This window comes from Ixodes scapularis, unplaced genomic scaffold, assembly GCF_016920785.2.
Source record: "Ixodes scapularis isolate PalLabHiFi unplaced genomic scaffold, ASM1692078v2 PGA_scaffold5__190_contigs__length_132052651, whole genome shotgun sequence".
In the NCBI taxonomy this organism is placed as follows: Eukaryota; Metazoa; Arthropoda; class Arachnida; order Ixodida; family Ixodidae; genus Ixodes; species Ixodes scapularis.
In genome coordinates this window covers 92,827,667-92,953,159 of record NW_024609880.1, presented here as the reverse complement: position 1 = coordinate 92,953,159, position 125,493 = coordinate 92,827,667, and the positions used below count along the sequence as shown (strand labels likewise).

The following is a 125,493-nucleotide window of genomic DNA, read 5'->3' as shown; positions in this document are numbered from 1 at the left end:
GACTGTGTGCGCGCAGGCGAGTTGGGGGTGGTAGCTAATCTTGTCGTTAACACCGCAGACCGTGGTGCAGAGAGAGAAAAACTCCTACTCGAAGGAACATACCAAGAAGGGAACGCCTCAAACTCAACTAACTGGTTCATTTCTCAAGCATCCTACATATACCCACACAGTCACTTTCAACCAGAATATATGCAAATATCCATTTCGTTGAAAGCATTTTCAAATACATAGAACATACACATTCACAAGAGACCATGCGGTCAAACCAACTGTACAATCATTCTCAACCACCTTCAACAAAAATATATTTTTTGTTGAAAGCATATTTAAATAACACAGCTAGGTGATTGGTGCGAGACCGAAAAAATCCGCCTGGTCCAGGTATTGAACCCGGGACATCTCCATTACAAGTGAAGCGCTCTACCAACTGAGCTAAGCAGGGGTTAGACGTCAGCAGAGCAAACGGGTTTTATCAGCCGCCACCAGTCTAACACCAACAAGGGTGAAGCTTGCAATTTAAGATGATAATTAAAATGCAATTAAATGCAAAGGTGCATATTTAATTAAGGAGAACACACACATTTACTAGAGACCACGCGGTCGTGCCCATAATACAATGCCCTTCTTATCAAGGATGACGGGAGAGGGGTTGGGACCTGTATCTGGTTGATCTCAGGAACACGGAGACTGCCGCGCTTTGTACCCCACCCGGGCAGAACTTCCCACATATTGCAACCGCTTCAAATAACTTTTCCTCAAAAAAAAAAAAAAAAAGAAGACGAAATAAGATAAAATAAAATAAAAGAAAGCACTAATCAATGTTCTAGAGGAGTTTCATGGAAAACAATGTTCTGTTTCGTCCATGAACATAAATGATTTATACTATTCACTAGAAAAAGCCCGCTTGTAGGAAAGAGTTAGACAAGTGATAGATCTGAATTTGGTAAACCTTTAGTTAGGATAGGCGTCGCCGTAGACGGCTTCCTTTCCTTTCTTGAATTGTACCTTCAGGCAACAGTTGTTGATTATAAGTGTCAGAAATATATTCAGAGGGGTGGTGTATTCTTCGGTTTCTTTGTGGCTCCGATGTTAGCAGAAACCTACTTAAACGCCTTAGATAGTGCTGTAAATGACCAGCTAAACGAAAAGAAACTAGATGGTTGCTTTGCCGGGAGGTACGTTGATGACATTTTTATTTTCGCTTTTCGAGAGAACAATTCACGTGGTTTGGAATCAATAAGAACAAACGCTGCAGGACTGAAGTTTACAGCGGAACGACCTGAAAAATGAGACCCTGCTATTTCTTCATCTAAGCATAAATGTACAGCGGGGTCTTTGCGGGAATACAGAAAAAGAGTCGCAAAATCGGTCTTACGCAGAAATAATTGACACGCTAAATCGGCAAAATCAGAAATCGTAAAATATTTAATAACAAACACGCTGAGCAAATTGTGTACTCTTTCTATGGGCAGTGCAGTGAAGGAACAATGGCTGAGGTAGAAGCCGCAGGATATGAAGAGGAATTCATAAAAAAAAAGCAGTTAGAGTTGAAATTCAAAGATGGACATCAGCAAATGGAACGAAAAAGACAGAAGACATTAGGAATCCCGTATTTTCATGAGATTTCATATAATTTAAAAGATTGCGCCAAAGGTTTGGAGTGGACGCAATATTCCCCTCAGATTTAAAAAACAAATGAGCCGGTAAAAGCCATTTCAGTCAAACCAGAGAGGCTGACAGAAGGCTAATCGGGAACCTTGAGTGCCTTGCGCAGAGAATGTGGTGTACGAGATTGCGCCAACATGCGGGTTCAAGTACATGGGACAAACCTCGAGATGCGTGAACGACAGGTTATTAGAACAGAAAAGAAATGTAAGCACAAATGGGTCGAACTCATAAATCACATAACCCATTAAGAAATGCGGCAATTGCGCTGCGTAGTGCTCAGAAATGAAAGTTCTACATAAAGAGCGGAATAATAGAAACAGAGTCGTGAAAGAAACAATAGAATAAGGTCTATTGGAAGCTGCATACCCAAGCTCCGATGCAACTTGGGAGCTACGGCAAAAAAATTATCAGATTATAAACAGCACCTAGAACTGTTCTATTCTTTTTTTTTTTTTTTTTAGAGAGAAAGGTATTTGAAGCGGGAACATTGTTTGGGAAGCTTTGCTCGAGTGGGGGTACAAAGCGCAGCAGTCGCCCTGTTCCTGAGGGCAAACAAATGTAGGTCCGAAGCCCGCTCCCGTCGTCCTTGACGATAAGGGCAGTGTACCGTGCTTGACCGCGTGGTCTCATGTAAACATGTATGTTCTCTGTATTTGAAAATGCTTTCAACAAAGAAGATCTCTGCATGGAAGGTTGTCGAGAATGATCGTATGTATGGTTTGACCGCATGGTTTCTTTTGGATGTTTATGTACTTAGTATCTGAAGAAGCTTTCAACAAAAGAAATATTTGCGTAGACGGTGGTTGAGAGTGACTGTGTGGCTATATTAAGGATGCTTGATAAATGAACAAGTTGGCACATGTTGGTGGCCGATACTAATGTTCCTATTAGGAAGCGAATGGTGGCTCACAGCAGAAGATTGAACTGAATGACGCCATTTCGTTCCCACGTAATGCGCTTCATCAGTTGTTTAGTTGTCGTTACATGCAAAAAGAAGCATCAAGAGACTTTAGCCGAAACCGTTCGAGTGGAAAAGAAAAGTAGACGCGAGTTTTTACTTCGCTTGTATAATACTGGAGGCATGAAAAGAAGACGGATTCCTGCTCCGCGTTCTATGAACATTGGTTTAAGCGGGGTCTTCATTTGGAAAAAAGGTCGAAGTGTCATTTCATGGTCCTTTTAAAATAAAACGAAGTATAGACACGCAGCTTCAAATTTCCGCACAATAGTGAAGTTTAAAAAATATGTGCTCATACCGACCGAATATGTAAGATGTGTCGGCAGGCCAAGTCGCCTATAGAAAACATTTTGGCGGTAGTACGATAATAGCAGCATCATAATTTTATTATAAGGCAAGCTTGCCTAATGTAAGAATCCTCGATGACGGTCATAAAGAAAACAGTAATTCAAACATGTTTTTAGTACTTGCGGTCGTGATCGATTGCTTTAATGTTTGCAGCTTATCAAAGGTCTTGGCAAGAAAGGTGTGGCTCTACTTGCATAATTTATGGCCCGATCGACACCGATGCAATACGACTAATGTAATACACAATTTGGGTGATGCAACTGTCAGGTACATTCATCGAGAATTAATGAAACATTTTTAACAGTTCGCGGTTAATATTTCCGTGGCAATTTTTCTTGTTGATAGGTGTCTTTATGATTACCTGACTCAGCGGATTAAGATGTGGAAGACGTAAACAGGAGAACATGTTTACGTCCGAGCTGATGTGTGCCGGTAGGTAAACAAGTTCCGATATCTATATATACACATTCAGGAAAAAGAAAAGAGTCAAAGTCTTACATCCCTCGCCCCATATAATACGCCCTAAAACTTCAGTTCGACAGATAGCATACTGTCGTCGAACCAGCGCTACCAACTTTAACGAGCGACTCGATAGGCGAGTTGTACAACTTATGAAAATAGTCAAGCTACGTGCAACTAACTACAAAAAAAAAAAAATCATCGTTTGTTTTCTGGCTTTACTGCAAAACCTCAGTGTTTTTTTTTTCTATAGTCTTTGATGCATACTCTCGCGATTTAATAACTCATATCGCACAGTTATCAAGCCCCTCGTAGAAGTTGGGGCCGTTAGTTCGATGTCAGTGCACTGTACGTCAAATTGAAGTTTTAAGGTTTATTATATGAGATAAAAGGGTGTAAGACTGCACTTTTTATGTTTGAGTGTGTAAACAGAATTTACTGACGGCCATAGTTGTGTGCTGTGCGGCTAAGTGCGTGTTCACAACGAGAGTTTACCAGATTATGTTTAGGTGATCAAAACAGCTGCTCAAGGCACTCGACAAGTTGCTTTGCCTGCAGCTTGTGCTGACGACGACACATGAATACTCCCTATACGGAAACACTAGTTTGAATACATGGCATATATATGTCCATACCATCATATGTTACTAGTAAACCTGTATGAACACTTCTACAGGTTTTTGTTTTTCTTTTTTCAGTATAGAGGGCGCGCACTATCAAGGTGCTTTAAGCTGCAAATACTTACCGTCTTCGGTGATGGCGGCAATCATGCCCGCCCTGTCTGTTTTCCAGAGGGCCTCAGTGTACTCGGCGCTCACCATGAAGCCGATGTTTTTCCAAAGCGCCACTAGCAAAGGCAGTTCTTCAAACTGTAGCTCCCGAATCGCATATTTCTTCTGGCTCACTTCCATCTTTTTGCCTCAAAAGCTTCGAATCGCTGTGATCGGTCGTTGGGTTCGTGATGCTCACGTTGAGAGTTCCTCTTCTTCTACGCTTATGTCAAGGAAGCCTTAGAAGGAAAATGGTCATGAAAATGGTCATAGAGCGTTCCGGTGGCTAGGCGCTTTTAGTCACCGTCACAGCGTGCACATTTGTGTGTTGGCGTGCGCGTGCGTGCTCGTGTTATATTAATTAACCGTTCTAACAGACTCGTCTGCGAAAGCAGACGAGTTTTGTTTTCGACACATTTATAGAAATCAAGTTACGAGAAAACCAGTCCAAGACTTCGTTGGAGGATTGCTCGGGCAACTGAAGCACTTCTGGGTAGGAAGTATGACGTGTTAATAAAAGAGTGTCATCTGCGTATTGATAACTAATGCAGTTTGAAACCACGTTATGTAAGTCGTTGACATAGATTTTAAACAATAGTGGAGAAAGAACGGACCCTTGCGGAACGCCAGCTTTTAAAGTAACTTTGGAACTTTGCACACTGTACACCGAAACCAACTGTGTGCGCCCAAGCAGAAAATTTTCTAAAAGCGACAAGAAAGGTCCACGGAATCTTATGGCTGAAAGTTTGCTAAGTAGCATGGAGTGATTAACAGTATGAAACGCTTTTGACACGTCAAGGAAGCAACCGCAAGCGAACAAGTTATTCTCAAAGCCATAATTTCAGTCGTCAGAAACCGTGTACAAGAAATTGTGTTCCTCGGACAGCAATAAAGCCATACTGACTCGGAGACATGATTTGATATTTATCAATAAAGGATGCCATCGTCACGTAAATATATTTCTCTAATATTTGTGCCAGACATGGCAAAATAGATATTGGGCGATAGTTTTCTACCTTACTTCTCTGACTTCCCCTAAAAAGGGGTTTGACAACAGCAGTTTTTAATGCACGAGGTATGATACCAGTCTCGATTATATTGTTGAAAAGTAAAAGGAGTGTATCCTTAATGGAAGTGAAATTTCTTCGAAGATCACTAAAGCGTATTTCATCTATTCCAGGGGATTTGTTGAATTTGAGGCTCAGTATTATAGATTCTAAGCCGCTTACTGTCATGTAAGAAAGAATGGCGGAAGCAGAGTTCGAGTTGGGAATAGATGAACACATTGAGCTTTTTTTGGCTGTTCCAGAAAAAGAAGCAAATAAATCGTTAAAACGATTTGCAGCAGCAAGTGAGTTAATACCAAAGGTGGCTTTTAAAATGCTTCCTTGCACGCGCAGGGAGACACTGCGCAATTCGTTGATCAATAAGCAGGTTTCAACAGCGTTGCTCCGAGATTCAGAAAACTGCTTTTGAAAATAAGCCCGTTTACCAGAGCGAATGAGTGCGCTACCTCTGTTGCGGAGAGATTTGAATTCTACAAGCAGGCTTTGGTTGTGTGGTGAGCGGCGGCAGCGCTTCCAAGCAATTTGTTTAAGTTTAATTGCGGCTAACATGTCATTGTTACGCTAGCATAAATTGAAGTTCCTCTGCTTCAAGAAAAAAAAAGAAAATTTTTTTGATGCGTTAGCAAACTTTTTGAAGAGTTCAAAAACGAAAGAATAGATTTCTGAAAGACATACAAACCGCTGGAATACTATCCAGTCATAATCGAAAACATGCTTGTCAAATCTCTGATGGTCAACTACTTCAATCTGGCGGATTTGAGAAAGGACCGATCTCTCTAAGCGTTCCACGCATGCGTGACGCCACAATAACTGTAGTTCAAAAGAGGTAGGCGCCCGTGAACGAGGCAGCTCGTGTCGTCTCGTGCTTTGCTCGCGCAGACCTCCAGCTTGGTTCTTGCGCGTGCAGAAAAAACTACAGTTCCCACGATGCATGGCGACAGCGGTGGCGTACTCAAACTAGCTGGTGAGATCGGTCTATTGGGCACAGCACCCACTTCACCAGGAAATTAAAACTGACATGCCATAAGGTAGTGGTCTGATAGTTTCTGGGTTATAATGGATGATTTGATTGTTGAGAAAGTTGCCCTTAGGTTAATGTGATCAATCTGACAAGTCTTGTGTTTAGATATTCTTCTCTTGTCGGGGCAGGAATAGAAGGTTCTACTCCACACTCGGCGAATAAAGTGAGGTATTCACGAACTATAGCTTTGGAAGGCTTTAAGAGGTCAATGTTAATGTCTCCTATAAGACAAAGAGGTGCAATGAGTGGCAACTACTGTATACAGCAGCGAAGTTCGGGGAGAAAGTCAGGAATGCTATCCGAAGGGGGTCGATAAATTGCCAGTAGGTAGAGTTATTATGTAGAAGTAAGGACACGTAACGCCAATGACTCAAACGAGAGGAATGAAACAAAAATTTCCGAATAAAACAATGTGGATTTGAGAAAAACAGCGATACCACCACCGCACTTTTTATCGCGAGTATAAAAAAAATTGTTGAATCCGGGTAGCAGGAACTCTCCAACGTCGTCGCTATGGATATTAATTTCTGTGAGAATGAGCATGTCAGCTATCGGAAGCACGCTATCTACGGTTAGTCTAAACTCATCCCAGTGCTTGCGCAAGCTTCTTATATTGACATGAAATAAGGTAAAAGATGTCCCTGGGTTCACATCGAAGTGTTCAGGGCAAGACCTGAGCTCGTTAAACTGAGAAAAATGAGTCATTAAGGTCTACACTGAACTAAACTGAGAAAAATGAGCCAATTAAGGTCTACACTACACTAAACTGAGAAAAATGAGCTATTAGTGTCTAAACTATTCGCTCTAAATCAACAACATTCATAATGCGAAGGAAGGTTGAACCTTCACATTTGTTGGCAAAAATGTGCCCATGTCGAACCCACACAAACCTTATGGCCCTTTTCCTTTCCTCTTGTTCTCGCCATCCAGAAGAGTTTCTTTTTTTTTTTTTGTTGTAGTCGGTAAGATTGTCATTGAAATGGATTCGAGGCTGTGAGTCTCCGCAAGGAAGAGAGCACAAGCGGCCAAGACTCATCATCCAGTGTGAAAAACGAACCATATAGGGGGCACGGCATCACGTCTAGCAGGTAGGCGATGTACTTTCTCGACATACGCTGTCTGAAATCCTTTAATGCCCAACTACCCTGCAAGTTTAGTGAGAATGCCTCCAAGGTTCTCACTTGGTGAAAATTGGATGCCATGTATTTCTAGGTTGGACATACGATTAGGTTGATTCGCGTCCTTCTTAACCGCTCTCAGTTACCGTATTTCAAGCGCCTGGTCCGATATTAATGACCTCAAGGCCTTGGTTTCTGTCACAGCTCTTTGACAGCTTTGTCTTATGCTTGCGTCGAATTCCCCCGCGAATCATACTGAGAAGAAACAAAATTCAGTGATGCATGCATCTCATTAATGGTGTTGAGCATAGTATCGATCGTGAGTTTCAATGATAACAGGGCATCGATTCTTGGGTGCAATTATTGAAGATTACCCACGGCGTTTTTGAGAGAAAGTAGGAGATCAAGTTTATAGTGCACCGTCGATAGCTGCTCCAAGCAACCAGGTGGCTCCACTTGCGAGGACGGGGAGTTGGTGTTTAAGTTGGATTTTGCTTCTCCGGCACGGTATGCGAGGCATCTCCACTTTTCAAGTTTGGCTGCGCTCATACCTTTAAACGTGCCTTCGGCAACGCCAGAGGACTTTTTACCTAAATGACAGTGGCTAGAACAGTCACAGCACTTCATGTATATGCCGTCGGTTCTCATAGGATCAGAACAAGCGCCACAAATTGCAGGATTGGCCATGACCACAAGACACGGACGACAAAGAAATGGCACGACACGGTGCAACTCAAATACGATTAAAAAGGATAATCCAATGTAGAAAAAAGATTCCAGGCTCACCAGCGAAATTAAATGCACCTTGGCGGCTTTGCACGTGAGGCACTGACGTCTGTCGCAGCTGAGGACTCTCCGCAGACACTGCAGGAAAAGTTGTGGATATCCGCGGTTTTTTTTTTTCAAGCCGTCGAATTTAGATGGTCCGGATGAGGCTCTACCACGGTGCGCTACAGCTTTAGTTGACAAGAGCTGGGTCAGACATGGTTTGGTGGAGAGCCTTGAGCGATTATGTTGCGCCCGGGCACACGGAATCACGGAAGTGGTCTTAAAAAGACAAAGACGGCCGTTGAATCATCTAGGCAAGCACGGAGGTGAGCCAGGGAATTTAGGCGGTGACTCTGGCCGCTCTTCCCGCGGGGAGCGAGCGACCAGATCGTGTTCGGAACTAGCCTCGAACAACTAGTATACTCTGTTTCACCTTATGATGTACCGCAGGAAATGCGACAAGCGCGAGCTCCTTGCTCTGGGGCACATCCCGGCGGCACAAGCTCTCGTGACTTAAGAGCGGCTGCCAACGCTATGAGCTCGCGCTTCTAGCCTTCGCTGCGGTACAACATAGGGTGAAGGGAGCTGAGGTGTGAGCACCGTGGGTATGAGGTCTCTCCTCGGCGGCCACGGAGTCGGGGTCGTAGCTTGCCCGCCTTTTCCGCGGTGTAATGGTGGTGTGCGGTCAGTGGCTGGCCTCATGTTTTGCTTTGGAGCTGTGTCAATCACCGGTGCCACCATCGTGCACGAAGATGAGCATTAACCCAAAGAAGAAGTTATGCTATTAGCGGCGAGATGTTTTAGTGGCGCCCTCCTACGGTTCCCCCTTGTGACGTCATTACCTTGCAAACAAGTTCGATGGTGTTTGTAAATAGCATGGTGGAAGCCTGAAATCATTGCGCTCTCAAAGGAACACTGCCAACACCGTCAAAATTAAAGTTCTTTCATTCCTCTTATTTCCGTCAATGATAAATCCTTTTCTGACGTCATAGTCAGCGTTCGGCCAATCGTAGAAGGCCGACCACAGCGACGCTTTCGGTCGCGCACGTCGCCAATAAGGATGGGAAACACGTACCTTCCTTCCCAACTGCAATTCGGGGTACCGGAACTGCGCAGAGCGAGTGTCCTTGTTTAAAGCTCCATCGAATGATGCTCGCCTGGAGCAGTGGCGTCGTGCAATCCCGAGGGCCGATCGCAAGTTACTACCTAGTGTCCTCATCTCTTTGACCAAGTGAAGACCGAGCTTGACAGTCTAATTTCTGTCGAAAACTGGGAATGCGAAAATGTCTGGACAGAAAAGGCTTATGAAACCAAGGCTGTGCACTGCATGCTATATTATGTAACTGGGTTTTTGAACGTGAAAATAAAAGAAAAAAGCTACACGCTGCCCTCCATGCCGATCCACTTTCAGCATCGACAAGAACACTTCTACTGAAGCAGCACTGACAAACATGAAGAACAGAGGAGGCCTTACACACCCCAACAAGAACCTTTTCCAGCTACTGAAGGAAGCGGAACAGTTCTTCGTGCAAAATAAAAGCCACAAGATTGTCTGCTGGGACACAATCGACAGTGTTCTTGACACATGCACAATAACGTTTCCATGCGCTGAACACAAAGAAGAAACAATCGCCCAGTTGCTCCACTACTACTTCAGCATGCCAATGCGACAACACTGCAAGCATATTACGATGAGTAGGAACAAACAAGCTCAAGAGATAAAGAAATCAGCAAAGCAGCGCTCGTCTTAGTTTAAGGGCATGGGCGAGAAACACAGGATGGAGGAGATGGCGTTCTTTGGTAGTATGCAGTGAATTCAGCTTTAAGTACATTTTAAAGCAAAAATATTTGTCAGATATTTTTTTACCTGTAAGACGGGGTGACACCATATTCTGCGAGTATAGATGAAAAGTGATATATGTCTTATAACCGCTACTATTGTTTTACTTTCAGTCACTGTGTCCTCATGTCAGTCAGTATGTCATCATACTATGTCATCGTTTCAGTCACTATGTCATCATAAATTGGAATGTTTTCTGCTCACAAGGTTTGTATGTTCCACAGTACAAGTTGACATTGTATGTATAAACCATTTGTAACGCTAACACCTTTATGCGCATGTAAAGAATTATTTAGGTCCCACTACGTAACATTATTAGAATTTTTTTTTCAATAAGGCAGGAGCAGGGTGGAAAAATCACCCTACCTTATATAAAGTCACGCAATGCGTGTAAACAATTTAGGGAACTGTTACCAAACATGATGTTTGACAAAACATGCGAGCACGACCTAGGTGTTTACTCTAAATTATTGAAGGCCCAGTAGTTTATGCGGGGAATTTTTATACTAATACGAGTATTTTTGTCACGTTGAGTCATCATCGGAATGTTCTCGTTTAAAAAAGAAAAAAAAAATGAAAGCCGCTTACAACTCCCTGTAACGCCGAATTAGAGCGCAGCTCTTGAGGAGGAGGAGGGAAGGGCACTGGGGGGGGGGTTAAACTAACCAGGGGGGTCACGTTACCTTGGGGGTCACGTGACCCCCAATGCCGATGATGTCACCACTGACGTCACTGATGACGTCATCAGTGACGATGACGAGGCGGGTACCGATGACGTCTTTAGTGACGTCACTGATGACTTCACCAGTGATGACGACGATGACGATGCGAATGTAGGTGACGTCATCAGTGACGTCGCTGATGACGTCATCAGTGATGATGACGATGACGATGCGGATGCCGGTGACGACATCAGTGACGTCACTGATGACGTCATCAGTGATGATGACGATGACAATGCGGATTCCGGTGACGTCATCAGTGATGATGACGATGACGATGTGGATGCCGGTGACGTCATCAGTGATGATGACGATGACGATGTGGATGCCGGTGACGTCATCAGTGATGATGACGATGACGATGTGGATGCCGGTGACGTCATCAGTGATGATGACGATGACGATGCGGATGCCGGTGACGTCATCAGTGATGATGACGATGACGATGTGGATGCCGGTGACGTCATCAGTGATGATGACGATGACGATGTGGATGCCGGTGACGTCATCAGTGATGATGACGATGACGATGCGGATGCCGGTGACGTCATCAGTTATGACGATGACGATGTGGATGCCGGTGACGTCATCAGTGATGATGACGATGACGATGTGGATGCCGGTGACGTCATCAGTGATGATGACGATGACGATGTGGATGCCGGTGACGTCATCAGTGACGATGACGTCATCGGGGGGTCACGCGACATCGGCGGGGGTCACGTGACCTCGAGGAGGCGGCCACGTGACTTCGGGGGGTCACGTGACCCCCCACGAGGTCACGTGACCTTGGTGGGGGGCTCGCGCGGTGCATTATGGGACATTTCCCATGATGCACCGCGCGGTTACGCCGATGCCGACGGCGACGGCGACGGCGACGCCGACGCCGACGGCGACGCCGCTCAAGCCGGAAACGGGCCCCTAAGAGCTGCGCTCTAAAACAACAGGAACAGCACGGGGGAAAAGGCAATCAGTGCCAGTGCGCAAACATACATCTATCATTTCACTACACAGTACACAGGGACCGAGTAGGGAATGCATAATTTCCTTCACAAGCCGTCTACACAAGCCTTCACAAGCCCCGTTATACTTGAGCGCCATCTATCCTCGTGCGAGTGAAGCGCGCTCGGTGCGCCGAACATAATGTGGTCGCCGCGCGAGACAGAGAGTCATCACCTAAATGTATTTCTTCCACCGTGGCCAGGGATCACCATAGAACATCTCTCTAACGCGTGTATCCAATGGCTTCACAAGGGGGGTACGGGGGGGGGGGGGGGGGGCGGACCGTCCCGGGCGCAGCGCTCCGGGGGGTGTCGCGGCGGGCGACGAGCCGGGGGAGGCGGGCAACGAGCGGTGGAGGGGGGAGGGGGGTGTAGCCGCGGGCCACCGCCTCGGGGTGCCGCTGACCCTAGTGACGCCACTGCGTATATCGGAAGGGTGTTGAGCGACTGCCACAGGCACTGTCTTCGTCTTAGGTAGGTAGAAGGACGTCGAAAAAAGTCTTAATTCGACGAAATCATTAAACGTTTCGAAAATGCCTCGCCACGCTAAAAACGAACATCCGAGTCCGGATGCTTTTTTTATACTACTACTACTACTACTACTACTACTACTACTACTACTACTACTACTAATAATAATAGTTTTATTCGTACATAGTTTCACGGCTCTTTAGTACATTTTGAATTACCATTCCCTGTATGATACGATAGGCAAAAAGTAAGGCAAAAGTAAGACGTCACTCTAAAAAAAATAATCGTTCAGAATTGAGCGAAGGTACTTCAACATAACTTATGCCAGTAGAACACTTCGTCCCTTTAACACTGCCATACATGCAGCACCATCTGTTGGCTGCAGAACTGACGAGCGCGATCAATACAAATATCGATATCGTAAGTTCTACAGATGTGCGAGAGATGGCAGCACTTGTCTGGTAGCGCCTTCGTGTAGTTTTTGGGTTTGTGGCGAAACCTCTTTCTGGTCCTCGGCGGGAATCTTCGTGTTTATGAAGGGCTGTAAAAGTGGGTGAGGAGGAGTGGCAAATCCTGCGCGTCGACATCTGGGGTCCTGAGTGAGAGATCGCCGAAGAGCGCGACAGGACACGAGAGAAAGAAACCAACGTTGCCTGCCAGCTGAAGGACGACAGTCGCAATGGTAATCGCGAAGACTGAAAACTCTCAACAAAATGAACAGTGATAATTTAATGTTGTAAACTAAAGTCTGATGTAACCTAACGCTTATAACAAGCACTATACTTATTACGCTGCATTAACTTCCCTTCTGTCGAAATCTCGGAAATCTGGTGGTAATGCGGTTTTGTATTGCGCGGCGCGTCTTTCAAAACTAAGGCAACCATAGCGTGAAGCCGCTTGTATGGTTTAGTTTTGCGTTGACGCGATGCAGTACACCGGCTCGCAATGCAAAAAGAAAGCTTTGAAAGGAACGCCAACATCTTTCCGCCGGTAAGTGCGTGGATTGGTCCTTAGGAAAGCACTTAAATCTAGCGAAAAGGCGTTAAGTTACTTGGTAATTATGTGCGGGACTCAGAAGGTCTGCCCCCGTGCTCCGCCGCTTGCGCCAGCCAGAATGCATGGAAAAATGGAGGACCTTTTCCTCTAGTGTTAGTATATATGGGTCATATGTTGCATGAGGAAGGGCTGGCCAAAGGTACAATGATTGCTACAGGGAATGCTATAGACGCTTTACACACGCGCCAAATTACAGCCGCCATTGCTGACCTTCTCTTGTCTTACCGAGATGCCGAGCAACTGAAACGGTAGTTGACGATCCTCTACAAAGGCCGATGCTTTAGAAAAGGACACAGTTGAATCTAATGTGGCAATAACCTGGCCTGCTATGGTAATGATGAAGTGAAATAAACGAAATAAGAGTAAACAAAAACTGAAGGTCAGTTATGGCGGCGTCCATGCACAGATGCTGCAAAGCGTCTATACCGCACAGCGGCATCTTGCTCAGTCACTTTTGACGAGAGTAGTTGCAAATGGTGACATTTTGATGTCATCATTTGCAGGCCAAAGTCGTCGAGGGCATCATTAAATATATGACCGAAGAAAAAAAGAAGTCTATGCGTTGCCGTATGTCTACCAAATTCTATACATATTGAAATATATGTAGGTTTCTTCGTTTTCGGGTTTTATATTTCTCGAAAATCGGGGGGGGGGGGGGGGGGGGGGGTAAAAATGGGGCCTTATTTTTCAGGCTGATTATCGGGGAGAAATCGGGTCTTTTTGAAGCCCTTAGAAAATCGGGTTTTCTAGTGTTTTGTTTATGAAGGGCAAGTATCTGAAATGTGGTATTTACACGAACAAAAGTCAACGAAGTATATGATATAGCAGTAATGCTCGATCTTACAGGATATTTCCGCCTTCAGTCTCATTCTGAAGAGAATAAATGCTGAGGTAACTCAAATCGAAGAGTTTTGTTACGATCAAACGAGTGTCCGAGGAAGCAGTTCTGAAACAGATCCAGATGTGGTCTTATTCTCCATAAATCCAGCTGACTTCAAGACCACTATTCTGCGAGAAATTGGGCTTAATCCGATTTTTATAAAAGAAACTGTTCGTTTTGCAAAAATCTGGTAATGTCAGGTTTTACCCGAAAACGAAAAACCCTAAATATATGAGTATGTTGCAAAGTGTTGTGTTGAAGTGAGGCACCAATGCGCTGCAAACACTTCGGCGCCCACAGTTCTGAGCTTGGGATGCAGCACTTTCCCGTAAAAAAGATTGAAGATGCTGTAATGAACACTGTCGGTGATGCGCGTATCTTATGCCAAATTATCTGGAAGATTTTTCTTCTTAGTTACAAAACGGCTAAATTAAGCAAAAAAAAAATCCATGTGAAAGATAGTTTTTAAGGACTCTCTGCAAACCGTTGCCGTGTTCCACATTCCGCAATACCGGAGCCTTTGAGGCATGCTTTTAAGCGCGCTTCAGAGTGATACCTTGACCGCGGGGTGCGCACTAAAAAGCAAGCTTCAAAGCAGGCACACAGCCAGGGGGGGGGGGGGGGGGGGTGCACGGGGCCCGGCTGAGAGAGAAGTCGCCCGTTGAGGCAGACTAAGTTGGGGTTGTATAAACATACACAATGGGGCTACTTTCCCAGGATCCAGTGAATTTAGTGGCGGCGATCCCCACATATGTTATATGAAGGAAGTACCTTCATAGCAGGAAAGGTATTCCAATTCCAAGTTGCCTTGTACAATTAAGATCACATAGTAAGGAGAAAGGGAAATGCTAGGCGAATGACAAATGCTGCAGAGCTGGAGTTTCCGGAACGGGCGGGCGTTCTCTTCGTCTCTTACGAAAAGTTAAGAAACTAATAATTTTCGAAAACAAAAAACAAACAAAAGAACTTGGTAAGTGCAAATAATGCGCGGATTATTCATGATTCCCATAAGATAGAAATATTTCTAAGACCAAAGAGAAATACAGTTACCAACCTTTAACAAAAAAAAAAAAAAAAAAAAAACTACAATGGGCATTTTTTTCGACTCTCTCCTCTCTTGCCATGAGACTTCATGGTGAGGAGGGTAGAATAATTAAGGATCATAGTCGCCATTCGGTATATTGGCACTACGTAATAGACTCACTCCAAAACTCGAAGAGGCTCATTGCGGCGTAATGCCACATTAAGCATTGTGGGAATCAGTGGGCAGCGAAATCCATACGCGCTCCGCTCCTGGCCACAGGTTCCCAGAATGCAACGCGCGCTGTGACGCACTCATGGGAGTAGTCTATTGGCCCTAGACGTCTGACGATCAAGTAAACAAATTTTTTACTGGAAGTGATAAGAGAAAAACAGGGCAGACAATATTTTCGAAATTTTACAACTAAAATTGAGCGTCCGTGTTAGTGAAAGAAGTGTGAGTGTGCAGGCAAGCTGGCGAATATTGACACTACTGAACCTGAGACATGGAAAAAATATAGACACACGTAGAAAGAGGGACAACACACAACTTCTTCGCGATTATGTCTTCCTTTTCTTAAGGTGAATTCTAATATATGTTGAGTAGCAACACAAAGTATTCTGCGTTTTCTTTATTATTTGCAATGCCTCGTGCCCAGCCCCCACCCAGAAAAAAAGGAAATCTTATTTTAAGTGATGCCAGAAGGGCCTTTGTCACGTGACCTTTTCACATAAAGTCCCCGAAAGAGAAGATCTTGTTGTACATGTAATAGATGGCGAACCGCGAGAACAACAGGCAGAAGATCTTGTCTCCGTGGACTTGCAGGTCTTCGACGAAGTTCACGGATGCGTGCTCCTGGTCCTGGGTGCAGGGGACGACGAGGACGATCCCCTTCTGGGCCGGTGCGAACTCGTCTTGGCACTTCTTCAGCAGGAGCTTGGCAACGTGCCGGTCGTTGGCCACCAGGTGCAGGGCGAGAGCCGTGCCGTCCTTGAGCTGCTGCATCACCAAAAACCCGCACACGGCACCGTTCTCCTTGGCGAACTTGGTGTAGCTATTGACGTCCTTGGTCATCAGCTGCCGAGGTATACACCAACACGCTGTTACTTACAAAGACGTATATCATCCCGAAATAGTTCCAACAAGAACTTTTTCACGTAGATTATGAACAATCCGTAAAACTTTGGTTTTTTAGAGGTGACATCGACTATACATATTTTTCGTTTGAACCTTTTCTATTTTCTCGTTTTACGATACAACCTATATCAATCAATAATTGGAAGTAACGAAGTACCTACATTCAGGTAAGTGTGTCGCTTGCAGTTCATGATGAGCTCATCGTAGGTGACCAGTTCGTTTAGGTCATCGGGCCTCATGTCGTGCAGGGTCACCCCCGGGATACGAGCCACGAGGCGATTGGCCGCTATCTTCGTGGCGACCGTCTTGACGAGCATCCAGTCGCTCCGGATGGGCAGGAGCTCGGTGATGCGACACTCCCGCTCCATCTCCTCGCTGATCCGGGCGAACACGTTGCGCACCGACTGTTTGGCGATGGTGTCCTTACACAGCTGGAGGATATGGTGCCATCCGTGCTGCGTGTGGTTCATGGACAGCAGTCCCAGGTACAGGATGTCTTCCGTCACGCTGATCTCGGCTAGGCTCGCGACGAGTTCTCCTGCGTGGCGGTACGAGCGGTGGTAGGAGTAATCACATCCCGTGCTTTGGAAGTACGTGGCGAGTTACATGCATCTCAGTACCACTCCATAGCCAATCGCAATACGGCATTAGCTAATAAGAACGTCGAAGAACGAATCATGTCTCAACAACCGTGTTCACGTAATAGGCCACACCCTGCGCCTTTATGCTGTCAGCCACTATAGAAAAAAAAACTATGTGAGTTCACTTTCCTGCAGAACACGGGCCTATACAATTACGGCAAACAATGGAAGGATCCCTGCGAATGACAAAACCCTAGATACGATTACGACTGAAAAAAAAAAAATGCGGATGTAGTCAGGTACACTGAGCAAGTGAAAGGTCAAACTCGTCGTTCCTGCGATTTCGATTTTGATTCGAGGTCATCTGTGATCATTCTGATTCAAAAGTCTTCTCATTGGCCTCCGTAGCTGGCCGAACTGGCTGAACTAGTTCAGCAGCGCAGGAACTAGCACATTCACTTCAAATGAAAGTCGCACAGCCGCTGCACCTACGCGTTCGATTTATCCCATGCAGTCCTGAACGAGTTCAGGCCCAGTTCTTCAAGACCTTGCACCGGCTCCGCAGTCAGTTCAGCATTCGGGCAGAAGCAGACGACAAAAGCAGACGACGAGAGCAAATGACGCTCTCCGTCTGTCTCTGCTCGCAATGCCATTCTGTGATCTTTGACGCCGAGACGAAGATTACACTTCCTCTCATTGGTGAAAATAATGTACCCGTGTCGGACGCGGAAGCGCGGTTATGACGAAGGGTAGGATTGAGCGCGAATATATGTTGAAAATGTTTTATTTACCTGCTTCTGTAGCTTGGACCCACTTGCGGTAAGCTTTGAAAGGTTGGCGCACATCAATTGTTTCTTTTTGATGCTACGTGGATATTTACTATGTTGATATTGATATTGAAAGACACGGAAAAATAATTACACTCGTAATATCCCCGCCTTCAGCATTACTTGAATTGGCGGCTCCGATTCATGACAGGGGTCTGCGATATAGTGGCGTGTCCACGTAGCTGAGCATAATATATAGCACACTTTGTTGGTATCCATGATCGCTCACTAACGGGTCATTGGAAGAAAATGCCGAGAAGTGGTACTGGTTTTCAGTTAATTCCACGTGAATCTTTTTTTGTGAGTCAGAACAAAGACTTCAAGTAAACGTCGAAACGTCGGTCGATAACTTTTTGGCCAAGGCGACAGACACCCTGGTCCGGCCTTCGTTTTTGAAGACCGCTGCCGCTAGTAATTACCGACACGAAATCATCATAATGCCGCGAACCTGTAATCAAAATGCGAAACTCGAGGCACTTGGAATTAATCCTTTCCAAAACGAATGCAAATGCTATTCTGGCGCACGCGGTCGAAGAACGCGAATGCTTTTGAAAACGATAGAAAGCGGAAGAAGTTAAACATGCAAAGAGAACCGCACTTCGTCTTCAAAATTTTTTTTTTTTCAGAAACGTTCACTGCGCGAATGATCCTATCAAGTCGCGAAGTATAAATGTAGTATACGACATGGCTCTGAGAAACAAAAACTAACAGATGCAGATGCCACCCTGCGCTTCCGCCCCGGAAGTCGATCACAGCTCCAGTCTTAACGCGGTAGCTACACTGGCTCTGCGCCGTCGCTCCACGACTCCTGCCCTACTCTGAACTCGGACTGATCTAGTTCAGAACTTTCTGATCGAATCGAACAGGCCCAGGGATTGCCGAAAACCCATCGCTCCCCCGGCCCCTTCATCGTATTAGACTGACCGTTTCCTTGCTGCATCTTTGTGATGTTGGGACGGACTAAGGCCTCGTTGGTCTCAGCCGTTAAAGGCCTAATCGGCAAGTATACGTAAACCCGTACTATCCCGGCCATGCGTCGAGTCGTCTCAGCTTATGTAGCTATATACAACATCTCATCATCGGTACCACGTAATGCGTTCCAAAATATTTTTCATCAATAAATTAAAGACTTTCAGAAAAATTTTAATACCATCAGATAATTAAATAACACTACTTTTCGGAAAGAGTATTTCCTTCTTCAAGTAAACACTTGAAGAAGGAAATACTCTTTCCAAAACGTTTTGTAATTAAATATCATGTTGGTACTCACATTTCTCTAAACGTCATCAGTACCACGTAATGTTGCCCCGCTGACTTCCGGCCTTTTTGCGGTGTTATAACTACCTGTTAAATAGCCATTCTGCCGGTTAGTATTTTCAGCTTAATGACCATGCTTGAATAACCGGCAGATATTTCGCCCGTTTAGTAGTGTTTCATTGGAGATATTTTGACAGCTTCAGGCTCTTAACAAGCCATCGTCTGTCGCTCTGATGCTTCAGGATGGGTTCGCTTTAAAGGGGCGATGCAGCGATTCTTGTACTTTGCGCGACTACCGCTTATAACGGATTCCTGGCGTTAATGACATGTGAAACACCCGTTCGTATTTCACCACACGCAATCCAAGTCGCAGAAAAAATTAAAGAAAAACGAGCAGCGTTCACCTTCTCAACTCGCTGCCAGAACAAGCGGCCACGTGATCTGGAGCCGATTATATGCCGCCGATGTTGATCATGGCCACGCGCTGGGGTTGGCAAGGCACAGGACATGCGCTGAGTTCCAAGCATTGTTATGGTTCGGCTATTGTCTCTGCAGCAATTGGACACGGGCCACTACCCGAATGCTTCTCGAGCTATCAATTATCACGAGCCCAAGTCGAGTGTTCACGCGGTGCTCGGGTCCAATCTATGAGCTGCATTCAAATAGCGTCACTCGGCGGAACTCCGACCGCCGAGCTACGTCATTAAGTTTTGTGAAGGAGAGATTGAATGAAAACGCTAGCCTTGGTCCTTCATATTACACCGCAACGAAGGAGTTTCTCGGCCAGTGGCGTTGCGTGCGAATATCCTTGAGTCCCAGTAATGCCAGTAAGCTCGTGTAAAATGAAAAACATTCCAATTGAATATCGTTGCACCGCCCCTTTAAAGTATTTATACCATGTTCGACCACATTCATATTTTGTCTGAAATATAGTGGTGTGCTTATTTTCTTGAAAGTCTTCGAAGTTCGTGTTTCCTTTTGTTTTGAAAGGGTGTTTTCTGGAGCGTGTTACGTTTAAATCACACTGACGCTTGAACCGAATTTGCGAAGCGGTTGCGAAAATGGTCGTTTGACGATCCAATTCAGTTCACACGCCTTCGTTCCGAAACTCAGATTGATTGGGCATGCGGTTGCGATTAGGACGCCAATATAAATACAATTGCGTGTCGTACTCTCCATGCACAGCCCGTCTGGAACGGCAAAGGTACAGCTGCCTGACACTGCCGAAAATGTATGCGAAAATACTTCAAGATGCCGACTCACTCTTATCGTCATAGGCCACAGAAAATTTTGTAGCAATTTGCTTGATGAGGTCCAGGTAGTTTTCTGGAAGCAGGCCCTCTGAGCAACACTTTTTCAGCGTCATTCGCTGTTGATCTTCGTCCATCTTCACTGTTCGTCCGTTGGCTCTTGTCTAACAGGGGGTAGAATAGAATGTCTAGCTTGGAACAAAAGCACGCGAGGTATGATGCGGTGGTTGGGTCCCTTCTTTTTCTTTAGTCTGACGAACAGGTAAAAAGCGGGGTCTGCGTCTTCGACGTTTTTTAATATAACGTGGGAGAAGTGATCGATGAAACTGTCATTAGACAAATATAAGAATAATGATTTCATCTTTCGAATTATTTAAAACCTAATGTTCGAGAATCGAAAAAGAAAAAAAAAATAGCCTTTCCACTCTCGTGAAGAAGGAAGACCAGCGAAGTTGTTCTCGATATACTTAAAGCCCCTTGATAAAGGTGTTTTTTACAAGTACCGCCAACCATTGTTGTGAAACCGCGCGAGACACGTGCCACGAGCGGGTGCTCCGCCGCCATTCGCTTCCTAGGGCCGCTCATTTCAGTGCTGCGCCGCCATTCGCTTCCAAGGGCCGCTCGAGACGCGGGTCTCGTGCACTCGCGCATTTGACGCTACTTGCAATTCAAACGCAAACACATCGAGGGGCTTAATGGCGAATTCGCGTGGTCATTTCCCGGCAAAATATTTTGCCATATCTCCGCCAAGGGCGTTCGCGTGGTCAAAGGCTGGCGAGTGCGCGCCGTTCGGGTGGCAGTTCTCAGGCGTGTGCTGGCAATTTACCGGCACAATTTTTGCCCGAGCTCCAAGAGGTCGGGCAGCTTGTCTGCCAGACTGTATCCGGTATCGTCATATCCGAATCGGGAAAGGGAACCAAACGAAACAATGGTCGCCGAGAGCGTGTTCTAGTAGAATACGAAGCCACTGAGACAGACACCCCTCTGTGGTCCGAGAAAGACAGCAAAAACAACGGAGATAAAGATAAAATATTTTAAAGGAAGCTTCCGCAAGATCAATTTCCTATGGGACACAGCGTGTTATTACACCGCTGTAAAAAATGTATTGATAGTGCTGCAGCTCGACACTTGAACGCGCATTACTGTTTTAGAGGGCTGGGTCAAATCAAAATGCTGAGGATTCCAGCAAAAAGGTAATAACAAGAAAATGGAATATAAAATGGCGACGCTGGTGAGCCTTCTAGGATCCTTGTAAGATGGCAACAGTTCCTCGAGAATCTAAACAAAATATATTACTATTTGTTTACCCACGTCTCAGAGAGAACAGATGTTGCTGATGCCTAGAGCGTGCCTATTGTATCATAAAATAATCGTGGAAGAAGTTAACGAAGTTCACGAGCGACCCAGGCAGACGAAAACGCCAGTTGCAGGCGCTTTGTGTTCGGGTGGAGAGGGTCACGTGGTGCGCCGCTGGCGCGGTTTTCGTTGCCTGTGCCGCCGGCGTGAGCTCGCCGGCGATTGACCACCCGAATTCGCCATTAGATATACTGTGTGCTTCTTCTTCGTCTTCGTCTGTTTTTCGCGCTGTTTCCTACGATAAATTCCCACCAACGCGCCCAACTATCCATTCTTCTATTATAGCTGTAAAGATGGAAAGGTTGCCGCCATCTACGAGCGACGGCAGAAACCATACATGTTGTGTGCTTGCCGCCGTCGCTTATAGATGGCGGTAGCTGTTCCAGGTAGGTTTTTGTCGACATACACGGACACGATCCCGGGGAACCTAACCCTTAAAAGCTCCGCCGTAAAAAACCACACGGCGGGCGCGTGCGGTGTTTATACACCTGCAGATTAAAAATAACAATAAAATTTGTAGCAGTATGCAGATTTAGATAGAGGAAGCCGGAGAGTTTTAAATTAGTGTTTGGTTCCTCTGGAGCAGCAGAACAGTTCGCTATCACGCATGACCCAAAAATAATCCGTGGATTATTTATGGGTCATGTCAAAGCAAAAGCACGAGCCTCTGCTACATGCAAGCTAAAAGCTACGGTATGCTGTGGTTGGCTAGATGGAGAGGCGTGGAGATAATTCGCTTCTCCCAGCGGCCGAAGATGAACCGACGCCTCGTGCCTCTGTGGCAATACTGCCAGGGCACAATCTGTAAGCTGGCAGCAGCGCCACAACGGCACTCCTCGTTGCGACCGCGACTCAGTACATGTGGACCACTTTCTGTCACATCAGAAGAAGAGAAAATTTCGCGTGCACAGCTTTGATGGGCGCGTAACGCTGTTGGGTGCTCAAGGTCGGCAAGCTCACTTGCGCCCATAGCTTTGCCTGTATAGCCACAGAAAGTTGTCCGCGAGCATATCTGCTCTCGTCCCCATACCCCTCCGCCCGCGCATTCTTATTTTTATTCATGGATCTCTCATGTGATCAACGCAATGCAGCAGTGGGCGCTGCAAAGATTGTCGCCTGCTGTACACGGGGGCCGAACGCGAACGTATTCAAAGTGGTTCTCGCAGGCGGTACGGCGGTAGCAGCAGACGAAGGAGCAGCGACCGTCATTGTACCCCTAACGAATCACACGTGCCACTCAAAGGCGCGCGCTACTTTCCAGAAAGGTCCATTTAAGGCTGCGGTCCCACGGCAGCCATCTTGAACAAGGCGTTAGTTCAACCAAAAGATGGCGACACGCACCCGTGGGGTGGCCGAAACATTGGTTCACAGTGGGATGGCTCGAGCACCATCACGTTCCCCTCGTGGCCTTGCTCGCGCCGCTGCCAGCTGTGCTCAGCTAGCTCAAGTAGCGTGGCCCATCAAACGGATGTATCCGAGAATGTCAGGCTGGGTATAAATTGTTCTCTGATATAGGAAGATGCGGTTCGGCGGTTGTAACGGGCTTTCGCAATAAATCTTACCAAGAAGGAATCAAATGTTGATTGACGTGTTAATATTCTATCAATGAAAATTTCTTCTGCAGGAATGCACGCTCAGTAGACTCAATCTTCCAAGACACCAGTGGAAGCGGACGTCAACTAAACTGCTTCGGGATTTACGGTACTTACCTCACCATTTTAATGACGACTAAAATAACGTCACGAACTATTGTGTTTCACGGGGTCCGGAAGATGTTGTAAAGGTTGTTACGATATAGTTCCCAGAAACTTTCTGGAAAGACTCGAAGTCTTCGTTGAGTCCAACGCCATCATGAACAGTAACTGAAATCGATCCACTATTCAGTCGGTGGGTGGCGAAACGTATCCGCATCTGCGGAGTCATGGTCGATGCGTACTTTAAGTGGCTGGAAGTTTACACGATGCCTGCCACGACGTCCAAACACGCCATTGACGTTCTACGATCTCTTTTACTTACTTTTGCCCTACCGAAAATACTTTTCTCTGATAACGCATCAAATCATGCTTCAAATAAAATAAACAAGTTTTTGAAGAAAAAAAGAACAAAAGAACAAAACTGCACCAGGCATCACATTAGTGCACCATACCATCCTGCAACTAACGGGCAAGCAGAACAGAGGGTGTGGGAAACGAAAAAAGAGCCCTTTTGAAGCTTACGGAAGAAGCAGTTCAGTGAAGAATCGCCAGGTTCTTGTTCCAGCAGCACGCGACGGTCTCATATTACACGGTAAAACACCCACGGAAGCAATATTCGGCGGTCGAAGAGCCACAGCCCTTGATCTGATGACACTATGGCCTACGAACGAAGATCGAGAGATTCCCAGATCGGGAAGTGATGGCAGTTTATTCGGTCAAACAACTCGTCTACGTGAGGAATTTCAGCGGAAGTGGGGCCTTCCATGTAAAACCTGAGTAGAAAAGGCTCTATGTTGATTGACCAGAAGGTGTCATCCCTCTGGATACTTCGGATATCAATGCCCATGAGTGTAAATATAACTAAATCACAAAACTCTCATTGTGTATTGTGTAACTGTCTTTGTATTTGGTAGTAGAATCTATGGTGGTGATTTGGACCTTTCACACCAGGCTCCTTTTTCTTATTTTTCGCCTCACACTCCTTTGCGGTTTAAGTATGCTTCAAGAATCTTTTGGAACGGGGACACTTTACGTCAACGAGGCCATTTGTTCCAAGTTGTCAATCAGGGAATGCTGCTAGAACTCCGTCACTCATATTAACAAATAAGCCGCACTTCTGCACAGTGCGGTTTTCCTGTTCCACGTACAGTTGTAAAGCAGCATCCTCATTGATTCTACCATATTCTGCTAAGGATGAAGAAAGTCTTTGGGTACACGATACTTGAAACAAGTCTGGCACTGTACGTTGTGGTTCGACACCCACTAATGTCGTCGTCCTTATAGAGCCTCATCATTTAATCATTACCTCGTCACCTTATATCGCTCTTCATCAACAGTAAGTACAATAGGCTACCGCCATATTACAATCCAAGAATTGAAAAATTCAGTCATTCAGTCCTTCAACAAACTCATTATTTATATAATGTTATTACATTAAATTACCTCGAGACGATCGACGTCCATCGTCGATCTTTAAATACTTATACCTGTATATAAATTAGACGCACAAGGGGGGGGGGGGGGTCGTTGGCCGAGTGCATGGTCTAGCGCACACCAGCTCAGAGCACTGCAGAACCCTCCCCGCCCCTGCCCGCTTCGATCTGGAAGAGCATCGTACCGGCGTGCGGTCGTGTATCCCTACTGCGTGGTGCACGTTAAAGACCCCAGGTTTGCGGTTGTACGGCACCGGCTAAATTGCTCATCTACAGCTGAGACACCAGACACCCGATGAGGCGGACTAACTTCCGGCTGTATAAACATACACACAACAATTTGCAATTAGACGCATAAACACAAAGAACACAGCGTGCCGCCTCTTTTCTTTTGATGCCTTTTTTAAACCAGCGAAAGCTCGCGCGTTCTCTCTTTTGAGACGGTTAGAACGGTCGCACATAAAACCCGCGTTTCTCCTACCCGGGTCTCCATCGGCTAAACAATGACCTCCTCCAAGACAAAAGTACCACACAACTCCGCTCACCCCTAGGCCTGGACATCTACAAAGCCTTTGATAACGTCTCGCATGACTCCATACTCAGTACCCTCACAGAAACGCAGTGCGGCCCTCGAATGTATAACTACATCCGCAACTTTCTATCGAACCGCACGGCGCCTTTAAAATTCCCGGACACATCTCCACACCTTTTCCGTTACATCAAGGAGTACCACAAGGCTCCATCCTCTCTCCCACCCTTTCCAATCTTGCTATGAGCAAACTTCCCGAACAACTCGACACCATCTCCCACCTCAAATTCTCCATTTACGCCGATGACGTTACCTTATGGACCAACACTGGCTCTCCCGGCCAGCAGGAAGAGACGCTGCAACACGCCTGTGACACTGTCGCGCGCTATGCCATTAGTATAGGTCTGGCTTGTTCTCCATCTAAATCATAACTCCTCGTCATCTCCAACCGCAAAAACAATCCCGACAGGCAGCTCATCACCGTACACCTCGACGGCACTCCCATACCCCAACGCCCGCACATCAAGCTCTTAGGCATCACCATCCAAAACAACGCTGCAAGCGATATCACCGTCTCCACCCTCTCCAAACAAATAAATCAAATCACACACATCCTCGGCCGCGTTTTCCGGCGCCACAGAGGCCTCAAAGAGATCGACATGAGACGAGCCATCGAAGCTCTCCATCTACTGTCTCGTACTCTACCATATCCCCTACACCCCACTCACTACCCGTCAACTCAAACACCTCCAGACACAGCTCCGCAAACCCACCCGCCTTGCTCTCGGCGTGCCACAGTACGCTCCCCTACAGCACTTTACAACAGATGGACCTCTTCAACACACTCGAGGAGCGAGTTGACTCGCACCGACTGGGTCAACAGCAACGCTTAACCAGTCCCTACAGGGTCGCTACATTCTCAATTCTCTCGCTTACGACACCCTGCACCTCCCTCCCATCCAAACAACCACACCTCCCTGGGATACCATACCCCAAGTCACCGCACTCCCCATACCCAAACATATGAATCCCGACAGCAACCCGGAACGCCGCAAGCACAGAGCCAAACTCATATCCCAAAAACTCGCCACACTTCAGGCACAGCAGCACCTCATCTACTATAGAGACGGTAGCTACGACCGTGGCACCAAACTCGGCCGCGCCGCAATTCACTGTCCCCGGACCAACACAACGCTTAGGCAAACATACACCGAAGCGCCTTCGGCAGACCTCCTGGAGACTCAGGCGCTGTGCTCCGCCATTCACCATGCCATCGCCAACCCTCACGAGGGACACACCTCCATCACTGTCCTGACAGATTCCCAAAAAGGAGTTCGCACAATTCAGTACAACCGACTCCCCAACTACATGTCGCGCGATCTTCGAGCCGCCCTCAACACCGCCCCCACCCTTCGCTTCTACATCTACTGGATCCCTGGCCACGCTTTAATCCTAGGCAATGAACGAGCAGATTTACTTTCCCGAGTCACTTCCACTCCGGGGCCTGCGATTGACTGGCCTACGTCCTACGACCCCAAACTCCAGCGCAATGGATACCATCAACAGCGCTCTGACACACTCCAACAACTCCGCGAATCCATACTCGCCCTCGTACCACCGCCTCCCACACTCTCTCGACAACAGGCCAGCACTATACGCCGAGCACAGACCCACACGCTATCCTCCCCACACTATACTCATCTCTTCCAAGGCGCTCAGGGCACAGCTAAGTGTCCCTTCTGCACTCGCTACCCAAATAACACGCACACCTACTGGCAATGCCTCCATGCACAACCATCCATCCGCTCTACACTTTCCAAGCTTCCCCGGGCTTCGGCCCACGACATGGAAAGAGTGGCTCTCTCCCACAAATCATCAACACGTGCTCGCCATCTTCGACGCCCTTCTTCACCACATCACAACCATCGAAGAGGAGATGAGGGCATCGAAAAACGCCACCAATCCCGCATGATCCACCTATCCTCACCCTTCTGAATGGCGTTCTCCTGGACAACACTTTGACACCCTGAACTGAGGGTCAATAAAGATGTTTTCTCTCTCTCTCTCCTACCCGGCCGCTTCCTCCTCTCATTATGTGTAGTTGGTTATAACTAAATAAGCTATAATAATGGTGTATTGTTCATATTTATTTTCAGTTTCAGTTAGGGAAAAGGTGTTCCGCGGGAACTAGAGCCAATAAATGAGCTGCGTTTAGACTTTAGAGTACCGGCACTCTCTTCCCCGACAGTGTTGTGAACGCCGCCATTTTGGGTCTTGTGCAGAGCAAACGCAACTGCCGATCGTCATGATTCAAAAGTGCGACTTCCTCAGCATTAGATCCGGTGTCAGGAAGCTGATGCAATATTGCTTTGCTCTGTCGCGGACTGTTTAAACATTTGTGTAGCTTATTTAATGACACTATTCATGCTCTTGTTGAACAGGCTTGTAATACCTGGAGGGGCCATGACGTAAGCCCCGTGGATTCCACAAGCCACTATACTTCGTTTCAGCTTCGGTCCAGACGCAAGCGATGCTACAAGCGCGAGCGTGTAGCCCAGAACAGTGCTTGCACTGCACGAGCGCGCGTGCTTGGCAGGGATGCTGAAAGCCCGGAGCTCGCGCTTGTAGCTTTGGCTGCGTCTGGACCGAAGCTGAAACGAAGTATAACTACCTTTTGACGCCTGCTTCTTCCTCATTATTCCCGCTAGTAGCACTAAATTAGCTACGCTTGAGAGTAGCGACACTTGGCCATATTGTGGCTTAAAATCACGGTTGCCAGTTATCTGAAGCTTTATCTAAAATCACAGAAAACGTTTTTCCGTCCTCCACAAATGTTTAAAAGTCCGCGACAGAGCAAAGCAATATTGCATCAGCTTCCTGACACCGGATCTAATGCTGAGGAAGTCGCACTTTTGAATCATGACGATCGGCAGTTCCGTTTGCACTGCACAAGACCCAAAATGGCGGCGCCCAAAACAATGTTGGGGAACGGAGTTCTGATACTTTAAGCGCAGCTCATTTAGTGACTCTAGGCATGAAGTGAACTCGGGTGTATTATTTTCCTCTTCGTCTTTATTGTTTATTGATTTCAATCATATCGAATAATGAACACATTATATCACTCTACGCTTGTGTAATTATTTGTTTTAGATTTATAAACCTGACCCAGTACTTAAACCATTCATTTATCGATAGTAAATCTTGCAATATATTTTTTAAATGTGAAGGTAAAAAGACACGGAGATTGATGATGATACAGACACCAACGCCGCCCTCGGAAAATTTTTTAACATTAGAAATCAGCAGTTTGTCTGCCATCCGCCAGGTAGCGCAACAAAACACCCAAACAGTTTTTAATTGTTTTTAAAATTAGCTAAGCTCTACACCTATTAAAAAACCAAAGCACGATCATTGTGAAAATTTAATACATCGGAATGTGTATCTATTCCAAACAATTAATATTATAAGATGCCAATAAATCTGTTTGATGTCCAAAAAAGATATGCGTCAAAAACAGATAAGTTTGAAGGGCTCCTGGATCGTTATGACTTTGAAAATGAAAGAAAGCCATCGTCCACCTCTTGGGCAACCATTGTAGGTCTAAATGTTATAAAATATTTTATCATAGTTTAATTATTTCCTAAGTGGCATTTGAAGTACTGACTCGAAGCACAAAAAAGTGCTACGTTTTATATAAAATGTCTAAACAAAAAAATTTTACACAACATTAAATTTTTTTTTGTGCATATTACCAGTTATAAGCACCACACCTGTAGCTAATTTCATTGCTCTAGCTTCTGTCATTAAAACGTATTCGTGCTGAAAAATGTCAATTTTAGGGCAATATTTGGAGGGATGAAAAAAACAAAGTAGTGCAAATACCAAAAAAGTGTATCGTCACATTCTGCTCCGACATCATCTTAACAAAACTGCTATATTGGAACCGTGTTATCTTTAATGGATCGTTCATAAAACATGAACTAGCGGAGCAAGTGAGGGTCCGCGCCATCATATTCGCAACGCTACAAACGCGCATGAGCAGTATAAACCAATACACACATAAAACCAAATGAAAGATGATTGCATTATCTTTCGAATGACATCAATCCCACAAAACAGGATTTAAAAGGAGATGAGTAATGACCTGCCAAAAAGTAGCTAAATTGCCACATTCAGTGGGATTGTTACCTTAAGCAAGGACTTTAATTTCTAGACTTCAGAAGCCAACACGTGCGTTCTTTTAGTCTATTGAACTGGATGTGCATAGGCGCCACGACTTGCCACGTGGTGTACAGTGCTCGACAAACTTATACGGAACACACGAACGGTGTGTTTCCTCATGGCAGTGCTATCCTTAAGAAAGAACGCCTTCTTTACTTTGCACTGCGGGCTGGTATGTTGAGTGCTGCGTCACAAAACCGTCTTCAGTTGCCGCTAGGATAGCGCTTTCGTCAGAAAGACGCAGATCGTGTGAGGACTTTAGGTACGCTCTTCCTTCTGTTTTTAGATATCAGCGGGATTAAAATAACAAATTTATGTGCACTACTTGATGGTGCAAAATGAATGCGTATAATTCTCGCCTTCTGGACTCTCCAAACACGTAATAACAACGGATGGGTCACGCTATTACGTGTTTCTTCTTCTATAAGGAAAAGAAATCCTCATATTTTTTTATGGAACTTTTTTTTTTTTTTTTTTTTGTAATTGTGCAGTAATAGTGCAAGAAAGGAAGAGATTGTCGGCATGCTTGGTTATTCCATTAAACACGGTTAAATTCGGTAGCTTTGTAGGGTAGGTGGTATTCTTAGTTCGGGTTAATGCATAAGTCAGAATGACCCTCAGTCTTTCAGTGCCTGGGGTGTGTGGTGCTCTTCGTTTTGGTGGTGCCTAAGGCAGGGTTTCGTATGGAAACGGGTTGCGTCATGCGATTGTCTCTGTGACGCTGCGCGCGCTTCCCTTCAACACAACTCGGATACAAAGCCTTTGCGCTGAATTCTCTGGGTCGCCGAGAGAAGGGCAGCCCGCTTTCCTGCCCTTTCCGCACTTTCTCGTTCCGCGTGCTTTTTCTACGCCACTTGCTCCTGCTTTTCTTCTTCTTGCCCTTTCCACCCCTCTCCGCTCAGCGCGCTCTCTCACACCACCTGCTTCTGCTCATCTCATTCCATCGTGCTGGGTCCGTAGCTCAGTCAGCAGCGCACTTGGCTTTCACGCCGGTGACCGGTGGTTCGATCCTTGGCACCGACCTACACATTTCGTGCTTACGCTTCTCCTGAGGTCTTTCAAAGGGCATTGACACCCCGAAGGACGCGTTTATTCTTGCTGTCTAAAACGATGGAAGTTGTAGTCATAAACACGTAATAAAATAGCGCAACGCGAAAAAAAAATATTTTCTAACGTGCGCGTGCGCCTTTTTATCGTTGGCGCCATTCTCTCCCTCGTCTCACCTCCGCAACCTTTTTATTTGTGACGTGATAAATTATGAAATTTAGAAGCTTTGTAAGCGACATTTCTACAAAATCTTAACGCAATCGCGAACGTACTACGTTCCCTTCTTTTGAAATTTCGAAAATCGGACTTCGGAAATGATGTGGCCTCCTGGCTCTTCATCTTCCCTCGGAAGACACGGCGGCGCTTGGCACATGTTGCAGTGAGGATGATCGTCGAGTCTGGGAATTGGACGAACGAAGTTCTCCTTTCGGTCCCCGATGCCCTCTTAGACTTCGAGAAGGAAATCGTCAAACGGTGAAAACAACTGGGTTAGGTGGGTGTGCATGTAGTTCCGGTTGTGACTCCGCCGGGGCAGCCTTTCACGCAGCACCGTGTCGACATGGTCGCTCCCAAAAGTCCGCTGCGCGTCCTCCTCGACCGCACATTGTTTCTCCGAATTTGAGATTGCCGAAATGGCCTTAATAGAACTTCATAAACTCGAAAGTGAAGCGTCGTCTGCTCACAACGATAGGCGACTCGCCCAGAGGAGCGCGGTTGATTACGGGCCGCGGGAGAACACACTTCGCTCGGTATGGTTGGGCGGAGGCGGGAGAGAAACTATAGTTACAGGACAACTAAATCTTTGACGTCATAGCACTGACGCAGATCGCGCGGGAACTTTAAATTCGGTGGTTGTAAATTGCCTTTTTTCTTTACTTCTCATATACCTAGTTTTCAAGCTTCGAATATGGAGGACAATTTCCAGATATCGTTTTCAATCGTTTCGGATATAAACAAAACAAATATTTTGACACGTCAGTGCCCCTTTAATAAAGCATTTCGTTATTGATTGCTCTTCGGCTTTTGACTCTTCGATTGGGAGAAAGTGTCTTCAGATATGAATCCGTAGGCTTTTACCGACGATGTCTTCCTGAGTATTTGTGTGGACGTGCACGTACATTTCGCTCCGATTTGATCTTTATATTTGCTACAGCAAGAAACAACAAACCGGTACATACGTGCAACAAAAATGATGCCGAAATCGCTGCTGTCGTTACGCTCATTCTCGACTAAATGCGTTAACATTTAGCGCAGGAGTTCCGACTCGGCGAAGAACGGGAATTCCAACCTCGCAACGGTCCGCATATTCTGTTCGGAGAGCCAGTCTGTTCTCCCGGGAGACCGCGGTTACTTATACAGTCACCACAGCTTTCCTCGATCGCCGCCGACGGTCCGCATACCGTTGCCTTCGACGAGTCAATCTTTCCTATCAAGTGTCGGCAGTTTCGCGCAAACGGTGTCGTCGCTGCTCCCCGGTTTTACGCTGTCGCGTACGTTGTGCCACCGCCATGGCCACTCGATCCCCTCCTCTCCCGCTCCAGCGGCGCGTCATTGGAAGCGTGTCAGAAGACGCTTCCCTCTTGTAAGAGGGAAAGTGAACGTAGCGAGCGAACGAACGGAGCTAAAAGAGCGCGGCAGGAACCGGGCCGCGGCCTAATGAAACTGGTCCAGTCCAGTCCAGTCCAGTCCAGTCCAGTCCAGTCCAGTCCAGTCCAGTCCAGTCCAGTCTAGTCCAGTCTAGTCCAGTCTAGTCCAGTCCAGTCCATTCCACACCTCGACTGTCCAAACGAAGGACGGTTGCATGCACCAGTGCAAGAAATGTTACCGGATTTAAAAGCGCGTCGAAAACTACCCGCAGAGTATTCGTTCAGTTCTGACAGATTAGATCGCGTGTGCCATTATGCGATTATTATACGACTCTAAAGGAATACGAACAGGGCTAAACCTGATTTACATGGTGCGATTTTACTCGCGATTTTGCAGTCGCGACGTCGCTTGTGCGGCAAAGAAAAGCGTAATGGAAGCGGTCGGGCTCACCGCCACACTTGCGAAATCGCAAGTAAAATCGCACCATGCATCTGAATCGGGCTTTAGACGTTTCCTTTTCGAAATAGTTGTGCAAAGTCTATGTTGAACTCGTATTCTTTAGGCTGGATGTACATATTTGTGTCACTTATGCTTTTACATTTGACATATTTTAGAAGTTATTCCTACTGATATTCCATGATTAGATTTCGCAAATAGAACTGTCCGTCTTTGCCCTGCAAAACTTATATTTTTTGAATGCCTATTTGGGAACTGATAGTGCGACTAAATCTAAACATGTCGGTAACGAGACAGAAATATATTTTATGCGGTTTCTCGTCACTCGACTAAATTAAACGTTCGCAGAAAGCAGCCTTGCTCTCAGTTTCATTAATGCGGACTCAATATAGAAACGACTTCACACAAATAAAATTGAGCGCGTTTGGCAAAATTTCTACTTCATTTCGTCGTCCGCCCAGTGTAAATGTCTTCGTATGCCGGTATCGATTTTTATTTTACCCTCGTTTTTTTTTTCTTTACTGCGCTTACCGTCTGAGAGGAGGACGGTGCTATCACCTTCACTTTATTAAAGCTCGTCCTACTTCATAGCGCCAAAATATCGATCGCTCGGTTTCGCCGAATCCAAGCACTGCGGTAACGCTGCCATGGTGTCCATTTTTCATTTTATTTATTCGACGTATAAGAATATACAAGAAAGTGAACACGCAACCTCGAGGGGGGGGGGGGGGGGAAGAACCTGCATGATATGATCAGGGACAGATCCTCTTAGCGCCTAACGCAGCAAAATATTTTATATGGCATAGCAGTAGAAGGGGCGGTTTTTACTACGCCACGTGACAAAGCGCAGGTTCACCAGCCCAGCGGCGAGCGCTGGTCAAGATGACCTACCCAATGAACAGTTACGGAAGCTGTCTTCCTCTCACAACGGACGTCTCTGCTGCATTGTCTTGAGGAAATATACAGCTTCCCGTAGAAAATATAAAAAAAAAAATATCTTGGGGTTCGCATGAATATGCTGCGCATGGCAGAAAGCTGACATTCCTTGTGAATGGCGCGCAAACGCTGGTGATAAAGTGAGGAGGTTTTGAAAGCTTGGCGTTGCCTGGATCAGAAACTGAAATAAGTTCCACGTGCACCCAAACGTTAGCATTTAGCTTACTGAACATTAGGTTTAATGATACGTAAAACATAAAGGTATTTTTTTTTTGTCTTTTGATTCAGACAGATCAGTCTCAAACTTTTAACACTTTATCCCCACAGCTAGCGTCGCGTTTAAACAAAGATTCAGCCCTCCGCAATACGCAGTTTATTTACAGGGACCAGCAAACCGGGTATTTTTTTTTCCAATGCACCATGCAGTCTCTTAATTCAGAGGCTTCCGAATAGAAACACACGGCTGAAGTCGATCGTGGCACGACCTTCGTCGAGATTCGGTATGGAGGCGTAACACTGCCCAGTCCGGAATTGCAAACGTGTGTTTCGGATTCCGGACGCCTCATCTAAATGATCCCCATGGCAGTCCTACCTCGCATATAATCTAGAATCTATCCAAAACAGAGCCCTTCCTTTTATTTATAACAACTACTTACCACATACCAGCATATCAGTATTACGCCAATCAGCTAACCTTCATTCATTTTCCCTTCGCCGCCGAGTATCACGCCTTTCTCTCCTCCATCGTATTTTTCATCACAATACGTCTCGCAAGTGGGCTCATTTTCGTCTTCTGCGCATGAGAAAGGAAGTAGCGGTGACGTCAGAACGAAGAGCCCTGATTGGCTGATCGCGACCCCCTATCTCAGCGTCGTCTGCTCCTTTGCAACGTCGTCTGCTCGCAACGTCGTCTGCGCCTGTGCGTCTGCGCGACTTTCGGAGCGAACTCGACTTCGCCTTTAAAGGGATACTACAACGAAATTTTGGCGCTCATTTTTTGGTCTATATGTGTTCAAAAGAGCAGTATCACATGGAACATACCAATATCTTGTTAAAAAAGTCTCGAAAAGGAATTTTAAAACGAATTAAACGATTAGCAAAGAGCACCTGGTGGATGTCGCTAACGCCTCGTTTGTAATGCTCGTCTAGGAACCTTGACAGCTAGTGACGGAGGTTGTCTCGTCTGCGGCCACGACGAGAGAAGAGGGGAAGGAGGAACTCCCCTCTCCCGAGAATTCCTTTTGTGTGTCGCAGAAGTCGCTATTGTCCCCCTAGAAGATTATAGAAGATTAACCCGTCACTCAAAATTCGTACAAAAGCAGCCGCTTCGGTGGCTGGAACGACTAGGCCATCCTCTCGACGTCAGCCTCGCCGTAGCTTCGCTCGTCTTGAGACGACCTACGTCACGATTGCGTTGGATGTCACGTGCTCTAAGCTTGGCCTTCTCCGAGCGCTTGCCAGAGTGGGCCGTTTATAACGAAAAATACAGCCACCAGGGTCAAAATACAAACGTGCGGGAAGTCAAAGGACTCACTAGCGAGGTGTCCCGGGGCGCCGAGGTTTGTTTGCTTAGAATCGAGAGTGGGCGTGTTAGTGTCCGCAGGTTCCCTCCCAAATACTTTTTCCCTACATTCGTGTGCGGCGAGACCCCTCACTTTTTAACGGCGTCGGCGGGTTGGTGCAGTTAACGTCGTCTGCTTTACGTCTGCTAATCAAAGCGATGGCTGCTTTACCTTTCCTGCGTCTGTCGGAGATTCACCGCTTTTTCACCGGCGAGTCACCGTTGCCTCGGGAAACAAGGAGATAACAAGAGGAAGAAATTGACCTCTTAATCTAAAACTGAGGTCAGCGATCAAAGTATAATACGGGAAGGGTTCACAAGGGTCGCACGGGCATATTCCATTCAGCACGCCAGCCGGTCGTGGGCAGACGGTCGCCGAGTCGCGGAGCGCCTGCTAAGGCCTAGCTGCCCAGCTCGTTTGGTCGCGTTCGGTGGAATCGAGGCCGTTGAAGCTTTTCTTGGGTGTTTGTGGATCCAGCGTTCTTGTTCGTCGTGGTCTGTTTCCAGTACTTTTTAATTTTTTCTTGCTGCTTGAAGTCGGGACGCGTCAGAAGCGCAGGTAGAAAAATAAACGTCCGTGGGTCGTCGCGACCGCGACGCTGTCGGCCATGCTGATTTGATCGTAAGAAGTGCGTAAGACAGGTTCGGAGCTGCCGTAGGATTTCGTCGTAACCTGCGCAAAACTTACGAAAATTTCGTTTCGTTAATACGAATTTGTTCTTAAGTTTTGTCTTACGCACATTTTTGGCGTAATATCGTTTCTTGAATCTGGCCTCTGCGCTTCCGAAAGTCGCAGGAAAGGTAAGACAGACGCAGACGACGTCGCGAGCAGACGAGATTGCAAAGGAGCAGACGACGCTCAGATAGGGGGTCGCGATCAGCCAATCAGGGCTCGGCGTTCTGACGTCACCGCTACCCCTGCGCAAGAAGCAGACGAACTTGCCCTCCGCATAGCCACCTTAAAGAATCACTGCTATCACCTCTCCATCGTAATTTCCTGCGTCTAGATCACCTATGTAAATTACGTCCAATTCGATCATCAACTGTTTCTCACCAGACTTGCACACTACCATTGGCCATCGAGGATTGGAATTCGGTACCTTACAACATAAGTGATATTACTAAATTTGTTGAAGTCATTACCTTGTCCTTATCTAACCTACCTAGCTAACTTACAGTGTTATAATTGTGTTTACTGTTCTGTTTGTTTTTGTTCTATTGAAAAAATAAATGATGACGATGATGGTGTGTGTGTGAAACACCGAGTCTCTAGACTCTTCGGCCGGCATCGGCGACTTTATCATATAGACCCACACGCTCGAGTTCCGCGCTAGAGCCTCGAAAATGCTAACCGCGGTCACCACGTTATCCGCCAGCAGAGCGAACACGTGGCCGCAGTCGTTGCTCATTGCAGTCCGTCGAGCCCAGAACCTGTCAAATGTCCGGGAAGGAGTGTCACATGGCGTCTGTCAAGTGGGCCGGTCGATCGCACCCCAGACCCATAAGCCGGGGTCACAGCGTTCATACATCACACAAGATACGCGGTGTTGGCTGAAACATTATGACAGAATTATGTGCAGGCACGCTTCGTTCATGTTCGAATCATATTTGCTTCGTACATTAGTATGCTTCGAGCATGTCCCCAGACTCTTATTGTACGACCAATTTGATAGGAGCGTCATACAAGCAAGAGAAACGCCACGGACAGTGTCTGCAGTCTGTCTCTCGTACGACGTACTGGCTGCGCGACCTCGGCTACGGTGTAAATAAAGGCACGTTACAACTCTACTCCGTCTTACCTTACGGTGTACCGCAGCGGACGCTGAGAGCCATCTCAGCCGTTACGGCAAGCAAGCGCTACAAAATGCGTCCTCGGCGCAGCATCGCGGAACGCGAAGAGGGGCACAGCGGAAAAGCGCAACGCGGAGAACGCGCGGGAACGCGCGATAACGAAGCGGCCAAGACCTTTCTGAAAACGCCAGCGCCACGAGCGTGCACTCCGGGGCATTATGGGAACTTCGAGGGTGTCGCGCACTTTTGCCAAGCCAACTGGTCTTGCCTCGTCGAGCTTTTGCATGTTAGTTGGCGCACGCAACCACCCGAACTGCAGCGTCAATCTGCGGCTGTGTGGGCTGAAGCGCACACCCAGCTCGACGCGCGTGGAGCGAAAGCTCGCGCTGCAGAACCCAGATATCCTGGGTTCGAGCCCCACCCCTGCCCGTTTCGATCTGGATGAGCATCGTACCGGCGTGCGGTCGTGTATCACTACTGCGTGATGCACGTTAAAGACCCCAGGCTAGCGGTTGTACTGCACTGGCTAAATTGCTCATCTACAGTGTAAACCAGTGTCGCCCCTACTGGCAGACCAACCTTACCCTGTATAAATCACTCAAACGTCCAATTTGACTTTTTTGCAGCGTCATTCTTAATCCTTTCGTGCATCCATGCGAACTAACGTTAATTCATAAAACGAGTTGCGGTGGTTTCTTTTTCTTTTTTTTATTGTCGATGGAAAAAACAATTAACGGGAATGAGCTCAACTAATTCCCGTATCAAAAAAAAAAAAGACAGAAAAAAAAGAAATACATCAAATGTCGCTCCTTTGGCGCGTGGGCCATTCTAAAAGAACGGCGGCCCATCCAGGACTATGGCCCATCTAAAAGGGGAAGTGGACATACCTGTTGTGATTGAGCGTTTCTCACCCCGTGTGGACAACGAAAGCGCACAGAACGCTGCAAAGGTTGCTGTCTGCCGCACACAGGAACTGTTGTGATTTTCTTATTTGCTACGTGAGCGGCATCACGCTCCGGTCTTGGATGACAGCATCAAACTGCCCGAGCCTTTAACCGTCCGTGCATCATCGAGCACCGCGCAGCGGTTGACTCACCTCTTCGCTTCCTCTGCCTTCAAGGAACTTTTTTTTTTTACGTTAGTGCTTCCAAAGAACGCTTGAAACACTCAGCCGAGTATTGTGATATTGCTCGCCGTATGCAGTCCGCGTGGTCTACGTGACTGGCGTCTCGTAGTTCACCCTTTTATAGCCCGGAAAAATGTTATAAAAGCGATACCTTCTTTTGTTAGAGGTAAATAAAGATGGACCTGGCCGCAGCAAGCACTGGTCTCTTCGTCGTCTTGGTCCAGCGTCTGACAAACGAAAAACATAACAGGATCCACCACGCAGGCAACCAACGTGGTTCTCGCAGGTGGTACGGCGGTAGCTAGCAGCAGACGACGGAGCAGCGAACCTCACTGTTCCCATAATACCTCACACGCACCGCTTGAGGGCGCGAGCTACTTTCTAGATAGGTCGATTGAGGTCGGGGAAAACAGGAGCACGTAAGCTTCTGTTTTCGTACGTACCAGGCGTGCAAGGAGCAATAAACTTGCACATTGTGAGCGATATCTAGGGACGACGCGTCCTCCTATATACTGACAAAGCCTGACAGATCGCCACGAGAAGCGGCCGCCGAAATGGAAAAGGTGGAGCGGAAGACAACGGATGGGGCGGAGCCACGTGACTGGCGCCCCGCTGCGGTGAGATGCCTAAACACACATCCCCGAGCGAACAAGTGTGTTTCGGGTCCTCGCCACAGCAAAAGCTGTGCGCTGACGTCCAGGTTCCACGAGATATGACTCTTTGATGCTCTGTGCTACCAGATCCTCGCGCTCCGAATCTGCGACCGGGCACTCTATGGCTCCGTCGTCGAACCGCCTGGCTTTGTGAATATAGAGGAGGCTATGGCTTCGCACATCGCGGCGTTCCTCCTGAGGGGCACGCGTTACACTCACACAACAGTTGATTGGCTTCGATGACCCGTGGCGTCCACTGCGGTCCATCGTCAGGTGAGTATACGTTAATAAAGACGCGTGTGTGTCTCCATATTCAAAAAAATCTAATTTTTACTTCATGGCACAATATGGTTATTGCTTAATTTCAAAGTAATGTGGCGCCCACGAACACTTGATTCCCTGGTGCGTCAGGTTATAAGCGAAAACAATTGCATGAAACGATATGTTAAAAACACAAGTGCCGAGAAATGAAGGCCCACACTCGCAAGCATCAACGCGAGTACATTAAAAGTGTTCTGCGCGAAAGCAGGCCAACATCAACATGAAAATACAGGAGACGTGGCTCTAATACCACAAAACAAATTAAGTGCAAGGACTTATTTTAAATTATATTAGCTTAACCATGCGCGCGAATAAATAAAGCAGAGTCATAGTCACACCCTTTCGAATCATAGAACAACTTACAATGTGCAAGTTCAATGTCAAAAACCATGGTATAGCACAAAGGAAACAATCCTGTACAGTAGTGTTAGCGTTTTGCTACAGGGCAGTGAATAGAAAACGCCTCGGTTGACTGCTAGCCTGCACACCTGGTGTTCAAAAAGAGAAACTTTAGGAAGGCATAGCCACCGAGCGATTGAACACGAGAACTGCGTCGTGGCTCGAAAAGGAGCTCGGGCATTAGAGCTCTAGGACGGGCTCAATGATTGCAGCAGCGGGCAGTCTCAGAGTTGCAAAACATTTCCCATATGATGGCGCCACCTGTGTCAAATCAAGCTCCATTGCCCGGTGGGTATACTGTTCGACGATAGTGAATCGCAACAGCAAGTTTTGGCGGGTGAAAAACTACGATTTAATTCCCCTGTCAGACGGACTAAATTAGTGCACTTCAACGCAGTGAACTTCAACTCTCCAAAAGTCACCTCAAGTGTTCCGGTGCCCCACGGCATAAATTAGTGTTACTTGGAAATGATTACACTAATGATAAGTAAATTGCAATTAGAAACCTAAATGTTAAAGTAAAAGCATAAATGTCTCAATAATAAGTAGCCTTTTTTGATAAAAACACATTAGAAGACAACGCTACGTTATTTGACACTATTTACGCCTATCGGATGATTCTGATCGCTCACCTCAAGCCAATATAAAGAATATAAAGAAGGACAACCAAGCTCACTTGAAACCAACGTTACTGGAGCAATAGGATGAGCTGGCGGGTTACTGGAGCAAGCTTGCTCCGGTAACGTTGCTTGAAGCCAAGTGTGTTCTTCAGGAACAAGCCGTGCGGCACACTACACAAATGATTCTAAAGGCGAAGTTCACTCCGTTGAAGTGCACTAAATTATAATAAGGTGGAGAACTGGGCCAGTTGGTTGGCGTTATACATGATAGGGAAAACAGCTCAGAAAACATGGACTACGAAGAGGAACAACCACGACAAGACAATGCTGTACTGGCAACTGAAGAATTTTAATAAAGGAAACAAAGACAGAAAAACCATACACAGTATTTTAAAAGATTGCGGAAAAAGAAAAAAAAAAGACCGTTCTCGTTAACCGTGAAGCGTGTCAATAACCTACCCGTTCACTACGTGACTCATGTTTTGCCGCAGCAAGGAAATTTCTTTGGCTGACAGCGCCAATGACGATTCACTAACACACGAATGACCACGACACAGAATGTGGAAGGCCTCAATGACCTCTCTCGTCACCCTATCCTTGTGCGCTCCCAGAACGGTGACTCTGCCAAAGTCAGGCCGACACTGGCAATCTCTGCAATGAACGGCCAAAAGCCCCCCAACCGTAGCTCCGAGCGAATATGAGTGCTCACGTAATCTCTCTATCAGACATCTTCCTGTTTGCCCCACGTAGCACCTGTTACACGACAAAGGTATTTTTTATACCACGCACGAAACACAAGGGACAAAGTAAGTTTCACGTTAAGGGACAAAAGGTTTTCTGTGCGCCTTGGTGCACTTCCCGCTGGAACGACCAACCACCCCCGCACTAATCCTGGAGCATATCTGGCCTATTTTTTGGGGCGCCGAAAACACTACCGGAATCCCATATCTGCCACCAACTTGTTTCACGTTATGGGAAACGCGGTGGAGGTAGGGGACCACTACCACACGCTTGTTTTCTCTTTCCGGCCTCGACCTCTCCACCCCCTTAGCTTTCTTAAGAAGTGAACTGGCTACTTCCGCCAAGAGTGTCGACGGGAACCCCGACTCCTTCAACTACTAATTTGTTTTCCAAAACTGTCGGTCATCTTGTGGGCACGTGATTTTTTGAGGGCCGACCCAAGGCATGACACCGCTATGGACCTCTTAACCACCTTTGAATGGGAAGATTTAAAATCCAGTATCGCCTTTTTGGAGCGCGGGCAAAACGACCAACATATAGTGTTATCACCCGGGTACATCGTCAAATCAAGGAACTGTAGAGCCCCTTCCTTTGGCTCTTCAGACGTAAATCTCAGGCCCCCACCACACTTTTCAAATGCGTCTAAAACTAAACACCGCGTATCGTGTTCTTCTACTCCCTCATATAAAACCAAAAAATCATCTACATATCGAAACACCCTTTTTACAGTCGACGCCCCCAAAGCACATGCCAGAGCCCTATCAACCCCGGATAGGTAAATGTCGCTCCAAATCTGAGCAACACTGAACCCGATACACACTCCTTGCTTTTGTAGAAAAAAAGAATTATTCCAGCCTACAACCATAGAATTCAGATCAAACTGCAACAGCTCTTAGAAGTCTTCCATAGCCAGTCCACTGGAGTTTCTAAATCCCAGTTCCCCGTTCGTTTCAATACAGTCTCTAACAGAGGCCAGCAACTGGTCCTGAGGTAGCGAATAAAATAAATCCTCAACGTCAACGCTAAAGGCCGACCATTTCTTGACCTCATTATTTTTTGAAAAATCGCACACCACCTCAGAGTTGGCCACCCTGAAAGAGTCCCCCATGTCCAACGGAGCCAACTGTTTTTGAATAAACGTCGCCATCTGCGGCTGCCACGTGCCCCTTTCAGTGACGATAGCCCTAAACGGGCACAAGTCTTCATGCTTTTTGGCGCTAAAAAATATCTCGAGATGTAATCCTTCGGATTTCTTGATACCCCCCCCCCCCCCCCCCCACCCCAACTGACTTAAGTCTAGGTTCCCACACATCTTTATAGCTCTGGCCTTGGCCTTTTTAACACCACATCAACCTGCCTAAAGCTTTTGGAAATGGCGGCATTCGCTTTTTCACAAAAAACACCTCCTGCCATCACAACAAAGGAACCCTCCTTATCTGATTCCAAAACACGTATCTGATTGGTCACAAAATGATTGGCCAAAGGTGTCAATCCCACATGTCCTCCACGTGGCTTTAGGAACTGAAGAGTGTCCACGCACTGAGAGGCACACCGTGGCCGGTCCAGTTCCGTAGCTCGTCACCAGCTCTGGAGGGCTCAGCTTTGGTTCAAGGCTGAACTTGGGGCCGCGTTCAAGAATCTTGGCGTATTCAGCGGGAACAGCGGCATCGCCGAGAGTTGTAAAGCGACCTGCTGGGGAGGTCACTTTTTCCTTTTTCCCCCGGGCGAGCGTTGGCCACACCCTCCGCCACAGAAATCCTGCCACTTCCTCAACGGTTTTGCACAACTCCGAGTAAAGCCGTCGCTGACGCTCCGCACCTCCCACTCCCTGCCGCACAGGCCACTCTTAAACCATCCTTGAAAAAAAGTTCCTGTCGCCAGTACTCTGGCCGGAGGATTCGGCACATACTTCGCGTGTGACCTACTCACGGTGCCAGCAGGCTACAGAGTCCAATAAGCTCAACCGGGCACGTACCTTGCCTGATGTAGTACGACGCAACCCTCGCACTGCACAAACACTGTGCCGCACAGTTGACGAGAGTGAAGGGATTACTAAGGAAACTGTTATTGTCGACAGAAGAAGCGAACGATGCAGAGGAAATAAACTGTAATAAGGTGGAGAACTGGGCCAGTTGGTTGACGTTATACATGATGGGGAAAACAGCTCAGAAAACACGGACTACGAAGAGGAACAACCACGAACGGACAATGCTGTACTCGCAACTGAAGAATTTTAATAAAGGAAACAAAGGCCGAGTACATCATGATGGTGCTCTTCTGATTCTGTCTGATTGGTTCCATCAGCTCGTAGCCTCGGTTGCGTCCACACTTAAGGTAAAAAGAACTATAGAAACACGAAAAAAATGAAGTGTATTTTTTTTAGGGTTTGGGAAGAAGATGTAGCGGGTAACGTAACTAAGTTACCCGTTACTTGAATTGAGTAACATAGGTACGTTAGGCGTTACTGTTTCGAAAATATGAGGATTACGTTACTGTGTTACTAAAAAAAGTAGTGTTACTTGTAACGCGTTGCCGCCAACACTGCTCTGAACTGTCGTTTAGCATGCATAGTCATTACTAAGCTTCTAAAACGAAAAGCAAATGGCCATACCATTCACTTGAAATTGGTCGTTTTGGCGGATAGTACTTGCGCGTTTTGAAACAGCCTTGCAATACATGTTGTATTAAGTACAAAAATGTCTCACGCACGCACCACGGATAGGCTCTACATCACATTTATTCGATGTTTCCATTTAATCCCTGCCACTTACATTGAATAGATCCTGCTGTAATCAAAATCAATCTCGTACGAGCTAAATCTACACACGGATCTGCTCTTCACCTTCCACCCTAAATCGTGTAGAAAATTATGTTCCTCGTCAGGCCACAGGGGACAGATGAGGACGACGCCGACGCTGGATGCCATCGGACAGCTGTCCACAAAGCTGCGAATCAGCATCCTGGCGATATCTCGATCGTCCGCGGACAGCTGATAAAAGCACCAGGAGCCATCGCTCATTTCCTGAACCACGCAGTATCCGACAACTTTGCCGTCTTCGCCGAATGCGACCTTCGTCAAGGCCCCTTCCTCGTCGATTGTGGCCTGGAGGAGGATTGACCTGTCAACTTTCACCACTCCGATGTCGTAGCGACAGAGGACGCCCAGGAGCGTCTCCTTAAAGTTGTTTACAGTCACGTGGCTCTTTCTGACGCGGAGGTCGTCTTTGGTGAGGATCACCGGCGCGTTTCGTCCCAGCAGGACCTTCGCGCGAATCATGAACTTTTCCATCTTGTTGAAGAGCGGCTCCAGGGTGAGGGCGCAGCGCATGTACATGTTGTACTCTTCTGCTTTTTCGAAGGCGGCGGCTAAGAGCTCGGCGGCGATGCGCTGACCCCGTAGCTCTGGCTTGACTGCGAGCAGTCCCATGTAGACGACGCCATCTGCGTAATGAACCATGGACACCGTGCCGAACAACTCTCCTGAAAGAGCAGGTGGGACCCACATTACGCCACACTCGCTTTGCTCACGTGTCAGCAAAATTTAAGTAACAAGCGGCAACCATAGAACCGGTTTGCTAAGGCAACCCAAAGGCGCTTTTTTGATTACCCCAGCCTTCATGCTAACAGGTTCCTTCTGATTATAAAGCAACCTGGCCTCATGATGTATAAACGAGCTGGATACAAAATTGGCGTAGAACAAGCAGGCCTGCACTGAGTGATACTGGTTCGCATTGGGTTGTAGTTTACGTGGCGCCAAGAGTGCTTGAGGACGGTACCGTATTGTGCAGTTGATGCTAACAGCGTGCACCCGCAGTGAATATTTAGCAAACAAGGTGCACGTTCTGTTTATCATCACCAAACCTACACGTGATCGCAGTATATAAGAGAGACCATTCCTTATTATTTCCAATTGGGTACGAAGCTTCTGATGTCAAAAGGCTAGTCCCCGCCTGCACATTTCTAAGATTTTGTACACCGAGGCATCACGAAAACGAAATAACCAGTGTTTCAATTAAATTGTTAGCCTACGTAACGCCATCATCACCTATATATTTTGAGCGGAAACATTGATTCAAAACACAGAAACGGAGGCCCTACTCCCTCAATAGTTCCGGCCGAACTACTGATCATGTCGTGCAAGAGGAAGAAACGCTGCATGCAAAGGTACTATATATATAAAGCAGGTACGTGCACACTAACAAAGAAAAGCCCGTAAGCAACAGATTGACTATAGTTGGCAACAGCTTTAGAGTAAAGTGCAAGCTCCTCCCACCTGATTTCAATTTAGCAGAGAGAACGCTGGAGAGGAGGTCGCCTCTCTCTATCGTTTGTTCTGCTAATGTGAGAGATGTAGGAGGAGCTTCCACTTTACTCTTAGCCTGCCACCGATTATAGAATCAGTGCAATTTTCCTGCGGTATCCGTGTTGGAGGGATAGCGCTCCGGATCTTTATCGTTGCCACGGGAAATTTCTCCATTCGGTTCGAAGACCTTTTTGAGCATTTTTCTCGTTGATACCTATATTGCAAGGAACTCGCCCTATCCTTTACCGCTCTAAAGACTCGAACGTGGAGCGCTGCTTGATTGCTTCAAGTCCACCATCTAAATTCCCGATGAGTCAAGAGTTACACGCTGGAAAGTTTGCTTCTTGATTTTTTAATGCCAATAAGCCACAGAATATAGGTTGGCGTTCAGAGACAAATCGCCAAGATGTGATCACCGTAAACTCGTCCTTGTTTCAAAATAAACATAAAGAAAGAATATAAAAATAGAGATATTCGATTTTTTAGGTTTCATCGATTATGATCACGAGCCGCGGGTACACGAAAGCGACCGTGGCGCATCCAATCGATATGACGACGGTGACTGGGTAAAAGAGAGGAAAAAAAAAAAACAAAAAAAAACCAGAGGGACTGGGAGCTTGTGATTGGTTCACTTTGAATTCGATGCGCCATTGTCGTATCCATGTGAACGCAGTCACTGTCAGCTTAAAAAATGCAGGGCGTGACGAACCCAGTGCTTTCTATTAGTGCTACTCAGCCAAATGAGATGGCGGCTTAAGGCAATAACAAATCTGGAGAACAAATCAAGAGGGAGCGTGAATATGAGAAGCCACGCCCTCTATGTTTTAATGTGAGTAACTATATGCCTTCTACACTCTAAAAAAAGCCCGTGAGTCTGCTTTCCCGCACAACACTTGGTGAGCGAATCGCCGCAACTTACGGAGGCAGCTCAGCGAATGACAATGCCGAAACATATGTTAAGACCAAAAAACACAGTCTGAGTTTGTTGTTATTGAGTTTATGAATCGCCACCAGGGTGCCCCTTTTCCTTTAATCGCCCTTGTGTAGAAGAATAAAGAAGAAGTGTAGCAGCGTTTGTCGGGGCTGGACGTGTCCTTTTTCCTTCGGCGTGTCCGCTTGGCCGCGGGCCGCCGCTGCCCTCCACGCCATCGTCGTCGTACCGTAAGCCTTCCTGCGCATATATCCTAAGGCAGTATAGCCCCTCAAACACTACAGAGTTGTGACACTGGGCAATGCAAGCGTGACGTTTTGCATTGCTTAATGTCACAACTCAGACTGCGTTTTTTGGTCTAAACATATGTTCCCGCATTGTCATTCGCTGAGCATCCTCGTAAGTTCCGGTGATTGGCTTTCCAAGTGCTGTGCGTGAAAGTAGACGCACAAACTTTTTTTAGGGTGTAGCACTTATCCTTGAGCCAATAAATGCTAAGACAGTCTGCTGTTGGCGCATGTGTGTCGTCTGATATCCGGCAGAAGACTGAGCTTCCTCAGGAAGCACTTCACAGCCCAGTAGACAAAGGCGCCAGCGCGCAGGAGGTAATGATATTAGAAGGGGAATAGTGCTAGTTTCAGCGCAACTAGGCGCTTTCACAGCTCTTTGCTGCAGGGGCAAAGATGTCCACTTTAAGGTCTTTGGCAAGAGGATTAAGCATTAAAAATGGTTGGTAAATCGCAGGCAATTGTGTTGCATAAGTGAAACATCCTTGCACCACAAATGTTTATATCATCGTTTAGCATCACGTCTAGCCTGTTAAGGCTGCGGTCCCACGGCAGCCATCTTGAACAAGGCGTTAGTTCAACCAATAGATGGCGACACGCACCCGTGGGGTGGCCGAAACATTGGTTCACAGTGGGATGGCTCGAGCACCATCACGTTCCCCTCGTGGCCTTGCTCGCGCCGCTGCCAGCTGTGCTCAGCTAGCTCAAGTAGCGTGGCCCAGCAAACGGATATATGCGAGAATGTCAGGCTGGGTATAAATTGTTGTCTGATATAGGGAGATGCGGTCGGCGGTTGTAACGTGCTTTCGCAATAAATCTTACCAAGAAGGAATCAAATGTTGATTGACGTGTCAATATTCTATCAATGAAAATTTCCTCTGCAGGAATGCACGCTCAGTAGACTCAACCAGTGGAAGCGGACGTCGAGTAAACTGCTTCGCGATTTACGGTACTTACCTCACCATTTTAATGACGACTAAAATAACGTCACGAAATATTGTGTTTCACGGGGTCCGGAAGATGTTGTAAAGGTTGTTACATTATAGTTCCCGGAAAACAAACGCCGTTGCAATATTTTCGGAAGTACCGACACACATTATGTTGTAAGTACAGCTTAGGGAAACCATCAGAAGAAATAGGAAGACGTTTATTTGCAATGAAGACGCTATGAATGAACGGCGTTTAGCGACGGCAAGTTATGAGCGTTCGGGAATTTATAATTTGACGTGATTGCTAACCATGGACATGCGGACAATGAAGACCAGTTTTGTCGGGAGATGGTGTTGTGGTGATGACCGCATATCGGACGACTCATGGCAGACGAACAAGCAAGTTTCTTCTCAGCGATTGGTAAGTGTCCAGTTTCAAGCACTACACGTGGCTACCGACGTTGTCGACGTTTCGAACACTTACCGCTTTCGACAAAAGCCCTGGCACCTGGGCTAACTTTGTGGAAAGACTCGAACAGTAACTGAAAACGATCCACTATTCAGTCGGTGGGTGGCGAAACGTATCCACATCTGCGGAGTCATGTACGATGCGTATACTCTAAGTGGCTGGAAGTTTACACGATGTCTGCCACGACGTCCAAACACGTCATTGACGTTCTACGGTCTCTTTTACCTACTTTTGCCCTACCGAAAATACGTTTCTCTGATAACGCGCCAAATCTTGCTTCAAATAAAATAAACAAGTTTTTGAAGAAAAAAAAAACGGCATCAGGCATCACATTAGTGCACCATACCATCCTGCAACTAACGGGCAAGCAGAACAGATGGTGTGCGAAACGAAAAAAAAAAAATTCCTTTTGAAGCTTACGGAAGAAGCAGTTCAGTGAAGAATCGCCAGGTTCTTGTTCCGGCAGCACGCGTCGGTCTCATCTTACACGGAAAAAAACCCGCCGAAGCAATATTCGGCGGAAGAATAGCCACACCCCTCGATCTCATGATACTATCGCTTACGAACAAAGATCGAGAGATACCCACATCGGGAGTAATGGCAGTTTATTCGGTCGGACAACTCGCCTACGTGAGGAATTTCAGCGGAAGTCTCGCCTTCCATGTAAAACTTGAGTAGAAAAGGCTCTATGTTGGTTGACCAGGAGGTGTCATCTCTCTGAATAGGTTGGATATCAATGCCCTTAAGTGTAAATGTAACTAAATCACAAACCTTTCTTTGTGTATTGTGTAACTGCCCTTTTATTTGATAGTAGAAGCTACGGTGGTGATCTGGACCTTTCACACCAGACTCCTTTTTCTTATTTTTCGCCTTATACTCCCTTGCGGTTTAAGTATGCTTCAAGAATCTTTTGGAACGGGGACACTTTACGTCAACGAGGCCATTTGTTCCAAGTAGTCAATCAGGGAATGCTGCTAGAAATCCGTCCCTCATATTAACGAATAAGCCGCGCTTCTGCACGGTGGAGTTTTCCTGTTCGACGTACAGTTGTAAAGCAACATCCTCATTGATTCTACCATATACTGTTGCGGGTGAAGAAAGTCTTTGGGTACACGATACTTGAAACAAGTCTGGCACTGTACGTTGTGGTTGAACACCCATTAATGTCGTCGTCCTTATAGAGCCTCATTGCTCATCTACAGCTGAGACACCGGACGCCCACTAAGGCAGACTAACTTCCGGCTGAATAAACATACACACAAGAATTTGCAATTAGACGCATAATAACAAAGAACACAGTGTGCCGCCTCTTTTCTTTGGATGCCTTTTTTTTTCTAAACCAGCGCAAGCTCGTGCGTTCTCTCTTTTGAGACGGCTAGAACGGTCGCATATAAAACCCGCGTTTCTCCTACCGGCCCGCTTCCTCCTCTCATTATGTGTATTTGGTTATAACTAAATAAGCTATAATAATGGTGTATTATTCATATTTACTTTCAGTTTCAGTCAGGGAAAAGGAGTTCCGCGGCAACTAGAGCCAATAAATGAGCTGCGCTTAGAGTATCGGCACTCTCTTCCCCGACAGTGTTGTGAACGCCGCCATTTTGGTGCTTGTGCAGAGCAGGGGTGCTATGTTGCGCTTTTTGGACTCCCAGGAGACTTGAGAGAAGGAAGTGACGTCAACGACACAGAAAACGCAGATTGGATGTTGACAGAAGAAAACGAAATCAACACCCAATCTGCGTTTGCTTTGTCGTTGACGTCACTTCCTACTCCCTAGTCTCCTGGGAGTCCAAAAAGCGCAACATAGCACCCCAGGCGCAACTGCCGATCGTCATGATTCAAAAGTGCGACATCGTCAGCATTAGATTCGGTGTTAAGAGGCTCATGTAATGTTGCTTTGCTTTGTCGCAAACTGTTTAAAGTGGGGGACGGAAAAGCGTTTCTTGTGATTTCAGATAAAGCTTCAAATAACTGGAAACCATAATTTTAAGCCATACTAAGGCCAAGCGTGGCTACTCTGAAGCGTAGCTTATTTAATAACACTATTCATGCTCTTGTTCAAGAGGCTTGTAATACCTAGGGTGCCTCAATGTCCTTCCGTTTAGGGTGATGCCACCCTCTGTAGTACCCGATGCCGACAGCACGCGCTCACGGGGAAAATACAAAGAAATCGACGAAAACAAAATGTCGCCATAGCACAATCAGCGCCACGAGCGCGTGCAGATACACGCTCTTTCACGCGCTTCTGAACAAAAAATAAAAATAAAAGAGCGGGACAAAATGGCCAGATGTCGTGCTCCGCCCTAAGCAAAGGGCACATGAAGTGCTCCACCCAGTAATACCTGGAGGGGCCATATCGTAAGCCCCGTGGATTCCACAAGCCACTATCTTTTGACACCTGCCTCTTCTTCATTGTTCCCGCTTGTGCCAGTAAATTAGCTACGGTTCAGAGTAACGACACTTGGCCATATTGTGGCTTAAAATCATGGTTGCCAATTATATGAAGCTTTATCTAAAATCACAGGAAACACTTTTCTCTCCCTCACAAATGTTTAAACAACCCGCGACAGAGCATTGCAATATTGCATCAGCGTCCTAGCACCGCATCTAATGCTGAGGAAGTCGTACTTTTAGATCACGATGATCGGCAGTTGCGTTTGCTCTGAGCAAGACCCAAAATGGCGGCGCCCAAAACAATTTTGGGGAACGGAGTGCCGATACTTTAAAGCTCATTTAGTGACTCTAGGCATAAAGTGAACTCGGGTGTATTCTTTTCCTCTTCGTCTTCATTGTTTATTGATTTCAATCATATCGAATAATGAACACATTATATCACGCTACGCTTGTGTAAATATTGGTCTTAGATTTATTAGCCTGACCCAGTACTTAAACCATTCAGTTATCGATAGTAAATCTTCCAATATATTTTTTAAATGTGAGGGTAAAAAGACACGGAGATTGATGATGATACAGACGCCAACGCCGCCCTCGGAAATTTTTTGAACATTAGAAATCAGCAGTTTGTCTGCGATCCGACAGGTAGCGCAACAAAACACCCAAACAGTTTTTCATTGTTTTTAAAATTAGCTAAGCTCTACACCTATTAAGAAACCAAAGCAATATCATTGTGAAAATTTAATACATCGCAATGTGTATCTATTCCAAACTATAAATGTTATTAAATGCGAATAAATCTGTTTGATGTCCAAAACAGATATGCGTCAAAATCAGGTAAGTTTGAAGGGCTCCTGGAGCGTTATGACTTTGAAAATGAAAAAAAGCCATCGTCCACCTCTTGGGCAACCATTGTAGCTCTAAATGTTATAAAAGATTTTATCATAGTTTAATTATTTCTTCAGCGGCATTTGAACTACCATGACACGAAGCACAAAAAAGTGCTACGTTTAGTATAAAATATCTAAACAAAAAAAAAATTTACACAACATTAAATTTTTTTCTGCATATTACCAATTATAAGCACTACATCTGTAGCTAATTTCATTGCCCTAGCTCTTGTCATTAAAAACATATTTGTGCGGAAAAATGTCAATTTTAGGGCAATACTTGGAGGGATGAAAAAAACAAAGTAGTGCAAATATCAAAAAAGTGGATCGTTAGATTCTGCTCCGACATCATCTTAACAAAACCGCTATTTTGGAACCGTGCTATCTTTAATGGATCGTTCATAAAACATGAACTAGCGGAGCAAGTGAGGGTCCGCGCCATCATATTCGCAACGCTACAAATGCGCATGAACAGTAAAAACCAACACATACATAATATCAAATGAAAGAGGATTGCATTACCTTTCAAATGACATCAATCCCAAAACACAGTATTTAAAAGGAGATGGGTAATGGCCTGCCGAAAAGTACCTAAACTGCCACATTCAGTGGGACCGTGGCCTTAAGCCACACGCCTGCGTTCACGGCGATCTTGATCGGATCATTTAATGCGTGGCGTGTGTACACTTGCAATGATAAACCTGGTGATTTTTCAGAACTTTCTAACCCACTCATCACTTTTCACCTCGCCCCTCGCCTACCTCTTTCTCAATCCTCGCCTTGTCACATGACGGTCACATGATATCCCTGTTAACCAATCAACGTCGAGAACTTCACTCACCCTGCCCCACCCGACAACCAATCAGTGTTGCGCTTCGCGTCCATGCTTTTATCCAAGCTTCAGTTTTGGGCTTCAGGGAATGCTGAACTTAGCCAAAAAACGTTTCACGTTAATAAAATTTGCTAGAGACACGTTTTGTGTTCTTACCGTCAGCATTGACTGCAGCGAGGAAATAGTCGGGAGTCACTCTCCAGGCGGTCTCCATACTAGCCTTAGAGAAGACGTAGTTGGTTTGCTGGCGAATCTTGAAGGCCTGTTCTAGCTCCTCAGGGCGTATGGCTCGAATGATGTACGGTCTCTCAGGGGCGATCCTACGTTGAAGAGTCCAATGCAGAATTTTCGTTTTTTACTTTCAAAATACGCGGCACAGCATTATTTCTTTTCGTTCACAACCTATAAAACACGCGTTAGATATATATATATTTTTTTGCGTAATGGCAGCCTCAGGAGAAAGAAAGAAAAGAAGATCTGATAAACGAGCAGCGTTCACGCCCTCAATTCGCAGCCAGAAAAAACGGCCACGTGATCTGGAGCCAATTATTTGCCGCCAATACTAACCACAGCCACGCGCTGAGGTTGCCAAAGCATCGGGCACGCTAAGTTTCACACATTATTTAGGTTTGGCCATTCCCGTCACCAAAGTTGTTGGGCACGAGCCACTACCGGAATACATGTCGAGGCATTTTTGTCATGACCCTAAATCCAATAATCACGCAGTACTCGTGTCCAGGGTATGACTCGCGCATTTAAATGTAGTCACCGCGGAGATCGCGAAACTTGATCACGAAATCCCGTGGATCGCATTGTTGACAACACTAAAATACAATCCCCACAACCTCGTCATCACGTTTTGTGTAGGGAAAACTAAAAGAGAATGTCTTCTTTAATCCTTAAAAATAAGCGGCGACAAAACAACAACAAGAACAACAACAACAACAACAACAAAGAGCGCGTTTTGGCCAGTGGCGTTGCGTGCGACTATTCTTGGGTCCCAACTAGCGCAGTAAGCTTCTGTTCTGAAAAGTGAGAAACATTCCTACCAGATATCGTTGCACGGCCCCTTCAAAAAAATTTTTATTTTTTTTTTAGAAAAAGAAGAAATACGAAAAGCGAGTTAGAGGTGCATTTGGCGTATTTTTATCCTGTAAATATGAATATCACGTTCATTTTCCCCGAAGTAGTAAATAAACGCTGGAAAATTCGAAAACCCTCTAACCAGGCGTGACGTCATGCTAGGATCTTTGGGCCGCCAAGCGCGTGTCGCTCGTGTGGGCGGCGCGTGCAATTGCAAGCTTGCAAGGCATAGTCTTTCGCACTGACACCAGTCATGCCGTCTCTTCCTGACCCTTTGCAAATAGAAAGAGTGCGCGCGCATAGTTTTCATAGGCGCTGAAGATGCACGAGAGGGGAGATTCCGAAAACTCCTGACATGACATCACGCCCCGGGGGAAGGAGGGGCTTCAGCGGTACTTTGAAAATTAATTGTGCAACCTGCGTGCACCAAATATAAAAATAATCTCGATATTCGTGATTCTGAAGGCCAAATAAAGACGATTTAAGTTTTTTTTTCTCAAATAGAGAACCGCTTCAGTTTCCCTTTAAGAATCCCGTATTAGTGAGACATTGCCCGTACCAAAAGCACTGAATAGTGTTATGCAAAGGTCACGCGCTGTGAATGATAGCCGAGAAGACTAAAGGCTGGTTCATACATCTGCAATGGTTGCGTTCGCATGAAACCGAAACGACCTTAAGGACAAAGTCACCGGGTCAAGTGTTCGCCGTACACAGCATAGCAAGCGATGTAGGGGGTTGCTTCGCGAAGCAATCCGCGAGTCACGGTTATTTAGGTGTTTTGGTCGTTACGGTCGTTTCAGTTGTATGCGAACCCAAGCGTTGCGAATGTGTGAACCAGCCTTTATGTTACTTTCGATTTTCTGTTATTTACAGTACGTTTCGTCCCTTGTAATTGCTTGCAACGATAGAACAGCAGAGAACACGCTGGAGTACTTACACCAACCATCAAATAAGTCTGGAACTATTGCAACGTGCGGATATGATGTTATAAGTTTTTATGTACCACTCACTCCTTGCGGGCCTGAAATAATTCTGGCGACGTTGTAAGGGGCCGTTTCTCACGATAGTGCGTTGATATGATTTCGCGAATTCTGCAAAACCTTCGCTCTATACCTCGTTTCACCATAAGTCAACGCGCACCCTAGGCTACGATCCGATGATTGTTGTGTTTTTAATACGAGCGACTAGGTGAGGCAGGACGGAAAAACCAACTGCTCCATCTCGTGCTCCGTTCGTATTCCCTCTTCTTCGTCCTCGTCCACTAGCAGCCAGAATCAGCTTACAGACACAACACAATCCCCCCTCGAAGCAGAGTTCAACAGGGGGAGAATCTGTCTGGAGGTTTCTTATTCCTTGTGGATTTTCGTGGAGCTGGAAGCGGCAGCTGTGTGTCTGCTCAAGCTTCTGGATTTGCGTAGTCCACTTGTACTTCATGTCTTGCTAGAATGCGTGTTCGAGACAACCTCGACGAATTCCAGCATCCTCCTCCTGACGTGACGAAGGTGCTTGACCCCACCGCTTCATGAATTCTTTCAGGGGGACCAAACGATGGGGTGCCCTTCGGTCGGTGTGTTGGGATCTTTACCCGTACATAATCTCCTACTCCCGCTGTAAATGGTTTGGCTCTCCGCCTATCATCGGTGTATTGCTTGCTGTGCTTCTGGTAATCAGCAATGCATTGGCGGAGTTGCTGCATCTCGATGTGAACGGGCCGGTCAAAACTTGGGAAGCCCACGATGTCCACACGGGTCCGCATTTTACGTCCGAGTATGAGCTCAGCGGGGGAGAGCTTCGTCGCTGCATGTGGTGTGCTTCGGTAGACACCCAGAAACTCCTCAAGGCCTGTACGAACGTTGTCTTATTCCTGCAGGATAGTTTGGACGTACTGCTTAAGCACTCGGTTAAAGCGCTCAACCTGACCATTTGCTTGTGGATGGTATATCGCAGACCGATGGTGGGAAACCCTCTGGACTCCTGGAATATACGGGATTCAAACTGTGGGCCGTGATCAGAAACGATCACCTCCGGATACCCTTCCCGGCTGAAGATTCTAATGAGGAATTTACATACCGCTTTAGCCGTAACTTGGTTACAAAAAGATACTTCTGGCCACTTACTGAAGTAGTCGACTAGAGTGCCTGCAAATCTGAATTGCGATGGAAGTTTGTAGAAAGGTCCGACAACGTCTATTCCAAGTTGTCTCTATGGCCCTGATGGGAATGGAGCTGGTTGTAGGGGTGCCGCCGCCGTCACAGCTGTCAGCTGACGGCGTAGCTGGCTAGCCGCTAGCCAGCTACGGCGTAGCAGCTGACGGCTGTCAGCTGGCTTCGTCTGACAGGTGTGGCAGTAGGTGTCAACTTCGATGTTCATTCTGGGCCACCAGAAGCGCTGGCGTAGACGCTGCTTCGCCCACAAAAGTCCTGGATGTGACTCGTGAGCTAGATCGATGAGTCGACGCCGTAGCGAAATAGGTGGAAAAACACTTTACCACGTAGTAGTAAGCCATCCACGGAGGAAAGCTCTTATCGCAATTTGTAGTATGTTGATAGTACTTTTTCACGTTGTTCCTCGTGACCCCATCCAATGCAGATACACTGAATTACTCGAGGCAAATCAGGGTCTTGCCTGGTTTCTTTCTTGATTTTTCTTGATGGATTGTGCATAAATTGCGTACCAGGCAAGTAAATTCTTCCTCGTTGTGACTACACTCACTGCTATCTGAAGGATTCGGAGTAGGCAGGCGTGACAGTGCGTCTGCTACGAGATTCTCGTTTCTTTTCTGGTAATGTACCTCGTAGTCATACCTGAGGACTCGCATAGCTTATCTTGCTATCCTTATTGGTTGTCGACCGGTTCCTTGTGTAGAAAGCAATGTCACGAGAGCCTGATGATCCGTCTTGAGTGTGAAATGGCGCTCGAAGAGAAAAACGTGCCATTTCTCGCAGACCCAAAGGCACGCCAATGCCTCTTTCTCCCCGGCAGAGTAATTGCGTTCAGTGCTTGAAAGTGTTCACGATGCGAGCGACACCGTTCGAATTCTTTCCGGATGTACTTGCTGTAGAACCGCGCCTAATCCGTAATTAGATGCATCCGTTGTGACGACGGTGGGCAGCGCCACGTCGAAAACACTTAGTGGAACGCAGTTCCGTACGAGATCCTTGACAGCAGCGAATGCCTCCTTTTGTGCCTTTTTCCATTGGAAGGGGGCATCCTTCCGCAGGAGCGCGTGCAGAGGCTCCACGATGGTCGCAAAGTTCGGTACAAACTTGAGGTAATATGTGAGCAGGCCGAGTGACGATCGTAGTGATGTTACGTCTCGGGGGGGGGGGGGGGGGGGGGGGGGGGGGGTGATGCCTGCATGATAGCCTCAATATTATCTTGGCATGGCTTGATTCCCTGCGGTGTCAGCTAATTTCCTACGAATTGAAGCTGCTGGACTGCAAAACGACATTTCTGCTGGTTTAGTTTCAAGCCTACCTCTTGAAGGCGTGAAAGAACCTGCCTCAGGCGGGCATCATGCTCTTCTCTTGTGTGTCCGAATATAAGTGCATCATCCAGGTAGACGATGTTACCTAGAGTACCTCGGAGTATGCAGTCCATCATTTTTTGAAAGGCAGGGGCGGCGGATGCCAGCCCGAAACATACTCTAGTGAACCTGAAGAGACCTTCATGCGTCATAAATACCGTTAAGTCTCTGCTTTCCTCTGCCAGATCCAGCTGGTGATACGCCGACGAGAGGTCTAGCTTGCTGAAGACGCGGGCACCGGAAAGCTGATGAAAAAGTTCGTCGGGGCACGGTAGAGGGTGGGAATCCAAAACTATTGCACTGTTCGGCTTGCGTAGGTCTACACAGAGCCGGATCTCCCCATTCTTCTTGCGGGCCACCACGATGGGAGACACCCACTCCGAAGCATCGATGCGCTCGATAACCCCGGAGCGTTCCAGCTCCGCCAGTTCCTCAGAAACTTTCTCGCGCACTGCGAAAGGTAGTCTTCGTAGCTTTTGTTGGAACAGAGTGACGGAATCTTTTTGTCTTTACCTTATGTACAAATCCTTTCGCATGATGTAATCCCTCGGAGAACAGACGGGGGAAGTCTTGTGCGATCTCTGGAAGGTTTCTCGCGGATACCATTGGCACCTGTCCACCGTTGGGAGGAGCAAAGTTTAGTTGAATGTCCAACGCACGGAAGGCGTTGAGGCCCATGACAGCCGCTCCTGTTCGAACGACATGCAATGTGAGGCCCATGACAGCCGCTCCTGTTCGTACGACATGGAATGCGCGAACTGCACGGGTGCGTCGAATTTCCCTAGAACGGGAATGTCTTTTCCAGAGTAGTCCAGAAGTGTTGTATTTGAACGTTCCAACTTGTAAGAATGGAAGTGTCTTCGGTAGACGTCTTCCGGCAGGATTGAAACGGATGAACCAGTGTCGACTAAAAGTCTGGTGGGAACATGTGCCAGATGTATCTCGCGCGTAACCGATTGTTTGGTAACGCTGGTAGTTAGCACCTGGACTTGGTCGTGCGCTTGTTCCACTCTTCGTACATGGGATTTTGCCTGTGAAACTCCCTGCTTGCAAACGGAGGCGAAGTGTCCCTTCTTGTTGCATTTTCTGCAAGCTTCGTTCTTTGCCGGGCACTTAGGGTGGTCCGCCATGTGGTGCGGTGACCCACATCTGTAACAAGTGGCGGACGACTTGCTGGGACTTGGCCTTAAATTCTCGGCTTTTATTTTCGCCACTTGTGAACTGGATCCCTCTTCCGTCAAGAGCTTGGCTTCCTTCATCGCTTGCTCAACTTGAGAGGCGATGGCAATAGCAGATTCCAGGGAAAGCTCGGACTCTAGGAGGAGGCGGTTCCTAACTTCGGAATGGACCGTTTTTTTGACGAGCTGATCACAGATTATTTCATCTGTCATTACTCCGAATTGGCAATTGGTGGCAAGGCCACGAAGGGCTGTAACGTACTCTTGCGCTGTCTCACCGGGCATCCGAGCACGGGACCGAAAAACAAATCTCTCGGCCGTTTTGTTGATGGCCGGCATGAAGGACTTTCGCAATTTCCTGACAGCTACTTCGTAGGCTGTGGTATCGGGCGTTGCAGGAGTGCCCGATTCTGAAAGAGTCGTTGAGGTACTTGGTCATGTACCGCGGTTCGTTGCGGACATGTCTGGAAGGTCAGGTAGCTTGCGATAGGTCCGTTGACCCTCAACTCCAAGTGAACTGAGTAAGATGGCCGTTCTTCTGGCGTCTGCCATCGTCGACCCGCGGGAAGCGATCATGTACTATCGGGGTAAAATGAAATGCGAACAGGCTCGCGGTACAGGCTGCGCCGCCTGGAAGTGAGTCTAGAAGCGAGGGTGCGTAGCCTACTCTGACGTGTTCACGCCCCTCCCTCTGCGCTCCCCAAGCTTCAGCAGTGCGCCTCTTGGTGCGCTGAAAGCTATCACCGCTATCTTTGCTGGCTCAGCGCGTGCGGTGCAAAGAAGCTTGCCGCACTCGCCGAGCAGGCAAAGATAGCGGTGACAGCTTTCAGCGCACTGAGAGGCGCACTGCCGAAGCTGGGGGAGCGCCAATCGAGGGGCGGGAACACATCGAAGTAGGCCACGCACCCTCGATCCTAGGCTCACTTCAAGGCGGCGCAGCCTGTACCGCGAGCCACGCGCTCCTCTGTGCGCATTTCATTTTTCCCCGATAGTACGTCTCGAAAATGTCGTACCATTCGTTCCATGAAATTGCCGGCTTGCCTGGGGCCGGTAGGAAAGGCGGTGGTGGATCGACTTTCATGCTGGAGTTGAGGCTTTGTCGACTACGCCAATTGTTGTGTTTTTAATCCGAGCGACTAGGTAAGGCAGGAGGGAAAAACCAACTGCTCCATCTCGGGCTACGTTCGTATTCCCTCTTATTCGTCCTCGTCCACCAGCAGCCAGGATCAGCTTGCAGACACAACAATGATACCAACCAAACTGCGTCAAAAACACCCCACCATGGTGTTCGCCATGATCTTGTACGTATTATATCATCGCTGAACCAATGATAAACAGAAAAGGCACAGTGACTTGCGCTTTTAACGCCGCTTGGTTAGTCCCATTAGCTCGCAACGTCGGCTGCGTCTGGAGTTAACCTGAAACGAGGTATAGTTATGGGCAGTTCCAGGGCTACCTGGTCGATGGTGCCAATGAGCTGTCTGTTCTAAAGCTCCTTCATACGGAAAAGTAGCGACATCCTTTGAATAATGCCGACTGCTATCTTGGAGCGATCCAGGCGGCGCTACCGTCGACGCGCGAGCGCGAAAGAATAAAATATAACAATAAGAGTGTGCAGGAGAGATGAGGAGGGAGAAGGAATGCCTATGCTGTCGGAGTGCAGCGCATGCTATGAGCTCATGTCGCCAATCAAATAACGCCGACTGTGCAACGTCACGGCTTTCATCGTCTTCTTTGAGCACATCCTTTGAGGCTGGTAGACCATGACAGCGCGCTTTTAGCCTGTGTGTCTGTATCTGCGTGTCTTTCAGCCTTTGACTGCGCTCTGACTCAAGTACAGGAAGGCAGTCTGCTATCTTGGGCCGATACAGGCAGCCCTACAGTTGGCGCGCGGATGTAAAAAAAGGAAAGCATGAAGATAAAAGGTGTGCGCGCCAGAGGATCTAGGAGGGAGAAGATTTCGCTACCTTTCTTATTCAGAGGCATTAGTCTGTTCTCCCGTCGCATAAGCGGTCGAAAGCGAAGGTGACGCACTACACTCGTTTTCACTTAAAAAAAAGAAAGTTTTGCACGCACTCTTCATACGCCGCTCGAAGTAGTTCTTACAAGATTTGGTTATCAAAGGAAGCAGCGATGTTTCTGGGGCTTGAAGCGTGTACGGCTTCATAAGGTAATACATATTCAATCTAAAATGCATCTGCATGTATCTTAATCCTTTCCATGAAGGTAGAACTTAGTAAGGCTCCGCGATAAGCCGGACTTTTACTACGGTTCTTGGTGTAGGACCCTTTAGGGTGCGGGGAAGAAAGCTAAAAGTGTTCTGTATTTATGACTTGCACCTGATATCGTCGTGTCATGCCGGTCCTGCTTTCTTTCCTTCTTTTTTTTTTGCCTAGGAGAACAAGTCTTGCACTGCGAAACGTTCCCTACACAAGGTGCGCTCAGCAGCAAGCAAAGAATGGCAGCTCATTTTTCCGCGCGCGCACCTGACCAAGCAGCAGCCCGCTTGTGGTCAACGGTTATCGCGCTTTCCTTCCACGCAAAAAGCCAGGGTTCAATGCCTGGCCGCGGGTACACATTTTCGTTGACTCTGTAATGTGATGTTCTGGTAAATTCGAGAACTGTGTTGCTTGTTCTAGGTCAGAATGTTCTACGTGCTGAACCTTCTAGGCCGATTGTTCCAGAAGCGCACGCGTGTACAAAAGGGGCTCCGCGTGGCGGGCCGGAGTCAGTCTCGCCCCAGCGTTTGACTCTGCTCTTATGCCGACATCGACGCCCGCGACGCTCTGCTGTTATCTTCTGTTTTATTTTCTAATTTTTGGGGCACAAGCTCGCCCTATTAAACATTCAGTTTATTTACTCAGTTATTCGTCGCCTCATCACTTGTCATTCATGACATTTTGGTGGAGGTGCTGGGTATCGCATTCCATGCCCGTAGAGCGTACCCCTTCAAAGACACCCCGGCCAAGCGAGGTCCTCAGCCCCGGAAGGCTACCCTTCGCAGAAAACGCCGAAGCCCAAAGAAGCCGTCATACCAGAGGTCAGTCCCCCGAATTGGCTCCCCTGTTGCAGAAGCCAAGAAAGAAGATCCCGACGATGACCACCCCGGCCGTCGTCGTCCTGGCCATCACTCCGCGGACGTCAGCTTCCGTCCTTGGCGACATCTATGAGGACGTCGAAGACGGGATCAACCAGTACGATCGCGTGGCTCGCCACAACGGGTGGACTGACAAGCAGCGCCTACAGAACCTTTATTTCTCGCTTCGAGGTAGTGCAAGGAGCTGGTACGAAGACCACGAAGCCTCCCTCACTCCTTGGGATCTTTGCAGGATTGAGCTGACGCGTACCTTCGCCAGTCAACACCCAAGAGAGATAACCGAAGATCTGCTATATAATCGGGGACCCAGGGACGGAATGAGAGCGTAACCAGCTTCGTAGAAGACGTCCTATGCCTGAGCTTTCGCGCCAACCCTATGGCCAGCGAGGAAAAGAAGCTGCGCGTCTTGATGAGGGGCGTAAAGAGCGAAATCTTAGGCGGCCTCGTTCGTCATCCCCCGGCGACAACAGATGAATTCGTCGCCGAAGCCACAAACATGGAGCGGGCTTTGCAAGCACGATCGAACCACTCTCCCACGCTACTTCGGCGATGGCATCATCACCACTTGACCTGGGCAGCCTCGGTGTCGACGACCTTCGCCAGATCATCCGCGACGTCGTTCGGAAGGAGAACAGAAAAGTGCTGTCCACTGCCGATCGCCTCGCCTCGCTCTCCCTGACCGAAGTAGTGCGGGAGGAGGTGCAGTGAGCCTTCCAGCCGGAGGCTCCCGTCGACTTGCCACCACCGGAACAACCGACGGTGAGCTACGCCGCCATGGCCCGACGACCGCCACCAGCGGCCCATGAACCTCCTGGGTCACGACGACGGGACGCACCAGCACAGGCGTACCCTTGACGTCTCGACGACCCACCTCAGTACGTCCGGCGAGAACAACCGGCGCCTAGGAAGACCAACGTATGGCGAACGGCTGATCGACGCCCGCTGTGCTACCACTGCGGTGAAGTGGACCACATCTACCGACGATACCCCTACCGCCAGCAGGGCCTACGAAGGTTTGCGCCCAACGATCCTCGACCACGTCTCGGAGAGCGACCTCGGGACATCGAGGACTACCTCCGCCGGTCTTCATCTTCTGAGTCGACTCCCCGCCGAGAATTCCGTTTACCGTCTCCCCGACACTCGCCATCGCCCTTCCGCCGGTCTCGCAGAGACAGCCTGTCACCCATCGCTTCCCGTTGGTAAAACTAGGCGCGGCAATGCCGGGAGGTGTTGTTCCCGAAGACGAACGATGCCAAGATCCTCCAAGATCGTCGGAGCACTCTCACTCTAATGCCGCAACGCCCCGAAATGATATTTCTGCCAAAGTGTCGAATAACCTCAACGTTATCATCGACGGTCACGACGCGACGGCGCTCATCGACACCGGAGTTTTGAGTGGGACATTTTCTCGCCGCCTTCGTAAAGTCACGACGTCGTGGGACGGACTGCAGATACGCACCGCCGGTGGACATCTCATCACCCCTGTCGGCAGGTGCACTGCTCGTGTTGAAATCCACGGAGAAACCTGCCCAGGGAAGTTCGTCATTCTGCAAGACTGTTCAAGGGATGTCATTTTCGGAATGGACTTCTTGTGTGAACACGGCGCCATTATCGACCTTGCAGAGAGCAAGCTGACGCTTCGAAAAGTTGTCCCATCGGCGGAAAATCTCAAAGCGACGTCAGGCGCAGTGCGAGTCCTTACCAGCCACGTAAACCTGCCGCCGCTGTCGAGTGTCTTTGTGCCCGTCGGGACCGAAGAAGGCACCTGCGGTGTAGCACTGGTGGAAGGAAGCGTCCAAATTTTTATTAGAGGAGGGATTGGCAATGCAAGTGGCGTAATTGAGCTCCAGGACGGTCCTACCGTAGCCCTTGTCACCAACTTCCGGCAAGAGCCGCAGCACCTTACAAAACGAACAGCTGCGGGCTACGTCGAGGAAGTTCAGGATTCAGCCGCGATCGCCGTGATCTCAGAAGACGCTTCTCCGACGCAGCACAAGAGAACCATGCCGTCAGAGCTCGACATCGACCCGTCCCTCCCAGCCCCACAACGACGACAACTCAGTGACCTTCTCGCCGAGTTGAGTGAGTGCTTCTCCACGTCATCAAAGGTGCGCCAAACGACGGTTGCGAAACGTCGAATTATTACTGATGACTACGCGCTTCCTGTTCATCGGTCGCCGTATCGTGTCTCCGTGAAAGAGAGAGAAGTCATCAAGAAGCAGGTCCAAGAAATGCTAGACGACGTAACGTTGCAGAACGAAGCTTGACAAGCCCGAGACTTGTCAACCTTCGTTCTGCGGCGAGGCGTGCTCTTCAAGAAGAACTTCGGAACCAGCAACCCTGCCTGGCTGCTGGTTGTTCCTGCCAGCCTGCGAGAAGAAATCTTTCAAGCACGCCACAACGACTCGACGGCTGGACACCTTGGCTACAACAGGACGCTCGCCCGGAGTTTGGACAAGTACTACTGGCCGAGACTCCCGAAAGCCGTCCATTTGTACACACGGTCCTGTCATGAGTGCCAACGACGTAAAAAAGCCTCCGACGAAGAGAGCAGGACTTCTCCAGCCCATACCTGCCCCGAATATGCCCTTCCAGGGCCCATTTTCTCGAACGCGAACCGTGGTTTGAAGTTAACTATTGTCCCTAGAAGGGGGAATTCTTGGTCACGTGACTGGAAGAGCAGGGGCGCCGAAGAAGGAGCAGTACCTAGAAGCAAAATGGCCGCGGCGTCGCTTAATGAGGGCTAACCTAATAGTTCTGCTTGGTTCTGCTGAGCATTCATTTCGATCCGGCTGTTATATTAATGACGCACCATCAACCTATTAGCACGTCAAGCAAAGCGATAGTTCAGAGGGACTACTAAACTAACCCACGGCAGCATTCCGCGAACGCATCACTCTTCAGCAGTCCGGGATCCAAGAAATATGACGGTACATAAGCCTTGCAAGTATTTTTATGGTGAGTAAAAAAAAATGTTTTGCGAACGAGTGTTGGTATATATTTATAATAAGACGTTCAATTTGTTACACTACGCACGCCAACTCGTGAGCAGCGATTACTTTGCGGAGAAAGGGGGTTATCCTCAATAAAGTCTTCGTTCCGGGTGAACAGCTGAGACATTGTACTGTTTTTTTGTTCACAGTGCGCCAACAGTATGCCGACAGCATTGAGGTTTCTACATATCCCCGGTGGCCAGCAATTCAACGGTGACGAGAAGCTTAGCTTCTCGTCACCGGTGGATCGGTTGGGCAAACGGAAGAAAGGGCAAACAGTTGAGATCAGCAGGAATCGCAGAAACGTGCGTCGCAAGGAACAAAAACGAGACAACAGCACCGGCGTTGCCAGACTGGAAGGAACACGGGAAAGTTATGCGTTGTTTATGGCGAAACATATTGAAGGAAATGTTTCTTACATTTTCGAATATTCGTCGACAAACTCTAGCATAGTAGCTAAAATTTCTTCCTACCATCGGAAACAAATAAATTGGTCTTCAAGTACAACATTACTATATTTTGACTTAAAATACCATACTAGATCGATGACAACCAGCGGAAAAAGAAGATAAACAAAATGACTGGCAATTGTTTCGCCGATAGATGGCGCATCTTATTGCCCAATCAAAAAGAAATTGTTGTTCTATATCCAGCCGTTTATTACAGTATCTAGGTACTTTTCCCTACCTAGGCACCGTGGTTTACCAAAATGGGTTTACCATCGCTTCGAGAAAACCGGCCCAGCAGGTTGGAATGGATTTACTTGGGCCGTTCCCAACATCGACGCAAGAAAGCCGGTGGATTATTGTGGCTACCGATTATCTTGCACGATACGCCGAGACCAAAGCCCTTCCATCGGGAACAGCGGTTGAAGTCGCCAAGTTTTTCGTAGAGTCCATTCTCCTTCAACACGGCACACCTGAAGTGTTGATCGCAGATCGCGGGTCACCTTTCTTGGCACATCTGACTCATGAAGTTCTTCGGTTGAGTCACACCAGCCATCGACGAACCACCGCTTATCATCCACAGACCAATGAGCTAACGGAGCGGCTCAACAAGACGATCGCCGACATGATCTCCATGTACGTCGACGTAGAGCACAAGTCGTGGGACGAGGTGTTGCCGTACGTCACGTTTGCGTACAATACAGCGGTTCAAGAAACCACCGTTCCAACTGGCACATGGCCGGATGGTTACCACGATGCTCGATGCCATGCTGCCTCATGTGCCGGCCGACGATCGGAACGACGACGCTCAACTGATCGCGCAACGTGCGGAAAAACCTCGCCAACTGGCACGAATCAAGATTCATGACCAAGAGCGAGTCGACGGACGCCGGTATAACCTTCGCCGCCGGGACGTTCACTTTCAACCCGGAGACCGGGTACGGGTGTGGACACCGATACGGCGCCGCGATCTCAGCGAGAAGCTTCTGAAACGCTATTTCGAGCCCTTCAAGATCATCTGACGCCTCGGCGATCTGAACTCCGAAGTTCTTCTCGACGGAACGCGCCCATCTGTAAAACGCCAGCCAAGATCCGAGGTAGTGCACGTTATCCGGCTCAATCCGTATTACGAATGATAGAACTTTGGACTCTCGTCATAGAGTGAACTGTGAACTGCGGCTCGCGCACCTGACCAAGCAGCAGCATCGCGCTTCCCTTCCACGCAAAAAGCCAGGGTTCGATGCCTGGCCGCGGGTACATACATTTTTGTTGACTCTGCAACGTGATGTTCTGGTAAATTCGAGAACCGTAATGCTTGTTCTAGGTCAGAATGTTCAACGCGCCGGACCTTCTAGGCCGATTGTTCCAGAAGCACACACGTGTACAAAAGGAACTCCGCGTGGCGAGTCGGAGTCTCGCCCCAGCGTTCGACTCTACCCTTACGCCGACATCGGCGCCCGCGACGCTCTGCTGTTATCTTCTGCTTCCTTTTTATTTTAGGGGGGCACAAATTCGCCCAATGAAACATTCGGTTTACTCAGTTATTCGCCGGCTTATCACTTGTCATTCGTGACAATATGACGTCAATGTCATCAAAGTTTCATTCAAATTAGTGTCTGACAACTCTGGAATCATTATTGCGTGGAATTTTTTAAAATTACTGCTGACACACTTATTACATTTCCAAAAGTATATGTTTGTTTCTAAAACTATTACAGATGTATGAATCCATCGGGCTATGTAGCATAAAAATGGTGAGCACATAAAAAAGTATTGGTTATACTAGGGTGCGAGTTCTAAGTGAATTTGACATCTCTCTCCTGTGCCGTCGGAACAAAAAAAAAAAGGGTGCGATTGTTCCCATTGACATAAATAAAGGAACATGTATAGTAAAAACTTGGGCTAAGGGGCATAAAATCTTCCTTTTCTACTTCCATGCGCCCCCCCCCCCCCCCCCCCACCCCTTTTCCAATAATTCCAAAAACCTTTGGCGGCACTGTTTCTCGCCAGGAGATATGTAACAATTGTCTTTTACCCGTGCTCTCTGAACAAAAGGCTCTTGTGTTGCAGGTGTATAGCTCAGCATGAGAACTTTCGTTTTGAAAACAGAGTGATAGCTGCTAACGAATTTGCGCCGCCACCACCTCAGCGACCAGATTGAAGCTGTGTTTAGTTTTTCTTTCTGCTTAACTTCACAAAGGAAACAAGAAACAAAATTTAGAGCTCACTTCTCTTGCTGCTCATTATACCTCTCCAGAACCTTGGCGGCCGAGAACTCCAACAGAGACGGGGGCCTCCCCGTCCGGGCCATACGGAACATCTTCGAGTCTTTCCTCGTTGGGAGCTGCCGGCCCCGCGCCGACTTCAAGCAACAGTCAAACATGGTGGCCAATCTGAGGCGGCTGACGAGCTGCAATAATAAAGGGCGCTGATTAAACCCAGGCAATGCTGTACTGCCATTTGATATAGCTGTGCGCTTTACGGTTATGTGCGTGATCGCAGAAAGCTTTCGTCAGATTCACTTCACACCGTCAAAGGGGCTGTTCATGGCAAACGATAAGTTGCTTTACCCATATCTCATTCCAGCCACGTGCATCCATCTCGTCTGGACGTGCGAGGGGGTTGCAGAGCATCGTAACGAGGCCATAAGCTCACTCCCTGAAGAGGCAAGAACAGCTACGTACGAGGACTGGACCCGCCCCAGGCTCGAGCACCCGCACCGCAAACACATTCTCGATGCCCTGATTAGTTTCGTCCGCTCATCGGGGATCGCCTGTTACGTTTAGCCTCCTCCCCCTACCCTTCCCATAATCCCCTTCTCCCGTCACGATTGGATGACTTTATCAAGAAATCGTGATGTATCCCATTCCTCTAATAAATACGTTTTCTCACTCACTCACGTGCTGATGACCGCATATAAATACCTCTCACAGGTGCTTTGAGATAACGTAAAGATGAATATGTTTTTTTGTCGCTTACATGCCACAGTTCATACATTTAGTTATATTAAAATTAACCGAATATTTTATTTTAAAATATTAAGCCAAAACTACTTTTCGCTTCCAATTCGATTAGGACTCAAAATACACTACTCGCACATGCCTACAAATATGAATGAGTTTTCGGCATGATTATCACTTCAATTTTACTATATTGAAAGAAATTACGCCGGGGTTTAGGACGAAATTTTAGTTTATTATTCTGCTGTTTTTTTTTTGTTTTTTTTTTAATATAAGACCAAAATGGTTAAAGAAACCAACGCAACCTTTGTAATTTTGATACCTCTGTATATTCGCAGTTTTGCCTGCTCCACTTCTTTCTTATCTGCGCCCTTTTGACACTAATATTGTGTGTAGGAATCACAACCACATTGATTAAACATGAATGAAAGCCGACCCTGTGTTGAGAAATAAGCGTAGATGTATCACGCCAAATCATTTGTAACACAAATACCGAACCCCGAAAACTAAAACTCTACCACCAAAATAAGTAAAACAGGATTGTACCTTATGCGTTGCTGTAAGACGCAGCTTAACCTGACGCTGTTACTGCCGCACAAAAAGTTGCACCACAATGCTTTACGCTTCCTAAGGAGCGAAAATATTATTATCAAAAATGGACACATATATTAGTATCCTTTTCAGCCTGTGAAGAAAGTCCTGTTTTTAAAAATGTTAATATGTCCCATCTGACCAACAAAAATACCGAACAATTTTAATACTTCGAGATCAAAGATGGACTAGTACAAAATATAGACGAACGAAGCATAGTCCTTAGCAAGAGCAGCAGAGCTTCCGCCGGTGATGTACATCTCCACACTAGTGCTTGTCTCGAGTAGATATGATTGAAATCCAAACAATCATTCTCGGGACCGCAACAAATACATGTGACACCAAAAGCTTAAAATAAGTTCAGACTAGCTTGATAGTCCGATTGTCGCGCCAAACAGAAAACTACAGCCCTACAAACTGTTGGGTCGTTGAACTGCCTAAGTGTTTAAGTGGAGATTGAAACACAAGACCACCGCTCAATAATCCGGCGGCAGCATTCATCTTGCAAAGATGTCAACAGCAAAAAAAAAAAGATAAGCAAAAGACGGCGCGCACTAATATATGCGCCAGAAACGAGCTCGCTGCAATCACGCCGCATGACGTATCGACCGCCAGGAAGAAGGTAGCTACATAATCAGAGCAGCATGACATCTTGTGAATCGAAACACTCGGGTGTCTGGGCGGGATACTTACCTGAAATCAAACGAACGTTGGCTGGCAGACCAACGAGGCAGTTACGTTGTTGACGACAGAAGCTCACCACGTTCCCGAGAAACAATTTTCACATGCCGATCTTTTGGGTCATGGTGTCTCGACGATCGCGAATTTTGGGACACTCGGAACAGGCCGCCATTGCAGCCTTATAACAAGGCTATTGTTTCTGACGATGTGGATAAGGTCGATGGTGATGACGATAATAATGATTGAGACGAATGGGGGTTGTGGTTTCGGATGCTCGCGGTGTGTGTTCGAAAAAAGAAGCGCCGTTCCGCTCTTTGTGACGGCGAATGTTGTGGCAAAATAAAATGCATTCAGACGTGGCCGGCAGCTTAATCTGTTGCTAAACTAAACTATCACTTGTCGAATAACACTTGGCTGTGTATGTTGACCGCGGAGGAATGAGGCTCCTGGATTTCACGGGTCATTTTGGGGGAGTGTAACCGAAATCACGTCGGTACTGTGAATAACATGTCTTTTTCTTCCGACACAGCCTTTTCTTTTTGTCCGTTAAAAAAGGCAGTGCCTGCCACCACGTGCCGACCTCGGAAAAAATCTTCAGTGTCAACCGCTAAAACGATGAAATGTCCGGCATCCGAGTTTGCTGAATCTGACAGCGTTTGCTACGAACATTAGACTGCTCCAAACTAAAGTGTGGGCCCCGCGCTAGTCGGACACGAACATTGACCAACATACAATCAACCTTAACCCCGCAAGGCGATTGGCTGATTACCGCCGAATTCAGAAACCTCACTCAAACCACACTCAAACTGAAGGGCCCCTCCACTTCCTCGAGGAAGGCGCGAGGGCCGGCTCTGGCCAATCGCGAGGACGGATCCGCCGTTGCGATTGGCCAGCGCCGGCCCTCGAGGAAGTGGAGGGGCCCTTCAGTTTGAGTGTAGTTTGAGTGAGGTTTCTGAATTCGGCGGTAAGTCTCTGTTGCCAAGGTCGTGACCATTTCGGTCCTTTCGAATCTTCGATGCTCCCAAAGGTTTGTTCTAAGCAAGTTGCGTTAAGATCGTTATTCGCCGCGAGGTTTTGGGTATCGTCGAATAGAGAAATTTTTCAGAACCCAGAGCGAGGGTACTTCAACTTCCTCTGCTGGTGCAAGCACGTGCAATGGCAAGCTTCTATGCACTATGGAAATTAAGATATAACCACGTGGGTAGCACGCGCGCTAACAACAGTGAGAAAAATATACACTTTTCTAGCAAGCTTCTTGCCGCGAATGGGGTGTCGTGTAAAACTGAAAGCGATGCTCATTAGTATAAGCATCTTTAGCACTATGCATGCCATTAACTTATCAATCACGCTTATCTCCATGGATCTCTTACAATAATATAGTTCTTCGTGCGTATCAAGACAGGGAAAGCATTTTTCAATGCCACAAAGCATTGAAAAACGCTTGTGGATAACAGAATTTCGTTACACAAGAAACGTTTTTATAAAGCAACTTGTCAGCGTAAATTCACATCGACTCACCGAAAATGGAGAGGTCATGGAGAAACTGCTCATTCCATGAACCAAAATGGCGACCATACGGGGAGCTTGGCACTGCCTTCCCAGGATTCAGTGACTTTACTACAAACGTGGTGCGCGTTTCTGAATAACTTTACTGGGTTAGCTTAGTGTCACTAAATAAGCGTAGCTTATTTAGTGGCACTAGGTTAGCTCATTGCCCGCAGACGTTGCTTCCACAAGCAGCACCCCCCCCCCCCCCCCCCCTTTTCCTCCCCACATGATGCACCTTAAGTAAAGGTCCACCTTAAGTAAAACAAATTAAAAATATAGCGGGGCTTTAATCTTAAGTCCTTCGACGCGCCATCTTTTGGGAACGGTAACTGATGTGTATTTTTTGGAATACGTATGCTTTGAAGCACAGGATTTAGATGGCGTTTAACCTACTCTATGGAAAATGTAGTTTTGAAACGACTAGATGGCGCGCCAAACGACGAGAGGCCAGAGCCGTGTATTGGGAGAGTTTGGTTATTCAATGGCTGGAATAGACGAGCATCTCGTGGCTAACCACATGCCGCGCAACAGCCCCTAGCGGTAGTCGTGACCTTTAAATTTGCGACTCGACTAATTTAAGTCGTTTTAGCGTCGCTAGAATAATGTGTAACTCTTGGTGACTGAAAACTTAGCACATGTGAGGTTTTTGTCACGTCCACATTCAACGGTCGAATAAACGAAATGTGCGCTCCTAACCAGAGCAAACTGCGTAGCTGCGATAATTGCTGCTACGAGATGAACGCTTCTGTTTCACGCTTTAAATGTCATTTCCAATATTGTGACGTCGAGGTCTGCTGATTGTTCAGCGCTGTGTCGCACTTCTTGTTTACGCTCCAACCGCGGGGGGAATTCTCGGCGCTGGTGGCGGCCTTAATTTAGCTCCGCCCATTGGCCGAACTCTCTCAATATGCGGCTCTGTGGGAGGCAGACTGAAGGGGTGAGGGGGAGTACCCCCCTCCGCGGGTGTTCCAACACTTTGCTAAACTACGTACACTCACTTGCTTTCAAATTAAAGGGGTTATAATACGATATCGGGTTGGAGTGTTCATGACTTTGCAGAGGCGTACTGGTCCTAGTCTGGCCCAAGTATCTTCGCACTGATTCAGAATCCTCTTTGTCGCGGTGACATTGCGAGGATAAAAGGGGACTATTTCTTTCAGTCTTAAATACGCAGAGCTTGATGACGTAATTTCGTGATCGAAACCGTCCGCAGGATGACAGTAGAACACGGTTCATGGATTGGACACGAGAACTGATAGAACATTCGACTTCGGCTTGTAACAATCAATGCCTCGGCGGACAGTCAGGCAGAGGCTTGTGTCCAATCACTGCGGATTGAGAATAGCCGAACTCCAACAATGCCTGGAGCTCAAGACGCGTTTTATACTTTGCCAACCCCAGCGCGAGGATATACGATTAACGTTGGCGGCATAGGATAGACACCAAACCGCGTGGCCGCTTGTTCTGGCTCTGAGTCGAGGGGATGAATGATGGTCATATTTCTCAAACTTTTGGCAACTGCCTGTTGCCTAAAAAAGAAAAGAAGAAAACTCGTGCAAGTTTATTTAGTTATTAACGTTAGGGTTGCATCCTAAACAGTATTTCGCGAAAGTGAAAAAAAAATCGTTTTATGGCTGCTTTAAGTTCTAGTAAAAAAAAGTTCGTCTTCTTGTGGAACACTCCTTTACTGATTAGAAATTAAAGGGGTCATGAAACGATTTTCCTACTTCTTCCCCCTTAGCTTTAATCCTCAACTCAAATGGGAATTGTGAAATCACGTGGTCGTGACATTCCTTCGGCACCGGTGCGATGACTCCTAGCTTCCACCGTGCTTTTTATGCACACCGTAGAACTTGCCATTCCCCAGTGACAATAAGTTCCGTCAGGGCACTCATTGGCCACGAACGCAAATCCGAATATTCGTCGACGGATTGATTGTTGACGAGCGCATACGTCCGAGTGACGCAGTTCTCGTGTTTCAGCAGTTCTCTGCTGACGTCAGTTTGGCGCCGGTGACGCGCTTTTGGAACCGCGGATGTATTATAGTGAAAAGGCGGAGAGCTTTCGAAGGCAAGAAGGTACAAAATAGTCCGCTATATTTTCAAATGTTCGTACCGAAAAGCTGGCTTTTGACTTTCTAGCCTTTTTCTTTTGGCCAACTAAACGATATGCGATTAGTAAAGTCCCAATTTAAAATAATTCATCCCAACCCAAAATTCGCTTCATGGCCCCTTTAAGTTCTTATTTCAAGCAGACATGAAATATTTCGTAAAATCCACATAATCAAAAAGCTTGATTATGTGGAGAATAAACCGATCTCACCATCCAGCTTGACTAAGCCACCGCTGGCGCGATGCATCGTGTGAAATTTTGTCTTTCTGCACGTGCGACAACGTCGCTAGAGTTCTGCGCTTTTGAAGCACGGAACGGCACGAGCCGTCTAGTGCACTGCCACCTTCCTCCTTTGAATCAGAGATATGGCGACCTCACGCATGTGCCGAACACTTGGTGAGATCGGTCTATTAAGATATATATAGGTGCATTTTAGATTAGGTATATGCATTGCCTCTTCTATACTGGCAAAGTCTGGCAGATCGCCACGAGACGTGACCGCCAAAATTGAAAAGGTAGTGCGGCAGATGACGGGCAAGAAGAGAGGCATTTAACGGGGCGCCCCGCTGCGGCGAGACGCCGAAACACACCTCTCCCGGGCGATGGAATGTCCGCTTGTGCTCCTCGCGTTCTTCGCGCTACCTCTTCTTTTCTCGTCGAGTTGGAAAACCATGTTTCGGGTCCTCGCCGCTGCAGAAGCTGTGTGCTGAATACCAGAAATGCTTTCTGTTACCAGATCCTCGCGGTCCAAATCTGCGACCAGGCACTCTATGGCTCAGTCGTCGAACTGCCAGGCTTTGTGAGTATAGAGGAGGCTATGGTAAATGTTATACAGACATTCCGTGACGAATAAATTTCGCAGTGGGTACCTCTTTGACTTCAAACAGCTGCCATCAAACTACTGCTGCATCGTGAGGCCACATTTCTGCGCTTCAACGGGGCCGATTCTTCGGTATCTGCACTTCGGCGGAACTGCGAGGCTGCCTTCAGTGAATCGTCGTCGCGTCTGTAACCATCAACTCGCCGCATTGATCGTCGTGTTTGGCCCTCGTCGGCAAATAAACCGTGCCTCGACACAACGATCTTCGCAGTCAGTGGCAAACACTCTGCGCTGTGTTTAACTTTGTTTTTCGTACAAGTGAGTGATATTTTTGTTTTATTTATTTGTGCATCTGTGTACTAGGTTCTGCCACCGACTGCAATTGCTGGCACTTTTCTTAGTGAGTTTTCATGTTGGCGGAAGATTCAAGTGCAAAACCTCTTGGAGATGCCTGTTTTGTTTGTGATGAAGCGTTGGCAGACGATGGGCATTTTTTAGCATGTGTTGAATGCAAACTTTTTTATCACCTTGGAAAATGCTTTGTGGTTCAGAGATGAACCCGTTGATCTTAAAGTGACTCTTTCCGTAAGAATTGCCGATGCCCGACAGGTAAAAGTGCAACCGCGAAGACTGACCAAAACAAAGAAAGCGGTCCTGGCGTGGCAATTATGCTTCTAAGCATAAATGCCAAGCTAGAAAGCCTTCTCGAGCTTAGAGACCGTGGATGGCATCACCCAATTCATTCAGATAGTGTCCCGATGCAACGCAGAGCTATTGGAAGAGGTAAGAAAGCATGGTCGTGATATCGTTGACCTAAAGAATCGCGTAGGGTGCATAAAAAAGACGGATCACTGAAAATGATCAGAAGCATTGAAATAAGACTTTAACGATTTCGAATGGCGTAGCAGCCGCCTCAACCTCAAAATTCACAATGTCCCCACCGCAGTCAAGGAAAACTTAAATGACGACAGTAAATGAAGTAGCGCCTAAACTTGATTTATTAGCACTCCAAAAGTGACGCGGTAGCTCTTCATAGACTGCCGTCAAAAACGGATTAAATTTCTAAATCATTATTCGCTTCGGGGAGTGAGGTGCTTAAAAGTGGTGCCAAAGACACGTTTAGACATCTATATAGACATCGTATATAAGTAAAAACGAAAATTGGAAAAACAAGAAATATCACGTTAGATCGTACTGTTTTTGCGTATTGACTGTGCACTGTTTTGTTTTCAAAGTGTAAATAAAACAAATCTCACACACTGAAACAGACACGCTATAGTGTATTTCATTTTAAATACCGGTGTTTTCTACATATCACCCGCCAAGACCGAAATTCCGGAGCGGCTCCATGCAAAGGCCGACATTTTTGGAGTGCCAGGTATAAGAATAACGCCCACTTTTTACTCCCCGAGTTCTCAGTAATATAAAAGGCGGAAACGAACACACTAAACAGACCCCATTGAAATTACGACAAGTGACTTCGTGCTGGTTGCGAGGGTAGAGAGAAAAAGAAAAAAAAAAAAAGAAACAGAAAATGCATGCAAGATATGTAGACAAAAAGTTATAAATCTTCGAGTATTATTTCCGTCGAGATAATCTCCGAAAAGCCTTCCCGTCTATGTTCCCGGCTTTCGCAAAAAAATAGCTGATGGGGTCGGGTCAGGGGAATGGGGACGGAGACACGTGGCTTCATTTGCTTTGGTGCTGTGCAAAAAAGAAGCTCTCTTCAAAACGTGCCTCAAAAACAAGCCTTGATTCTGTCGGATCGTCGTGAAGCGACTGTCGTCGACACTGTACATGCAGTGTTGTTGGAGACCTTTCTCAAATTCTGCTCGCATAACGCGGCACTGTGGGGTACGTACACTACATGTTGTGTGATTGATGAGACTCGTTGAATTTAATGCTGTGAGTGGGAAATACACATGCATATTGGCTATCCTGTCCGGTACATTATTTTTGACTGATAAGACTTTTGTAGATTGGCACTATTGAGTGTATGGTGCCGGAAAAAAATCAACGTAAAGTGAAACAAGCATTCCAGTTCTATTTGTTCGGTCACGGCCAAACTCACCAAAACATAGCTTCTATTTGTTTGTTTTTATTCTACGAAACAGTACAGTGCTTTCTTAAAAACCTCGAGAAATTCTATTAGCCAAAGAATAGAAAAGAAAAAATAAAACGCGGCAATTTCGCCGTTACAAGAGTTCTGAATCGCGCGTACGCAGGCTGCGACAGCCCACTGACGAGAAAACACACAGCCCAGCGCAATCGAGCAACACTGACGTACACTTTCTAAACCAGGGACGCGCGCTGTAAATCGCTTCGTTCGAGACTGCAGTTTGAAAAATCTCTAAACGGTTCATAGATTTGATTCCTCAAATGCGGCGGGACCTCCAGTCTATAGTTATACGCAGATCAGAAAAGGTTGCGGGTCGACCTGAATAGATGGCGTCCGTATAATCTCTAGTCATGAGCCGTTACAAGCACGCGCAACGAACTAAGCAGCCTTCAAAATGGCGCAGTGAGCGTCTCCGTACCCCACTCCTCGGCAGTGTCCACTGTGCACGGAAGCTCGTGCAATCTCATTAGGAGAGGGCGCGGGAAGCCACCAAGGCGAAATTCATTGCCAAGCCCGCGTCCGCCCGTTTCGCGGCTGTGGTTGCGTCCTGCTGCTCCATCGGCGTTCGCGCTGGCTTGTCGGAAGTGTCGAGCTGGTGACTTCGCTCGTGCTGCACGGCGGGGCTAGCCAGTGCGCCCTTTCATTCTAGCCCTGCCGTGGCTCGTGTCAGTCAAAGATTGGTCCCCTCTCTTGGGCTCAATAGAAGAGATAGTCAGATGGGTAGATATCGGTCTAAACAAGAAGGAAACGGGCCACAGACAATCTGTAGTATCTTCAGACTGTTTTGTGTAATGTAGTGGTGTGATCGCAGCTTTACACAGAAGTTTCTGTCACACGATGGTTATACGTTGTGCGAGACGCGTCTATGTAGAAATATCAATTCTGTCGCGTTTTGTTTATATGGCCCCCGTTACTACGAATACCCCGCTATATCAAAAACATTTTTGGGTACGATCTGGGTATACAGATGCATTTTGTTTAGTTATTATTGAAAACTCGGGTTACGAACGCTTTGTAGGGGGAAAGGAAGTTCTGTATTGAGAAAACATAGCTGTTTATATACCGAGTTTTATTCCTTACTGGCTACCATGTTCAAGAGGTTCGTTTGATCTTAGGTGCCCAGGATCACCCGTAAAGCCAAGTCAAAGCCTCCAAACGTTCCAAAGTGACATGGTTTTTTTTTTAGAGATTCTACCGTCTAAGTTATACAGGGAGTTCGTGAAAAAGAGAACCGTGTTTTTCGACACGGGTAAAAAAACTATGCGTCGCAGAAAGCTTAATCTAAGGGACAATGTGACGCTAGCCGTTGGGATAGATCGCGAAAGTTTGAGAATAGGACATCATGAAAGATAATTGACAAAAACGAAATTTCTGCATGAGCTGACTTCTACCTAATCCTAATATTCATCAACCAAAAATTATATAGTGAGCGCCTTTAGCATCTATTCTAGTGGAGAAAAAAGTGGCCAGCAAGAATGAAAACAATATCCTCTTTCTGCTGACAAGTGTTATTTTTTTTTACACTGAAATAAATTTTAAAAGCGTCCACAATGTTAGTTTTTATTTTGGCGATATTAGGATTAGGTGAACATGGGCTTTTAAAGAAATATGGTCTTTCTTAATTATCTTTTGATCCAGGCAACTTCATGCTCTCAATCTTTCATTTTCTATCCAAACTATTAGCGTCACATTCTCACGAAGTTTGAGCTTTCTGCTGTGCATAGTTAATTTCCCAAGGACGAAAAACACGGTTCTCTTTTCTCGCGAACTTGTGAAATTCCTGTACATTTAATTTAAGTTTTCTCATAATTGTCAGCTTGTTTGTTTTAAGCTATTTACATTTTTTTTTTTTGGGGGGGGGGGGGGGTGAAAAATAGATGCGAGACATGACGTGCCAGGTGGCGACGATCCAGCCAAGAAGACCTAATTTGAAAATGCCAGCTTGATTGCACTTTCCAACTTGTTGTGCGAAGATTGTATAAAGTTGCATGCAGACTATAGCTCGACCAAATGTCAAATTATTAGAGATCGTTTCTTTCTATCTTTCTAAAATTTCGTTAAATTACGAAAAAATGTGCTAAGACAAGGCGTTATATTTTCACGAAATATTTCATCGCAGCAAGCAGACAGACACCTTTCTCTTGAGGACATGCTCCATAAATGCGTGAACCTGTCTCAGCGCTGAAGCGAGCATCCGTTTATGTGGATTACGCTGTCGAACTCTGGTGCACTTTCGAAACACGCGGACACGCGGCATAGCATAGCACCTGCTCCAGAAAGTTTCTCGGCTAGTTTAACCTATAGCAAAATATCAACGCCGATCGGCTCCAACCCGCCGAGGTCCATTGTTCTTCGGCTTACGTTTTCTATACCCGTGTTCGCCGGTCACTGTCTCAAAAGGTTACCGCGCTTGAAGTCAGTGGCGCGTGAAATTGCAAACGCTCCTTCCACTGTGCGGTGAAAAGGAGGTTGGGAAACACGTCGGGTGCGAGATAGAATAATGGGGGACGTATTTTAAACTTTCTGAATGGCGGTTAGAGCGTAGGACATGAAACTTTACGACCAGGCATTAAGAACATACTGTTTCGGGCATACCCCCTATTGTCCGTGTAATATTAACGACTTTCAAAGATCTTCACATTGAGGGCCTATTTAGAATCGGCGAACCGGCGCACGGCAAAGGATCGCACGCCGACTGCGATCCCGACACAAAGTCGGCATCTCAATCTGAGTGGCATATTTTTAAAGGCCTTAAGTTCGAAGGCTTTTGAACAAGTTTGTCTCGTCGAGCCACATTGGGCGACGTTTGGTTTCTCGGTGACACCGAATTGCGTTTACAACGAATGCTGTGGCATTTCTTTTAATCTTTTGAAACCTCGACCGTCGTTGCGATGTATCTATGTTTTATGACCACCTCGTAATTAAATTGTTTTATGAACATTGTATCTAGGTGGCATGATTTGTTTGCTATGTAAACGTAAATTAGTATGTACGTAAGTAATTTGTTTTAAGTTATACGTGTAATAGGGGGTAAAATGAAGCGTCAACGCCGCGGATCTTTTATGTAAACCCTTGCGTGGGTAAGGTAAGGCTTTTGTACGCTGGCGTTTGCGTGTGCCCACGCACATACACATTCACGCAAGCGCGCGGACGCGCGGACGCGCACACAATGCGCGCGTGCGCGTGCTAGGTGTTTGCCGAAAGTAGACGCGAAAGCTCGAGTATGCCAACGAGGAAACAATGTGGACATAGAAACGACCAAGTATACGTTTCTACGCGCAGGAACGTATACGATTCAAATTCGGCCCTTCTTTATTCGTATATAAAGACGTTGCCCGAAGAAAACGCGAACGATCCGTCACCATTTCCTCCTTTCGGCTTCATCTTGCCGTCCTGTCCTCATGTAATGTTTTCGCGCAGAATCCATCTTCATCGGTCGTCTACTTCGAGACCAAACATACTCTATTTGATGTCTACATTCGCGAGCGTCCACGCAAAGAGAAAGACGAAATCAAGTCAACGAATGAAATTAAGCCCCATACGTAAAACCGATAAAAAAGAAATAAGACTCGTCTATTGGACTTTCCTCCCGTTCCTAGGGGAGAGAGAGAGCATGGGGCTCTCTCTCCCCGAGGACTTCAATTGCGGCGCATGCGTGCTAGCACACTCCCTCGCCCAGAGATCCGCGCCGCTCGCCGGCGACCCCCGACTCCCGGCGTTAGCGACGGCAGCCAAAAACCGAGACGACTTGGCGCCTTTCACTCGCGGCGACCGCGGGTCATCATCGGCGCATCCGTCCGGGGGAAACGTTTTGCCATAGCAGCCCGCTCATTGCTTCTGCTCTCCGGGACGCAGGCCAGGCCGGTTTTTGCTCCCGTAATTTCTATCGACGTATTCCGCACCTGCGCGGGACTTCTTCCAAACACGCGAAGGAGATCACGTGTTCCTCCCACAGCGCTTCGAGTGACGAAGGACCACGTGCAACAAGGTGGGTTGTCATTGCTCCGATTGCTCTTAAAAGGGTCACCGGTCGATTTGCTGCGAAGAGGTATGCAGGAGCGCGTGCACTCGCGCTGTCTAGATCATTGCCGCTGCGCGCACGTGAGCTCGAATTCCGCGATCACCGCTCCCACGGGACGGAAATACAGTAGGAGAAGGGCGTCCGCGCGTTGCGTTAACATTCCGGAGATTGTGAAAGTGCAGTCTGTATAAGATTATTAACCTCTGCCTTCTTTTTTTTTTTTACGTGCATGCCATTGTTATGTGCATTCAGCGACAATATAGGCTCGCGCACTTCGCTGTTAGTCCGGAATTCGTAAGAAGACGCACGGAATGCCTACGACATGTAAAACTATGAACCCAACTGCGATACTACTACGATAATGGGAAATATGGTCGTCCATGCCCACCTTTTTTTGGCGTCTCTCCGCATGGCTTTTATACCGCCCCTACCTGGACACCACTGGCCAGCTCACATGGCAACATGGGTAGTATTTATTGTGTCGGAACCGTCATTCTCGTACAACTATTATTGTTGTTTTCTATGTGCGCGAGCGAAAGTCCTGCAATCGAAATTAAGTGCAATTGTTGTGGTAACAATACTTGAACCCGTCAATGTCAATCATTCTCAGCACTTTCGAAGAGCACCTACTCCCAGCGCGAGGGATGATAGACGCGGCCGCTTCCAACCTTTTCACAACGCCGCGACGGCCGCGTGTCCGCCCGTATACCGTTCCACTCGATAAGGTTGATCGATCGCGCCACCTGCACAAAATTCCCACTCACGCTCCCCGTGCAGCCCTGCTCGAGTCACCTAAACATTTTCTGGCTACCCTGGCAAGGTGCACGACCTTCAGCATATAAAGAGCTGCTGCTCTTGCCTGCCCCGCGTTGCGTCCTCGTCCTAGCCCCACTTAGACGTCGGCAAGCAGACGTCCGTCATCGAGGTTTCGATAGGTCGTTCGCACAGGAGATAGTAAGGATGAGAGAAACACCACACTCCGCTGTGAGGGAGAGTGCCGTAAGAGAGCGCGGGTCCAGATCGATCGTCGGAATGCTCGGACAAGGCTGGCTGGGTGGCTGCCGTCCCCGTGGGGGAAAAGCCTCACGGCTCCTCTTCCCCTCCCGTTCTTCTCAGCGGTCCCCCCCAAAAAAAGCGGCGGGGCCCCGGGGCGCTTGCAGTTTTCGGCGCGATGGCTCAACAAGACGGTGACTGCGGCGGCGGTGAGGACTGGCTCCAGATCCGCGACATGAGGCCCCACGAAATCTGCCAGGCCGTGGACATCTGGAAGGAGCAGGGTCTGGAGCAGGGCATGAACAACGTGAGCATCTTCTACCAGGTGGACCCGGAGGGCTTCTTTGTGGCCGTCGATACCAGGACAGGTGAATCTTGTCTCTGCGGTAATTCTGTGTCACGTGTGTGTTTATTCCCGAAAACCGCGCTCACTATACACCACACAAAAGGCAGTCGGCAAACACTGTCTGGAGCGTGGTTCTTCCTTGTATGATGGTCACACTGGCCATACAAAACAACTGTCTGCAGACATGTTCAAAGCATACGTATATACGAAGTCTTCAAAAACGCCACTGTGAGTGCGGCTTCTAGGGGGACGAAGAGAAACAACCGACACCGACAAGCGTCAAGCCCATGCATGCAGCGTGAACGTGGAGGTACACATTGGCAGGCTTGCAGTCTCTGGGTGCTCGTGAAACGAGTCCGAGTGATTACGAGCCTGCCAAAGCTACCTTCGCGCGCTCATGCTGCACGTGAGGCTTGTCCGTGTCGGTTGTTTTTCTTTGTCGCTCTAGTGGGACCACATTCACACGGTCGTAAAGGTACCTTTAGCTAAGGGACTTTTATGCCCGTGTCCCACTAGAGCGACAGACAGAAATAAAAGACAGCGAGAGGCCTCAAACCCATGCAGCATGCTCGCGATGGTACCTTTGGCAGGTATTCAGTAGTTCGGTGCTCGTAAAGTAAGCACGAGCGATTGCAAGTCTGCCAAAGATTCTCTCGCGTGCATGATGCTCGTGTTTGAGCATAGCCTCTTTTATTCTACACAGCCTCCCAAATCGCGAAAGACTCTGGTTTGAGGCTTGTTGCTGTCGTTTGTTTCTGTCTGTCGCTTTAGTGGGACACGGGCATTACTTCCCTTTGTGATGGATGTACTAGGCGGGTTGCGGCTTCCCTCTGTTGGTGTCATTCGAGGTTCCACTCTCTCCATTATTGGCAATCATCAAGGCTGTACTCGTATTTCGATAAAAACAAAGTAAGTATTCCAATTCACAAAGCAATTAACTTGGACTTTTAAGGTGAAGGTATATCTGCCATTTATCAGCAAAACGTGGAAAGTATACGTTCAGCATCGTTCGTTGTAGGCATACATATGCTGGTGAAATGAATGTCTCATGATAAGTGATTTGCACCGTAAAATAAAAAGGCATTCAATGCCTGTTGAGTGCTTGCTGTTCTTCTTATAGTAATAATAAAAAAGATATGTACCGTTTTATTTACCCAGGTGTTCTAAAGACAAGTCATACTCATATTGTTCTCTTAATTGAACAAAACAGGGGACAACAAGCATTTTAAAATTGTGCTGTAGACGGCTAAGCGAATGCTAGGGTAGTTGTTTTTTCTTTTGCCCCTCCCCGGCCTAAAAACAAAAAAAAAAAACAAAAAAAAACGCCGATCAAAGAGAAAAGCTTGTTTTTACAGGCTTCGCTGCATTGTCAGCAATAGATTGAATAAACTTGCGCCAAAAGTGTGACACATCGTTACCAAACTCGTCATTGCCGAACGAGTTACCGGTGGGCTAGTCAAAGCCATTTGAGACAAAGGGTAGGTATGTTAGTCTGTCGCCGATTACATGTATACAAAGAGGCACGCTGCCTACCTTAAAGCAGGGGTCACACTGCTCATACATCATGCAAAGGACAGTCTGCAAACACGAGACATCGCTATATCCGTGGTTCGAATGCCGCGTGCCAAGCTTCTCCTTGAACTGATTGCCATGCGACATTTCAAGCACGAAACTTGGAGTAACTTGCATTCGAATTTGTGTGCAGACTGCCTATTGTATGATGTATAAGCAGTGGGATCCCTGCTTAAGGTATTCATAAATACCAATATAACACAAGGACGGTCAATCAGACACTTCAAATACGAATGTTTATGCTTTTAAAATATACTCTAAAACTTGATCGTAGTAACGTTGTGTTCAGGCAGCTCACGATGCCAGTTCAGTCATCGAATAATAACATTCAGAAATAGAAGAAAGAATGAAGGTGGTCATCACTATTTCCACGAGCATACTTACAAACACAGGACTTCCCATTAGGTCCATTTTATTTTTAATCAAACACTTGGAGTTATATCAACTGTACATGCCTAGAAAATAGACGTGTTACCGTAATTGCTTACGTGCAGTAGTGGGCTAGAGGCCATCATGGCACACAATTGTGCGGGAAGATTCTTGCCTTGGTTAGAATTAACATGCGAATATATGTCATTTCATTATACTGCCAGCACCGCATAGCAGCTCTCCTGAAAATACCTCGCAAGAAACAGTGTTGTTGTCCAAATCTGAAAAAAAAAAAAAAACACGCTTTTGGCCGCAGCGAACGCCCAGAGTGCCTCAACGAGCGCCTGCCAGGTCGCGCCGACGATATGGAACGTCGGGTACTTCGAATGTCCGCGTATTACCGCTAACAAAGTCCGCCGCCGTACGAGAACATACAGCGCACCTTGCACACCCATGCAAGTTTTGGAGCAAAACAGCAATATACTCGATGTTTAAAGGCTGGTTCATGCATTTGCGCTTGAGTATGACCACCCGCGTCGTTTCCGCTTGCGACCACTTACGAAGAAATAACACGCTGGCTCGCTAGCGCCATCTGTGAGCTGGCCCTGGTACGCGTTCTATCTGCAAATATATTTACCTTTTTTTTTTTTTTTTTTTGCGGATCGAGGTATATTGCGTGCTTGAGTGAATTCTGGCAATGTTGCGAGAGACCATATATCATAAATAGTGAGTGAAATAGATTTCGCATATCCGGCAAAATGCGGTCTAGTTATAAGCAGATGGAAGGTCTTGAAGGTTGATAGATAACGTGGTGGTGTTAGTCGTTAGCGGGTACAAGCGGGCACAACGCACCCGGTCGCACGAAGACGCAAATGTGTGAGCCAGGATTAAGCCTCCGCTCTTATCTGCGGGAAGATGGCATTGTAAATTAACCTGTTTAACCATATGAAAAGTGAAAAAAAAAGTTGCCACAAAAACATTCTTGACGCTTCTATGTACACACAGCCAACAAGCCCTCGCCCCGTACTCCATGTCGGGGCCCGATTTTGAAACAGGTCCAGACACTCTGTAATAACGTAATGGAGGCAAGATTGCATCGTCAACGGCCAAGGCCCTCTTACGAAAAATGCTCCCATTATCTCCTCCCTCCCACTGTGACGTAACAAAGCAGCAAAAAAAGCAACGAAAAAACACTTACAACACAAACATTAGACGTTCACGAGGCAACCATTTTTACGGTTCAGTGAGTCCCCCGTCGTCGAGGCAAAAATAACCCGTCTGCTCCATTTAGTTCCGACGCGCGACAAAACAAAGCGGCCGTTGATATTGCGTTTTTTTTTTAACAGGGTGTTAACAAACACTTTATTATACCGCATCAGTTGTTTTTCTTACTAACTTACTACAGTCTATAACAAACACTACACTATCTTGTGCCTATCTTAAATGTTCAACTTAAGAGACCGCATTTCAAATATTGTAAACGACTTACTGTTTGCGGGCTCGAAATTTCACGATTTAAGTCAAAGTTGAAGTTTTGGAATAATTCGCGGGTTCTAATTTTTGCGACGCCGTGGGATCTCAATCTAGATACCAATGTGTTTACATCTTACGGGAATTGTTCGCGGGACCTACTTTTCTCGAATTGTAGGGGATTTGCGAAAATTAGGTCCTCGCGAATTTGAGGCCGTTTACAGTAGGTAGTTTTGGTGGTATCTTGGTAACTTGAAAATTAATTTTGACTAGAGCAGAACCTTTTGCTGTCGCGGGCCGAATCGCCGCAAAGCGGAGACGGAGCGAGCCGGACGAAAAAACAAAGGATGGGGAGACGTTGTTTAAAGAAATAAAAGTTAAAACAAATATTAGAGACGTTTACGCTTCTCTGTAATGCGAAATTAAAGCGTAGCTCTTGAAGTTTGAAAGTAAACATTAGACCGAAGTCTTTCTGCTTGGCGGACTTATAATTAAAATAAGACGACCAACCGGTCCCTAAATCAGGGGCCCAACGTTTCAAAGCCTGTTCGGCTTCTTCAGAAGTTGTTCATAGGTGACGTGACACGAAATCATGTGACGCCATTTTCATCGTTAAATTTAGCGGCGAAACTTAATTGATGTTGAGGTCACGTGGCGTCACTTTTTCAGCTAAATATAGCTGGAAACCTGTGAAGTCATGTGACGTCACAGGCCACGGCTTTACGAGAGGCGGCTTCACAAAATCCGGAGCAACTAGCCAAACACTTCACGCTGAAACAAACACCGCGCGCGTTGCATTATGGGGCTCCCACCGTACACTCCTCGTCCTCCCTGGCCTACCCCCCCCCCCCCCCCCCCCCCCAAGAAAAAATCATATATATATATATTCCTCTGTCGAATTCTCGACCACGGTACATGACAATATTAACATACCTCAAGAGCTTATTATTAAAATAAAACGACCAACCAATCCCTAAATCAGGGGCCCAAAGTTTCGAAGCCTGTTCGGCTTCTTCTGGGACGATTATTAAGTTTCGCCACTAAATTTAGCGTCGAAAATAGTTTCACATGACTTTATATCACGGCACCTATGAACCAATTCAGTTTTCCCACTGGATTTAGCGGGAAAATTTACGTCACGTGACCTCAGCACCAATTCAGTTTCACCGCTAAATTTAGCGGGAAGACTGACGCCATGTGACCTCAACACCAATTCAATTCCCCGCTAAATTTAGCCGTGAAACTGAATTTGTGTTGAGGTCATGCGACGTCAGTTTTGTAGCTAAATTTAGCGGGGAAATTGAATGTGCGGTGTTGCATTATGGGACATTAGAGACCTACACACCAATTCAGTTTCGTAGCTAAATTTAACGGGGAATTGAGTTGGTGTATAGGTCTGTAACGTCCCATAATGCAACGCGCGCAGTTACGCCGACGGCGACGCCGATACCGCTATACGCAGAAACAGGCGCCCAAGAGCTGTGCATTAAAAAATGAAGAGTTTACAACTTCCCCTAATGCCGAATTAGAGCGCAGCTCTTGAGGAGCAGGAAGGGAGAGACAGAGAGAAAGGTATGCCCCGCCTCCTCCTCCTCCTCACCTCCTCTTCCCTCTCCCCTCCCCCACCATCTTCCTCTTCTCATTCTCCTCCCCCTCCTCCTCTCTCCCTCCCGCTCCCTCGTGATGTCAATCGTGACCCACGTGACGTTACTCGTGAAGGCCTCGTGAAGGTCGCTAGTCGCGACCTTCACTGCGAAGGTCGTGACTTTTCTCGTGACCTTCCCGAGTGACCTTTGTGTCGTCACATGTGACGTCAATATGGGAAACGTCCCATAATGCAACGCGCGGTTACGAGTGACGTCGCTTATGACCCTAGTGACGTCACTCGCATAATGCAACGCGCGGTTACGCTGACGCCGCTCAAGCCGGAAATGGACGCCTAAGAGTGGCGCTCTAAAAAGCTGTCACACACTATTTGTGATGTCCAAAGATGTTACCATGATTCAGGCACGGGTAACATAAGATCGCTCGATTCCCATCTCGGTAAGATTTTGTGTGTTCGAAATAACTTGCCAAGGTGGAAAAATTTGCATAACTCTTAACCGAGACGGTCGGAAGCCATCTTTGCGGTGCTCTCTTGTCATTCGCAAGAACCACGATTGACTTCTGAGTCTCCATATTGAACAACTACGTTCACAAATACATACGTCCTGTAGCGAACACTTCTTTCGAGGCCGTTTTATGATTTCGTAGATTTTAAAACTTTAGTTCAGGGAGGCCAGCTCACAACTTAACGAAGTCGTTCCATTTTTCAGCTTATTCCCTGTTTGGGCATCAGCTCATCAGCGAATCCTATCTGGCAGAATGTGTTGAACTTATTTAATTAAAGGGATGGTTCAACGAAATTTGAAATATACCCGTCGGGTTCAGAAATAGGATAAGTATGATTTACAATCTCTAGAAATTACAATCGCGCGTTTGTATTTTCACCCTGATGGCTGTATTTCTCGTTATAAACGACCCACTCTGGTAAGCGCTCGGAGAGCAGCCAGCCGAAAGCACGTCACATCCGGCGCAATCGTGACGTACATTGTGTCGGGATGAGCAAAGCTGCGGCAAGGCTGACGTCGTCAGGATGCCCTAGCCGTTCCAGCCACAGAAGCGGTCAAAGCACGCCAGCGATCGGGCCACGGCAAGTGCCGGGTTAATCTTCTATAATAGTGTAGAGGGAGAATAGCGAAGTCTGAGACACACAAAAGAGAGTCCTGGTGAGAGGCCAGTTTCTCCTTCCCCTTTTCTCTTATGCTGACAGGAGAGCTGTTGCGATGACGTGAGGAGACAGTCATCGTCACTTCCAGTCAAGCTTTTTAGACGGGCATTGCAATAGAGGCTTCAACGACATTCACCATGTGCTCTTTGCTATTTGTTTACTTCATTATAAAATTCATCTTCGTGTCTTTTTTTACAAGATATTGGCGTGTCCGATATGATACTGCTAATTTGAGCATATATAGACTAAAAAATAAGCGCCAACATTTCGTTGTAGTATCCCTTCAATGCGGCCGGTTATGACGGGTTGGCAACCAACCATAACTCTTGTCATTGCGTTTGAGTAGCGGGAAAAGGGGTGAGCGAATAGTTTTGATAATGGGCTGGGGGCCGCTTAATATTGCTCAGCGGGACGCCAGTTGCTGACCCTAGACCCGCCTTGCTAGACGCATAGAGTTATTACAATAAACGCTAGAGGTGCAGGTGGCGCTAGTGTGCTGTGGAATTTTGAAGCAGACAGCAAGCAGTCTAAATACGACTTCTGGTAATGCATCCCTATGGGAAAACGCAAATGCGTTTTCTCTTCGCGCTTGATTATAAGAGCAAATATTGCTTAGTGGTTTGAGAGAATAAAAAGATTGGAACGTTTTACAATCGGATGTACAAAAGTATGCGTCAGTTAGAGCGTTTTTCTTTAGAATTTAGGCGTCGAACACTGCGCTCCAATAGCCCAATCCAGATGTAAAATAGGTGTTGGCGTTGCAGACGGCTATTATAGGGCACGTATTTACTGATACAGTCAATGCTATAAAGCACGCAGAGTAAATCAGCTTGACAATATACCAAAAGGATGCTAATATATGCCATGCCAAACAATAACAAAAGACGACAAGAACGAAGCATGGAGTTATGGAACGAAGAACACTTACTGGATTATTAACAGACTTTTCATGAATAATCGAAATAAAGCTGTAACCGAGTGTTGCTGTTCTGAAATAAATACGATTGTTGTTTTTTTGCTTGAATTCATACCTTTTATTGACATATAATGCTGTGCAAAATTGACCTGGGCCTCAATTTCTGCTAATTTAAACATCGCTCAGTAATAAAAAAATATTAAATAAATTAATTTCACTTTTGCAATGTGAATAAAGCTACGTAGTACCCGTTACGAGTAAAGAAACTACGGTGATTCCTATTGATCCCTGGCGAAGAAAAAAGTAGCACGTACGTTTTCCCATAGGAATACACAGGAAGGCTGGAAAAGTAGACTGCATGCTGTGTGCTTCAATTCGCAACCGGAAGTCCCGTAGGCACTAGCGCCAGCTGAGCCTCTAGCGTTTGTTGTAATAACTCTATGGCTAGAAAAGTGTCTCAACTGAGACTATGTCTAGGTGAAAGAAAGCATTGCAAAAGGCATGGGGCGCGCGAGCGTCTTGAGATGCGGTTCGAGCCCCGCTCACGCCGTGCGCCGGCTTCAACAGTGCTTTCTTTCCCCCAGTGTCTGCTGAGATGCTGTTTCTAGCAAGCCGCTGCTGGTCTAGAGTATTTGCTACTCTGTCTTGCTTACTTTTCTGACAGTCTTGTACTCAGTATCTCAAAGACTTTTTCAACTACTGGAGACATTTGTCGCCGGAACAATGTACGAAACAAGGATCGTCAGATTCCAGGCCAAACCCCCTCTATGTGTTCTCTTGTCCGCTCCCCCCCCCCCCCCTTCCCCAATCTGTTTTTGAATGACACGTCGCGCATGAAGCTAGCAAAGCGCTGTTGAAGTCACCAGGATCTTACACCATAGCCCCACTTTTGTCTAAAGTTAGAGTGGCTCCAACAGCAGCGAATTGTGACGCCAACGCTCGGTATGGTCACAAGGAGCCATTTTCGGAAATCATCGGTTCAGGAGGTTTTGCTATGAAAATGCGTGAGAGCGTTTTCAAGAAAGCACAGGCACTTCCGTGGCCAAGGAAGCTAGACCCTGCTGGCTTTGTATAGCTGGAGTGACCTAGTCAGGGCTTCCCCAAAGTCCATTGTGTGCCTAATATGGCTTAACTTTTGCTCCCAAGCTCTTTCAAGAGCATTGGTTTCATCTCCTTCCAAATGAACGCATTGGTTCATCCCCAGAATCCTCGAACCCAGTTTTCCGTCAGGTGGTGGACTTTGATTCTGGAATCTTGACTTTGGGGCGTCAGAAATGGTTTGAGCTGGTTCGAAATGAGGGCAGCAAGGGAACTAACTGGGTTTGGAAGCGGTTTCGCTGACACTCCATTGTGTTACGTGTTTTTTCCTTTTGACCCTCCTAATATCTCAACAGTTTGAAAGTACAGGTGCTCCTCTTCGTACCCGGCTTGGGGACAAACTACTTTCTCTTGGTTGTTGATCGGCTACAGGGGCTGCTGTCCTCGGATCAATGTTTCTCCTGAACATGCAAGATTGCCATTCCCTCGCGTACTCATGAACAAATCTGGCTGCCTGATCAACATCTATGATTGGCTGTTAGGAATATGCAATGCCGGACTACGTGTCAAGTCCCCGAATTGCGGCAAGGCATATGATCAACTTCTTCCGGACTACGCCATGAGCAGAGCCTGCCGCCGAACTAAAGCATAGGATGTGCCGTGTCCACAATACGGGAGTCCCTTTTGCTCTTAAAATGTTTTCTTATGCTGCATATCCCAAATTATTTCGAAGTAAACTTTCAGCACAGCATCCAAGGCGCTTCTTGGAAGTCATAAGATCACAACAAACTATATTTTTTGAGAAGTCATAAAACATAGGCACCCTCTTTGACTGTTTTATCCTTAATATTACCAGCTTGCAACATATACTTTTCAAGTATCTTCAAAAGTAATTCAATTATCTTTTTTTAAAGTATTGGTCCTTACTCAAGATAGTCCGTAGGAAAAGTAACTTGAAATCTACTTCAAATACATTTTAAAATATGTATTTAGTATATCATCTGAAATACTTTGATTGAGTCTTGGGCATTGGCAGGTTAAGAATGCGGGACAAGCTCCCCTCACAAAGCCCTTCACTCATTCCGCTTCACCAGAGCGAACGCTGGAAAAAAGATGACACGTCCCCGAAAACAAAAACACCACCAACAACAACATTACACTGCTTCCTTTACCCCAAAAAGATTGATTGCAAATTGCTAGGCCATTGTGTAGCATACGTTCTAGCATCATCAACTTTTAGCGATAGTCTGAGTTTCCAGACGCCAGTCGCCCACGTTCACTGCACTCTTCATCGGATAGTTTAGCGCGTACCATGTGTACACCTGATAGTTTTTTCTATAATCATACGATACTACCTCTTTGGGAAAGTTAGGGATTTCGTGAAGCCCAGATTAAAGTATGACCGCGAGGCTGCACACTGATTGGTTGACGGTTGGGAAAGGAGGAGTCTAGTGACCGACGCTGATTAGTTAAAGGGTAGGTTACGTTACCAGAGTAGGCGAGGAGCTGGGAGTTTGACCAGCTCTGCGCACTGAGGGAGAGGAGCTCGAGAGTGTGAAAGGCTCTGGAAGATCGCCAGGTTTAGCATTTCGATTACCGGTAGTATCGTATCATTCTAGGAAAACCGCTATTTTCTCAATGAAAATGTACGAATATCACTTATAGCTTTTCAACCAGGTAACGCTAACTTCTGAAAATTTGGTACCTTGTGCGGCCGCTAGCGCTATACTTTGGGCAGGAAGTGAAAGTTCGACGACGCAGAGTTTATTTTTGCGGTGAAAAAATAAATCTTTACATGTTTTGCGGGGACACCCTGCACTTTTGCTTGGTTTGGCGGCGTGTACCGGCAAACCAGGAGACATTTTTAATGGCCTTCCATAAAACATTATCCAACTATCACAGCTGTATTCTTGCTGCAAACGTCGAAAGAAAATTACGGCGCGTTGCAATTAAAACGCTGGGCTACCCACATGCCTGTGTTGTTACCACGGTGGAAGAAACATTTAGGTGAGGACTCTGTCCGACGCGGTTACCGCATTATGTTCGGCGCACCGAGCGCTTCACTAGCACGAGGATAGGTGGCGCTCAAGCATACATGAGTAAATTACTTTCAAAATATAATTTAATTACAATTTCAATTACTTTGCTTCAAAATTAGTTTAACTACAATTACAATTACTACTACGTGAAAAGTAAATAATTACAATTACAAATTACTTTTAAAAAGTAATGCAATCCCTTTACAAATACTTATTTCTGAGAGCAACCCGACTTGGGCCATATAACTTTAAACGAGTTGTATATAACGCAACGTACTTGTTCATTCCTTGCTTCAATGTTTGAGGACGCTTAAGCATCGCTGCATAAATGCCACGTATTGTACAGTCTCCGGCGATATGAAAGACCCACTGGGAGCGCGTGGCCGAGGCAGTGGCTGGCGGGGGCGCTACGAGCGCTCCGGGCAATTCTATTCTGCTTTGAGGGGAGGACGCTCACTCGGGGCTCAGCACAAACTGATAAGCGCACGCTTTAGCTGAGCCCCGAGTGAGCGTCCTCCCCTCGAAGCAGAACGGAACTGCCCGGAGCGCTCGCAGCGCCCCCGCCAGCCACCGCCTCGGCCACGCGCTCCCAGTGGGTCTTTCATATCGCCGGAGACTGTACTTTCCTTTTATGAATTTTGTTCAATTTATGATGGAGCTTCACAGTTTGAGGCAATGAAGCTACGGTCTTATATTTTTTTATAAATAATAATAATAAATTAGTTCATATGCTGGAAGACGCCAGACCGCTAAAGAAAAAATTGGATTGACACAGTTTTGGTAGCACGGCAAATAAAGAAGCGAATAAAATATATGAATATTCTACAAGTGGTAATACAAAACTAAAATCTACACGTGCTAATACCGACCGCATTCACATACAAACATCATAGTATTGCAAATTATTTACATTCAGTTGAAATTGTAATGGATCAGAAATATATAAGAACCAAATCGGAGCTCCCGAATTATTGGGAACAACATCCCAGGTGCGAGGTCAGTCTTCAGAATGCTTATGCAAAAAATATATGCAGTAAAACCAACAGGAAATAAGCTTGAAAATAATACGAAGATACAAATATGCAACAGTACTGGAAAGTGAACGTAAAAAACTGGCAAAAGAAACTTTGTAAACAATTTAAATTTTCTAGCTCATCTGAAAGCTGAAGCTCGATTTTCTTTTCCTTTCAATATTTTGGTATGTTTACGCTATTGTTTTCTGCTTGCACAGCAGACGGCGCAACACGGCGCCGTTGAGGTAGGCTCTAACGAGGATTGTCTCAGCCCGCAGTGTAAGCTACAAAAGAACAAACAATGCGACACTATTTATGTTGTGCATGTGTGTCAGTGCGTGGCTTTGTGCGAGTGTTTCGCCGAGAGGGCTAGGCCGCTTGTGCGAGCGCTGAGGCTTTCAAACAGATTCCGTCAGCGGGGCGAAGTTTTGGAAAAGTAATTGTAATTGTGCCTGAAATTTTACAATTACTGACGCTAGAATATAATTAAATTACAAATACAATTCCTTTTGGTCGAAAGTAATTAAATATAATTACAAATTACTAAGAAAAGTAATTCAATTACTGTAATTGAATTACTACCAAAGTATGCGCTCAAGTATGGGGTCCCTGCTAAACCGACCGCTTTGGTTGTTTCTCCCCAGCGGTGGTCCGACATTCCCTTCCTCGCCGCTTCTTGTTGTACCCACATTAGAAGAAACACATTCAGGTTATGACTCACTGTCCGACGCGGCGGCCACATTATGTTAGGTGCACCGAGCGCGCTTCGCTCGCACGGGGATAGATGGCGCCCAAATATGGGATTCGTCCCAAACCGACCGCTCCGGTTGTTTCTCCCAGCGGGGCTGCAGCATTCCCTCGCTCAGCGCTTCTTGCTGTACCTCACCGCCGCCATGCCGCCACCAAGTCGTCAGAGCCCGTATATCTGTGTTCTCTTCCTTCTTCCTCTTCTTGCTCGGATTAAGGCTCACCTTCGTGCACGGTGGTGGCACCTGTGATCGACGCAGCACCAAAGCAAAACACGAAGCCAGCCACCGGTCGCACGCCACCACCACACCACCACACCGCGAAAAAGGCGAGCACGCTATGTCCCCGACACCGGGGCCGCCGAGGAGGGACCTCGTACCTCAGCGCCCTCCACGGCGGTGCTGAACTAACTACGCCTGGCTCGACGCTAGTTTTGAACACGATCTGGTCGTTCGCTCCTTGCTGGAAGAGTGGCCAGAGTCATCACCTAAATGTTTCTTCCACCGAGGTTTTTTACTGACTGACGATACCTTGACCTGTTGGCGCCACCACAAATGGTGGACGGATGCGTGTGTTAGAACTATGTAAAGTATGCATGCGCATAGGCAACCCTGGAAAAGGCCCACTCTGAGAAAATACACACAAAATAGAAAGGCACTGGAATGTTTGAGCTGAAGATGGCGTTGGCCGAATAATTATAATGCTCATTGGTATGATCATTCAGGTGCAAGCCGCGTGTCACTACCGGAAACATCAGCAAAACTTTGCATCAAAACAAACTAAAAAAAATAAGATGGGTAAATTATTGTTTCCATATTGTGTAATATTTTCTGCCCTAGCTCGATATGACTAATTTGACAGAACGTGCTAGTTTACAGCCCCCGCAGTACATAACGAGTGCGTTCGATAACATATGTTAGGAGTAACTGGACGTTGATCGGCTCCTTCCACTGGCTACTAAGTTCGAGATACTATACGAAACCTTGAAAAAGGTAGTACGATGTACCCGAACAACCTTAAATACTTTGAATAGATTTTTTGTTTAAATCATAGGATCAGAAGAAAATAACAACGACTGTTTTACGTTGGTTAAGGATACAAGTGTTGAGTGGTTGGCTTTTTTTAAACATGCGTGTGAATCACTTCGGGTATTTTGTATTTTAGCACTGAGCTACATAGTAGAAGCGATATTTGCCGATGCTATTTGAGTACTCCAATATTCTTTTTATATTATTGTAATTAGGTTCAATTTCGGACACCCTTGAATTTGTGAGTTGTATATCAAGAAACTGGTTTCTTTCCATAGATTGAGCACAATGAACGAAAAAAACAAATAAGGAAGAGGAAAGGGGAATGCATGGGTGAGCTATAAATACTAAATTATGTCGTAACTCTACTCTATATATATATATAGAGTAGAGTTACGATATATATATATATATATATATATATATATAACTGAGAAGAAAAACCCTTAGTGAAAACAGCAACAACGGACGATTTAATCTTCGACGTTTCGGCCGGAGTCCGGCCTTCGTCAGGAAGATAATATATATATATATACTGAATTTAAATGCAGTCTTAAAAATCCAGATTTTGATTGCAATAAATACAGTTTGCAAGATTATATTGTATCTATCTCCCCTGTTATGTTAGATATTTAACCAAGCTTCACTATACGTGTATTACGCGGTTTCTGAAAGCAGCGAGTCGCTCATAATCGCTACCCACTAGATTAACAAAACAATCAGACAAAGGCTCGCATATATGTCAATAACACCTCGTTCACTACGTGCTCTACGCTTGAGCATCACCTACAGGTTACAAACTAGCATGCTCGAGAAACAAGAATGCAGGCGCACTGGTTTAATAGGTCGTAAACAAGGGGGAATGGAAACAGAGGAAACAACCGTAAACACAAATCTTCATGATAAATGTTTGCGATTGATCCCTTACCCCTCACTCTCCGAGGCGAAAATTGTCTACGTTTCGTTGTGGTTGTTTTTCAGAAGAAAATAATCGACGTTTTCCACGCAAGCGAGAGGATAAGTCCGTAAAAACAAATGTTATATTATGGTTTTCTCAAGACAGTCGATGTGGCGTGTTGTCCCATTTCACCCCATTCGAGAACATCCTCGCACGGCGGCGTAATATTTGGCGAAGCTGCCACCCGGACGTCGTTGAAGGCGACGAAAAAAAGACTTCAACGAGGTCCTTCATCACCAGGCACGTCCGAACTGTCAGAAGCAATTCAGTCTCGCGCTGGAACGGACCGACCGAAGCAGTACCAGAGGCCTACGCCGGAGGCAAACGGGTCTCCCTCTTTCTTTCGCTCCTTCTCCAACCTTCTTTCACTCCTTTCACACGGCGTTGCTCAAAGGGTTAATACGGCGAAAGGAGGAAGAGAGCGGAGAGAAATGGAAGATGGAACTCGGAACGATGTCGGGAGGAAGGAAGAATCATCAGGTCTAGAATGTCGGCAGTATGGAACCAGGTCCCCCCGTCGGCGGCCTGCAGCAATCGATGAACCACGGAGAACGGCGGCAAAGTCGAGAGAAAAAAAAACATAAACACCGAGACACGTAAAATTGCGCGGGACTCTGGAAAGAATGAGTTGAAGTTGGAGGATGGGGCAGGGTAAGAAGGGGGGAGAGAGAGAGAGAGTTGATTTAGAAAGTTCATGCCGCTTTCTCTCCACCCCCGCCGTTTTCTTTTTCATTTGTTTTTTGTTCCTGAGTCGTCCTTCCTTCATTGTTTCCCTCCCTCCCCTCGTTGAACGCAAACCTTTTTCCGGGGAAAGGGGGGGGGGGCACTATATTTGGAGGAAGGTTGGAATGCCGTCGCCTTGCCTGGACCTCTTCTTTCATCAGCGTCAGGCCGTGGACGACCTCCCCGTCGGAGCGCCGAAGATTAATTCCGAGGATATAGACCACGAGCAATAGAAGAGAGGGAGGAGGAGAGAGGTATGAGGGGGATGCGAGGCCAGTCGGGGGCTCGCGAAATATTGAGCACTCGCATAAAGGGAGTCCAGACAAAATAATTAAAAAAAGAAAAGTCCGCTGTCGTTAATATCGGCGCTTTCAGCGTGCTCGCCGCGGTGGCCGCGCGACAGGCTCCCAAGGCGTGCTGACAAATTTGATTAAACTTAAGATTTTTTTTTCTCTACTAATGGCTGAACTAGGAATTGCGCGAAGGTTTCGAATGAGTTCATTGTTCTTTTTGTTATCCATTGCAACTGTGTTATTGTGTATGTTTGGAAAACGCAAAGTTCGTCCGCCTTGATGGTCGTCAGGTATGCCAGGTACAGTGCTGATACACGACCACAGGCCCGAACGGAAAGCGGGGGGGGGGGGGGGGGGGGGGGGGATTGGGCTCCCGACTCCTGGATTCTACAGTGCGAGCTTTCTTTGTAAAATATTATCAACAACATCCCCGTCATCAACACTTCACCAAGTGGTAACGACCATCCTTTCTTTATAGTGTTAAGTATTAGAATGTTTCTAAAAGTTATCCCGCGCTTACCTCACTTTCGCACACACACAATGAATCCCTGATCTGCCTCAATAGCTTGAAAAAAAATGACGAAAAAGTCGAGGAATATAAGGGCCCTGCCTACTGTGCCACAGAGGAATGTAAACAGCCTTCTCCCTCGTTTTCCCGAACTTCGTCGTCGCCTTCTTGAGTATAAAACAGATGCTCTCGCCTTGCCAGTGACCTACTTATCTGAAGGCCTCCACCGACTCTCCCCACAAGTGAAATACGCCATACAGTTCACCCATGGTGCGAAATCTCACGCATCATTGTGTATTAGAGAATATATCTACCAGAAAGAAATATACCTGAACGACTTGAATTCTACATCTGAAGAGCACGTAGCAGCAAAATTACGCATGACTAATCATGACGTTACTATTGTTTCGACTTTTATTCGAGCGAATCAACCATGGAATTCTGACACAATTCGAAAAATTTGTGCGAGTTGTCCGGTGCTCATAATTTGCTGTGGCAACGTGCACCACTCTACACGAGGGCAGTGACAGCATTACCAACCGTGGCATTACACCTCTAGATGTCAAAACTGATCTGGAACTCCACTGCTTAAACTCTGGAGTCGCAACACTAGTCCACCCTAATCTCATGAAAACAAGCGTTCTAGATCTAACGTTTGTATCACGTGATATTAGGATGGTCTGGGACGTGGAACCTAGCACGTTCATATATGCATCTGACTTCCGGCTGCAGCATCGCACCAAAACACCGGGAATACAGCTCTACTAACTGGGATCTGGACCAACAAATACTACCAAACCTTCTCAGTAACCATGATTCGGGCGCTCTCTCAGTCGAAGATTACGTATAAACGAAACTGGAACTACTCTCAATCTACCAGAGCCAAAAGCAGTCAATCTGTACGTGAGGTAGCAGTAGCACAAGACTACCAACCCTTTACCTATCTTTCGATTTAAAACGCCACCCATTTCTCTTTTTGGGGAGGTGTTCGTGTGACCGGGAGGGTGGCCGGGGGGGGGGGGGGAGGGGGGTAAGGGAGGTGGCCACGAGGCGTACTAACACGCGAAGAGCCGCAGCTTGGCCACCCCTGAGCTAGACTCTCTCGGGGTACCGTCATATAGAATCCTCATTGATACCATTTTGTTTTCACGTGATGATTTTTAATGTGGCACAAACATGAAGCTGTTCGTCGATCACCTCAACTACCCAGAAAACGTCCCTTCCTTGTCCCCTCCAAACGAGCAGGATGACCACCTCCAAATTGCAAGAGAAATTCCAGATCTCAACGACGTGTTCACGGTGCGGACATTGGGTCTCCGACATGGCAAATGACGCAATCCAATCTTATTCTGCCATTATTCACATTTATACAGAGCAAAAAAAAATAAAAAAAGACATATCTATCACATTGACATCTTGGAAACCCTAAAATGGGAAACGATAAAAAAAAAAAAAGAACGGACGAACACTGTTTACAATATCTATCACACCTGTTTGCATCGCACCTGAAAATGGCCAGTTTTCCAACGCCCGATTGAGTCGCTACTCTGCAGTGTTGCGGAGTTGCCACTCCGGAGTTGGAATGATTCCGTAATACTTTCGCTACCCCAGAATGGAATGGGAATGGAATGGCGGCAGGACTGGGGGGAGTGGAACGGGTATGGAATCATATACATTTTGCAATGAATGCTGGGAATGAAATAGGCTCGGTTCTTATGCGAGGTGTGTCGATTTCCATCTAGTGTCTACCGCCTGATTGCGCAATTTTCTTTCCCGTTTTAAGTGGCTCTTGAAACAGCGTCACTGGACTGAAGGTGACTGAAGGATTCATTGTTTCACTGACTTATGCTCTTTCGAAGATGACGCTGCCGCTTCCTCAGGGAAGCAACCAAACGGTAGACAGAGAAGGTGTCGTCCCTGGCGCCGCGAGATGCGACAAAGCGGCTGTTGTAATCAGGCTCGATTAGCATCCAGCTAGGGTATCGAACCGAACATGAACCGAGCACCCGAGCATAGCCGCTATTTTTAACTGAACCGGAAGAAAACTATAACCGAAATCAAACATTCGATATGGAACCCGAACCGTAAGAGAACCGTAATCTTATGTGGCTATTACCAGTTCATTGGAAAAGAATCGGCGTAGTAAAATGTGAGCCGCACCGTCTTCCGGGTGGCGGTAAGAAGTAAATTAAATATTCGCGAATGCTCGGTGGCTCAGTTTTGATTAAACAAACGGCTGGGACGACATGGAGACAGCTTCGTTCTAATGAAACAAATAAGTTTAGTTCTTCACATAAATGTGCAGCTCGAAATGGCGTTGGTGAGTCGTCGTGGTTTCGTACACATATATACTCTGTTTCCGCTTACGATGGACCGTAAAGGACGCTGCGAGGCACCGGATCCAATTTATAGATCGGAGGGCGTCACATGCCCCCCGGTTGGGTGAAGCGATGCGGGTAGTGCGAAGTCACGAGGCAAGCTAAGAACTACGGATTGGCTCGTGTAGCTCATAGCGTTCATCGCGGCATATCGTAAGGTGAATTGAAGTATATGTGACTGTGCCGAGGGGCTAAGAAACTATTCTTTGTGTGTGTGTGCGCGTATGTGTGTTTGTTTGTCTGTGTTTCGTCTCTTTTCTTGTCGCAAAGCAATATTCCTGAAGGAAGGAATAAGCGAACATAATCATCAAAGTAAAAGCAAAAAAGAAATTCGTTAAAGACATTTAAGACTGCTTACGTGTAAGAATTCGAAAGAGATCCTCCACGCAGCGCATTCCTACAAGCAGCGCGCAACGTCTTCCTTTTGCACACGGCGCTCCGCCGGTGTCATCACGTTCCCCCACTGCGCAGGCGCGGCGCCCCCTCCGGCTCCACGGCTTCCGTGACGACGGATCTGCACTGCTGTGCTTTTCTTTGCATTTTATTTCTGAAGCGCGTCCGGTTTGACCTTGAGCGGCTCCGCCGGCTTCCGTGATGAAGCATCTGATATAACGCGTCTCAGCCAATGGAAATTTATTGCCCGTTTCGCTGTTACAGACAACGCCGGCTTCGCTCCATGGTGCGGTCCTTATACTTCTACTCAGACGCTCCGAGTTTCATACTCCGAGCGCAGCAACTAAACGGCGCATGGCGTACAGGAGCGCGACAGACCGAAACTATCGACGAGCCGCTCGAGCTCCTTAAGACTGCACGGTTAGAACGAACCTGGGATTTCGTAGATACGGGTGGCAGGAGCCGAAAGTATTTCGGAGATAAATTAATCAACGCCAGTGTGGAGCGGCAGGGTGTAAAGTAAAAGAGACGGTGACGTTATGAAGCTTCTACGAACGTTTTAACGTTCCCGAACGGTTTGAAGACTCTTTTCAAGCATATATGAGGAAACGTACCTTGGCCTATTTGTTTATTTACTTTGCATGCTGTTTTATTTAAATTTGATGCAACGTTCTTGATCCGGCTTGTCGATGCAAGAAACCCTCAAACTTGTCAGATATTTCGTGGTTCCATTCTGCAGCGTGAGGGAAGCCGTCGATGTACTACGCCGATACCGGCACACCGTCGTTAAATTGATAGCACGCCAATTCATGATGTTTCGGGTTTCCAATCGAAGAACGTGGATTCGCTAGACTAAGCATTCCTAAAAGGGAAGCGGCCTTCGGACTGTCTACTCCTCTCAACATTTTTTTTCTGTCGCTGTGCTGTCGGCACGCTACCGTTCGATAGATGAATTTGTTTTTCAAGTGAGATGCATGAACAAACCTTTCCTGCAATGCTAACTGATGCTTCGGTTTTCTAATCGAAGTATCTTTATTCGCTGCGGCTGGGCTAAGGATTTTGAGAAGGGCAATTCTTTTTGAATGTCTTTTCATCCCGGCAGCTTTTCTGTCGCCGAGCTATCGGCACACTCGTTCGATAGATCGATTCGTTTTCAGGCAATGCGCATGAACAAACCCCTTTCTCAACGCTAACTGATGTTTCAGCTTTTCAATCGAAGTATCTTTATTGGCTGGGCTAAGCAGTATAAAAGGTTCAACGGTCAAAATGTCTCGTCTCGACAACTTTTCTGTCGCTGTGCTATCGGCACGCTACCGTTCGATGGATAGGAATTCACCGGTACATCGGTGCACGAAGCAATATTTACAACGAGGTGCAAACTAATCAACCTCACCCCCAAACAGCCTCTGGATTACCACCTATCTTTGTTCCAAGAAAAATATTCACGAGAAAGCCCCAATCTTTACTGCCCAGATTAAAAACTGGCTGCGCATACACGTCCCATTGTTTGCACCTAAATGGACGAGTGTTTGCTCCAAAATGTCCTCAGTGCAAAGACAGAAGATACGGAGCACGTTATTTTAGGCCCAGAACACGCAAGACTAAGGTATGATCATCAAAAGGCAACCGTGGGAAGTAACATTGACAACCAAAGACACCCAAAGTCTCATTTTGCCAAATGGACAAAGAACGACCAGAATGGAGATTTTCCGGGTAATCGCTTGATTTGTTTGAGGCCGCGAACCTCGCGACTCTAACACTGACTGCCAGGAACCAACCCTACCCCTTCTCCTTCTCTCAACCACCCTTGGTTCACCTTTCCCCAAGCGGAACGAAAAAGATGACTCCGCTTTTGAGAGGCTAAACTCTCGTTCCGCATTGCTCCTCTTTTCTCTTTTATTTTCTATATAAGTTCACTCACTCACTCGTTCACTCTCTTCGCGCGCCAAGCTAAAATCACGCTGAAACCAAAACAGCTTTCGGAAGTGGTCTCGGACCGCCCAGTTGCTCTTCCAAAGTATTGTTTTTGCGAGATTCAGCACAAACCACCCTGAGGTTAGAACCATGACAAGAGAGGCGTCTGACTGTTTTCATTTGCACAAAAAATTCTTCTCGTATCAGGTCAAGCACCTAAGACCAGAATTGATTAAAATAACTTACGGTTCCACCGCCGAAGGCTTGTTTTAACCGGAGGAAACCTTGTCCTGAATCTGATATGATGTGTGCCATGGAAAATATTAATTTTTCTAAATGGTTTTTGAACGCATCAGGAAGTGCGCGCAAACAACGATACAGCCATATGCATGTATTTGTTTTTCCTTCTCCCGTTACAATATTTAACGTGCATCACTACAATTTGATGCACGTACAAGACACTCCTGGTTGGTATGTCGTACTACACTGACAGAATTAAGCCTATAGCGTTAGACCCATCACGAAAATATCGAGGGAAGATTATCATCTCAGACTGTTAGCAATCACAGCGTGCAATATTTTTATCTTGTTTTTACTTCAAAAAGCATCCACTGGAACCTGGATTTGACCCTGACAATATCTCTACCACAACAACCCTGGAGATTAATAACACAGCTCCAATCACTGAGAGGATGAGTACAGGAGGGAATTCTTTCAATTGCCCCGCCTCCTGCTCGAGCTTCCTACCTTTGATCACACTCTGGCGTCTTCTAAGCCTGGCGCGTGCAAGCGCAGTCAAAGCACAGCGGAAGGCAACCAGCGCATGCTGGAGGCCGGACGTCAGAAATAAACTCTCTGCTGTCCTCAACCTGCCGGTGGCTATAAGCGGTATTCACAGGGGCATAAATCAGCTGAGGGATCTGCGTGACGTCGACAGCGGGCGCAATACTCTTCACAGCTTCGTCGTTCGCACCGACGAGGTGCCCGAAGGGGGTAAGAAATTACCACAGACAAATTTAGCGGCACCGTGACCAAAGCGTTATTGCATATACCACCTGTCACGAGCATTCCTCCCTCCCTCCACCGCGGAACGGAGGTCACAGCACCGGATTGCAGACGCCCGACGTTTTCGTCGCTTAATGCGCGCTCCGGGAGGGCATCCCTGAGATTTCTTCCTCGTGCGAATACCGCTCCAAATACTACGCCTTTAAAACAATACAATTGAAAATAAATGTCCTTAAAAAATACCTCGAGGAGGAAGGAATGGTTACAGTCGCACGCATTTGAAGGTACCCTAGCATATGTAGCTCGTAAATTCTAATCTGATTTTCTATGTATACTGCTGAGGGCTGGGAGACGGACAGGCTAGAGACTGGGTTTGGGCTAGATGGATGATGTTGTTTTAATGGGACATGATTAGATGATGGTAGCGTCCGATGTTATCAGTCCCATTCCGTCTCCGCTGCGGATCCTGGTGTAATTGTAAGGTGGTGGCTGTTGGCTTAGGTAAGGTCCAACAGCCACACTCATTGGCCCGGAGGTTTAAGTCACCGCAGCAGCAGCTTCTCTTGATGTTGGAGGCAGAGGAAGGCGAAGACCCGTTCACGTTGGGGACTTCGGCCGATGTTCGGAAGCCTCGGTTCCGGGTCTTAGACAGGGTTTCTGCCAAGCGATGGTATTACGGACCGTCCCTGTAAGTGCGCCGTGATTCGAGTACGGCCTCGTCGGGGTGGAAACATACCAGTACTTCGTTTCAGATTTAAGTCCAGGCACAGCCGACGCTATGAGCTAATGGGACTAATTGAGCAGCGCCAAAAGTGAAACTCGCTGGGCCTTTTCTGTATTCGATTGGTTCGGGGATGACAGAGCACATACCGAAACATACGAACACTATGAGGGCGCGCTTTTGATGCTGTATGATTGGTCGCATCCGCTCGTAGCTTCGGCTACGTCTGGGCTTCCGCCGTATGCACACTGGTGGTGGCGAACGCGGTTGCATGAGGGTTAAATACAATTGCACGCGCGTTTGAGGATGAAAACGAGTGGATTCGAATCGAGGTTGCCATTCGAACGCCAGTGTAAATGCACCGTTAAGGTGAGACGAAATACAAAAATGCCTTGATTTTTATACTTCGCAGGAGAGGTCGTGGCCACGTGCGCCTGCATGAGGCAGCGCCCGTCGCTCTACTTCGTCGGTATGTATGCGGTGCGCAAGAAGCTCCAGGGCCGGGGCATCGGGGTCCGTCTCTGGAAGACCATGACACAGCGATTCGGCGACTGCAACGCGGGCCTCAACGCGGTGCCCAAGCACCTGAGCACGTACCGGGACCGGGCGGGCTTCGGCTTCGTCGAGCCCTGGAACACCCTTGTCTACAACACCGTAACGGTGACGCCCGAGAAGCTGCCGGCGCAGACGGACGACCTTCGCGTGGTGCCGATCGATGAAGAGCTGCGGCCACAGGTGGGAGATCTTCGGGAACTTAGTTCCCTTCCGAACGCGCGACTCTAGAGGCTGTCACTAAAATCAAAAAGCTCAAAGTACAAGTGGAAGAACAAGACCTGTCCCGTCTCGTTCGACCACTTGTCATTTGTTCTTGTCCTTTGCGCTTTTTGGTTTTAGTGATGTTTAATCAACCAACTTGCCCAGCAGTTAATTTATTTATTCTGGAGGTTGGTTCAAACAGTGGCGTTTGAGTGTGACCGAGTGCCTGGTACCCGCTTGTGACCCCTCACGTCAAGAGAACATAATGGCATACTGGCACCATCTGTCAGGTAATCCTGGAACATTTCCGATCATCGTATATATAAAAAGCCGATGTTACCGAATATTTTTTAGCTGGGCTCGCAACGAAGGACTGTGATTGGCACAGAACTACTGCTTGTATCTCGGAGCAATTTCGTTTTGATATTACGTTGAAGGTTTTTTGCGCACTCGCTTACAGTGACCTGATACTAAACTGCGGCTATAGTTGACGGGCTGCACGTTCTGCTGCGCACAGTTACAGTGTCGCGTTTACGTTTAGCAAACCTGGGTTTCGCTAAATGTAGCGGACTGCGTTGATGCGATATTGGGACGTCACCTTACATTATCACGCCACATGACCTGGTCCCGCGACGTTACGTGATACCATAATAGGGAGTTGTAGTAGATCGTTTTCCCCCTCCGCTACGGTTTCCCCGAAGAAAACGCCGCAGCTGCGCATGCGCGTCGCCAGCCTTGTCTGCATAGTTCAAGGTCTTGTGGCGGATTACGGAGTGCTATCCTGGTGCTTAGCGGGCTGAGGAAACGGTCTACTACAATTCCCTTGTATCGCGTGGCACTAAATTACCGCTAAATTTAGGGGATAATGTTTTTCGCTATGTTTAGGGCTCCACAAAGGACACAAAAAGACACCCCGGGATCAGCCGTAAAAACCTTGCCACTAACGGTTATCGCCGCAAAAGGTTTGTCTGCGTCTATTGGCGACGAGCTCTTATGGTGGCGCCACCTCGTGGGCGCCTTCCTGTGGCGGAGCTAGTAGGATGCCAGCAGACGACAAGCTATGTCTTTTTTAAATTTTTATTATTGATGAATAAAAAAAAAACACGAAGATGTTGACATCGCAGAATTTGTTAGTTGGCTACTCTGTGGAAAACACAACAAAAACATCAATAAAAACAACAACAAAAAACGCATTAGATGTTCATACCATATCAATAAATAAGCTTACATTTATACACAAACGCACGCAAACACACGCCAGTTAACAGGCTGTCAAGGCTGCACAGGAAACGGTGTCTTGATCCAGTTGTGTCATATCTTGAGAAGCAGGCCTGTGTCTTCAAGAAAAATTAGCAACGAATTTGTTGCTCTCTGACAGTCTTTGATAGTTTTCCAAGGGCCAAGAATGTCGTTGATGGTCAACACGGACGCTTCAAGTTTTTCTGTACAACGTAACAATGTTTCGCGCTCCTGTATCTAGGTTGTACGGGCGCAGAGAAGATGGTAGACGCTTTCTTGGTCTTGACAGGATGGGCGCAAGGGAGAGGCTGCGTTGTCAGTTATACTTTCTTTCAGCTTCCGTCGGAGCTCAGCCAAAGCTACGTGTGGCCGGAGCCAATCACACGCCGGTAATAGGTCACGCGATCCCGCCTGCACTTTTGTATCACTCCGCTGCGCCGCTGGTCGTCCGCGCCGCCCGCGCTCGCCGAGTATTTCGTCTGCTACGGGTGTATCAACGTTATCGAATTCCACAGGTTAAAACAGTGCCCTTTTACGTTCTGAAATTTATTCACAAGGTATATCAGTACGTAGGCTGGCCCTCTGGCGTCTGTGTCCGAGCTTTCCACCTGTTCGGCATAGTTTCGAGATGGGAGTACACACTGCAAGGTGCCCGATGACCCGGCCGTTGATGTTTCCTTGTATTGTCTGGATATAGCAGGGCTCGAGGCGTAGTCATTTCCACCTGCTTTTCGGCGTTCAATGTGATCGGAAAGTAAAGGGGTGCCCTGATTTCGTCGTGTGTCAGTGAATTCTAGTGGTCCAAACGCTTTTCTTGTTTACAGCGCATTCGCGGTACGACGCGGCCGGAGTCTCCTGCCCAATTTGAAAGTAGACATTCATCACGACCTCTCGCGCCTGACGCCCAAACATGCCTTTGCGAAAGGACGTCTGGACGTTTTGAAGCGACTATCCGAGGAAAGGAGCGAAGCATACGATTCGGCCATTACGGGAACGAAATCACACAGAAAAACAGAGCGCTGGCGCCGCTGCAGCCGTGTTGCCAGCGGATGTACCTGTTTTCACCAAACCACATGCATTTACATATATTAAAAAAAATACATAAACTTTAGATATTTAATTCCTTTAGTCGCGAATCATACTGAGCAGTACACATCTGGAATATTGTGCAATGTTTACGCACAAACCAGTTATTTAAAAAAATGCTTTTGAGGACTATTTTGTGGTGCGTAGGAATGCTCTTCTCGATGTTCTCGATGTTGCAAACCGTCCCTCAGCCTTTGGCTGCGCTCGGACAGAAGCTGAAACGAAGTATAGGTTGACGAGATGGATGGGTGAATGACACGCTATTTCAAAACACGGAGTCGCTATGTTAGTTCGTATCTATGCCGTTTAAAAATTATTTATTTATTAAAAACACGTTATGGACGTTTTTGTGTGTGATCGTTCTGATGAAAAACAGGGCTTCGAAGTTGTTTTTTTTATATTTAAATAACCTTAAAATGTTCAAAAACAAGCCTGGAGTTTTACATTACCGCTTGCGCCGCGTGCGTCAGGTCTATTCATAGCCTCTGATTCTTGTCTTTTCGAATCTGTGGAGGCTGCTGTTGAAAAAGGTTTTGCGTTCACCAAAATAAACGACGTGCTGTCTTTTTAGCCCTGCACGCGCGCACAGTTGTGTTGCAAAGCGTCGCACATTTGTTTTAGCTTGCCGGTGCCGACGCTTCTATCCATGTATGGCTCGACAGTTTCTGACGAGCAAATGCTCGTCAACAACTGACGCTTAGCTCCTCCCGCATTGAACACGTGGTGAAGAAGTTTGTCACATCACGACTTCTGCGCGAAAGAAACGCAAATATATTTTAAACTCTTGAATTCAAGCGATTGTTTAATTTTGTCTATCCAATTTCAAGATTTTTTACAAATTTAAAATCGCTCGCTGACGAGCGCATCAGGCTTTTTTAGAACCGCAAAATTAAACATACGAACGGTATTAATTCATAGCAGGTGTATACCATATTTTTTGGGATGCACAAGTGTCACCCACCGCCTTACTACATTTAAGACTTCGATCGCGAGGAGGTCTCGCAGGTTTCGCGTCGACCGGGTGATTGAGCAGGGATTTAATCGAAACGACTCCGGAAGCCGGTCACCGCTTTTTCCTGCCAGTTATTTTGAGGAAATGTTTGTTTACTGGGTTACGAAATTCAAAAATTAATAAACTTACAACTAATAAGAAACCAGCACTCACAGAACACACTGGAATTAACAGGGTACACGGAGCCACTTTCACTGAAGCGTTCACTACATACGGGAGAGGTTCTCGAGTTTCGCCTTCCTACTTTCAATTTGATGAGACATTCGTTTCTCAGTTATATTTTGTCTTAATCATAATAAAAAATACACCTAACTCGCCATGTTAAATGTTGTAGTGGGGTAAAGGGCTGGGTATTCTATTTTTATCATCCACCTTTTCGTACTGAGGTAGACTACAGCACACTACTATCCCAGCTCTTCGACACCTAAGCGCCAAAAGTGTTAGGTAGCACGACTTCGCGGGCCACAGTTTCAAGCTTTGGTAATATGTCCTACTGCACATTTTTCCACCTAAAATTCCGAGGACGCCTAAGCACTTCTTCTGTGTTGTGAATGCCAAAGCATGAATGTCGTTCTTCCGCTCCCTTAGTTCGTGTGCGGCGTACTGGTGTGGACGACCGCGTTTCGCTACTGCAGAGGTAGCGGCCGACGGCCGCGCCGCGCCAAGCTCGGCCGTGCAGCCTCTCCGGAGTTTGCCCGTGCGGAATTTGCGGCCAGACCCGCACCTCTTACCGGCGGCCGGGCCGCTGCGTGCGCTGCGCCGCCATGGAGAGGGCTTCTTTGGTGATGTTCTTTGGAACTACGCAGTGCGAGAACCAATGGGAGCCTCGTCCCTTGAAACTATGACGCGCGCCAGTCAATGGGAGCCTATCCATCAGATTTCTGCTAGAGACGACCGGCTTCGCTCCATTGGGACAGGGGAACGTACCGTTTGGTGCGGCTTCAAAAGCTGATGACGTCGGTTCGCACCACGGGACAGTTAAGGCTTTTGCATTAATAAACACAACGGGTGAAACAGGCTTTGCCGCGCGTTGCCCAAACAGTGCATGAAGCGAGCTGACGAGCCGATGGCTCCAAGATTTGCGCGGTCTGTCCCAGTCTGTCATACCCGTGACGTAAAAAAACGATGATGATGAAAGCTAGAAAAGCGCCCCCTCTAGTTCAGAGACACCGCCAATAACTGGTAACTACAGAAGCATGGTGAGGTATGCTGCCTGGTATACATGGTACTCGGGCCATTTTCGGTCGCCATGACATGTAGCAAAGAACACTTTCGGTTCGGGTTTTGTTTTCATGCTTCTTGAGGGCAACACCAATGCCATGTTTCGTGTGTTGCCTGAATGAACCGGTCTCTTGTTATGCTTTCCGCGCCCACTGGCTTCTTCAAGTGTTGCAATGCTTGGTAATTGACTGGGCAACTTTGCTGTGCCGGATCTTTGCGAAATTAAAGATGCAGTGAGCCGCGGCCGTCGAGCGCGAACAGTCTGTCACGCTCGCATCGATGTCACACTCAACACCATAATCGCTTAATTTTAAAATAAAAAATGCAGACATATGACTCTTCCGGACAGTGAAGATACTTGATCGACCGAATCACATTTGGGGTTTTATGCTAATAAAGATTGATTTAATGATTAATAAATATTCGCCCAAATATTATATTTTTATTTTATCCCGAACGCAGGTTTTCATCGCACAGGCCAAGTTGCTACTGCATAGAATATTTAAAGCATAAAAAAATTATTTTATTGTTTTTTTTTCTTTTAATCTCCGAACAAAATAATTAGCGGACGTTAATTTCGTGTACATCCGATGTTTTAAAAAGACGGTCTATTTGAGAGTCCTGAATAATCCCATGGAGAAACTAAAATGAAAAAAAAAAAAAAAAAACACGTAAATTTTGAGTTTGTCTTAGCAGAGGACTTCAGAATGGGGGGGATCATTTTGCATGAAACAGAACCTGGGATTCGGTTCATCTTTACATTTCTAAGTTTGAGAGCCAGATTTTTTTTTTTTTTTTAGCATGCAATAAGACGTTTGTTTGTAATGAGTACCATCTTTTAATTTTATTACTCACCCACGTCGTCATACACACTTGCGCTTGTGTGTCTCCCCAACCAGAACAGTTCGAACAAATCCGATATGTCCCCAAAAGTGTAGCGTGATCGTAAAAGGTCGGACGCAAAACAAGTTTTCTTAACTGATCGCCTGGGTTCTAGAATCTAAAGTAGCCTTTTCACGTCCTCGCCTGCACCTGTATCCTCGTGAATATCATTCACGGGATGCCCGCGGTAGGTGTATGTTGTCACAATCACGATATCTCCCCTTGTCCTCGAAAGAACTTCGCTTGATTTTTGCTGGGAACGAGCCCCGCAATCGTACTACGCACTGCGACGACTTTGTCCCAATCACGGTATCTCTACTCGTCGTCAAAAACGCATCGCTCGCTTTTTCCCAGGCACGATCGAGCACGAGTGGCACAACCCTTCGCATTTTTCTTCAACTACGTCCGACAGGCGTATAGCGCAGTTTCGTTTTGGCTAGCTCGAACACCCACGGCGACACCACGCAGTTGATGAAGCAATGCTGTTCTCACACACGCTCTTCCTTGCACGAAAAACACAAGACAATTACAAGCCTCCGTTGATTCGTGGGCATCCAACTTCGTTGAATGTCTCAACGAAACACAAGTTTCCACTGGGTAGTCAAGTGGGGGCCACGTAAGTTTCACCACGGAGGCCAAATAAAACGAGGTGCGGTGCTTTCTCTTGTCGCCGTGTGGTCCAGAAACACACACCGATTTGTCTTATGTACGGTTTTCGACATACCTTTTCCAATCTTCCGCCAAGGAAAACTTAAAAGACGCGCTGCTCATTCTTGGTCATTGAAGTATAGACAAGAAGCTGGTCAACCGGAAGTTACGTCGGCTACAGGAAGTTCCGCCATTACATGTGTATGTTTACCTTGGAATACCATGCAAACGGAGAGAAACTGAGGGAGAGGAGGAAATGAGAGAGCGCGGTGACGTTAGAGCGCCGAGCTCTTATTGGAAGGACAGCGGGTAAACGCAAAGGCTAGATGCCTTTGTTTTTACTCATTTTTCGAACGCTTTCGAACGCCGAACGCCGGCGTCCGGCATTCGAATAGGAGGCACTGCGATGCTCTTTTCGCTCTGATTCGAGGGAGACAGTGGGCAAGACATGGGCAGCTGGCGTTTGTGTCTAGCGACTAATCTTTCCAATCAGTGCTCGGTGCCCTGACGCCACTGCCTAATTTAATCTCCTTATCTCTCTCTCTCTGTCTGTTTCTCTCCGTATAATTTTGTGCAAGCTGACTGCGCAACCCCGTGTCCTTGGTGCCCGCAGGTGATCGCCTACGACGCACTTGTCCACTGCTTCGACCGCGAAGCCACCGTCACCTTGACCGTGACCGACACGGATGGCTTCTCCAAGGCGGTCCTGAGACGCCAAGACGACGGAGAAGACCTGGTCTGCGGCTTCGGCAAGATCAGCAGCAACATCCTGGGAGGCGCCATGGTGGGACCCCTGTACGCCAAGGACCCTGAGGCCGCCGGAGCTCTCCTGCGTTGCCTGGTGGAGAGCAACCCGCTCTCCCGGGTCAGCCTGACCATGATGGTGGTGGACTGCAACCCGGACGCATGCAGCCTCGCCGAAGACCTGGGTCTCAAACATTACATGAAGGTGCCTCGCTGTTACCGCAAGGAAAGCGTGCCCGCCCGGCTCGAACAGGTTTATGCTCAACACGACCTCAACTTTTGCACATTTTAAAAGGCGGATGCCTGGATTATTTAGCACTTTAAAGTAATTCCGTCAGATGTTCCATGGAGGAGGAGGGGAAAAATGCAAGGTGACGGGAGATAGCGGGTTCAGTGGCAGCCCTGTTTTGCTCATTCCGACGTGTATGCTTTGGCACGGAACGTGCTGAGATTAGATGGCAGCAGCTATGGTTTCTCGCGCACTTACCTTCATCCGTTGAATGACGTCATAGTTAAATGTAAAATTCGTGCAATATTTCGGTAAAGACAGATTGCAGAGTCAGACCCGGTGTCGTCTAACACCTCACAGCTGACAAGGACGTGCTGCTGGAATTATTACGTCACCTGGAGGAGGGAGCATGAAGCACAAATTAGGCTTTGGTACTGATTCGGAGCTTGCCCGGGGCTCGTGTTCAATCTGTGACAGCCACAGACTCCAGCCGAAAGCTGACCAAACACTCGTGTTCAATATGTGCCTCCTCGCTGGCCTCTTGATGATGTTGCAGAAAATTCAACACTACGGCTTTGTTATCTAGGACGTGTTGCGTTTTCACAAGGGACATTGAGAAAGGGCGTGACGACGCTGATACCAAATATTTTACTAGGGGAATGAATCTCACGCCAAGAAAATCCAATGGCCCCGGCGCGGACAGGTTTTGAGTAGTTCAAATGACTGGACGCGCCGAAGCTTGTGTTTTTTCGTGTTTTTTTTTACATTTATTATTGGGGGCTTTTCTAGCGCCTGTCGAGACAGCCGTCTGGTCTGTCTGACCGCCAGCAATAACCCTCTCTCTTGGAGCGCAGACTGCGCGATACGATGCATTCTTTAGAGCGCGAGGCGCCCACACTGATAACAGAAACTTTGGTGCTGTAGGTGCGCTGTCTAAGCAGGTAAAACAGAGTTCTGGCTTTCCACTTACTATGTCCTTGCAGCACAAATAAAAACAAAAAAATACGAGACTTTTATTTTTTCATGTTTTGGTAATAAAAGGTAATACACGTAATGTTATTTATGTATTATATATATGTGGGCTTGACATAATACACCGCTACAGCATCGGGTAGTTTTTCCGTGGATAAAATGTAATTAAGGACGACAATATAAGCAATACAAAATGCATCTTAATGTTTCCTTCGGTTAATATACTAGAGAAAAAAGAAAGGCTCGCACACAATACCTCGCTCTAATTGAAGTGCTACCGGACTACGCACAGCATTTAACATCTTAACTTTGAGATCAATAAAGAAATGTTTACAGGTTGCGCAGCATCAAACAGTTTTGTTATAGTGAACTGAATCTAAACGTGATTGAGCCACATTAAAAGTTTCTCCTCGAGAAAATTTAACTTGAGTTTTCATAGCTGATAGCCAAACAACTTACCTCAATATTTCAGAAGGTTTCATTACTTTATAAACCTTATAGAACATGCTTTGTAAGTCAGTTTACCCATCGGACTTTTTTTATTTTTCTACACAACTATGACCGCTGACGTAACCGCACGTAAGAATACTAGCTTTTAAACAATTTGCACCCAGAAACTGTGCAAGGAATGGAGATGCAAACGACATGTGATGGTAATATTTCGAAATTAACACACTCCCGGCGACAAATAAAGTGCTTAGCCTCGTGAGTTGTACAACTGTTTCGAAAAGGGACACCATGGTTATTCTGCTTCGGTGTATTCAACCCCGCACGTGCACGTTCAGTTGTTCGGCGCTCAAGCCTTCTTCCCGTGAAGGCTACCTTCAACAAATAGCTTGTATTTGTATCGCCAAGGTGTACGCAACATTTCACACGCGGTCTACTGCTACTGAGGTTTGAAGGACGTTCTGAATATTAAGTGTTGCTCAAAGTAAGACGGTCCTACTTGTCACGGACCGTCATCCCCTCCGCACTCTATAACAGTAGGAATGCTCGACCGTGTACCTTTTTTGATGCGTGAGTCATGCACATATCTTGGAAGAAAACCCGAAAACACAAACGAAGCCAATTTTAGTAGCTGGTATGAAACATGCTCCGGGTCTCTTGATGAGTTTATATATAAATATTAAAACCCCTAAATGTTCCAGCGTGGCCAATTTTATTCAGGTATCTATTTCAACTGTATCATCTCACATGGTGTTGGTCTCTTCGGCATACCCAAAGGCATTCGAAATGCTTAGCGTTTATAGGTCCCCTTTGCTTCGCCGCGCACATCATTCTCGCTGTGCCGCTGCTCCCATGGCACGTCCGGCGACACCTTGATCCGACATCTTGACGTCGTGGTGTTGCGTGGTGTCACTGTCACGTGACATAATGGTTCCGCGCGACCTGATGTGGTGTCACGTGAAACGGTACCCCATGTAACCACGTTACTGTGTCGCTTTACGTCACCTGCTCACAAGAGTTACGTGACGTCACGTCATGCGACACCATGGCTACATGTAAGCACAGACATAAAACAAGTTGACTTCAAAAAGGCCATGCATTTAAAATTCTACAGGTGAAATAAGTTTGGGTTGCCGCCTTCGTCTTCTTTTTTGGTTTCCCTGTGTTTAAATATTAATTATTTGAACTATTCATGATGCTAAGCTAAGAGTTTGGTTTACGTATCTGCACTTCCCTCGAAAAAATAACAAGAAACTGCCAAGTCCAGTATTTAATGCTCGAAGTGGTGTGGCCAGGCTGCCGACAAAATCAATCTATTAATTGCTAAGCGCACATCGAAGGAACTAAACGTCAGGCATTCCTACCAAGCTATTGTGCTTTTAAATATCCTTTTGGTGTGTATCGCCACCGCTTGTAAGGAGGAGAGGAATGAGTTTGAGTTCCGGACCAAAGAAATGTTGTCGTATATAGTGTGTATTTTTAACGTGGATCAGCCTTTAGCCTTGAGGACAGGTTCACTTGGTTGGTCTTATTTCTGAAAGTGTTAAACGTTTTTATTTATATTACACTCATTTACTTGGTTATTTTTACCCCGGATATTATGCTTGCTGCTGAATCGTAGAAAGTTTTCGAATTGTTCAAACGTTGGCGCTTTTCGAGCTTGTTATCAATGCACAACTTGTTACGTTGTATTTATGAAATAAATGATTCTTTAACAATGTTATAAAAAGTATGGGTTATGTGCAAGAAGTAAGTACACATGTTGCGTTGATGGCAGCTTCTTAATAAACAAAATGGTTTACTATTCCTTTTCGCAATTCTGCTTCCTTTAGTCGTATAGTCGTGTGTCTTGGGAATTGAGTTGCCATATTCCTGAGTAAGTTCACCAATACAAATTTGTAGTCTTGGGAGTGCGCAGACTGGGGGCCACGGCTGCTATGGCCCAGCCCAATGACTCTAGAGAGGTCTAAATTAAATAAGGTTTTATATTTGTTGCATTACAAAACACAAATAGAACCTTACTTAACTTGCGCCCTCTGGAGTCGTGTTGAGTGGGTAGTAAACCACCTGCTCAGACCGATTTGAATTGTCCGTTCTACAAGCGTTGCCAGGTGGGTTTCTCGCATGCTTTTTTTGCTAGAAGATCTCATAGCTAATTTCATTACGTCACTGCTGCCGCCAAGTTAAGTAAGAACTGTGATCTTTCTGCACGACCGGTAACTCCACCGAGGGTCTGCGCGAGCAGAGCATGAGGAAGCACGAAGTGGCACAAGCTGTCTCGTGAACTGGCGTTTGCCTCTGATGAACTAGGGTTACGGAGGCGTCACGCACGCGTGGAACGTTCACCGTAATATCCCGAGAGATAGCCCACCTAATATCGAGCGAATTCTGTGAAAATATGGAGTGGGCTAACTTTCAGTATACAATCTAGAAAAGTTGAAAATATGTTATCTTTAGGTCTGGTGCCCCTTCCAAGCTTTCTATCGTGGCAAGGGGCAACGAAGCAAAGATGACTATACTTCCCAGTGAGCAACGGTGGCTCATATCCCACCATAGCTAACTAGCTGCATTTAAGAGAAGCCCATCGTTGATCCTAACACCACTATACTGCTAGGAGTGGGCTATCTTTCGGTGTTTAAGAAATAATGCAAATCAAGCCAACAGTAGGGGTGGGCTATCTTTCGGGGAGAGGCCTCTCTTGGTATTTTACGCTAGTGAGGCTGGTCTATTCCCCACAACCTCACGGGAGTGTATGCGACGCCATGACCGACCAGCTCCTCATCGAGTTTCGCCATCCTTCCGACGCGTCGTACGACCTGTCGGGCGTTTGGTCGGGCATATGTGGGACCCGATCCGGTCTCTAGTAATTATCACATGTTCAAAGCCATACAAAAAAAAAAAAAAAAAAAAAAAAAAAAAAAAAACGCGAAGGCGTTTTTTATACTTCTTGATTTGTGTAGATATCTTAACTATATTTTCCAAATCACTGGCCTTTACTTTTTCTGGTATGCTGTCTAGTATAGCGAGATTCAGAACAGGTATTGTAAAATCGGCAAGTGAAAATGATGCCAAAGCCTCCAAAAGCAGACAGGTATGAAGCCACCGGAAGTAAGTGGCTTGTCCCGGAAGTGACCACTTGACAGGCTTTTAAACTCTTCCGAGTGCTGGCTCGAACAGCGTTCAGGGCGCTGGGTTTTTTCTTGTCACCACAAGAGAGCCTGCATGTTGCGGAGTAACATTGCATGCGGACCCGAGAAGTCTCCTGGGAAGCCATCCGATGTGAAAGGGGGTCGAGGGCCCCACAAGCTGCGTTGGTAGCTTTTTTCCTCGGCCTCCTCCATTCTGTATGAAATGGAAAACCAAGAAAGAAAGAAAGAAAGAAAATTTTGAGATTTTAGTTTATCAAGTGTGCGTATGTCCCACGTTAAAATGCCTTATTCTCGGGATTTAATGCAGAACAGAAGTATTAAAACCCAATCAAAGACACAAAAAGGCATGCACCAAAATATCGACTGAATGGACTAGGAAGTCCAGCGCACGCCCGACTTCCGGGACAAGCATCAAACTTCCGGTGGCTTCACTTGCGCCAGGGTCGGAGAGGAGCTAAGCGCCATCCAGCCCCCCATTCGCCTCGAGATGGAACCGTGTCACCACCATGCGGCCGAGATTGAAAACACGGGAAAGCGGGGCTACCACCGTGCGTCGTCTCCTAGGGGGGCACGTTCAGAAGCATGGATCTTTTCGACCCAAGCCCGCTTCCGGCTGGGCTGAGCTCTCCTCATTAAACGCTTGTTGTTTTTGTTGTTTCTTCCTATTATAGGTTGTATTGTATCGTTTCACATGTGTGGAAATTCAGCAAAGCGATTATAATTAAGTCCGATGCTTCCATAATCTTAGTGTTGTGGTTTGTATACAACCGCCGGTCCCACATATTTTTCTTATTTCCCACAAATCATGGCTTTCATGAAAGATTAAATGTTGATTAAAGCAGTGGTTTGATTAAAACATTAATCGGACAGATCGCTACCTTTTAATAGGCTAATCAGTTGATATATTCGTTTGTTGATTTTTCACCGGTCATATTGTTTAAAAGACGTTAAAACTACACTGTTTTACTACCGGTCATATTGCTTAAAAGACGTTAAAACTACACTGTTTTACTACCGGTCATATTGCTTAAAAGACGTTAAAACTACACTGTTTTAGTATTTTAGTATGCCATAAATGGCATATTGCATTTCCCACTTTAAACATCACGTTGTGACGCCTACAGAAAAAGAAGCAAGGGAAGCCTTTTAAGGTAAAGTAATTTTTAAGTTATTATTTAAACAGTATATATCACCTTCGATGACAATCACAAGCATGCTAGGTGTTTTACCGTCCAAGCCTGTGTCCTAAAAGAAATAAAGACGTCATAAATATTAAAGCAGGCATTTTTTTAAAGTTTTTCCTGTCTATCATACGAATAATCTCAGGTTAATCGATGAACAGCCCAGTCCCGGTATGCGTTAGGTGAGGGTGGAGGGCGATCGGTATCTCGTGACGGTCGCTAGCCTTCATCAGTAAAAGAGTGTCGTGGCGGCCGATGTTGCCTGTGTCGTGGTGCGGGTCGTTTGTTGGAACAGCAGAGTCTACTATGTTTAAATAGCATATTATTTAGTTAGAAATTTATAACATTAGTCTTTTGACATCCGGGGCCCTTACCGAGAAAATTGAAGCGGGTGAACCCACACTACCGAGAAAAGTATCTAATAACATGCACGCTACTGCGTTGCTCGGTTACACCCATTGGTTACACTCGCGGCAGATATATTAGAATAGTTTGTTTTACTTGTTTTAGTTGTCCTGCCAACGAACAGTTTCCGAATCGTAACAAGAAGAGGCACTCTCTCCTCAATGTATCGAAGTAGAATTTGTTCCGACTCCGAAACACTTACCTTACCTTCACCGTGGCACGGTAAGGGGAAACATTCGCCGCAGGGGAACTAAATAGCACGGTACTTTTCGATACATCACTAAATTCTCTTCACGCTAAATAGTTATATTACTGCAAAATGCTAAAATTTAAAAAAAAATGCATAGAACCTGCGATTTCACAGCCGGCAGTATCCGTATTATGTTGTCCGGGTTGGAATTTATTGCTTTGTTGAATTTCTAAGTTGGTGAACTCATGCCTCTATTTAAAAGAAACAAATATATAACATAAATAGTGCGGTTCACCCGGAGGCAGGCATCCGTCGTAGTCATCCATTTTTCCCAACGTAGGCCTAGAGTAGACGACGCATTTACACGAGTGATTATTTAAATTTAGGCCGTACGCGGGTGACACGATTTCATCTTTACTGAAGCACCGACCGGTAACGCACCATTTTCCGCTAAAATTGTTTTCCAACCGATGCCGTGCGACAAGATAAACGCAGAAATCTACCCCGCCTCGCGCGCATACATGGAGATGGGGCAGCCATGCTTCTATACCCGCTTTGATGATGATGATTGCGCAACAGTAGTGCCACCTCGAGGTCAATCTCGAGGCCACTATCAGAGATCAGTGGCCACAACCAACATTCGAATATTCGCAACTGCAGCGCCCTATACGTAGATGGCGGGGCGGTAGGCCCCAGATGCCGGAAGAGACAGGGATAGATTGTGCAGGCTTTGCCGAGCACCTGCTCGCTAATGTTTGTCAGTGCACTAATATATATATATATATATACAGGGTGTTATTTTTTATTTGAAACAGATTTTTAAAAAAGGCGTCTTTACTGCTACGTGAATGCCGTCTTCACTATGTGTTTCTTGAGCTCGGTGGACATTCGAGAGGCGAACAACCGTCACAGTCTGGTGAGTCATTAACTAAAATCTGTTAATTAACTTTTTAATTATTGGTTTTATGGACCATGTTGCAATTGTAATTTTGAAGCCAGCCGTCCTGGAAGGCTATACCAACTTACACATTTAAAAAAAATGCAACTGGTTTGGAGATATCCGTCGACAATTTCTCCCCTTTCTATCATCCGATTCCGAAACTGAAAGTTCCAAGTGCGCCGGAAGCGCTGACCACGTGACGCTTGTAGAAGTGACGGTTTCGTGACGTACAAATCGTCATGATCTCATATCTGCACTGCGGCTGTCACGGTGCGGCTCGAAGTATGCAAACTCGCGGGGGCGGTCTTTAGCGTTCTCGCTTTTAATGCGTCAATGCCCTCGGAGCTTCATTCGCGATTGTTTGTCGGCGGGGGATTCGCTTCGCCAGATAGCGCGGGCGCACGGACGCCGGCTCTGCCAGTTGTAGCGTTAAAATGGCTGCGCAAACTCAGTCGAGGTATTCAGTCGCCGAGAAGGTTCAAATGGTTATGGCGTATGCTAAAATGAATGGCAACGTTCGTCTTGCCACGAGGCTGTATGCCGCCCAACACCCTGGTCGCACTGTTTCTGCCCCATCCACCGTCTTCCAGGTTGCCAAGAAGTTTCTGTCCAGTGGGTCTGTGCATCATCAAAGAAGAAGGAAAGCAGCTGTCTTGGACGAAGATTTTGAAATCGCTGTGTTAGCCTATATGCCAGTGTACCCCGAAATCAGCACCCGAAATGTCGTCGAAGATTCCAGAGGCAGCATCTTTTCGGTATGGAAAGTCCTGAGAAAGCACAAGCTCCATCCGTATCACATATCTTTGCATCAGGACCTCAGCGAGTGTGACTTTGAGAAGCGCTTGGAGTTTAGCGATTGGGCCCTTATTAAAACGGATGAATACCCCGATTTTCTCACTAATGTACTCTGGACTGACGAAGCACAGTTTTGCCGAAATGGCAACGTGAACGTTCACAACGCGCACTACTGGTCTGATTCCAACCCTCACTGGCTCCGCCAGCATAACCATCAGGTTCGGTGGTCAGTGAATGTGTGGTGCGGCATGTTTCGTGACAGAATAGTCGGACCATTTTTTTTCTGAAAGCACACTGACTGCTCAGTCATACACAGCCAACATACTTGATGGTGCTGTCAGTGACTTCGTCTGCGATCTCCCGGTAAGCGAGCTTAGGAGCACGTGGTTCCAGCATGACGGAGCGCCAGCTCACTTCTCGTCTCGTTTGCGGAGCTACCTCAACGCCTGTTTTTCCCAGCAGTGGATTCGGCGCGGTCGACCTATGTTCTGGCCGCCAAGATCGCCTGACCTGACCCCGCTAGACTTTTTCTTTTGGGGCCACATCAAAAACGAAGTCTATTCAACTGAGCCCCAAGATGTCAACGACCTGAAGAACCGAATTGTCTCAGCATGCGCCAACATTGAACCACACGTCCTGAAGCGGTTGGTTCAATCTATGAAGAAACGATTCACGGCATGCGTAGCAGTGGAGGGTCGCCATTTTGAACATTACTTGTAGTAAGACATTACCTTAGGGTCTAAGCACACCAGAAACATAAATTATCAGCAATTATGATCTCTGAAGTTATTTCGCTGAAGATAATAAATGGTAAAGATTTCTTTCTTGTAGCGTTTCATTTTCTTTCGTAAAGTCGACTGGCAGAGTCAGCGTTCGTGCGCCTACGCTCTTTGGCGAAGCGCCTTCCCCGCCGACAAACAATCGCGAGTGAAGCTCCGAGGGCAATGACGCATTAAGAGCGAGAGCGCTAAAGACCGCCCCCGCGAGTTTGCGTACCTGGAGCCGCACCGTGACAGCCGCAGTGCAGATATGAGATCATGACGATTTGTACGTCACGAAACCGTCACTTCTACAAGCGTCACGTGATCAGCGCTTCCAGCGCACTTGGAACTTTCAGTTTCGGAATCGGATGATAGAAAGGGGAGAAATTGTCGACGGATATCTCCAAACCAGTTGCATTTTTTTAATGTGCAAGTTAGTATAGCCTTCCAGGACGGCTGGCTTCAAAATTAAAATTGCAACATGGTTCATAAAACCAATAATTAAAAAGTTAATTAACAGATTTTAGTTAATGACTCACCAGACTGTGACGGTTGTTCGCCTCTCGAATGTCCGCGGAGCTCAAGAAACACATAGTGAAGACGGCATTCACATAGCAGTAAAGACGCCTTTTTAAAGATCAGTTTCGAATAAAAAATAACACCCTGTATATATATATATATATATATATATATATATATATATATATATATATATATATATATATATATATATATATATATATATATATATATATATATATATATATATATATATATATTGTTAGGAAGAAGAAGTGGTACCGCAGAGTGGCGCGCGCTCGACGAGCATTCAGAGAGCTCGGACTGTTCCCGGACGAATGTCACCCCTACTATCCATCCTGTATCTAATCATTCCTCATTAAATCACCCTATATTTGTAACCTAATACGTGGTGGAGGTGCAGCAAATTCCCCAACCTTCCCCTCCGCTCATCTGACCTGGAGCTGCGCAGCGGCCGCTTCACCTCTGCAACTATGCCCGATGACAACGCCAACACAACGGACCAGCGGCCTCTACACATCAAGAATCGCCAACGTGAACCCCCCGAATTCGCCGGTACCCTTGATTCGGACGTCCAAGACTGGCTGAAGAATTATGACCGCGTGAATCAGCATAATCGTTGGGACGACATGATCAAGCTCGCCAACGTTAGCTTTTTCCTGAAAGGCACAGCACTACAATGGTTCGACAACCACGAAACCGAAATCAATTCATGGGACGCGTTCAAAGCCGCCTTTGCGGACGTCTGTGACACACCTGAACGCCGCAGACAGCATGCCAAGGACAAGCTTTCCAAGCGGTACCAAGCCGCTTCTGAATCTTCGACCTCTTATATCGAAGACGTACTCCGCCTTTGCAGTCGCGTCAATGCAGCTATGCCAGACGACGAGAAAACCAGGCACCTCTTCAAAGGGTTGTCCCAGCAACTGTTTTCTGTCGTCGCACCCAAATCGCCTCCGACCGTCCACCAGCTCATTGCGGAATGTAAGAAGTACGAAGAGCTACAAAGCGGCCGGATCCTCAACGCTTCGTTTGAACGCCTCCCGGAAGTGTCTGCTCCATCTTCCGCCGGTGAGCTTTTTACCCTTATACGAAGAATCATTCGCGAAGAATTACGCGAATTTGTGGCTTCCTTTCGCCCCTCCGCCGACATTTCACGCCCACAAACCGAGGCTTCTAGTGTTCAGCAAGTCATCAAGGATGAACTTCGGCCTGCGCTTTGCCCCATCGCACCGGTTCCTTGCCCTCACGTCCCGCCGCCTGCCTTTTCGCCGCCCATCTGCGCCTTGCAGCACGCATCCCCACACCTCTGCCCCGTGCAGCATTTGAATAACGTTTCCCGACCTCCTCGACGTTACGGACCACCCCGAAGAACTGAGGCATATCGCACCGAAGACAACCGTCCCGTATGCTTCTACTGCCACTCACCTGGCCACGTTATTCGCTACTGCCGCCGCCGTATTCAGTCCGAGGCATACAATCGCAACCCCACTTCTACACTACCCTTCAACGACCACAACCCCAGCCGCACCTCCGACGACCGCCGCAACTGGAGTCCTCCCCCTTTTCCTGGTTCTCGGCGTGGCCGGTCCTCATCCCCCTACCCTCGACGCCGCTCTGTCTCGCCGTTTATTGATGCCACTGCCACATCTCCACCGTCAAACTAAACAATGCAGCCTGTCGTGACACAGGAGGTCAGGCTGCATCGCCGTCAACAGCCCCAAATCCTCCTTCTCTTGGCCCTACCACTATCGCCGTCGAAATTGGAAGAGAAAAAGTCGCAGCTTTAATAGACACAGGTGCAGCAAAATCCTGCATTTCTAATCAACTCCGTCGCCGTTTGCACAAAGTGCTAACTCCACCATCTCCTGGACATTTCCTTCGCATGGGAAACAGTGACCTCGTACAACCTCTCGGTCACTGCACTATGCCGGTTCAGATCGGTGGTACTTCCTACATAATTCTGTTCACTGTACTCGAAAATTGTGTCGTCGACGTTATATTGGGATGGGATTTTCTTTCGGCCACTGACGCGACCATTGACTGCGCCAGCCGGGAATTGCTCTTGAACTCTTCGCCGACTACTGACACCGCCTGTGAACGTTACCCCATTTTTCTTCATGCCAGTGGTGATTACATCTTACCTCTCCTCTCGGCTGCCTATATCACACTCATGCCGAACCGTCCTCTTTCATGCACCTCCGGTCTTATCGAGCCCATCGCCAGCCTTGTCAAAAAGAAGCCTGTCATCATCCCCTACTGCATAGCCGACACACTTCAAGGACAGGTTTCTCTCTTCATCACCAACACCTCAGTTGAAACCCAATTGTACCCCGTGGTGCCCGCTTGGCTACACTCACTACTCATACCTACGACAACTTCGTACCCCTTTCTGACAGTATTAACATTCAGACCTTGCCAGCCCCTCCGGACGCCAACATGCACGTTGCGAAGATGATAGACGCCCGCTTATCTGACGGCCAAAAAGAAGCTTTAACCCAGCTTCTTCTTTCATATGACGACCTCTTCGATTTCGACAATCGACCCCTTGCGCAGACGTCGGAGGTCTTCCATCACATCGAAACGGGCGAAGCCTCTCCCGTTCGAAGTCGTCCCTACCGAGTTTCATCGGCAGAGCGCCAGGTCATTCACGAACACGTCACTGATATGCTTCGCAAGAAAATAATTGAACCCTCATCAAGCCCCTGGTCGTCACCTGTAGTCCCCGTAAAGAAAAAAGATGGAACCTGGCGCTTTTACGTAGATTACCGACGCTTAAACAAAATTACTTCCAAGGACGTCTACCCTCTACCCAGAATTGACGACACTCTCGACACTCTTCAAGGATCATCCTTCTTCTCTTCAATGGACCTTCGCAGTGGCTATTGGCAGATACCCGTTGCGGATATTGACAAACCTAAAACTGCCTTCATTACCTCCGCCGGCCTCTATCAGTTTAACGTCATGCCCTTTGGTTTGTGTAATGCCCAAGCCACATTTGAAAGAATGATGGACACTGTGCTGCGTGGTCTCACCTGGAAAATATGCCTATGTTATCTACACGATATTATTGTTTTTTCCCGTTCATTTTCTCAACACTTGGACAGGCTAAAGCACGTCTTCGACTGCTTTCGATCAGCCCACCTCCAGCTTAACTCAAAAAAATGTGTCTTTGGAGCACGTCAAATCAAGGTTTTGGGTCACATTGTCAGCGCTGACGGAATTCGCCCTGACCCATCCAAGGTACAAGCCGTTTCCGAATTTCCAGTGCCCAAACATTTCAAAGACGTGCGCGCCTTCCTCGGTCTTTGCACCTATTTTCGGAAATTTATACCCGGATTCGCCCACATCGCTGAACCCCTGAACTCACTTCTCCGTAACAATGCAACCTTCCAATGGAGTCGCGAACAACACGATGCCTACCAAGCCCTCAAGACTGCCTTGACGACCGTTCCAGTTCTTGATCATTTCGTCCCAGGCGCCGACACGGAGATCCGCACAGATGCCAGCGGCCGCGGCATCGGCGCTGTGTTGGCCCAGAACGTCTCCGGTGTCCATCGTGTGATCGCCTATGCAAGTCGTACACTTACAAAATGCGAGCGAAACTACAGTATAACAGAACGCGAGTGTCTGGCTGTTGTTTGGGCAATTTCAAAATTTCGTCCTTATCTCTATGGCAAACACTTCACTATCGTCACTGATCACCATGCGTTATGCTGGTTAACAACGTTAAAAGACCCTTCCGGACGTCTTGGACGCTGGTCCTTGAAGTTACAAGACTACACATTTACTGTGCACTACAAATCTGGCAAAAGACACCTCGACGCGGACAGTCTTTCACGATGCCCACTTCCCCCTGCGTCGCAACGTACACCTTCCGCCGACCCCGACACAACAACGGCCCTGTTAGACTACATCGACATTGCTGCCGCACAACAGTCTGATCCTTCCTTACACCCCATCATTCACCATTTACAGGGCTTATATCAGAACCCTCCTGCGCAAATTCTACGCCGTGCCCGTCTATTCCAACTCAGGAATGGAGTCCTCTATAGGCGGAACTATGACGTCCACGGACGCGCTTGGCTTTTGGTCATCCCTCGACAACTACAAAGAGATGTCATTCAAGCTAACCACGACGACGCAACAGCCGGACATCTCGGATTTGTCAAAACGTACTTCCGCATACGGAGTCGTTACTTCTGGACGGGCATGACCCGCACCACCAACAAATATGTTCGGGCGTGTCACGACTGCCAGACGAAGAAAATACCTACCACCAGGCTTTCTGGTAGACTACAACCGATTCCGCAACCATACCAACCATTCCAGCGTATAGGAATCGACTTTCTCGGTCCTTTTCCTCTGTCGACAAGCGGGAACAAGTGGATCATTGTAGCTATTGATCATTTGACACGCTATGCTAAGACAACTTCTGTACCCGCCGCCAACGCCGATGAAGTTGCTAATTTTTTTCTGCACTCCATTCTCTTGCGTCATGGAGCTCCCCTGTTTATAATTAGTGATCGTGGCGCTCCCTTTCTCTCTCAAGTCCTTGAAGACGTCTTTCGGCTTTCTTCCACAGTCCACAAAGTCACAAGCGCCTACCATCCCCAAACAAATGGACTGACCGAGCGCTTGAACCACACACTTGCCGACATGGTTTCAATGTATGTTGCTGACCATCATACCAACTGGGACATCATTCTTCCTTACGTAACATATACATAAAATACGGCACGGCAGTCTACAACCGGCTACTCTCCATACTACCTCCTCTATGCCCGCGAATCCTTCACACCTCTTGATACCATTTTGCCCTACACACCTGACACCTCGGTTCAGCCGTCCGCAGCAGAGATCACATCCAGAGCAGGGGACGCTCGCCAACTCGCCCGCTTGCACACCCAGGAATCGCAGCAGCACCAGAAGCTACGTTACGATGCATGTCATCTGCCTACCACCTACGACATCGGCGACGAAGTTCTCTTGTGGACTCCCTTGCGCGCACCCGGCAAGTCTCAAAAACTCCTCAAGCAATCCGTCGGCCTGTTCCGTGTCGTCCGTCAACTTTCTTTCAACAACTACGAAGTTGCCCCTGTTACCCCGCCCCTTGATCATCGTTCAAGATCTTGTGTCGTGGTCCACATAAGCCGAATGAAACCTTACTATCGTCGTGACATGTAAGCCTCTCAAACGCACCAGATGACCGGTGCCTGCACCGACGGGGCGAATATTGTTAGGAAGAAGAAGTGGTACCGCAGAGTGGCGCGCGCTCGACGAGCATTCAGAGAGCTCGGACTGTTCCCGGACGAATGTCACCCCTACTATCCATCCTGTATCTAATCATTCCTCATTAAATCACCCTATATTGGTAACCTAATAATATATATATATATTTTTGTCCACATATACGAAGCGGTCAGGGCAGGAGAATATTACTAGTGACGGAAATGTTAACGCGTGTTAAAAAAAAAAAAAAAAAAAAAAAAAAAAAAAACGAGCGTGTTGATATTTAAAAGATGTGGGAAATTAAGCTGCGAAGCTTTGAGGAGGGCGAGCCCGTTTTGGGCACCGGTCACGTCACTGTTTGTGGCGTGGCGAGCCATTTTTGAGGGTAATAAAGATATTGTGGTGTTTGCGCCTTTTCTGTAAACTGAATAGTGAGCCGCGCACAGTGAGCATCAAGCTCCGGAAGAGCAGTGTTGACAATATTGATGCCTTCATGTCACAGGCTCACAACTCGCTGCTCGCCGTCGCGGTTTTAGTGTATTGCAGCACGTGATCAAACTGCGCTATGGTTATTAATAGAAAGTTAGAGGACAGCGTGACAGCTGGCTACGCGCGGTGCAACATTGAAACCGGAAGCTAGCGCTGCGCCCTGGAAGCATAATTTTTCAGCACGCGCCAGGATTGGATTGGATTGGATTGGATTTGGGGCTAACCCCTTTGTATCGGGGGATCTCAGCAGCGCTGGATCTAGCCAAAACGTTTTGTGCTAGTGTAGCTTTTGCCAGTTTTTGGCTAGTGTAGCTACTAGCCAAAACGTAGTTGTGTTCTTTTGCTCTCCTCCACCAACACTCCAGTCTCCTCTTTGTCACCTCCACTGGCTGCGAGCTATCGGCGTCGTACTGTTCGTCAACGCCCCGGAAACCCAGCGCCACCGCCATGTCTGGTTCGTACGTCACGTCCGGCTTTATA

At 47.0% G+C, this 125,493-nt stretch overlaps 3 protein-coding genes and 1 pseudogene across 3 annotated transcripts; 2 read left to right on the top strand and 2 right to left on the bottom strand.

The window, feature by feature from the left end:
- Positions 1 to 15,894: 15,894 nt before the first annotated feature.
- On the bottom strand, positions 15,895 to 20,357 carry LOC121838188. Its single transcript, XM_042294275.1, has 3 exons — positions 20,234 to 20,357; positions 16,467 to 16,843; positions 15,895 to 16,245 (listed from the first exon to the last, which is right to left on the bottom strand). The coding sequence occupies exons 1-3, from the start codon at positions 20,355 to 20,357 to the stop codon at positions 15,895 to 15,897; spliced, it is 852 nt and encodes a 283-aa protein (XP_042150209.1).
- An 81-nt stretch (positions 20,358 to 20,438) lies between these two features.
- LOC115310118 lies at positions 20,439 to 27,204 on the top strand (annotated as a pseudogene).
- A 16,254-nt stretch (positions 27,205 to 43,458) lies between these two features.
- On the bottom strand, positions 43,459 to 66,432 carry LOC8053313. Its single transcript, XM_040215016.1, has 3 exons — positions 66,278 to 66,432; positions 51,883 to 52,046; positions 43,459 to 44,171 (listed from the first exon to the last, which is right to left on the bottom strand). Exons 1-3 carry the CDS (start codon positions 66,430 to 66,432, stop codon positions 43,459 to 43,461), a joined length of 1,032 nt encoding a protein of 343 aa, XP_040070950.1.
- A 12,171-nt stretch (positions 66,433 to 78,603) lies between these two features.
- LOC115310114 lies at positions 78,604 to 113,148 on the top strand. The gene is made up of 4 exons (XM_029968392.4): positions 78,604 to 78,868; positions 80,062 to 80,262; positions 102,508 to 102,830; positions 109,553 to 113,148. Exons 2-4 carry the CDS (start codon positions 80,073 to 80,075, stop codon positions 109,973 to 109,975), a joined length of 936 nt encoding a protein of 311 aa, XP_029824252.2. The 5' UTR covers positions 78,604 to 78,868; positions 80,062 to 80,072; the 3' UTR covers positions 109,976 to 113,148.
- Positions 113,149 to 125,493: the final 12,345 nt, after the last annotated feature.

Coding starts and splice junctions, on each gene's coding strand:
- LOC8053313 (XM_040215016.1), bottom strand. CDS start 66,432: ATGTTTGACTGTTGCTTGAAGTCGGCGCGGGGCCGGCAGCTCCCAACG. Junction 52,047..66,277: donor TATAATGAGCAGCAAGAGAA/GTGAGCTCTAAA, acceptor TCTTCAACGTAG/GATCGCCCCTGAGAGACCGT. Junction 44,172..51,882: donor CGCTGCAGTCAATGCTGACG/GTAAGAACACAA, acceptor CTGCTCTTTCAG/GAGAGTTGTTCGGCACGGTG.
- LOC115310114 (XM_029968392.4), top strand. CDS start 80,073: ATGGCTCAACAAGACGGTGACTGCGGCGGCGGTGAGGACTGGCTCCAG. Junction 80,263..102,507: donor GGCCGTCGATACCAGGACAG/GTGAATCTTGTC, acceptor TATACTTCGCAG/GAGAGGTCGTGGCCACGTGC. Junction 102,831..109,552: donor ATGAAGAGCTGCGGCCACAG/GTGGGAGATCTT, acceptor TGGTGCCCGCAG/GTGATCGCCTACGACGCACT.
- LOC121838188 (XM_042294275.1), bottom strand. CDS start 20,357: ATGGACGAAGATCAACAGCGAATGACGCTGAAAAAGTGTTGCTCAGAG. Junction 16,844..20,233: donor TGTGGCCTATGACGATAAGA/GTGAGTCGGCAT, acceptor ACCGCCACGCAG/GAGAACTCGTCGCGAGCCTA. Junction 16,246..16,466: donor AGCGACACACTTACCTGAAT/GTAGGTACTTCG, acceptor ATACCTCGGCAG/CTGATGACCAAGGACGTCAA.